The 144179-nt window shown below is 42.1% G+C and overlaps 1 protein-coding gene across 2 annotated transcripts; it reads left to right on the top strand.

The window, feature by feature from the left end:
- Positions 1-49502: 49502 nt before the first annotated feature.
- ZNRF2 (zinc and ring finger 2) lies at positions 49503-112852 on the top strand. 2 transcript variants are annotated; one of them, XM_080932258.1, is made up of 5 exons: positions 49503-50098; positions 88815-88910; positions 102648-102753; positions 108869-108951; positions 112722-112852. In XM_080932258.1, the coding sequence occupies exons 1-4, from the start codon at positions 49639-49641 to the stop codon at positions 108924-108926; spliced, it is 720 nt and encodes a 239-aa protein (XP_080788384.1). In that variant the 5' UTR covers positions 49503-49638; the 3' UTR covers positions 108927-108951; positions 112722-112852. The 2 variants fall into 2 exon arrangements, with proteins under 2 accessions (XP_080788384.1, XP_080788383.1); XM_080932257.1 differs by having other exon boundaries at positions 112703-112841.
- Positions 112853-144179: the final 31327 nt, after the last annotated feature.

Below are 144179 nucleotides of genomic sequence, written 5' to 3'. Positions count from 1 at the left end.
AGTGGGGTGGTTTGATGCTACCCTTTCTTTTAGTCTCTGAAATAATGGCTACTCTGAGGCCATGTAGAAAAAAGAAAGGAAGAAGAAGGAAGTTAGAAAAAAGAAAGAAAGAAGAAGGAAGTGATTTACAGGAAAAAAAATGCTATGATATGACATATATAAGATGAGGATTTAAATCCTGCTTCCTGCTTATACAACAAGCAATCCCTTGTGACCCCAGTGCTCTCATGACCAGAAACTCAGTTCTAAGAGTGGACCCGAGATGGAAGGGAAAGGACTGTAGACCTTGTTAGGTTCAGCTCTAGTGTGGATCGCAGCTCAGGTAGACCGCTTGCCCCCCAATGCATGAGGCCCTGGGTTTGCTCCCTAGAGGTATGTAAGGAAGGAAAGGAGGAAGGAAGAAAGGGGGGAAAGAAGTTTAGACATACAAAAAGCAAAATAGAAAACAGCACAGAGCTATGAATCTATCCTAACAATAACCTTTTCTGTTCTCCGTCTGCTCCACTTACTAATGATCTCACAACAAACCACACTGAAACGTAGTGGCACAAACTATAATAGTTAATTCCTTTGGATCTGTGGGCCTTAGTTCTTAGCATTAACTGGAGCAGCAAGATACCAGTCAATCCAAACAGCTAGCCTAGCCGTGGGTGCTGCCGCTTCCTGGAAGCTCATGTGGGGTTATTAGTTAGGGACCTGGCTCTTCACCCAGTCTTCCTTATCTGTCTTGACTGAGCTTCCTCATGGCATGGCAGTGAGGTTCTGAGAAGAAACGATCCAACACACAAGTGTAAGCTATTAATATGGGCTGTGTTGTCGCTCCATGATAAATAGAGTTCTGAGTTCCTTTCCCAGCACTGGGGGGATAAAAAGAAAAGCAAAAGAGAAAAGGGGGAAGGAAGAGAGAAAGAGATTGGTACTTAGGTTCCAAGGCTTAGGTCTGAAATGGCATGAAATGAAATTTATTATGTTCTGTTGCTTTAAGTGTATGAATACCTGGGCAAGACCCTGGGGACCAGATAACACATACCAAGCAAATGTGACTACAAGAGGCAGGTGAGATCTGAAGGAGGAGGAAGTATGTGTGGAGGATAGAAAGTTTTTATCGCAGGATATGGGCAGATTTTTATATAGTGATGGTGTCCCAGGTGTACACATATAAACACACATGCACATACACATGCACATTATGCATTACACTTGTCAAACTGAATGCTTTGAATTTGCACAAATAGTTGTGTACCAGTTACATCTCAATATAGCTATTTGGAAAGTGAAAGTGATCTATTGCAGAATAAAACCTTCCAATAAGATAACATCTGGGTGTGTGTTGGGGTTGTGGAGTAATCTGTGGTAATTAATTACTAGGGATATTTTAAATGGGTATAAAAATAATACCAAGAAATGTGTTTAGTGTCTGAGCAGAGGAAAACAGTAGATATGTAATTCTGAGTATGCTGAAATTTTTGTTCAAATATGGGAGTTAGACAAGGCTAGAAAAAATATCCCAAATGAGGGGCTGGAGAGATAGCTCAGTGATGAAGAGTACTGACTGCTCTTCCAGAGGTCCTGGGTTCAATTCCCAGCACTCATGTGATAGCTTACACCTGTCGGTAACTCACTTCCAAGGACCCAACACCTTCACAAAGACATACATTCGATAGGAACTTCTTCACAAGGTCCTCCATTTTGATGTTTTGCTTTGTGTGTTGGGACTGAATGTAGAAACTTAATCTTCACCAATGGAAGCTGCAAAAAGGGGCCTCCCACGTTTAACATAGTTCCTCACATGTGGGCAAGAAGCCACCAAAGGAAGAACAAAATATTTTTGTCTGTCTAAGATCCAGAAGGTGGTAGCAGATTGCCCGGGCCCCTATTTGCTTAACTCCATCATCGCTCTGGAAGTTTCTAGGAAACAAAATACAGCTGGATCCTCCCCTTGCTGGGCCAGTAGCAGGAGCCCAAAGGCTATGACTAACCAGCTTGAAGCACTCACTGTTTGAGGTTATATTACCTTCTCAAGGCAGCAGGAGTGGGAACAGTTTGACCAACTGCTAGAGGTACCAATGTGACCAGCAACATGTAAATATCTCTTCTCTAGATGTCTTCTCTAGCCTCATCCTGAGTCTTAGTTTTTGCAACATTAGCTTTAGAATTGCTTGCAAAAATAAAGTTTTGGCGTTCTTATCAGCTAAGCATGAAATGAACTCTTCCTTTCCCCTCTCCTCCTCTAAGGAGAAAAAGAAGAAAACAGTGGTGGAGAAATCCTAAAGAGGCCTGAAGGGCTGGGTGGGGTGGGGCGGGGGCAAAGGTCATTCTTTCTCCAAGAAGATCTCAATCGGAGGTATTTGGTTCACTTGGCTATACAAGGACCTGAAGGAAAGACAAGGAGAGGATGTCTGGATAACAGTGTCTAAACTCTACAGTGTTTACTTGGGTGGATCCCAGCTTCTTGTCTTCACCTCTTCCGTTACCACAGCCAGGTCCCCTGAGGCTGAACTGCAGGTGGGCTGCTCAGAGTGAAGGATACAGTTGGAGGAGCAGCTTCCTGAACAGAATCAGTCTTTTCCCTTCTCTCCTTCATCTGGCAAGCCACTGTAGCAGCAACAGCAGTAACCTAGCATCGGGGCTTTCTGAAATCCTTTTCTGTTACTTCCATTGACTGTGACAGTGGCTGGTCTGAGTGATATCATCATCCCCACACGTTGGTTGTCATTGTTCCTGGGAGAAGAACCTCCCATGCTGGAGCTGGGACCCCACAGGTTTCCTGATGAATTGTCCTTATCAACTGATGAACCAGGCTCCGAGTCCGGTGAAATCTCAGGGCTGACAGGGACTCTGCTACAGCGAAATTGCATTTCTGTGAGGTTTCCAGGAGGCCAGAGGAACTTGACTGCTAACTGGCCTTGGTAGAGTTTTCGTAGACAGTAGCAGTAAGTGATGGAGGCTGGGCACTCCCTTATCCCACAACATGATCTGTGCTTCACTGGTCCAGAGGCTGCACTCCAAATCAGAAAATGCAGGAATTTATTTTCAGGAAGGGCTCAGCCTCCCTGGAGGAAAATAGGCCAGAGGGCCTGATTACAGAGCCATCAGCCCAAGCCCTGACAACTCCTTTCCTCAGAAAATGTAGTGTGATACTTGAAAACAATACAAACGTTCTCTCTGTCTAGCCTATGGCTGTCACATCAAAGGATGGAAAAGCCATGCCTCTGTATTCAGAGGTTCTGGACAGAGTTAGGACGAGTATGGAACATGAATCTGGCTGTCAGGATTCATCTCCTGATAATTTATAAGATGGCAAATGACAACTTACTGCTAAGTTCCAAATCCAGGACCAGCAGCTGAGATACCTATTTAACATATCAAAGCAGCCCTGGCCTCCAGGTTCTCTCAGCATCCCTCAGTCCCCGCTCATTATAGGGTTTGGCTGGCATACAATGCCCTCTATCCTGAATTCTCCATCCCAGGCACTGGGCTGCCCTTCCCAAAGAGACCCTTCCCCGTATAATCCAGACATTTTGGTTACCTGTCCTTTGTACCTTTGGCCTCCTGGCTGCTGTACTTGGTTCCCTTCTTTCTCTTCCCCTCCCTGTCTCCCACATGGCCCAGGGTCAGGACCACTCTGGGCTCTCCCAGATGTGTCATCTGCTGGCTGTGCTCTCCCACATGTCCACAATAAACTTTCTCCTCCACCGAACCCAGGGGCATTTGTGTTCTTTCATCTCCTCTTTGTTTCTTTGTCTCATTCACCTGGGATTTTGAAAATTAACACTTACTACCCCTGGCTGGTTGTTCCCATTGTAGGGCATCTTAACTGTGTTGTAAAAATAAAACAAAACCAACAGGTATAACGCTGGGGATGAGATCGCTCAGGGACAGAAGATTTATCTAGCACACATAAGACCCTGAATTTAATTCCCAAAACTGCAAGAACATATATATATATATATATATATATATATATATATATATATATATATATATAATGTATATGCTCTATACACATTTCATGTGTGTATATGCACATACAGTTTTAAAAGACAAATAAGCAATCTCAGTGAATCTGGAAAATATTTTACTATTTCTTATGGTTTGTAAAACAAAAGATGTATTTACTTCTTTTAGGAGAAATGTCAAACAGGACCTTAAAAAGAGGGCATTATATTTTTCTGCTCTGTATTTTTGGTCATTCATCTGTATCTTACATGTACATATACCCATTTGCTTATGTGCATCTCTAAATAACTAAAAAAGTGTGTGCCTGTGTGAGAATATATCATGTAGATTATAAAGCATCCATGCAAGGCTTTGAGTGAACCACGCAGTGATTATTCTCAACTGAATTAATATCACTCTTTGTAACAGAAAGTGCTTAGGGCTTCCTGGTTATTGCACCAGAGAAAGGTGTGGTGTGTGTGGGGGGGGTAGGATGTATGTGTGTATGTGTGTGGCATGGTGTGTGTTTGTGTGTTGATGTGGGGGGTGTGGTGTATGTGTATGTGGTATGTGTGGGGGTGTACGGTATGGTGTGTGAGTGTTGTATGGTATGTGTGTATGTGTTTGTGTGTGTGTGTATGTGTGTGTGTGGTATGTGTGTGTAAGATTTTGGCAGTTAGAGAGTAGAGGTCTCTCGAATTTGACTTGTCTCTGACAGGGAAGGAAGGAACAGAAACAGGAGAGAAGCCACCAACTCAACTGCCCCTCTCTGCACTGGGTTGGAAGCCTCTCCCTTGAAATAAGAATCTACAACCCTTCTACCAGGCCACAGGTGCTACACAGTTTCTCTTCTGAGAAGTTTGGCAGTGAACTGATGTCTGAGCACCACAGCCCCTGTCCTATAGTCAGGGGAGCTCAGTAGTTGTCATGTGACTCTGTGAATGATGAGTCCTCTTTCTTTTCCTGGAACCATTTTTAGGGAGTTTTCCACTACTGCTAACAGAAAGCCCAAATGCTATTCTGTACAGGGAGTGTCACCATTGCCACGGAAGTAGGAAGCCACAGTAGGAAGCCACATACTTGGAGTGACGTTTGTTACCAACAGAACACAGGATTTGCTTTAGAAAACTGGGTGTTGGGGAGATGTTTATCTATGTAAAAGCCAAATGTGGTGATGCACTTTGTAACCCAGCACTGGAAGGGGTGGCAGGTCCTAGGGGCTTTGCTGACTAGCCTGGCAAGCTGAGCCAGCAAACTCTAGTTCAGTGAGAGATGTGCTCTTGAATAACATCTGATGTCCACCTGGGGGACACATACACATAAACACACACACACACACACACACACACACAGAGACGGGGGGGTGGGTAGGGTATGAATTACACCTATAACTCCCTAATGATAAAGGAATCTAGAGGCAGGCAGCCCGCCCAGGGTGGGAATAGAATCCCCCTTGGGCTTGGGCTTCTTCTACATTTCCACTCTGCCCTAAGTGGTTTCTGTTGCCAAAGCACTTATGACCCTCAATGGCTCCTAGAGCTCTGATCATATCTGATCTCACCATCAGGAAGGAGGAAGGGGTGAAGAAAGGCACGCTCTGTCTCCAGGAGTTGCACACACCACTTCTACTTACATCCCACTGGCAACTTGCCGTGAAAGCCAGGCAAATGTAGGTTTTGCTCTTGGGTACCTTGTTCCAACTAATGAATAGGGGTTCTGTTTCTGTGGGAGGAAGAGGGGAGAGAGGGAGGGACATCCAGCAGCTTCCACTGACATCAAACAGGTGTCCTATGTTATGGCTCTGCAAGGAACCATGGCCATCCTTGCAAGCCACTAGGAAGCCACTGAGGGTGACAGTCCTGCCCAACTGAAGAGACACTTTAGCTGATACCCGAGGGTTGTTCCGTTTCAAACAGTCCCCACTGCTGCCACTAGAATAGGCTTGTCTGCTACACTGTCGGGCAGAGCTGGGCCGCAAACCACAGATCAGCAGCTTGCTCGTTACACTGACTTTTCACGTCCTCCAGCCCCTGCTGACCACAGCGTGCAGATCATCAAAGCTGGGGGATGGGGGGAGTTCTCATGATCCATAGGCAGTCAGCAAAAGAAAGGAAACAATTTAGACTACACTCTAAGCCGCTCCTGTTCTGGGAGACCATTGGCTGCTACTGTTTTGGGGCGGGGGGGGGGGGGTTGCTTTTCTTTGTGTTTTTAAACATCACCATTGGATGGGCATGTCATGAGATCTGAGAGTGGCAACTTGAGAACAAGGCCTCAGGAAAAGTCCCCTCTTCATGAAGTGATAAGAAGCATGGAATCATGAGATCTATCAACAGCTGTCACTTAGCACAGTCGTAGGTGCCAGCCACTGTGTGACTCCCAGCAACTGAGACAGCTGGCAATGGGCCTGGATTCCAGGTGTCCCCCCAGAGCACGTCCCTGTGCTCAACCGGTGCTGGTCTGTTGACAACAGATCACGGTGAGCATGGGGTTGTGTGGTGCCTGCAGCTGTATCATGAGAGGTGTTGCAACTTCCGCCTAGGTCTTTCAGATTGCTCGCATGCCTACCACCATGCTCTGGGAATATTGCACCAAGTCCTTTGAGAGACCCATGTGGTAAAACAAAACAAGACAAGACAAAGCAAAACACTGAGAACTTCACTCCAAGACTACCAGCAACGTACTAGCCACATGGTTGTGCGACCTCAGAACCAGAGACCCCACAGCCCAAGCAAGACTTCAAATGACCATGTCCCCAGATGTCAGCTATGAGCTACGACATAAGCCAGACCCAACTAGGTCTCCCCTAAGTTCCTGATTCCAAGACTCTGTGAGATAGTTCGTGTTCATTGTTCTAAAGCCACTTTATTTGGGGATAACTGTTAAATGCTAATAGAAGTATCCCATTTTATTGACAAGAAAACTGAGGCTTAGAAAAGTTAGTTAATATTTCCAGTAACAGAGTAGCTGGTAGAAGCTAAACTGGGACACTGGTTTTGTTTGTTTGTTTGTTTTCTGGTGTTTTGAAATAGGGTTTCTCGGTGTGGCCCTGGCTATCCTGAAACTTGTTCTGTAGACCCTGCTGGCCTTAGTGATCCACCTGCCTCTGCATTCCAAGTGCTGGGATTCAAGGTATATGTCACCACCCCCCAATTTGGGATGCTGTCTTAGGGTTTCTATTGCTGCAATAAAATACCATGACCAGAAAGCAAGTTTGGTATGAAAAAGTTTATTTGGCTTAGACTTCCGCATCTCTGTTCATCATTGAATGAAGTCAGAACAGAAACTCAAACAGGGCAGGAACCAGGAAGCGGGAGCTGATATAGAGGTCATGGAAGAATGCTGCTTGGCCCACATGACTTGCTCAGTCTGCTTTCTTATAGAGCCCAGGACAGCAGCCTGCTTTGAAATGCATCAAAACAAAGTCATCTTCAATCCTGTAAGACATACTAAGCGTATATACTGGATGTACTTGCTGAGGAGGGTTGGGCCCAGCCAGCCCTGGGCTCAGATGGGAGTACTTGTCATTCGCAGAGAATTCTTAAACTTTTGTTTTTAAGACAGAAGTTGATCTGCTTTCTAAACTATGTCTGTGGCAAAATAGTCCATCTCCAAGATAGTTGCTTCCTAAAATTCTAGATGATGGCTGTTTCGTGTTACCAGTATACCTGGAAGCTTCCTGGTTGTGTATTGCATTAGTTACTTTTCTCAGTGTGACTAAAGTGCTATAGTCCAGGTGAGAAAGTTACAGGAAAAAATAAGTACAAAGCCAAATGTTAAAATGCCCACCGACCTCAGAAAACAGTTGCCCTAGTTTGCTTTCTATTGATGTGATGAGAACCATGACTTTGACATGACTGGGCTCTTCCACATCAATCATTAATCCAGAAAATGCTCCCCCCCAGACTTGCCCACAGGCCAATCTGTTGGAGGCAATTTCTCTCTTACTATGTCTAGGTTTGTGTCAGGTTGAGAAAAACTATCACACTCACTAGCTTGAGGTAAAAAGCCCATCGAACATTTTTAAAATGATGCTTATGGATTTGACTAAGTATAAAATGTTTCTCTCTTCTAATTGCTGCATCTGAAAATGGCAGTTCCAAGATTGAGAGGTGAATGACAGCCTGTGATAAAAAAACAAAAACAAAAAAACAAAAACAAAAAAACCCAAAAAAACAATGGTGGCTGAAGTCCTTACCTTATATCATGTTCTGTGGGCTTTTCAAGCCAGTTGCTTCTATTTAAAAGGGCAAATCTTAAGAATGATATACCATGTGGCATAGACCCCAAGGGCTCTACACCCTACTGAGAAACCTTGCTCATTCCTGCTCATTGTTGCTTTATTCATAATAGCCAGGAATTGGCAAGAGCCTAGATGTCCTTCAGCTGATTGATGAATGATGAAAGTGTGCTACTCTTACATGGTCGAACGTTATGCAGCTATTAAGAGAAGTGAATGAAATGTGTAGGTTAATGGATGGAGCTAGAAACAGTCACCCTGAGTGAGGGGACCCAGACCCCAGAAGACAAATGAGACGAACATGTGTTTTCTCTTCTATGTGGACATTAGCATGTATTCTTCCATATGAGTGTTATAATCTGTATAAGGCAGAGGTCAGATGCCTAGTAAGGGAGAATCTCCCAAGGAAAGGGAAATAGAATATGTTCTTATAGAGCAACGTGGAGGAGGGAGATTGGAATGGGAAGACTAAAGGGGAGGGTAAGAAAGAGAAGAAGGGAGGACCATGGGGAGGGACAACAAACACAATGGGCAATTGAGGGGCCATAGGAGCGGTGTCTGCTACTGTAAAAGCTTCCTAAATATATACATATACAAAAGTGATCTAAATAGAGTAACAATATAATGGAAGAGACCGTATCTCTTTCATTATACCACCAAGCGAAACATCCTGTATCAGGAATGGGTTACATCTTATTGAGTCATTGGCCCCAAACATCTCAGACTATTTCCAAGGCTAAAGGCTGCTCTCCTCAAAAATGATGGTAAGGCTCTCTGCTCAAGGTAATACTTAAATATATCTCATCAAGCACATAAAAATTGAACTGGTGTTTGCCTGTAGGCTTCATTCCTACTGGCTAACATTCATATTACTAGAAGATACTCAGCATACTAAAAAAAAGAAAGGTATTACTCAATCTGGCTACAAACCCTACAACCTACAGTGGTGGCCTGCCTGCAAAATATGCTGGTGTAAAAGTGGCACAAGCCTTATAGGAGTAACCAACTGCCCACTGATTGAGTTTAAGTTTTACTGCATTAGATAGAACCCATACCTGACAATCCTTAGGTTGCCAAGAACTTGAGTCTGAATAGGCTATGAGCCAGGGTCAGGGGTCGGGGTCGGGGGCGGTGGGGGGCAGGGAGGAAAACAACTACTATTGTTCAGTTAAAGGAACATAGCAATAAAATGACCCTCAGTGACATTCTGCTCTATCCATAGCCATAAATGGGAGCTAACCCAGAGACTCACCACTGGACTACATATGCATAGAGTGAGAGACTTCAAAACACTCACTCCTAAACGGGATGTCCTCATTAAACTCTCTCCTCAGGATTCAGGGATCTACGTGGAAGAGGAGGCCAAGTGATGGTAGGTGCCAGAGGAATTGGTTACTCCATGGAAACAGTATCTTCCAGACACAACAGGACCAAGGCACATATGAACTCAGTGATTGTGGCAGCATGCACAGGGCCTGTGAAGTTCAAGCCAGACAAAGTTCTAGCATCAAGAGCAGAAACAGGACATGAGCTTTCACTCCCAACCAAGAATTTATCTGTGATTAACACCAGCTGTCATAGTCAGGGTTTCTATTCCTGCACAAAACATCATGACCAAGAAGCAAGTTGGGGAGGAAAGGGTTTACTCAGCTTACACTTCCACATTGCTTTTCGTCATCAGAGGAAGTCAGGACTGGAAATCAAGCAGGCCAGGAACCAGGAGCTAATGCAGAAGTCATGGAGGGATGTTGCTTACTGGCTTGCTTCCCCTGGCTTGCTCAGTCTGTTTTCTTATAGAACCCAGGTCTACCAGCCCAGGGATGGCATCACCCACAATGGGCTGAGCCCTCCCGGCTTGATCACAAGTTGAGAACATGCCTTTCAGTTGGATCTCAGGGAGATGTTTCCTCAACTAAGGCTCCTTTCTCTGTGATAATTCCAGCTTGTGTCAGTTGACACAAAACCAGCCAGTACACCAGCCTACAAAAGAAAAATTAGTTTTCTTCAATGCAGTGTCGCTGGGTATATTAATCGTACTTCAGAGAAGACCTCAAGCCTAGGAGTACTTGATAAAACCAAATTAGTTCAAAAAAATTTCTGTATACTTTGTGTCTTAAATTGCTTAGTTTAAGCGTTTTTCATTTGTTTGTTTGTCTTACTTGTTTTTTGTTTGTGTATTTGTTTTGTGTATGTGCATTTCTTATTTTTCTCTTGAGAGAGACCTGGCCCCTTGCAGTCACAGTGAAGTGAGAAGGTCAGTTTTATCAAATTCTCCCAGGCATGACAGGAAGTGATGGAGCCAAGTGCCCAAACCCTAAGAACATGGACAGAGAGAAGGCCTCCCCGATTCGTCCGGCTGTGAGTGGAACACCCCAGGCATTTTGTCACAGTGTCCGAAAGCTGGCTGACACATTACATAGCACACTGGAGACTGTGTTGCTTTGTCAAATACCTTGTTTGGTTTTTCGAGACAGAGTCTCACCCTACAATCCAGGCTGGTCTTGAACTCACAACACTTCTCCTGTCTCCCACGTGCTAGGATTGCAGGCACTAGCCATCACTCTTGGCTGTCTCAGCTTCTAAACTTATTCTGCGAGGTCACACTCAGAGCACAGGTTAGACTCTTAGTGGGAGCCAGGTGGGTGCCTTCGGCAAGTGCCTAAAGGTTTTTCAGTTCACACTTCCTCACCCATGGAATGGGAAAACATGAAGGCAGCTCAGAGGGGAGGGAAGAGACAAGCCCACATCAGGAAAGCTGGCTTTCAGAGTAAGCCAGGTGAGCCTTCAGAGCACTGGCAATGTTCTCGTTCCCCACCCAGTTTGTTTGCAGTGTGTGGGGTCGATGCCAGTGCCTGGGTTATTGGCTGTGGCGGTACAGGCCATCATGAATCAGCAACCATAAAGCAGCTCAGGACTTGAATAAGAATGGCCTCCACTGGCTCATGTATTTGAATGCTTAGTCACCTGGGAGTGGCACTGTTAGGAGGTGTAGGCTTGTTGGAATAGTTGTGGCCTTGTTGGGGGAAGTGGGCTTTGGGGTTTCAAATGCTCAAGAAAGCCCCAGTCTTTCCCGCCCCTTCTTCTCTGTCCCTGCTGCCTGTGTGTGGATTCAGATGTAGAACTCTCAGCTACCTACCTCTCCAGCACCGTGCCTGCCTGTGTAACACAGCAATAGAATGTTGACAAAACCAGGACCCAAAAATTAGTGGGCCAGAAGCCAGAGCTGTGGGGCTCTAGAGCTGCCATTTTGTAAATCTGAGCGGGATGAATTTGCTTTAGAGACATTGGACAAGCAGTGATGGTGTGGTGCTCTGCTCCATTGTGCTGGGCATTGCTAGAAAAATATTCCCTGCTCTCCAGGTCCCTAGAGGGGGCAGATGAGGCATATCAGATACTAGGTGGCTAAGGATTCAGGGTCCCAGCAGAGAGACAGTAGCTAATGCCCATGAAGCCTGTGCATCACCCTACCTTGAGGGCTCAGAGTTAGGGCCCAGAAAGGAAGCAGACTCAGTCTTGTGACAGGGACACCTTGCTCCTAATTTCTCCTGAGGAGAGTTTCCCTTCATGACAATATGGACTCTGGTGGCCATTCCCCAACTCCTGGTACGCGTTGTCCCAGTAACCGAAGAAGAGAAGCTTTGCTGTCTCTCTCCAGCCAAGACCTCACCGTTATAGGCAGGAGGCAGACTTTTGATGCTCCCACCACCCTTGGCCTTGGGGGGAAGCTGGCCAAGGCCACACTACCCATCAGTGTGAGGGGTTCCTCTCAGCAGCTCCACTTCACCCTCCCCCACCAAGTGACACCTCCTCTGTCACCTTTATCACCAATAAATGACATTTTTGGCACCATCTGCCTAATCTTCCAACTCATTTCTCCTTAAGTTCTAAGCTTGTTTAGGACAGATGAAGTTTGCTCTTTGAGTTCCCCCAGGGAGCTGAAGCCTTAGACATCTATCATTCATTAGATGGACTACAGTTTCTTAGGTAAGAGCTGGGGACGCCAGCTCCCTTCTCCTGTAACGCACTCAGTAACTTCTTCAACACCGATTCAAGTGAATGAATTTGTAATTCTGCAGAGGGGTGAGGGTTGGGTGGGTCATAAGAAACCAGGAAACACTACATACGATTTTATTCAGGCTTGTAAAACAGAAAGAATCTGACTCTGTGCCCCATTCCCCCCACCTCCCATCCCACCCCCAACCCTGCCAAAAAAAAAAAAAAAGTTCGGAATACCTAAGAAACCATCCACAGAACTTATGAAGCTCAAAAAGAAGGACCAGAATGTGGATGCCTTAGTCCCTATTAGAAGGGAGAACAAAACAGGGGAGGAAATACAAGGTCAAATAGAGGAGCAAGGATTGAAGAAAAGATCTACAGAGACTGCCTCACCTGGAGAAACACCGCATATACAGTCACCAAACCCAAGCACTATTGCTGATACCAAAAAGTGTTTACTGGCAGGAACCAGACATGGTTGTCTCCTCAGAGGCTCTCCCAGAGTCATACAGATACAGTTGAGGATGCTTGCAGCTAAACATCAGACTGAGCACAGGGACCCAAATGAAAGAGCTAGAGAAAGGACTGAAAAAGCTGAAGGGTTAATGAAAGAAGTAAAAAATTATCTATCCCCCACCTGTGTAGAAACAATGGCCCAGAGACTCACCTTGCCTTGGTCTAAAGGACTTCCTTGAGTAAACAATTCTCAGGAGAATAATAAAATGTGCTGACTGAGAGCCATCTGATCCTTTAGAGAGTCCCAGTTAGGGTCCTGACGCATATACTCACTAACCAATAGGTTTAAAGGTCAGTATGCTTAGCCAATGAATTTAAATTATAACCTTGCTGATGTAAACTTTACCCATAAAAAGTATAAAAACTGTTTGTAACAGCCTTTTGGGGTTGCCTCTCCTCTGGATGTAGGACACCCCAGTGCACTGGACGAATAAACCTCTTGCTTTTGCACCAATTCCCCATCTCTTGTCTCATTCATGGGAGCCTCAAATAAATAAGACTCGGTTTGGGTCTTAACATTTGCACCCTCACGGGAAGAACACCATCAACAGCCAAGGCACTGAAGTGGAAAGAGTGATTGGGAGAGGGAGCACCTTCATGGAAGCAAGTTGGGGGGTGGGAGGAGGGAGGGCAGTGGGGGTGTATAACATTTGAAATGTAAATACAAAGAATATCCAATAAAATTGAAAAAAAAATAAAGAAGCTGACTCCGCTTTCTGACCTGTAAATTATGAAGTTACCATTGTCTCCCTCATAGGGTCCCTGGGAACACTATATCATACATGCAGATGCAGACACACCTTAACAATTATAAACTGCTCTACAAGTTATTACATGATACTGTTTCCAGCACAGACGTCTATTCATTAGTGGAAGCGAATGCATTTTTATGTTGGTGAATAATATAAAACTGAACTCCTCCATCATTAATGTCCACTGTCTCCGATTCAGCCACCATGTCACTTGTCTCTCCTTACCACGTGGACAACACAGAAACCCACTTGCATTTGTGATCATCTTAAAACGGACATTTTCAGAGAGAATAATGGAAAAATAGACCTCATGGCTTAGGTGATGTTTCTTGTTAGAATTTTTCAGGCTGCCAATATCTACATGCAAGCATCATATTTAGGAAGCAAATGAATTCTGGTGCCTTGTAAATGTCTTTCTTCTCCCCTTTTGTACGGAGGGGGAGCCAGCGGAAAGCTGTGACGGCAATCCTATTTCTCTTGTAACAAGACAGTGAAGCACTTTTGATTGGTATGTGTGTTTAAATAATCATGAAGGCAGCTGACTTCGTTCTCTCTTGGTCCAATTAAGTGCTGTTTTCACTGCAAAGAATACTTAAATCATACCCCAGCCTTCCCTGTGTCAAAAGCCTGTCTGGAAGATGGCTTCTCTTTATCCAAGAAGAAAGGGCACACTTGTGTGTGTGTGTATTTTTTAACCTATAGATGTCACTGCTTCAGAGAAAGACTTCTGACTTTGAGTAGCAATCTTATTTTATCCCTAGCATGTGGGTGAATGCCGTTTCTTCCAGGGACTGGGGAGAACCGTGCCAGGTGAGGCAAGGATCAGTACGGGCAGATGCTGTCAGCAAACAAAGAGAGTCTGTGGGAGAGAAAGCATGCATTAAGGCTACAAAGCTAATCAGCAGCCGGGGAAGATAGGAGCCCTGAAAATAAGTCACCAGCAGACAGTTTAATGATTTCAAAATGGCAATTGCCCTGTGTAAAAGTCACCCCATGCCCATGGCCATATGCTTGTGTTTTCTCTGTGTCAGGTGAAAAAGAGGAGGACTCTGGAGAAGAGCCAACATGCAGACTCCCAGGTGTCCTGTGGAAGGACATTCAGCAAGCATTAAGGAGAGCTGTTGCAGTAATTATTAAAAGGGTGGCTTATCCCTTTATTGGCTCTGAGGACTCACTCTGTGGAGGCCGCTCTAATGTGGAGCCAAAAACATGGACTCTGTCACCCAGTCTGCAAGCCACACTCTCCAGGCGGTAGCTGGTTTCTACTTTTTCCAGGCAGTTGGTCTGGTCTGAGAGTCTTCTTTGCAGCTGGGTTCTGCTCTTCTAAGAGAGACTCCTGGTTTTACTGCTTACTCTTGCAGGGAGGAACATAGAGAATATGGTCTGTTTCAGGGACTTCCTGAAGCTATTCTGAGTTGTTTACCTTCTTGCTTTAGGAGCTTCCCTACAGGATGGAGTGTTTCAGGTATTAGCACATCCAGGTGATGTCATGTAGCTATGGCAACATGCAGCACCAGGGCTTGAACCTAGGGCTTCCTGCATGCCAGCAAACTCTCTTACTAGGATGCATACCCAGACTCCAATATAAACCTTAAAGTTGGGTCATAGGAGAAGATGACGTCAAATACTGAAGAGGAAGGAAGGAAGGAAGGAAGGAAGGAAGGCAGGAAGGAAGGAAGTGATGGTGTCGATATACAAGGAACAGTGGAGGTAGAGGAAACCAATATGCCCAAAGCACTGCCAGGTAGCTAGGCATGGTGACACACATTAGTAATCCCAGCACTTTGGGGGTTGAAGCAGCACCTTGAGGTAGAACCTGTCTTGAAAAACAAAGGTAAAGAAAATTAACAAGGGAAGAAGGAAGGAAGGGAGGGAGGGAAGGAAGGAGGTGGGAAGGGAGGAAGGAGGTAGGGAGGGAGAAGGAAGGAAGACAAGTGTCATGGTCATGCTGGTGAGTGAAGCAGACAGGAGCCACAGATAGCAGCAGGTCCTGGTGGCTTCCTGAACCACGCTAAAGATTGGCTTTTGGCTGGCTGAGGCAGTGAACACTGGCAGGGGCTATGCACCAATGTTCTGATGTCTGGAGCTAAAGAATGCTTCTGGCTGCTGTTTTGCAAATGGACATGAACAGGCCAATATGATGGCTCAGTAGGCTAAGGTGCTTGTGGCACAGGCCCAGTGACCTGAGTTTGAAACCTATGATGTGTGTAAAGGGCAGAAGGAGAGAACAAAATGCACAGAGTTGTCCTCTGACCTACGCACTCACATACAATTATATATATATATATATATATATATATATATATATATATATATACACATACATACACACATATATACATATATGTGTACATATACATAAACATACACATACGTATATGCAGTGTGTATATGACATATATATGTATATACATATATAGATACACACATATATAATATTTTAAGTGATACTAAAGGTCAGGGGAAAGGTGAAGGACTAAGACATAACCGGGAAGAGATCTGAGTGGAGGTGGTGCTGTTTGATAGGTGTGGCAGTGTGAGAACAGGTCAGGTTCTGCCTGTAGTTTGGTTACTGAGTCACACTGCACATTGACATGGTTGTTAAGTCAACCAAAGCCTGGCAGAAATGACTGTTTTCTTCACACCGGAATGGATCCTAGGAATCCGAGAATGGCTATGTAAGATTCTGACCAGCGCTGAGAGTTTACACAGATTCACCTTTAGACTCAAGGCAACGCAGCAGACAACAACACATTTCTCAGCTTTTGGGTTTCGTTCTGTTTTATTTAACATTATATCACCATGCCATTATTTTCCAGAATCTCGTTAGAAGACTTAAATTAACACAATGAGAAGTGTTGAAAGGTAAGAAAGGCACTAAAGTGAAAATAGAAGGGAAGTCATACAAGCAGTTCGCAAGTAGAAATATGCACAAAACAGGTTATCACAGTATTCCAGTAGTGTTCCTAATGATAAGAAAATTACATCTGGAGGGAAATATGAGTAGGAATTCTAACAGGACAGTTGAGATTTTGAAATCTCTCACAAGTTATCAGTTAGTAATGCAATCAGTCATGGTCTCTAAGTTTTGAGTAGTACATGGATACTGGTTACTGGGATTCAATCATGGGGCAATGTTCCGCTGGAAGTAATCTCTCCTTGTGGGCCCCTTCCTGGTCTTCTGGCCTCTTCCCTCTTTCACTTCACTCAGACCCACACATAGAAAAACATGGAAGCCAGGATTTGCATTGAAGAGAGAAGTGTCCGTATTTTTTTTTTTTTTTTTTTTTTTTTTTTTTTTGTCTTGGCCTCGGTTGCCTAGCCTAATGTAGTATTTTCCGGTTCCATCCACTTTTCTATAAATTGTATGATTTCATTTCTCTTTACAGATGAATAGAACTATTGTGTGCATGTACCATGTTTTCATTATCCATTCTTCTAGGGATGGACAACTAGGCTGTTTCCTTCCCCTGGCTATTGTAAAGACAGCAGCAAAAACCATGAGCATGTACCTCTATAGTAGCATATACAATCCTTTGGGCATATGCCCAGGAGTGGAATTAGATGCCCAGGAGCTCTGTCATATGATACATCTATTTATAGCTTTCTGGGGAACCTAAGATCTGATATCCGTGGTGGCTGCATCTCTGTGAACTCCCACCAGCAGTGAAGGAGTGCTCCTCTTTCCCCACACCCTCTCCAATGGTTTTATTTTTGTTTAAATCCTTTATCTCACCAAATCCAATGCATTCGTTCTTATAAAGCAAGCTTCACCAGCAAAGGCACACCAGCGGCATGTCCCTAAGACTGCCTGGCAAGTGAGGCCCACAGACAGAAGGACAGTACTGTAGGGACCATCGCTGACCTCCATTTTAACCAAGGGGAAAAGGAAGCAAGACAATGCTTGAGCTGCTCCTGGTCTCTGAGGCTGAAGAACTGAGACCAGGGGACTCTAGGGACCCTGCTCTTTCCATAGCCCGAGCGGTGACCCTTCTTTCTTGTCAGCTTGTCTGCATCTGGAATGACTAGAAGACAAGTGCTAGGCACCCCTGAAAGGAATTTTCTTGGTTAGATTATCCGAAGTGGGAAGAGCCACCCTCATGTGGGCTGCATTTTTGGTGGCTGCTGGTGACAGAAGGAGGTTTAGCATCTTTTTCATCTCCCGGACTTCTCTCTCCCTGCCGGGTTCATCAACTGTATTGTGGTTTCTGCTGCATTCCTTTGCCCGATGTGACAGTCTAGTTTTGACCCTCTAACGTGGGCTCGAGACCAGAGGCATTCCAGGGACCTGTTAGACCTTCAGCTCCAGAGTGGGTCCTTCTGAGACATCAAGCACTGGGGACTGAACAACTGTGGGCTTATGGGCCTCTCTGTGGTGATACAGGGATTGTTGTACTACTTAGACCCTCTCATGTAAGCTGAGCTAATAAGTTCTCTATTGATCAATATTCGTTCCATCTATTCTGCTCCTCCAAGGAAGCCTGACTAGTACAGATTGCATCTCTACCTGCTAATTCAGGAAGCAAAGTGGCCAAGTGAATTGGATTCTCATTCTTCTGTCAGGCGAAAAAGAGGCGGTGTCCAGGACAAAGTCTTTGTCTTGGTGTCTCTGACCCTCTGTGTATAGCACAGTAGGTGTTTTGCTGCTCAAATTGATTGGCTCCTCATTTGCTATCTTATCACGGCATGTGGGCCCGAGATAAGCATCAACCATATTTACCAACTGCCTCCTGCGCGCCAGCCCTCTGGAGTTTACCTCACTCACCCTGTGTCTGTGCGGCCTTTTACTGAAGCCCAATGCTGCTCTTTACAAAGGTGACAGTTGTTAGTACTCAGGATTGAGATGACCCTGCTCTCTGCCCAGTGGCAGCCTAGGTCTCACAGCAAGGGCATGTTCCTCTTGGCCAGGCTGACTGTTCGAAGAGGACTCTGGTACTGGGTTGTGTTCTTTTATGATGGTTGGAGGGTTTGGGGGTTTGTTTTGTTTTGTTTTTGCTGTTGGTTAACATTGGTCTCATTATGTGGTCGGACATTAGTCTTTCCGTCAACTTGTCTTCTCCTTTGGAATGTTGGAATTGCAGAAGGTGGTGTGCCACCATGCCTGGATCTGACATTCACTTATGTCACAAGGAATATGAGCTTACTTAGATTTATACCCTCATGATTGCCCGGTTTTAAACTGTGCAGTCGACATTGGACTTCCTGTTCAGAGAGCAGATGACAAAAGCTTCCTGTGAGACGACGTCATAGACAATTGCCCAAGTATATCCCTTTCAAAATATGCATAGACAGAGGAGGCAGGCTAATTAAATAGCATCCCTATTTCTGGATGTTCTAGACATTAAAAGAAAAAAAAAAGAAGAAGAAGAAAAGAAATCCACAGAACCATAATTATTTGCAAGGATTAAAGTCAGGTGCAGAAATTCTGAGAGCCCAAGGTCACCCTGAAACACAGGGTGAGTCTCACAAGGGCCGATCCCCCAAAGAAATAATAATTAACATCATTATATTACTTTTACAGAATTATTAGAAACAAGAAAGTTTGATCAGGAGCCACTGCTACAAGTCATTTTCTGTCATCCTCAGCGGACGGAACCTTAGGAGTGAACTTGCTCACTGACAGCCGAAGAAAAGCCACTTGTTCCCATGCAAGTCTCCGTGCACACCCGCAGTGAGAACAGAAGAAGGGGAAGGGGTTGGGAACCCTGTGTCCAAGATTAACAATGAAGACCCAAACCCTATGCTTTTTTATCCCTCTGCCATCCAAGAAGAAGTCAAATGATACAAACCAAAGACCCGCTGCTGCAAGAACCTGGGTATCCAGTCAAATTTCTTACACTTAAAAAAAAAATTATACAGGTGCCTGTTTGCAAGTAGAGTAAAATATCATTAACAGCGTCAGGGGTGGGCTTTCTCTCATGGCATGGGTCTCAAGCTGGTCCAGTCATGGGTTGGCCGTTCCCGCAATCTCTGTTCCATCTTTACTCCTGCACATCTTGTAGGCAGGACACGTTGTGTGTTGAAGGTTATATGGCTGGGTTGGTGTCCCAATCCCTCCACTGGAAGTCTTTTCTGGTTACGGTAGATGGCCATTCCAGGTTCCGTATCCACCCCTGCCCCTAGGAGTCTTAGCTACGGTCACCCTCATAGATTCCTGGGAGTTTCCATGGTTCTAGGTTTCTAGCTCATCCCAGAGATACCCACCCTCCCTCCATTCCAGTTCTCTCTCCCAGTACACTCACCTCCCATCCTCCTCCCACTTGAACCTCTTGCTCTCCTCTCTGTCCCGTTCCCCCACTCATAGCCCTCTCTCCGTCTACCACGTCCTCCCCATGTCTGTCTTATTCCTCCTTCTCAGTGAAATCCAACCATCTCCCCCTGGGCCCTCGGTGCTTTTTGGCCTCTTCGGGTCTACGGATTGTAGGATAGTTATTTTATACTTTGTTGCTAATGTCTGCTTACAAGTGTGTCTGAGAGGTTTCACCCAACAGCAACGGAAATAGATACAGAAACTCACAGGCAAACATTAGGCAGAGCTTGGGGAAGAGGAGGAGGAAAGATCGAGGTCAAGGACACTACAAAAAAACCTACAGGAGCAAATAACCTGGGCCCATAGGGGCTCACAGAGACTGAGCCACCAGAGAGCGTGCATGGAATGGACCTAGACCGTCTACACATACATAACAGTGTGGAGCTCCGTCTTCATGTGGGACTCCTAACAGCAGGAGCAGGGGCTGCTTCTGATTTTTTAGCCTGCCTTTGGATCCCTTTCCCCTAACCACAATAGGAGAAGATGTGCCCAGTCCTGCTGCAACTTGATATGTCAAGGTGGGTTAATATCCGTGGGAGATTTCCCCTTTTCTGAAGAGAAACGAAGTACAGGAAAATGGGGGGTGGGAAGTTGAGGACTGAGAGGAGAGAGGGAGGGGAAGCTTCTATCAGGGTGTAAAGTAAATAACTTAATTAATAAAAGATGAAAAATTTATACAGGATCACGTAAAGCCACTTTCTAGCAACTGTGCAATATACTTTGATCATTCACCCATATCACACACTACTCTCTTTCACTGTGTGTGTGTGTGTGTGTGTGTGTGTGTGTGTGTGTGTGTGTGCAAACACATACTTTAATGTGTTTATAGGTCAGAGGTCAATATCAAGCATCTTCAATTGTTTCTTTACCTCATTTTTTGAGGCAGGTTTTCCTTGAGCTTGAAGCACATCAGTTTGCTTAGACTGGTTAGCCGGCCGTCCCCTGGGAACTTCCTGTCTTCGTTTCTTGCAGTACTAGGGTTACACACACACACACACAGTTCACATGACATGTTTACTCCAGTGCTGGGGCTTGAACTTGTCATCTTGCACAGCAATCACTTTACCCTCTGAGCCTCCTTTCCAGCCTCTGAGTTCTTTGTCTCCCTGCATTACTGCTACAACATCCTCACACAGATTAGTGATTCCGTCTTAATAAGGAAAGAGCCTAAGAGTTTGTTTAGGGGACCTGTGATAATAAAGGTCCCCAAAGCTTTGAATATCCCCTAGGACACAGTAGATGACTGAGGCTGTGAACACCTGAGTTTGAAACAATGATACTACTATTCGAGAAAAAAGAAAAACAAAAATGGCCTGAAGTGTCTAAGGTGGCTGGAAGGTCCAAGGTAAGAGTAAGGCATGAAGAGGCAGGGTGTTTGCTTGAACTCATCCCAAAGAAGATTACAATAATTTTTCCTTTGAGTTCAAAATATCTCCCTCATGGCTTTCTGTACAGGGATCTTTAGAAGTGGCTCTGAATGTAAGGAGATTGCTTCCCAGTTGAGCCCCCCCTCCCCATATTGCCATGGAAACAGCGCTGTGCTCATGTGTCAGGTGTGAGCATGCACACACAGCATGCTAATGTATTCCCAAGGAAGCTGTCTTTATGCGTTCCCCTTCTGCTGGCTCTTTACACTTCTAAAAATTATACATTCGCATCTCTAACATTGCTCATTCCTATCATACAACTGTTACCAAAAGTCTCTCTTTTATTTCGACTTTAGAAGTTTCTGACTGGGAATTTTTTTTCTTCAGCACAGTCATCCTAGATGTGAATTCGTCTGTTGTGGCTCCCTTCTGTGATTTCAACTTTTTCTTGTCTCCTTTAAGTGAACAGACTGGAGAGCTCATTACCTATAGTTCAATTTAAAAAGAAACAGAGGCTTAAGGTGTTAGCTCAGTGGTAGGGTATACGCCGGCATGCATGAGGCCTTAGGTTCTATACCCAGCACTGCCAAAGTAAACAAACGAATAGATTCTGTTTTAGATTCTATTTGATTTCTTTGATAGGCATGAGGATATCGTTTGGATACTTTGTGTCCTTAAATATTCTTAATCTCAAATATTGTTTTAAACTGGAAAAGATGACAACTTCTTGGGAGAGTGTTTGTCGATGAATCAATCCCAAGGTTACGAATCTATGTGAACTGAAGAAGAGACCAGAGGAAACTCGTGTAGGCAAATCACTTATTTCAACAAGTCATTCTTGGGCACCTGCTATTTGACTGTATAATACCCCTGAGAACTGATTCTGTACCCGGAGAAGGTTGTGATTGCTGATAAGCGCTTCAGAGCCTAAGAGTCAGGAAGCTGGCTTAGGAGTTCACCCCCATCAGTGGCGAGCCTTTCCTTCCCTTGAATTGGAGTGTAGATGCTAACCTATAGGACACGAGCAACTTGGACTGGATGAGCTCCTTGGGTCCCTTCAGTTCCAAGATGCTGCAGTCCTGGTTCATCACCAGGTTCAGTAGAAGTGGATGATGGAATTGGGTAGCCTTAGTTAAGTACCTCCATCCAGGAAGTGACTCGGCCGCATCACCGGTGTGGCCTGTCACACTGGCAGAATACTCACCCCTGTGCCATCAGTTCCTATCAAATGCCTTGACACCCCAGGTCCACACCACGCCCAGAGCTGCCTTCTTTACATTTGCCCTTTGTCGCTCTTAGGCTGAGCCCAGCCAACTTGACTTCCCAAGGGCTGTGTCTGCCAATGCTCAAGACAATATATTACTTAGCCCAGGCTGGCCTTGAACTTCTGTCTTTCTTGCCTCAGCTTCCCCACTGGGAGCTGTGTACCACCACACTCAGCTTTCAAGGTAACATTCTTGAATCGTGAAGTTACACGTTTGGAGTTACCAACCCGCCCACCAGTTTCCTAAGCTCCGCCTTTCCTATGCTTTGCTCCTGCCTCAAGGGCAATTCCTAAAACTCCTCAGCTCCGGGCAGGCTCCACCTTGGCTGATGGTTTGTGCTGCTGCTACTGCAGACCTTGTGGACAGATCTTGTCCTTATCCCAGTCCTTCCCCTGAGCTCTCTGCTACTTGCTGTCTTCCATATCTTACCAGGAAGCACAGCCTCTTGTGGTTGTCTGCAGTTCATCTCCACCTCCCCCAGGTGATCCATCACAAGTTCCATGAGGACATCATGCCCCAGGGCCCAGCGTGTAGGGGGATGTCAGGGAATTACTATTAAACTAATAGAGGAAGGCACTGTTCTGACCCAAACACAAGAGTGAGAACTGCACCCTATACCCTGACTCCCTAATGGCAGAAAGACTTTATTTTATTGTTTTAGTTTTTGAGACTGCTTCTCCTATGTAGTTCATGCTGGCCTTATCTTCAAGGCCATTCCCCTGCCTCGGCTTCTCAAGTGCTGGGATTACAGGTATGCATCACTTTGTCCAGCTAGGAAGCTGGACAAATAAGGTTTTGTTGATTTTCATACATACATATCAGTATACTTTGTTCTCACTCATTCCCCCTTCTTTCTCATTCCCCTCACCTCTGTTGCTAGTCCTCACCCTCCCCACATTGTTTTCCCTCCTGCTCTTATGTTACATGCGTTCCTTTACCTCTCCTCCATGGTCTTTCCTTTTCAACACACACAGACACATACACACAGACACACAAATACACACAGACACATACAGATAAACACATATAGAGAGACACAACATACACAGACTCCCACAGACACAGACATACACACAACACACAGAGAGACAAACACACACAGTGACACAACATACACAGACTCACATACACACATACAGAGATGCAACATACACAGACTCACACGGATACACACACACAGAGTCTGAAGAAAATGAGGTACTTGTCTTTCTGAATGGTTCTTATTTCACTCAGTGTTATGATCTTCAGATCCATCAACACAACATGGCTCCCTTTCCTTTATGGGCAAGGACTTCCGCTATGTATACATCCCACACATTCTTGACCCATTTTTCTGTAGATGGACATGTAGTTTGTCTCTGTCTCCTGGCTTTTGGGAACAGGGCTGCAATAAACATGGATGTGCAAAGTATGTCTGTGCCGTGCTGACTTAGAGTGCTTTGGGTGCATCCCAAGGAAGGGCATAGCTGAGCCACATAGCAGTTCTGCTGTGGTTTTATGTCATGTTTGATGGACAGATGTTAGCAGCAGAAAACACTGGCATTTTAAAATGACTAACTTGACCTACAATTGGTTGCTAGCAGTAGGGCTTTGACTCACTATAAATCTTTCTTTACAAGAACTTAAGTCATTTTACTTTGCACATCGGTGACAGTAGACCTTAGAATATGAAGCCCAACTGCAGGTTGAGATAGTGAAATTTATACTTACTCCCATCTTGTAATGGGAGAATTTTCTGTTTCATCTTTGGCAGAATCAAAACCAAATTTATTTTATTTTATTTTATTTTATTTTGCCAGTGTTACGCTCCGTTTCCCATGCCATAATACAAATACTACAGGATCAGTAGTTTATTATGAAAAAAAGAGTCTATTTATCTCGCTGCTCTGGACATTGGGAAGTCCAAGAACATGGTGCCAGCCTCTGGTCGGTGTGTGACAAGGGCCTTGTGCTGGCTGCATTATAACAAGGTAGATGTTAGCACATAATGAGTCAGATCTAGCCACCAACTTGCCCATAACAGAATCGCTCCTGAGATTACCCTTTAGGGATGTTTGAATGAATCCATCCACTGATGAAGGCAGAGACCTCCTGATCTCGCTGTTTCCTAAAGACCCTGCCTTCCAGCTATCACCAAGAGAGTTTAAAACCATATCCAAACCACAGCTGCTGGGCAAGGCACTCTGCCTCTCTGGGCCTCAGTTTCTCTCTCTGCAGATAGATTCATTACCTTTGTTTCCCCAAGTCTCTCACATAGACAAAAAGAGAATATAAAAGTATGTGTCAGACAATTCATTAATGGAACCATAATTTCTTGGATCTTGTGATATTCATTATTTTTAGCAACTAAGATTGCTTATATTTTGTAATTTCATATTTATAGCTTTAAAAAATCATCCCAATGTGAGCTTTTAAAAAAATAATTGACTTAGAGGTGACATATTTTTGGAAACATAATAGAGGTACTAAACACTCTTGCTGTCTGGATTGATGCTGGGAGGTTTTGAGTGCCCCCACCTGCTCTGTTTGTCTTTCCTGGTGGCTACACAGGAGCTGAGCAGGTTACCCTTAGGTGTTTGAACATTGGACCCAACCTTAAAATATATTTTCTATCCCAAATTTACCACTCTGCCAAAGTACTACCATGCCTTAGCTGTATCTATTGCAAAACGAAATTGAACCAGGCTCTGTGTGTCTTGAGGAATTTGGTAAAAGATGTCGAAACTCATGGCTGTCAGCATACCAGTTTACACACTACCTGACCTCTGCTCACCAGAGGTTTGGGAAACGACTCTTGTAGGGGGCCGCAGGAAGGTGTCTAGAACTCCTGTTCAGTGCCTAGTTACTTCTGAAGCAGTGGCTCCCAAAGGACCAAGTCTACACTGTGTTGCTAGACTTTCCAAGCCCAAAAAAACCCATATAAAAAACACACAGTCTAGTTATCATAATTATAAGCTATATGCCTAGATTGGATAGATCTAACACTATACTAACTTAAACTTGCTGCTTGTGGTTTCTCCTGGCCACATGGTTCTGGTCCATCATCCCCTATTTCCTCCATCCTTTCTCTTTCCCCTCTGGTCCTCCTCTGCCTCTCTACCAGACCCTCCCCCCCCAAACCTCTAGTCCTACCTTTCTTCTCCACTGCCTAATCACAGGCTCTAGCCTTTGTTGACCAGTTAAAATGGGGAGAAGGTTCACATGAGGTCACCTGAGTACACATGGGCTGTTTTTGTGGGTCATCCCCTCTTGAGGAAACAGAATTAACATCAGAATACAAATAACATCAGATCAACCCACAACAATTCTTCCCTATTCCAAGGCCAAGGAAGACACTCAAGATAAATCTGTGAAGTATGTTTCTGTGTAAATGTACATATTACTGTTGGCTGTCCTTTCTCATTTGATTTTTGGTGTTCAATTTTTAACACCTGTACAATGTGTTTGTGTGTAAAATTCTAAGTTCTGCTTGGTAACAGTGAGCTGAAGGACAGCTCTGAAGTTTCCAGGTCTTCTGTGACCTGCTTTTGTCAGTCAATGATTAACTGACTTTGGTTAGCAGAGATAACGCAAAGCTTTGGAAATTTACCCGGCTTTTGGCAGCAGGATTGATCAAGGGCATACATCCTGTGTACATTTGTAAATATGTGAGGCTTCCTTATCCACTGCTGCCTTAAGTCCTCTTAAGAGCTCTATGATATTGGAAAGTCTATGATTATTTAAAATAGCAGAAGTCAAACACTCAGAGAACAGATGTCGCTGAATCATGATCCCTAGTGTCCAAAGAACCAAGGCTGGGTTTGAACTAAGCACAAAGCGTATGGTCTTCTAACTGTATTAAACTGCTTCTCAAAACAAATTGCAAAGCATGAATTTCAATATAGGGTACACTTTCTGCTGTCAGCAGAAAGCCATTTGGGGGTAGCATTTTATTATTATTATTGTTTTTTTTTTTTTTAAGATAGGACATTGTTGTGTGGTCCAGGTTTGCTTTGAATTTGTGGTCCTCCCCTCTCAGCCTCCTGAGGGCTAGGATTTTAGGTAGGTGCAACATGCCCAACTGGAGCAGGTCTCTCCTCATACTAGCAAAGAGACTCAAGAAGACGTCCTAGCATGGGGTTTGCTTTAGGAGGGTCCCGGGCTGAGTGGGACTTGGCCCCAGGGCCATCTGCTGAGTTTGTAGAGTCGAAGCCATGCTATATACCAAGCTGCAAGTCACATCATGCCCCCACGATCCTTGGTGTCACCAATTATGGTTTATTTTGCCATCTATAGGAATCACTAATATTGAATCGATGGGAAAGACAGAAAAAAAATGAATAATTTGTCCTTCCGGTCTGTACCTAGCAGGTGACCTGTTGTGCAGTGATATGTAGGCCGGTGTTCCTTCCTAGATGTCATATCTGCTCTTTCTGGGACTAAATTCTACTGTGAAGGTGACTAAGAAAAGTCAATGTCAGAATGTTCAAGACATATTAAGACATCAATTCAAGGGGCTGGAGAGATGGTCCAGGGGGTAACACTTATTGCTCTTGCAGAGAACCTGGGTCCAGTTCCCAGAACCCACATGATGGCTCAGAGCCACTATAGCTACAGTTTCAAGGGATCTGATGGCTTCACTGGCACCAGCATGCAATAATATGTGGTCTACATTCATATCTGCAGGCAGAACATCCCCCCCCCCACACACACACACTAAAGAAATCTTAAAAAAGAAATCAGTTCAAGAGAAGACCATGACTTCATGCAATATAATGAAAAACTTTTAGGCTTCATGTTTGCAGTCAAACAACCAAACACTGCAGTAGTCTGGGTCAGATGTTCTAAAGTCAATGTGACACATGACCAAAGATACTTGTGCAGGCAAGAGACCCATGGCATGCACACTGGAAAAGAGTGCTCTGATACAAATCACACACAACACCTAGCCAGAGCCCCTTCCCTTTATTATATTTCTTTCCAGATGACAGAGGCAAGAGAGCCTTTGACCCTGTGTGCCGAGAGGGAACTGCACAGCCTCCAAATAGCCATCCCTTTTCACAGATGTTTTAATATAAAATGGTCCAGAGAGAAAAATCTTCAGGCATGGAGGGTTCTTGACAGATCTAAGGGAAGGACGATAATCAAAGAATCCTAAAGACCACCCCCCTTCCCTCTGGTCCGGACACTCTTTCAAATGCCCTCCAAGAGCAAGGAATACGCTCTACTTTGTCAGTGTGCAAGTCCTGCATCTGAAGGCAGCTGCTTCCAGAAGGTTCTGGTTTTATCAACTATACAAGTCAGGAGATCTTTCAAATGCTACCCGGAAATGGCTCCAGCCATGCTTTCCTACGGGAAAGCACGCTGTGCGCAGGCAGAGCTGCCTATGGCCGCCTACGGACAGGAGATTCTGGCTGACTAGCCATTGTTAAACACACTGAGCACCATTCCTGCCATAGACAGAGCTGCCTGGGCAAATTGGCCATTGAAAAAACATGGAGCTCAAAAGGTATAAGTGTGCTTTGGGGCTGGAGAGCAGACGCAGAGGTTAAGATAGAAGCGGGAAGAACAGGCTTACAGCTAAACGTATTTATTGTGATGTTTTCAGTGGGTTAGGGGAAATCCAACTAAGTCTCTGTAGAAGAATCATCTGAAGGATGGTTTGTGGCCCCTGAGCACTAAGACTGAACAGTTGCATGCTCTTGGCAATGACCATCCGCTGGTCGATTACTGATGTCTGCCAACTGCTTAGGAATGGGTGTGTGTGGCACATGTGTTTAAGTCCCACGCTTGTTGACATGAGGCTATATTTTAAATTCCGAGCATGTACTTCTTTTTTACTTTTAAAAATACAAGCAGTCTTCACCTTCTTCCTCGGGAACACTCACAGCTGTCTGCATGCTGCTCAGCCAAAAGACTTACAATACTTTGGGCAAAAATCTTTCTAGGGTATCTGGGATAATACGCAGTAAAATCCACTTAACATATGTCTCCAAAACCTATAAATGAAGATCCCCACAAATTAGCCTTATCTTTTCTTTTGCGACAGATGTTCAACACATCAGGTTCTCCCAGGCCTCAGAACCAACTGCTACCCTCAGATCCCCCAGAGTGGATCATGGCAGAGGCAGAATCCGTGACATCTGCCACTTGGCTTCTCACAGAAGGCACGGCCAATGGATATGAATTATGACCAAAAAGCTACCAGCGCTTTTTGTCACAACCACGTCTCTAGGAACACACCCTGTGGTGTTGATGCACTCACTGGAGGCACCTGCTTCTTTAACTGTTCCTCCTGTTTCTCTGTCACTCTTATCAGAGACGTATTTTCCTTAAATATTAAACAGTATGTGATTAGAGACCTTCCATCTTAGTGTGTTTGGGCTGCTCTGATGAAGTTCCCTAGATGGAGTGACTTCAGCAACAGGTACTTTCTTCTCATAGTTTTGGAAGCTCAAAGTACCTGCTGGCATGTTCCAGCAAAGACCAGCATCCTGGTCTGAAAGCAGTCACCGTGCTGTGTCCTCATGGTGGAGGAGCTACTGCTCCTTCCTACCCTTCACAAAGACACTAGTCTTATCAAGAGCCCTGTCCTGTGACCTCATCTAAGTTGACCTACTGCCCAGAGACACACCTCCAAATAGCCTCACACTGAGGTCATAGCATCAGGATATACATTCTGTAGATCCTATCTTTAAGATGTGCTTTTGAGACATCATCTGGCCACATATCTCAAACTGGCCTCTAACTTGAGGTTCTCCTCTCTTGACTACCCAAGATCTGGAATTAGAGGTCTGAGCCATCATGCTTGCAACCAAACTCCCCAACACTAAAGTTTGGTGTGCCTTTTCATCTATGCTTGCCCTTGGGGGAGGCTGCTTATGAACCATGAGAGCCTTAAGAACCTTGAGATTTTAAACAGGTTAGTGACCGTGCTGGCAGTCTCAGAGCAGAAGCAGGAGGACCAGTGTGAGGCCAGTCTGGGCTACATAATGACAGCATCTCAAAATAATTTTAAGATTTAGAAAGACAGTTCTCCTCTTTCTGTTTTGCACAAAGCCATGGGTGTCTGAGTTACTGTTATTACTCATAGCAGAGAGACGCCTCGATGATTTCTGTAGTGAACACAGGACCTAGCAGTGGGGTGGTGGTGGGGGGTTGCACCATTTGGGCTGTTTCCTGGTAAGTGGATTGACAATTCTGCTTGTTGGGTTGTTGACACAATGGGGAAGCTTGGGACACATATGGATTTCAATTCATAATTCTCCCCACTAGGAGCAGCATGACCTTGGGCTAGTTATTTGATCTCTCTAGGACTCAGATTTGCCACTTCTAAAGAATGAGTACTGATCATTCCTTCATTATGATACTCACTAAGAGAGTCCATGAGACTGCATGCAAAGTAATTCAGGAATCTGTCTCATTACTTATTAATAGCACATGACAAGGTACAGTGCTAAGAAACAGAGTCCTTCCCTCATTGGCTGACTTCGTTAACAATTACAGCAATGACTACCCAGTAGCCAACACTTGAGTATATTACACCGTGGAGCAGGTGCTAGCAGCAGCAGCAGCAGCATCAACCCTAAGTTTTAACTGGGAAACAGAACCACACAATGATTAAGTAACTTGCCCAGAATCAGGAAGCAGCTCACCAGCAGGGCCAGGAGTTGAACATCTGCAGTACAGTAAGTACCTACCTGCAGAGTCCCTATGTTGAACCATTGGATTAGATGGTTAAGACCTTGGATGGAAGGAATGGGTGGTCCCACTAACTGGCTAGGGTTTTCTCCATGTCTAAGTTCCTTGACTTAATGTCCTTGATTTTAAGTCTACAGTTGAGCTGCATATTAAAAGCACGCTGCTACTGGACAGGTGGTGTATACAGGAACTCTAGAAATCAGTGGAGGTACCTTTGAGGCCAGCCTGGACTATACAGAGAAACTGCCCCCCCCCCACCCCACAAAAGCCAGAGGCTAATAGTTACTTTAGACTTTTACTCAGTGCTCTCAAGCAGGACAAAAAAGGGGGGGGGGGAATTTAACACTATTTCAGGTCTCTTCTTCCTCCATCATCCAGCCATGTGGTTCAGTCCAAGCTCTGTACAAACAGAAGGCTACACTGAAGGCTGGGCTAGACTTGTCAACTGCATGACCAAGTGTTACGAAGGGCCTCTTTGTGAAGACTGAAAGACACCGACTCCTGCTGTATCTAATAGTTACCTAGCTACTAAGATAACTAGGCAGAGACTTGAGCGTCCAAACCTGAACAACCATAAATGTTTTACAGCGTATTTTTAAAGGGCAATAATTAACCAACAAATAGCAATAACAACAAACCAAGGGAAGGATGGTCATTTCATTTCCATAGTTACTACTTTGTTGTCAGCTTGCTATATCCATGGGTCTTCCACACATAGTCCCAACCAAATGTAAATAAAAAATGTTTAAAATGTTCAAAAATTATATTGAAATGTTAAAATTATGTTTTTGTTGAGGGAAGGATGGGAAAGAGAATGTATTCACATCACAGCAAACCAGAGAAGGTCAGAGGCTGGCTAGCTGGAGTTGGGTCTCTCCTTTAGCCATGTGGGTCCCAGGAATGACACTCAGCCTGTCAGATTTGGTGAGGACCTTCCTGGCCCACTCAACTACTTGGTCAGTGCCCAGATGGGTTTGGGTTTGTTTGTTTGTTTGTTTAAATTGTATCTGTGTTGAACGTGCACAGATTTATTTTCTTTTCACTGTTCCCTAAACAAGACAGTCTAACAATGATTTACACAGCATTTGCATTGCCCCAAGAATCTTAAATAATGTAGATGATTTGAAGCATCAGAGATTGGAGTTGTAGCTCAGTAGTGGAGCCCCTTCTTTGTATATGTGAGGTCCTGGGTTCAGTGTCTAGCGGTACAAAGAATACATACACAGAACGAAAAGAAATATAAACAGGCAGCGTGGGCTCTATCCAAAAAGCAATTTGTTACTTCAATTACATATTCTCAAAGTAACCACAAACTTGAGAGACCTACACTGGTTGAAGAAATCAGGTTTTAGTCAAAGATAGCCCTGAAGACTATAGAAGGACTGTTTGCGTGGGGTGTTCATGGCACAAAAGGATAGTATAAAAGATAGAATAGAAGAAAAGCTTAGAGATGGGCAGGCCTTCACGGTGAGCATTTCTTCTTCAGTGGGAACATCAGCACTGAAGTGGACTCTGACCCCCTGCAGCTGGTTAATTTAAACCTGATGTGTGACCTCGCCACACTAACACGAGTTAGGGGAGACTGATGAGCAAGGGCAGAGGAGGCAAACGGGCAATTCAAAAGTGCCCAACAATAATTGTATAAAAGGTTTTGGAATTTGAAGGCAATTGGAGTTCCAATTCCCCAAGGGACGACTTGATATAATTTTAGATGTTCATGTTTCAGCCAAAGATCATAAGGCGTTTAAAGAAAAAAGAAAATAGGCCTGGGAAAATGGCTTAGTCGGCAAAGTACTTGCCTTGCAAGCAAAAGGACCTTGGTTTGTTTGAATCCTCAGACCCAGAGGAAAAACAACAACAAAAACAAACCTCAGTACAACAGTGTGTACGTGAGGCTGGAGCTGGGAAGGTAGAGAATGACATCAGCAGTCAGCCTAGCCAATCAAGGAGCTGCAGATTCAGTGAGAGCCTTTGTCTCAGGACATAAGGTGAGGAGCAACTGAGCAATTAAGGAAGGCACCTAATGTAGACTTCTAACCTCCATAAATGTATACATACAGAAAGGGAGAGAATGGAGGGAGGTAATAAGGAAAGGAGGGAAGAAGGGAGAGAAAGAAGGAGAGGGAGAGAGAGAAGGAGAGAGGGAGAGAGCTATGACAGAGATGACAGTCAACAAGAAAGAACTGTTGAAGAAATCGAGAGGGTGTTCTTCATATAATAAATAATAATATGTGACTAAGTATATGGCTTGGTCAGGCTGATATTGATATACACCTTTAAGAAGTACTAGCTGGGACTGGCAGTGTGGAACAGCCGCTCAAGGAACTGAGGAAGGAGGGTCACAAGATCAAGACTGGCCTGAGCTGCTTCAGAGAAAGTCTGAGATAAACCTGGGCAGTTTAAGTGAAACTCTTAAAAGAGGGTGCTGCTGTAGTTTAGGGGTACTGCACTTATGTAGCCAGGCTTGCAGAGTTGCAAAAAGGCTGTAGGGTCTCAGGTCCTGGCTTTTGTGCAGTCTGCACAAAGGCGTTCTTTTAGTTTCTCAGGAATAAATAGTAGCCTTCCGAAGCAACTTTAAGACTCTGTAGCCCTTCCTGTCATTTCCTGACTGCTATGTTGTATTTCAAGGCACCCTTAAATTAAACACCACTTCCAAATATTTCCAACAATCCTTCCCCCAGAGAAAAGGAGTTCTTACCAGACAACCTCAAAACCAAGTGAAATAAAACTGGCTCTCAACTGGACTGTTTGAGGAGCTTCCAGAAAGGTTGACTGAAATAAGACTGAGAGTCTTCTCGTCACTGAGCTGTGTGCTGTGGCCTTCTACAGCTACCAGAGATTTGGGAAAGCTGGGTAATGGAACCAAGGCCAATAAGGTTACTGCTCTTAGTGGTGAGTGATACCATCAGTGTAGACAGACACATGCATGCCTTTCCACAGTGTCAGAACTCAGTGAATAGTACTAGACTCACAAGCCACATAGGCTTTACTTCATGGGGTACTTTTGTCTTTGATGACAGTCTTGACTTTGACAGTTCCAAGTTCTTTGTCTATTCCAGTCTTACAGAATAGACCTATAACACTCAAATCACACATACCTTCACTACACACACACACACACACACACACACACACACACACACACATATATATATATAGTACAGAAAGGATTTTGGCATTAAAGAGACAGTGCAGAGTCAATGCAAAATGGGCAATGTAGAGACTTAACACAACTTGGAGAGGAAAGTTTACTTGACTCACAGGATGCAACCTATCACTGAGGGGAAGCCAAGGCAGGAGCTTAGTACAGGTTTTTGAAGTATTTCCTTATGAGTCTTTGCCTTTCTTTGGTGTCTGTTATAATGTCTTCCCTTTTTATCTTTTATTTTATTCATTTGGATCTTTTCTCTGTGTTAATTTGAATATGAGTTTGTCTTGTTGATAGTCTCAAAGGACCAATTCTGTTTCATTGATTCTTTTGTTTGTTTGTTTGTTTGTTTGTTTCTATTTCATTGATTTCAGCCCTGATTTTGATTACTTCTTTTTGGGTGTCATTTCTTCTTGTTCTAGAGCTCTCAGACATACCTTTAAATTGCTATTAAGAAATCTCTCCTAAGTGCAATTATACATGGATTCTGAGTATATATATATATATGTGCTCGCATGCGCGCGCGCGCATGCACACACACACACACACACACACAGACAGACACACAGTACTTAGTACTGTGAACTTGCCTCATAGAACAGTCTTCATTGTGTCTCCCAGGATGTATATGTTATCTTTTCACTTAGTCTAAAAATTTTTTAAATTAAATTTCCTTCTTGGTTTCTGTCTTAACCCATTTTTCATTCAGTAATGAGTTGTTTCCAGAAGTTTATAAGCTTTCTTTTGTTTCTGCTTTTGTTGATATCTAGCTTTAATCTATGGTGGTCTGACAGGATGCAGGGTGCTACTTCAGTTTTCTTCTATCTGTTGAGACATGCTTTGTGTCTGAGTACGTGGTCAATTTTGGAGGAAGTTCCCTGAGCTGCCAAAGACAAAATATATTCTTTGGTGTTTAGATGAAACATTCAGATAACTCCCAAGTCCACTTGATTCATAGTGTCATTTAACTTTAGAATTTTTCTGTTTAGCTTTGTCTGTATGACCTGTCTATTGGTGAGAATAATTTATGGATTATAGTCTGACTATTCCAACAATAGCCTCGTGCTATGAAGAGTTCAAGAATCTAATAGGTCAGCCCACAAGACTAGACTTTCAGCTGGTCTTAAATATATGTCAGAATCTTGAAGTAGGCTCTAGTACTAGTGAACAAATGCAGTAAGAGTGAGGGCAAGAAGACAAAGAAAAAGCACTTCATTCCTTCATGACCTTTATATAGGCTAGTTCTCTCTGCATTCTGTTGGTGGATCAAGCTGTGTGCTCTTGGCTGCTGCTTAGCAGCCTGCCTGCCTGCCTGCCTGCCTGCCTGCCTGCCTGCCTGCCTGCCTGCCTGCCTGCCTGCCTGCCACCATGATGGTGGTGGACTCCTATCCCTCTGGAACTGAAAGCCCCAAATAAACTCTTCCTTCTGTAGTTGCTTTGATGGTGTTGTATCACAGCAACAGAAAAGTGACTAATACAATATTCAAGTGTCTTAACTGGACCACTATCAGGCTATATGGGAAAGCAAGTCAAGATATCCAGATCTGGGGCTTGAAAGATGGCTCAGCGGTAAAGAGCACTGACTGCTCATCCAGGGGTCCTGAGTTCAATTCCCAACAACCACATGGTGGCTCACAACCATCTGTAAGGGACACGATGCCCTCTTCTGGTGTGTCTGAAGAGAGGGACAGTGCACTCACATACATAAAACAAATAAATCTAAAAAAATGAGAGAAAGATTTTTTAAAAAAGATATCCAGGGCTTGAAAACACACTATAATCACTTCACACTGGCTCAGCCATTACAACTGTGAAAAGTGCTCCAAGTTCAGCTCTCAAAACTGTAAAAGTGAGACCCAGGTGACCTGGGACAGGTTCCGCTGCCTTTCCTTTCATTTTCTTACTGCATGTTCACACAAGAACAAAGTAAACAGTACGAGCAAAATGAAGTGGGGAACCCTGCATTCCTGGTAGGCTTTGGAAACTCCCTGCCCAGCACCAAGGCTCAGGAAAAGATGCTCCTAATTGCTTATTCCCATGCTGAAGGCTGTTTTGCCTCTCCAACTTGGGGAAAGAAGAATCTTTTCTTTCCAAGTGACAGATGGTCTCCCCCGCCTGGTTTTGCAGCTTGCCAGCATTCATTGTTCTGTAGCCTTTGGCTACTTTTGACAGTCTTGAATGAATGAAATCCTCCCTAAAATGTCCTTGTGCTATTGCCTTCTGGGATATACTCACTCTTATTTTTCTTCCTACAGCGCTGACTGTACCTAGACCTTCCCTGACTCCTCCCACAAACAACTTGCCACTTTTAGAAGTCCTCCTTGGCTTCTGGGTATTCTGTCTTTACCAGTGGTGATTTCTACACCACCTACCTAGCAGCTTGTTGGCCTCAGCTGTGTCTCTGATTCCCACTTGTCCACTTCATGCCCCAAGTTCTGACTTCCCAATTCCGAGTTTCGCATTTTGGGTGAGAACTGCCTACTCATAACAGCATGGGTATTTAGCATTATCTGTAGCCAAACATGCCCCACAAGAGTCATTTCTCCTCTTTCTTTCCAGGTCTTCCTATTACCTTCAGCCTGGAAATCCGGAGTCATTGTTAGTTATCTGTTGTGGTTTAAACAATAATGGCCCCACAAGCTCATAGAGTTGAATGCTTGCTCTCCATTTGGTGGAACTGTTTTGGAAGGATTAACAGATGTGGACGAGGTGCGTTCTCTGTCTCTGTCTCTGTCTCTCCCTCATACTTAAGGATCAGATGTGAGCTCTCAGCTACTGATTCAGAACTATGCTTGACTACATGCTGCCAGGTCATGGATTTACCCTCTGAAGTTGTAAGCCACCCCTCCATACTCATTTTTCTACAGGTCACATTTGTCATAGTGTTTCTTGATAGAAATAGAAGTAACTGTCTTAGTGTTATATGGCTGTGTACAGACACCATGACCAAGGTAACTCTTATAAGGGCAATATTTTAATTGGGGATGGCTTACAGGTTCAGAGGTTCAGTTCCATTATCATCAAAACAGGACCATGGTGCTTCTAGGCAGACATGGTGCAGGAAGAGCAGAGAGTTCTACATCTTTATCTGAAGGCTGCTAGCAGAATGCTGACTTCCAGGCAGCTAGAATGAGGATATTAAAGCCCATGCCCACAATGACACACCTACTCCAACAGGGACACACATTCCATTAGTGCCACTCCCTGAGCCAAGCATAGACAAACCATCATGGTAACTAAGAAACTGATTCTCTTCAGTCTGCCCCCATGTCCAATCTATCCCACATCTGGCAGAACCCTTTGTGCACCTTCTTTCTCTCCATTACTTGCCTTCTTAGCTACCTCTGGGACTGTGGGCATCCTCACCTCCTTTCTAGCAGAAATGTTGCCAGAATCCCCTCTATAATACATAGATCTGTTCAGGGTCTGCACTTAGAAGTTTCTGAGACCTAAGGTCCCTTCTGGCCTTAGAATATTTCCTTCTAAATGATCTATTCTGGCAGGCATACTGATTCATTCTCCAAAGTGACCTGTGTAAGGATGAATTATGTGGTAGCTCTGGTTGCTTTCGTTAACTCAACACGAACCTAGACATATCTGGGGAAGAGAAACTTCAAATAAGAAAAATCTCCCCATTAAAATGCATGTAGCCAAATCTATGATGATATTTTTTTAATTAGCAAATGATGTGACAGGGTCCAGCCCACTGTGGGCAGTGCTACCTCTGGGAAGGTGGTCCTACGTGATAAAAAGAAATCAGGCTGAGCAAGCCATGAAGCCATGAGGGGCAAGCCTATAAGCAGCATTCCTCTACCGGTTCTGCTTCAGTCCTGGTTTCCGGGTTCCTGCCCTAATGTCCCTCAGGGATGGGGTGTGACCTGAGAGTTGTAGGGCAAAAAAAAAATTTCCTTCCCCAAATTTGTTTTGGTCATCATCTTAATCACAACCATAGAAACCAGGGACAGTGGTCATCCGCTCATGGCTGTCAGGGTAAAGGCCAGATTTACCTGACGTACAGTATGGAATCTGCCACCTGCTATCCCGTCCTCCCTTAAGCCATCCTGAAGGCTTTCTGCCATTCCCCATGTCTCGAATCCATATTCTTCTGTGCTAAGCCAAACAGTCTCACTTCTGTGGAACTCCGTGTCCTATCTGCACCTCTCCTCATCTGCAAAGAGGAGCCCTCCCCCACACACGTAGCAATGTCTCTAGATCTCTCACATCTCCCAATGTGACTATGGCACAACACCCGGCATGCTGCATGTCCTAGAAAATGTTTTTAAAGGGGGGATTGGACAAAGCAGGAAGTCAAGAGTGTCTTCAGCTGGCTTGGATTACAATGAAAACCTTTTCTGCTCTAGAAAAAATCTAACATGTCAGAGCCAAATCTATTTCTTCTTCATCTGTGGACCAATAAAAAGAAAAATCGCTACTGCCCAAACCTGCCCTTGGGAACGGAGTAATAGAAACAAGCCCTGCTGTGGAAATGAAGGGCTGAAATAGGAATGATGTGCCCGTTCAACCCGCAGCCGGCCATCTTCCCAGCCAGGGCCCGTGTGGAGCGAAGGAAACAGAAGAGCCTGGGATCTGACAGATGGCTAAATGCAGCTGTTGCTTGCTCCATCCTTCCCTTGTTCCTCTCAGATGTGTCGGCAGCATGGCGCCTGGTGATCGCAAACAGCCACCATATCATAAGTACTGAGAGCAGCACTGTCCACCTTGGGAGTCCCAGAGGCAACCTGACACCCGGCTCTGCTTGAGGGGTCAAGGCAGATTGTTTGGAGGATACTGTCTGGGTGGCAGGTTAAAGGATGAAGAGGCACTCTTCAACCTGTCCAGGGTGATGCTCAGCTATTATGGTGAAGGAAGAATTCTGTGTTTATTAAATCCGTTTGATAGAGTCATCATGGCTGTGCAAACCTGTGGTCACAGCATGCAGGCGGTTGAGACAGGAGGATCATAAACTAGAGACTGGCTTGGGCTACGAAGTGAGAGCCATAATAAAACCTCATAGAGCTTTGGCTGTACGGCATTAAAGAGTTCCCCTCTTGAGTACGAAGGGCTGGGGTGGCTCAGTGGTGACTGTTTGCCGAACATGGTTAAATCCCTGTGCTCAGTCTCAGCAAACCCTCCCACACACAGTTGTCATGGATCTGATGTCTTCCGATGTTTGCAAGTTCTAACTCACACGAGGAGAAATATGCTAGGTCTCAGAAGATATATTGTTTAGGAAACAATATCCTTGACAAATGCAAAGCACTTTTAAACAGTCTGGTGTTTCAAAAACTATTCTTTTTATGAATATACACACATACATATAGGTAGCTATATGTATACATATAGGGAGAGACATATATAATGTATATACTGGTCATGCATGACTTCATGGTTTTCCTGACTCATTAATAGAACCTTTAGTTTGAAAGAATTTGACCTCTGTCCTTTGTTTTTCTTTTCCCCTTAAGGAAGCAGTGATGCAGAATAACGAAATGACTTTGCCTAGAAGAGCAAAGAGGCATTTACATTCTAGCTTGAGGGATGGGCGTTTGAGATATCTAGTCGTTATGCCAGGACTGGTGGTTTATGTGTAGAAGCTGAGGCAGAAGGATTGCCACAAGAATGAGGCCAGCTTAGGTTACACAGCAAGACTCTGTTTCAAAACACAGACTCCACTGATCATTGGCTACCTTAGGACTTGCCTTCTGCAGAAATTCCTTTGTTTGGGAAGATGTGGAATCAGTAAGTGAGGGATCCAGGTCTTTTCTAACTCCACCAAGATACACCAAACGTTTGGCTACTTCTGAGTAGGAATTCTCAGCCAAGCGTGCCTTGGTCATGGCTAGTGCCACCTGTGGGGAGGGGAGCGCCTGTTAGAACTGCCCAGTGACTTGGTCTGACACCTGGTGTCTCCCAGCTGTTCCCCCCCCCCAGCAGCTCTCCTTTTGTGACCCACAGTTGTGGCTGACAAGTTGCATGGGGCACTGGCTGATGGGGTGCAGCCTAATGCTTCGGTGCGATATGGCAACAAAGCCAAAGGCAGGGAGTGTCATCCTCTCTAGAAATGGCTCCGGACTGTCTGGATTTCATAAATCAGTATAAACTAAAAAAAAAAAACAAAAAACAAAAAAAAAAAAAACAAAAAAAAAAAAAACATGTAGAAATCAATATCAGATTGTCAATTTTTCCTTGCCCCATCTGTGTAAGGAAAGACATGAAAAGGGAGGAGGAGAAAGAGGTGATGGGGTGGTGGGGGTCACCAACACCTCTGCCCAGTCTGTCGCCAGTTGTGAAAATGGAAAAGATGATAATGTCAAACATGGACTACATCTAGCTCTTTATCTATCACAGCTCCCGTGTTGTCCTCGTCTCCCCATGTACACACTTCATTACAGATGTGGCTGGTGTGTAACCCAGTCCCTGGAATTACTGCTCAAATAGATACAAACTTCTTCCCAGAGGCTGGTCACCCTCAAACGAGGAAATCTGAATGTTTTCTGCTTCGCTCAACATGAAGGGTAATCGTTTTAAGTCATAAAAAAAACAAAAAAAACAAAAAAAACCATTAAGTGGTTTGGAAAATTATACACAAGCCATTAGCCAGATTATACTAAAGGCGAAAAGCAAGACAGCTCCTATTATCTGGTCTATCAAGCCAGTGCTCTTATCTACTAATCACTACTGTTGTAGAATTGGTCACTAAAGGCAGGGGACCCTTGCTTCCATTTTCTCTTCTGCAGGGGGGCACTGAAGGCATTGGCCTGGCTTCCCCAAACCCTTTATTCCTTAAAAGCACTTACGTGTTAAGCTACAGGCATTGTATACATGGTAGGTAGGGCCTTGAGTTTTTATAAAGTTTTGAGATAGGGAATGTGTGTGTGTGTGTGTGTGTGTGTGTGTGTGTGTGTGCTGTCAGTGCTGATCTGATTCTCCTGTAATCAAGCCCTCCTTTTGTCTTAGCCCTGTGACAGCTGGGATCCCTGGAGGGTTTGACCACACCCAGCTTATACTTTATTTTGCAAGGTCTCTATCCTAAGTTTCTCTGTGAGCTCCAAAAGACACTCTTGCCACTGAAATGCATGAGTTATTGTCATTTAATACGGTCTGAAGTGGGATCCTGATTGTAGGTGTCATTTTCATAACCACTATGGAGCATTTTCCCGGTCATTGTTATTTGTGGGTCAGGGGCTTGAAGAAACAAGAGGCTTCATCTGTTACAATATAATTGAGATGCCAGATTTGTGGAAAGACTACCGTTTACCAAAAAGCTTCCAGATGCTGTCTAAAGCCTCCTTGGAATCACAGTGTGTCGCCGTTAGAGTTTATTGCCAACCATAAGAAATCAAAATCATCATTTTGAAACCTTCCCAGCTGCTGTTCTCACCGGTTAAGTCTACGGTTGCTTCCTAAAAGGTATTCATTCAGGTTTGTCCCTTGGGCTAGCTTTACAGAAGCAAGAAAATTCTGGAAATGTCTGTATCTCTCTCCTCCTACATTCCTCGCAGTCAAAACTGATTCAGGCTGGCCAAGGAGCTGCCTTACCACCGGTTAAGCCTTTGCCTCAGCAAGTGTGAGGATCTGAATTCCATGTAAATGCTAGGAGGGCCCAGGGGCCTATCTTTAATCGTGTCTTGAAGGCTGAGACAGGGCCTCCTAAGAACACCATAGACATGTGCTAAGTGAGACTCACTACATTAGTGACTTCTGGGTTTGATTGAGAGACAGCCCATCTCACTTAACAAGATTCGAGAATGATCAAAAATGATCCTGATACTGTTTTGGGCCTCCACATATACACGCACTCACATGTACCTGCATAAGTGTTTCCATGCATATGCAAACACACACACATGCACACACGCATGCACATACATGCACACACGCATGCACACATGCACAAAAGTGCTTTACTGCTTCTTCCTTTTTGTTTCGGTTTACTCTGGTAAATCTGCATTTTTTTTAAGTGTCACATTTTGTTTTCCCTTCTGCTTGATTTGCTCAAGGGTTCTGATATATATGTGTTATAAAGTGTTCTAAATGTATGGAGAAAAACGACACTTCCTTGTAATATCTGATTCAATCATTTCATGATATGGAGGCCTCTCTGTTTCGAGGGGCAGCTGTTGGAGTGTTTAGCACGAGCCTTCTAAAGAAGTTCACTTGCACTTTATCGGTGTGTTTTGCTTCTGAGGATGCTGTGAGGATGTGAGTATCCCATCTATCCCAGGCAGTTTCCCAAATCTGCTATCGACATTGTACAGCCCTTAATACACAATATCCATCACTCTAGGCATTTTAAGCGTGCAGTTCAGAGGCATTAAGTATGTTTACATAGCTGTGCAATACAGCATTTAAAAATTCTCGGGTCACTATAACAGTCTTTAAAATGCAGCTTGGGAGCTTGGGGTACATTTCAGTGGCACAGTGCCTGCTTGGCATGGACAAAGTGCCTGGTTTGACCCCCAACATCCAAACCAAAATAGAACAGAACAAGAATCCCTTTTGACTCCTGACCTAGTCCCAATAAGGAGAGAAACAGAAGTCTTTGCTGCTTCTGACTGTTGCCCATGAGGAAAAGCCAAGGTACACTCTTGTCAGCTCTGGCCTTCAGACTAAAATCAAACCCAGCAAAGGTCTCGGGGCAAGGAAGCACAGGTACAGGCTGGACAGCATCTGTCTCTGCATTGTTAGTCCAGCTCAGAACAGCAAGGCCCAAACAACTGCCTTTAGAATGTATAGAAATCATAAACGTTCTTAAAAGTCTCATTGCCATTAGAGGCCTAGCCCCTCAAAGCACACAGTCACAAAAGTTTCTTTAGAAGTAAAATCTTTAGCTTTAAAATATGCAGGAGAAATGATTTCTACATAGGTTCCAGAGGATGGGCCTATCCCCATACAATACTGATAGCACTAAGTGTGCTCAGTGGGTTAAGCACACACGCGCGCGCGCGCGCGCACACACACACACACACACACACACACACACACACACACATGAGCAGTTGGGAGGGAAGTGTCAGGTATAGAAAGAGAGGAGAGAGTTGGAGATGGGTTTGAACAAAACACACGTTCGTGTATAAGATTCTCAAATTCTTAAGTTTTAAATTTAAAGTAATGAAGAGCTAAACCTCTCACATGGCTGCTCACTCGCCAAGACCTGAAAGCAGGAAGTGCCTCAGCGAAGCTGGAGGTTGGTTGGCCGGTCCATATCCACAGCATCCATGGTCCCAAGGGAGGCGCCAGGAAGGAGGAGTCGGAGGATGCCAACCGGTTCCCCTCAAGCCCTTGGCAGTGCTCCTCTGTAGCACTAGATGTCAGTGTGGACTTTTCTAGTCACCAAGCTTCCACTTTTGCATGTAGAAGACAGCAGCTTAGAGCCTTTCTTCAGCATGGGGCTGTCTTCAGAACCGGCATTTCACCAAGTATTTTGTCTATTTTAATATTTCCATCTTCCAGCATCTTCAAAAACTCAAACAGACGCTGTAAGTTAAAGGCTGCTCTTTTTAAATATCACAACTTTTCTAATCTTAGTGTTTGCATCAGGAAGGCAAGTCTGCAAGGACTCCCAAGGCAGGCAACGGAAACTTCCGCTCAGGGGCCCTAAAAGTAGTGCCATCGTCGGTCAGAAACCTGCAGGTCCAGCCTCAGGAAGCCACAGTGTCCTCCCCTGCCACCACTGTTCTCAAAGAGGGGGCAGGAAGCTGTGGTAAAGTGTTTATGATCACATGAGGTACCGTGGCCTTGTTTACTAGTTTGGGGGTTTTAACTGTCTTTTTTTTTTAAAAGATAGTAATCAGGAGGTTTCTGCAGCCTTGGGGAAAAGTCACAGTGTCATTATCACTGACACAGGCGTTATCTGGAACTGAGTAGCTTAGACCAGCACAAATTCACAGCTTCTGAAGGTCACTGAGCTTAAATCAAGGTTCAGGCAAAGAGCTGCTTCCTGCTAGAGGCTCCTGAAGACCCCCTCCAGACTTTTATGCCTTGCTCTCACCCCTACTCCCTGAGAAGAAAGTAGAACTTCTAAGGTCCATTCTCAATTACCCCCCACCCTCCACCCCAACTTTTAATTTTTTTTTTTTTTTTTTTAAATTTTGAAGCACTAGCTCACTGACTGGCCCAGACGGGCCCTGATCACGTGATCCCCTTGCTCCGGCCTCTGTAGCAGCTCCGATTACAGATCTGGGCTACCAAGCTTGGCTTTATCTAGCCTTTCTTGGCATCACTGGAGCCTGTCTCTCCTGTTTGCCTCTTTTGCTTATGAAGAACTGAGCCAACCCAGGTCATTCAGGGCAATCTTCCTAGCTCAAGACCTTCCACCGGCAAAGGCCATCTTGTCATAGAAGATAACAAGTTAACAGAGTTCAGGAATAAATAGACATCATGGGCTGGGGTGGGGGGCTGGGGTGGGATTCTATCTTTACCACACTGATTAATTTAAAAAACACATATGGCAGGGTGACGGTGGCACATGCCTTCAAGCAAAGCACTCAGGAGACAGAGGCAGGTGAATCTCTGTGAGTTCAAGGCCAGCCTGGTCTACAGAGCAAATTCCAGGAGAACCAGAGCCACACCAAAAACCAAAACAACAAACAAGCAAAGAAAAACATGCAATGCAATTCCAAGTGCCTCTGACAGGTGCTTTTTATATCGAGAACTGTGTCAGAAAGTTTTAAGAATTGGCTTAGCTCTTGGAGTCTCAACAATGGAAAAAACTAAATGTTACACCCCCTATTATTCAGTCATTCCCCAGCCTCACTGCACCAACCTTGCTGCCCCTGGTGAGCCCTACTTTCAGGATGACTGAGTGAGTACATGCGAGGACAGCACTGAGGAGAGTTAATCCCAGCGCTAGGGGAGACAGGGAGAAGAGCATCCGACTCAGTGCCAACCACAGGGCTAGACATGACTCAGTAGGAGAGTGCTGGTTTACAATGCTCTGGTTTCAGCCCCCAACACAACAAACAAAACCAAGCACCCAATTTGATCCTGCGCCTTGCTGCAGACAAAAGGCTGGTTTCCTTTTGCCTGCTTAGAGCTGGGTTTACTTCCTCTTCCCTAGCAGCCTGTCCCTCCACATTTATATCCGGTACCGAAAGCACTGTCCAGAAAGTTCATGTGCCATCTTTGCTACTTCCTTCTTCCAGAGAGCCTGTCACTAGCCTTCAGAGCCTCGTCCCCATGCCTACATCCCATCCTAAAGGCTGTGCTTTCCTCTCTCCCATCAACCCATTCTTCCAAAGATGCTGCTGGAGACAAGTTATCCTTGCAAGAAATCTAAACAGAACCATGCTAGGGCTAGGGCTGCCTAGGAGAGAGAGAGAGAGAGAGAGAGAGAGAGAGAGAGAGAGAGAGAGAGAGAGAGAGAGAGAGAGAGAGAGAGATGGATCTTTGCCCAGCAGGCCAAGCCAGCTGGACTATGTCCCAGCCCTCTCTTCCAGCTGGTTCTCAGACTTCCATGTGTCCTCTTCATCCCAGCTACTAGCGAAAGGCTTGTAGTTACTCAGATGCTCAAAGCTCTCCTTTGCCTTCAGGCTCCTACCGGTTATGATACCTACAGATACCTAAGGCAACTGTCTTTGTTCTTCACCCAACTTCCATCCGGTGGCTCCAGGGTGCTGTTAGGCTGTACTTGAGCCGTCTAGGCACGGTAGCTACAGGCCATACAGTTTTGTGGGTTCTTGATTAACTTTGTGTATTTGGTGCAAAGTAAGACATTACACATGGGAAGCTAATGTTTGCCTATGAATGGAGATATCTTCCATAGGGGTCCGGATGTCTCTTAATGTTTCTGTGTACCAGGGATGACCCTGCTCTGGGATATGTTCCAAAACCCACTGGTTCAGACTTGGGTCTCTAGAGTTCAGCCAAAGACCATCTAGCTTCTGGGAAACAGAGGGTGTGGTAAGTTGACCAGTAGCTCTTACCACCCAGTTTGCTTTCTCATTCTTGGCAAGAGGTAACCCTGAATTGATGACCTTACTCTTTCCTACCTGCCCTAATGTGGGGCAAAGACCATCCAGGTACCACTGCAAGGGAGTTGCCCACTTGAAGCATAGACTGCTCTGACAGAAAAACATAGAGGGCCACAGACTTGGAATGGTAATAACAGTTAGCTAAATCAGTGCTAATCCAAGGCATGCATTAATTACTACTCCCCATCAATATGATCCACAACAGGCCCTGAAAGCCTCCTGCCTAAAGACTGTCTCAGAGCTCTGGAGAAGCACACACCGTGTGCAGTTAAAGATATTGGAGGCTAAAGACCCTGTGCTTGGGAGTTTTATACAATCTAGGCCTAAAATACAGTTTGCCTCTGTTGGGGCGTTTGGCTACTCTTGAGCGAGGTGGTGGTACTGGGAAATGTCTTATACTACTTTTAATCATTCATGTATTACCATAGGGATTCGTGAAAGCAGGAGACTGAGAGGATGGCGCTTATGTGCTGGAGGAGAGAACACATGCATTATGTAGCAGGGAGCTATTTTTTCCTCCAAGCTTGCTTTCACTTCTATAGGCTGGGAAAACCCCTTGGTACTGAGCCCACGGTACTCTTTCCACTAGGTCTTGTATGTTTGCAACAATATGGCCCCAGTAAAGTCTTTTACACCACTACGCGATGTAAGAATGGGAGGAAAGCATCCTAAGATATGATTGTTTGGTGTTAAGGCTTGTGTGTGTGTCTGGGGAGGGACTGTATGTTTGTTCACGGATCTTTTCAGGTGTCTATGCATGCATGTGGAGACCAGAGATCAATCTTGGTTGTCATTCATTAGGAGCCCTCCACATTATTATTGCCACTATTACTGTTGTTGTTATTATAATTATTGGCTTGGTTTTATTTTCTGAGACAGGGTCTCTCTGTGTAGCCCTGTCTGTCCTGTAATCACTTTGAAGTCCCAGCTGCCTGGCTGGCCTTGAACACAGAGATCTGCCTGCCTCTGCCTCCCAAAGGCCCAGCTCCCCCTCCCCTTTTTTTGAGCCAGAGTTTCTCACTGAGTCCTGGAGCTTAGCTTGCTGGTTAGGGTAGGTTGGCTCAGTGAATCCCTGGAATCCTCCTCTGTCCATCTGTCTGGAGACAGGATTACAAGCCATACTCCCAAGCCTATCTTTTCTCTTGGTACTGGAGTCTGAATGCTGGTTGGCATCCTTATGTAGAAAACACTTTATAGAACAAGCTGTCTCCTCAGCCCAAGATGCTGAGTTTGTGTTTTTTTTTTTAATTAAAATATTGTTTGCAAGCCAAAGTGGACAGAGAGTGAAATATAATACACATATTTGATCTCTTACTAATAACTTTATACTAATCTGATGAGCAAGAGTCAAGTTGTTTTTATTAGCAGGTGCTGACATTTTGTCTTTGCTGTTTTTAGAAATGAAAATGATTCCAAAATCCATGTTAAACATAACATAGGGCTTTGCTAAACTAGCTGATTAACGTGAAGCATTTTTTGTGATACACTGAAACCTATTTAGGACACCAAAGACTGTTCGAAGTGTTTGCTACCTTCTGAAATAAAGAAAAGTTCACAAAACAAACAAACAAACAAAAATCCTTTAACTACAAAGGTTCCAAATAACCCCCGGCTTTCTTATATATGTTTATTCAGGCAAATCAGTATGGTAATGTGCATACTAGTAATGACTGCCAAGAAGTTACAAATAATTCCTGAACGCTTAACAATGTACTTCAATTGTACACAATAGTGAAATCCAATCCACTAAATTTTAGCATCCTTGAAGCTGTGCAGTATCACAATATGCTGCGGACAATGCGCATCTCATTATTCTATGATAGGTAGGACAACGAGTTTCCAAGGATTTTCCAATCCACAGTGGATCTTCTGAGACTCTCAGATACTCTGAGACTGGTCCTATGGTCATGTACACTTTATACATTCTACAAGAAACAGGTTTGGCTAAGGCAAGGGGCTCGGCTTGTCCCCGGTCCCAAAGCCACAGAATCAAGGTCTAAGACCAGTTTGACCATACTACTCTGGTGTGTACTTACAATCTTGTCCTGATTGGCTTCTCATTAAAGATCCAATGGAGGTACCAGAGAAAGAACACTTTATTAAGGAACACTTAAGAACAAGTTTTTTTCTATGTATGAGGAACCGGTGGGCTGTGACGAAGCTACAGTGAAGTCCCAGCTGCCTGGCATTAAAGTACAGTCTTCATGAGGGTTTCTATTTGGAGAGGGGAGGGTCCAGAGGGAAGCAGACCAAGGAAAGAGCAGAGAAGTGTCCCCTGAACACTGCTGCTGCCAGAGAGTAATAATGGAAATATATGAGTGACTTTCAAGAATCATTTTAGGGCCAGAGAGGGGGCTCAAGGCATGACCCCCCCCCAGAACCCACATGGTAGAAGAGCTCCTGAGAGCTGTCCTCTGACACCACATGGAGGCCATAGCATGATGTAGCTTAGCCACATACATACGTATACACTCATACATGTAAAAGCATATGTTTTATAGAAGAGTAATTTTGGTACGACTGGAAAACAGGAACACACTCATTCACTGAAAAGCTACCCTGCTGCCATAGACTGTTGAATGTCTAATGAATACCATGGTCAGAGCTAGGAAGCCATTGTTACACAGCACTGTCTTCAGTCCTGGGAATGGGGTGACTGGTAACATGTGCGGGGGGGGGGGGGGGGGGGAGACATTAGCTACATGATGAAATACGAGGTATTTTATATACAAGCTCTGAGTAGCTATATATCATGTGTTATACATATATATACACACATATATGTGAAACTACATTTCTTCTTCCTCTTCTTCCTGCTTCCTCTTTTTCTTCTCTTCTCCCTTACTCTTCTCCTTACTGAGACTGGTTTTGGCTGTTTCTTAGGCCGATTTTGAATTCTAAGGTTCAAGTGATCCTATGATCCAGTCTCTCCAGAAGCTGGGATCTACTACAGGCCAGCCTGTCCGGAAGGCCTCACTTCTTCTTTTTAAAAAACCTAATTTGCAGCTGAAGTGATGGCTCCCAAGTTAAGGACACTGGCCGCTCTTGCAGAGGAAGTGGGTTTGATTTCCAGCACATCCAGGTGACATTTAACCTTAACTACAGTTCCAAAGGATGCAATCTCTTCTTCTGACCTTCACTGTGGGCACCATGGACACGTGGGGAATTTACATGCAAAACATTTACACACAAGACAAATTAAAAAACAAAACAACAACAGAAACCCCCTTCATTTCCTTATCTTTTGAAACAATCTCTAAAAGCACTACATAAATGACTCACCGTAAATACAAAAGGGGAAAACCCTGACAATTCATTTTTGGAGTTTGTACAGCAAGAGACCTGCACATAGACAATGTGTCTAGCACCCTCCAAATGGGAGGGTCAGAGCCAGCTAGCCCAAGCACCAGACACAGGAAGGCATTTAGAATTCTGTTAAGTTCCATTTAAAGAAACCACAAGATTTTTAAGCTGCTATTGCTCTGGAGATTTAATTCAAACATTCTGGGCAAGGAAGCTAAAGTCCAAAAAGGTAAAGTAATTTATTTCTGCATAATTTGGCTTGGTGTTGGGCCCAAAGGCTGGGTCTCAGGGAGAAGATAGTCTCTACACCTGAGCTTTTGCTCTACCCTTGAAGGTCAAGCTGGATTGTCATTCGTTCCTCCAATTTTGTGCTCTTTCTTTCTCCCAGAATAATTCTTATCAAGTTGGCTCCAGCTTTCCCATTGTTTTGTTCGGTCCTTTGCTCCTGTACTGTTTTTTGTTTGCTTTAAATCGTCTTCATTGCTGGGATTGACTTTTTTAAAAATTTGTTTGCTTAATCGGTGTATACAATACCAACGAAGGTCAAATCTACCCACCCAAAAAGTCCAGACACAGGGCACTGCCACGAACTCCCTCCCCAGCCAGGAAAAGGTGCACTTGCTTTTCTCCGGCGTCCACAGGCCACGTGCGGGAGGAGGGGCCGCCTTCTGATTGGTGCCTGGAGTCTCCCTGGAGGGCGGAGCCACTTGTCTGTCCATCACCACATGCTGGGCGGGGCCTGGGCGGGCTGGCCTGGTTGTGGGGCAGAGCTAGGGCAGCGGGACCCAATCTCTGCGCTTTGCCTCCACTCGGCCGCCGCTCCTCCAGTGCGGGCCGCAAGGCGACGGTTGCCCGGGCGCGCGCCGCCCGTTCCTCTTTCCCGTTGCGAGCGGCTGGCGCGCAGGGAGGCGGCCCCCAATCCGGCCGGGCGCCTCCCACTCTCCGAGCCGCCGGGGAGCCGGAGGATGGCGGCGGTGGCAGCGGCCGCCCGGGAGGAGGCGGTGCGGAGGCCGCGGAGCGCGGTAGCAAGCGGCAGCGGCCCGTCGCGGCGGCCCGGCAGCGACCGCGTCCGCACGGCTACCTGAGCACCCGCCGCGAGCTGCGTCCTGCCTCGCTCGCTCGTTCGCTCGCGGCCCGGGGCGGCGCGGACATGGGCGCCAAGCAGAGCGGCCCCGCCGCCAACGGCCGCACCCGCGCCTACTCGGGCTCGGACCTGCCCTCCGGGACCAGCGGCGGCGGCGGGGCGGACGGCGCTCGGGCGGCCCGGTTCGCGGCTCCGGTCCCCGGCGCGCAGCAGCCCAGCGCCTCGGCCGGCGCGGCGGCTGCGGCTACTGCTGCGGCGGCCTCGGCCCCGGCAGCGCCCCGTAGCCGCTCGCTCGGCGGGGCGGTGGGCAGCGCAGCGGGCGGCCGCGCGGCGCAGTCGGCCTTCAGCATCCCCAGCAGTGGCGGCGGCGGCGGTGGCCCGTACGGCTCACAGGACTCGGTGCACAGCAGCCCAGACGACGGCGTCGGCGCTAGGGACCGGGACCGGCCAGCGGGCGGGGGCCCTGGCGGGCCGCGTCTGGTGATCGGCTCGCTCCCGGCCCACCTTTCCCCGCACTTGTTTGGAGGTACGGCCCCCTGCCCTGGCAGCGGCTCCCCAGCTGGGGAAGCGCACCCCCACCCTTGCAACGCGGTGAACGGGAACAAGTATTGTTTTAAAACAAACTGACGAAACAGCCTCGTGGTTGTAGCTTTTAGTACCAGGAAGTCTGGGGAGATCGGTGGCTGAGTACTGTAGTTCTGCCCCGAAGCTGAAGGGCGAGCAATTTGAAAGGCCCAAAGCCAGAAGGGACTCACGTGGACGTTTGAGTGTTTGAAATAGGGAAGTTATCGCTCCTTTGGATCGACTCCTAACAGAGCTGCGATCCTTTCGTCTCTGTAAATAGCCCTACCTACTTATTGGGTACTTGTTTTCTGGGTGTATGTGTTAATGCAAAGTGTTGCTTCACCCCTAAGAAACTGCTACTTTTACAGTGTGGCTAATGTCACTACTGCTTAGTTTGAAGCAGATTGTGGAAAAGTTCAAGAACAGTTATTTAAAGAGATACAATCTTTATAGTGATCGCAACTCTACCTACAATGGCAGTAATTGGACAAGGTCTTTCGAAGACCGGTGTTGACTAGAGTTAAGGGACAATTTAGAGGTCAGTGATGTGCTTTTATGTTTGAAACAGAAAGGATGCAGTTGATCGTGAAAATGTGTCAGCCGCACAATGCCACCTCCTTTCCTTATGTGTCTGGTATTATACATTCACACGTAAGCACAGAATGATGTAAACTTCATCCCTTCAGTTTTTAAGACCCTTTTATTTCACGTGTTTGAAACTAAGAAATTTGGTTAAGTCGAGTGGTTATTGATTTGTGTTCGAAAGCAATCCGAATCTAGCGTTAGTTCGTGAGAATGTCATGTTTAGTTTCTACCATCTTAGTGATGTTTTGCAGGATTGGTGTGAAAGCTTTTAGCAATCTTAATTTTTTTTAGTGGTTTTGTTTGTTCTCTTGTTTTGTTTATGAGGTTCTGGGACTCTAACCTAAGTAACCGAGCTTGTTAGGCAAGGTCTTCAGCACAGAGCTTAACCTAACCTGGCACTTCAATAGGGTGCTTTAGGTGAGTTTTGCAGTGTCAATAATTACAGCAGCGTTTTGAAAGTTGAAGCATTTTTAAAAAAAAATCTTGTTTTTGAGGAAGTGCATATGTCCTTACTGTCGTTTGAGGTTCTGTCGTTTCCTAAGAATTATAGAGTGATGGGCACATTAAAAAAAAAACACATCTTTTAAAAATGAGGTTTCATTGAGCAGTTATCATTGAACAAGAAAAAGGACTAGAAAAAGTCTATTTTGAAGTTAATATTTTGTGTACTGAATATTATTCAGTTTTTCTTAGGGCTGATGAGTCTCTTTGACAAGAGTTGTCAGTATGTATGCTTTTATTTTGTTAAAGTAACAGTTTGGAGCAGGGCAGCTAACTGGCCTTCCTGCTCTTCCTAAAAAAACCCACAAGACCTATTTGGCAAGCTTTGCGCCTTTTTTAAAAAGCTAATTCTTAGATTTGCGTACCTAGCATGTGGCTCTTTAGGAGTCTTGTGTTAGGAAGACAGTTACCCTGGGGCAGTCTTTGCTCATCCAGGTCTCTGGTGAGGTTGACTTTTGAAGTCATCAGTTGTGTGGAATGGTTTCAACTTTTTCCTCCAGTTATTAAGAACTATTATAGACTTTATCATTCTTGGGACATTTGAGAAATGACTGATTTATGTGAGAAACGTCAGTTGACAAGGCCTAAGGGATCAGAAATGACCTTACTTGAGAAGGGATCAAAACTGTGGCTACCTTAAAATACTTGGTGCAGACGGTGAAGGCCGTCCGTGGTTTTACTTCATGAGACTTGCGTGTGGGTGTCAGCTGGCGGGTCACAAGAGAGACTAATGGAAGCCCGCTTCTGATCATTCCGGGATGGAGGGAGCTAGATAATGCTGTCGTAAGTAGTTAGACTCGATTCTTTACTTTAACTTCATTTTATTATGCATTACACCAGTGCATTTAGTCAGTTACAGTTAAAGGTTGAGCATATGCAGTGTTTATTGAGTTATGAATTGTTAGGGCACATAATGGACTCCAGCTGAAAAATTGAGAAAACAAGTATTTCTAAATTAGCTGAAAGTACTTATTGTAACTATATAAAGCACTGATGTCTGTATTGTTTCTTAACCAGAAAGTATGCAACTAAAAATACTCAAGAGAATCAAGCATACTTTGTAGACTCTTAATGCTGTATATTGAAAGAGAAACCTAAACTGCCATACACTTCAAATTGTTTTACCTTTAGGAGTGTAGCCAGGAGATCTGTAAGCTTCTCTGTCACAGTGAGTTGCCAAATGAGTGAGGTTGTCTGTGGTGATTGTTGCCTTTACTCTCTTTGGGGTGTATTGGCCACACACATTCTTTTTCTCTCCCTAGAGAATTAAGTGACTGGAAGGGAGGTGAGTAGCACATTTCAGCTTGTAGGCATTGAGTTCTCATGGAGGTTAGGATATAGTTAGAATCTGTGTGGAGTTTTTAGAGCAGGGCTGGCTTGTTTTCATTTACTTCTAGGCTGGTGAGATGAAGGCTGTCTTTACAGTGAGCACAAGTCCTCTCTCTCAGTGCTGATACAGTTCTGCTCCCAGATTTATTTTAAAACTGGTCTCTAAGAGCATCGTTGACATTTGAAAGCCTTGATCTCTTAAAGAGGATTTGTTTGACTTTATTTTATGCCTATATTTTTCCACTACATTGCTGATGCTCATAAAATTTGTTATTAGAAGTAAAATAGTCTCTCCTGATGTAGCAGTCAAAGGAGTGAATTAGACTGTTAAAATACCCCAGTGAGTGAAGATTATTTCTAGAGAAATCATATGGACTTCGGTAATGTATCTGTGTCTGGTAGTGAGATTGTAAAGTGAATCACTTTAAGGCATTAAACCAGCAGCAGTTCCTTGATTGCTTTTGGCTGCTTAATTGTCTTGAGCTTATTTGGGTGTGGTGTGCTTGTGAGTAGTTAAGCAGCCTGTAATTCAGGTGTCTCCTGTTATTTATACTGGAAAGAAAAAAAAAAAAAACAAAGACTGAGCCATCATTTAAAATTTAAGATTTGTGTTCCTAGGAAATTTTATTTAAATTAATTTTCGGCATAGATGGGAAGTTTTATGGACTTGTTCTTGGTCATTACTTATAAGAGGTACCAAAATATTTGAATTTGAGAAATTGTAGTTAATCTGCTCTCCATTCTTGGATTTCCTTTATACAGTTGATCATTTTCTTGGGGAGGGGCAGAAGTTGCTTGCTGGTGTGAAGGGGAAACCATGCTGGTAACAAACCACTTCTGCTGTCCCTGCCAAGGGACCTGGATGGTTAATATTTCTCACTTGTAAACTCCATCTATCTTTGAAGACCACAGGTGATACCTTATGTTGCTTGCTGAAGTGTGGCTTCTGTCCTGGATGGCTCTGCTTTGGGGATTGTTTTGAAGTAACCTTAAGGTTGGAGGAGTGGGCTGAGTTGCACTGGTGGTCCTTTGAGAGCTGCAACACTTGGTGGTGGGGAACTGTCTGTCTCTGCTCACACAGGAAGGCCTGCCGGACTCCCTTCTCTTGGTTGCTTTGCCTGGTGACTAGTGAGTAGGATCTTAATTGCTGTCTGTCCATGTATTACTCATCTTGTGAATAATTTTGTGGAGAATTGTCCTAACAGTCTACTTATCAGCTTCACTGGCTATACACATGATCTGCCATGTGGGCAAATGGCCTGAGAGAAAAGTTCATGAACTGATTTATGTAGCAAAGAATTTTCTTTTTTGGACTTACTTTCTTATATAAATATTTTAAAGCATTTTAAAATGCAAGTTTGCTTAAACTTTGTGGGTTCTGAACCATTTCTAAATGTAGGTTCTAAACATTAACATGTTTAGAAATTGGAGAAATCATGGTACTTTGTTTGAACACAAGGTTCAGAAAAAAACCTATGTTGTAAGAGTACTTGGGGCTTTTTTTTGTTTGTTTGTTTGTTTGTTTTTATGTTGCTTGTTAGTAGAGTATTAGAAATAACATCTATTTGATGCAGTACATTTTTCTCAGTATCTGTAGGTCAGGAATCTGGGCACAGCTTAGTGGGCCAGGGTGTTGGTGTGGGCACTGGGACTGTTGCTCTCATCTGAGGAGGATCTGCCTGTAAATTCCCTCAGGTGGATTAGCATAATTTATTTCCTTGTGGTGTTTAGGTTCACAGCTTCTTACTCTTCTCCCCCTCCTAATTCTTAGTGGAGTCATTGTAGAATAATGGGTTTTGTCCTGACATCTCCCTCCCTCCCCCCTCCGTCCTTTTTTGTTTTGGTTGGTTGACATTTTGATACAGGGTTTTTCCGGTGTATCCCCAGCTGTCCTGGAATTCACTCTGTAGACCAGGTTACCCTTGAACTCAGAAGAGATCTGCCTGTCTGCTCCCTAGTGCTGGCATTAAAGGCATGCACCACCACTGCCTGGCTTGTGAGCTTGCCATCCATTTATATTGTTTACTTTGGTCCTATTCACTCCGCCATCAACCTCTTCTCCCTCCCCTTCGTCCTCCCAAATAGTTCTTCTTTTACTTTCATCCTCTTTTAAAATCTGGATTTCAAAAACATGAGCTATTTGTGTTGAGTCTGGCTTATGTCATTTAACAATAACTAGCCATTTCTGTCTGTCTTCCTGAAAATGACATGTCACTTTAAAAGATCTTATTTCATGTATATGAGTATTTTGATTGTTCATATGTCTTGCACATGTCTGTGCCTGCTGCACAGGAATTCATGAGAGGATGTCAAATCCCCTGAAACTCAAAATTGTGAGCCAGAAGTTTGGAGGTATGGTGTATATATTAGGAACTGAACCTCCTCTGCAAGAGGAATCCTGAATCATATCTCTATTCCTTTATGGCTGACAGAACCCCACTGTCAGTGCATATGCCATATTTTACTCATTTATGAAGGAGACCTAGACTGGTTCTATAACTTAGAACAGTGTCACTGAACGTGGATGTGCAGATATCCCTGTGGTACACTGATTAGATTTGTTTGGGTATGCTCCCAAGAGTAGTGGCGCTGGTTCATAGGATAGTTCTATTTTTAGTTTTCTGAGGAGCTTTTCTACTGATTTCCATCGTGGCTTGTTAGCTTCAGTCCTAGCAGAGATCATATCTGTTGTATCTCAGGCTCAGTCCATCACCTTTACCACTTTTCATTGCTTAGTGCATTAGGCCTGGCCTACACTCAAGGGGGAGGGAAGGGTTTAAACACTAGAAAGTGGGAATTAAAAGTGGTCATTCTAAAATCTGTTTATCACATTGAGTATAGACTTAGGTTGATCAGCTTAACATATAACTTAGTTTAAATAAACCTCACTTTTTAATGACTTTCCAAAAGTGTGGTCATTTGTGTGGCAAGTGTACTAAGTGACCTGGACTCAGTCCTTTGAGAGAGTCACACAGTGTCAAGAATACAGATATGAGGCTGCCCTTGCTTAGTTCCCTCTAGAAGTTGAGAAGACTGCTGACTACTGTGGTGCCATGTAACATCTTCTGTGATAGAACCTTAAGCAAAATGCTTAAGTAAGTATAGATTGTGTTGGGATTGTGGGGAGGAGAATTGTTGGAACTGTTTCGGAAGGATTTAGAATTTTTGGTAGGGAACACACTATAGACTATGAAGAGTCCACAGAAGCTTGATTTTGTGGAGTACACCTGGATTGTCCAGTTGGGGAAGGAGTCGTGCTCATGGTAAGGCAGAGTAGAAAACTGGACTGGTTGTTGGCGTATGGGAGGGAGCGATGGTGGAGCAGAGGCTTGTCTGTGGTTTCTCTTATTAGAGTTGACCTGATGACATTCCAGCAGAGATTGAGAGGGGCGAGCCCGAGACTGGGACAGAGAGAATTTAAGTCCAGGAACAGAAATTAGAAAGGCCCTGCAGCGAGGCTCTTCCAGGTATCTCGGTCTAGAGCAGGGTTGTGGGGTAGTTGAGCATAAGGGTGGAATGCCTTGGGACGTGGTCAGGGATTCTTGGCTTTGCCTAGGCCGGATTTGAGAGGAGAATTGATGTAACCTTAATGGGTTTAAAAAGATGATTGTGGGTGTGGGAATAGACAGAAATCCAAGTCAGTGATGACTGTAGATGAGGTTTAGCATCGGAGTAGCAAGATCCGTGTATGTGTTTAAAGATAGAGCCAAGAAAGACTCAAGGTTTTGGTTTTTGGTTGTTTTATTAACATCCTGCTAAACCAAATTTACATTTCTTCTGCTCTTGGAAATTTATTAGAGAGATGGAATTATCAGAACCCAATATCTACATTTGGTCAAGGTATGTGATTTTTGTTCCAAGGGTACAGCCTAAAGCACTGTATTGTTTTCTTTTTTAGGAATATGTGAATGTTTATTTTCCCTTCATGAAATCTCCTGGGAATGAGAATTTTCATATAAGTGCAAAGTAATAAACATACCTTGAGTATGTTTTTCAAAAACAATAGTTATGAAATATATCTGAAGCTAAGTAAAATAATTCAAGTTTCAAATATATTCAGTCAATATTTGTAACTTGAATAAGATTAGCCTGACTGGTTCATTAATTTATCTTATTTGCATATATGTAAACAGGATGGGGCCTAAATACAATATATATGTATATATAAGTATATATACATATTGAGTTATTGCATGTGATTTATTCCTAAATGTCAGATTTTGGGTTGAGCAATACATTCCATTTTTATTGATTTTTGTTTCACTAGCTTTAGTCTTTATTGCTTTTTTTTTAATTTTAGAGTTACATTTGTTTTGTACCTGCCTTATTTTTCATGTATTCTGTAATGTTAAAAACACAATTAGGCTTTAATTACCTCTCTGTACATTTAAGCCTTTTCCATAGCGTCTGGATGCTTCATGGTTTCATCATCACACATTCGTTGTCTTAAGAGAAATCTTTTGTTAGCTCCGTAGTTGGCACTTTGTGCCTGGAAACTCTTTTAAAGTGTGGCTTTAACATTTGTAGTTGGCAGCTCTGTTGTTGTTTTGCCACTTTTTGTTAATAGAAGCAACACTATAAGCTAGAAGCAGATTGCATTGTGGTCAGAAAATGTTAAGAATCTGTGAATGGGGGCTGGAGAGAGAGTACTGTTGAGCACTTGCTACTCTTGCAGAGGATCTAGGATTAGATCCCTGTACCCACATGACAGCTCTAAACTGCTTGTCACTCCAATATAAAATAAGTATGTAAATATTAAGAGGTAAATCTTGTTGGGCAGGGATGGTACACACCTTTAATTGAAGCATTCAGGAGGTAGAGGCAGGTGGATCTCTCTGACTTAGAGATTAGTCTGCTCTACAGGACAGCCAGAACTGTTACACAGAGAAGAAAAGGAAACCTAGCTCAAAATAGTATTAAGTAGGAAAAGGTGAATCTGTTTGTGATGGATCGATCTACCTTATCTGCTTGTGCTTCAGCAATTCTCTTTCATTCTGTGTGTGTGGGGGGGGCTTGTACATGCAGTGTGTGTATAGGGTGTGGGGCATGTACATGCAGTGTGTGTATAGGGTGTGGGGCATGTACATGCAGTGTGTGTATAGGGTGTGGGGCATGTACATGCAGTGTGTGTATAGGGTGTGGGGCATGTACATGCAGTGTGTGTATAGGGTGTGGGGCATGTACATGCAGTGTGTGTATAGGGTGTGGGGTATGTACATGCAGTGTGTGTATAGGGTGTGGGGTATGTACATGCAGTGTGTGTATAGGGTGTGGGGCATGTACATGCAGTGTGTGGGGGTCAGAGTTCAATGTTGGATGACTTTTCTATTGCTTTTCAACCATATTGTGTATGGGGTTATGCCTGCACGACAGGGTGAACTTAAGGGTTTTGATAAAGCAAGCACATGAAAAACGTGATGAGGATTCTTTGCTAACAACACGAATGTATTAGTTAGCCTTACATTATATAGTTGAGCTCTATTTATCGGACCTCCTAGAGAGAAATACACCAAAAACTTCTGGTGATGTGCCTTGGATTTTTGCTGCCTCTGCAGATGTGGGCTGATTGGCAGAGTGATGTCAGCTGAGACATACGCATGTGCAATACACATGCTGAGAGGGAAGACCCGTGGAGGACATGTGATGTTTGGAAGGCTATATAAAGGACTCGGTGGACAGTGATGGAGACTGAGTCAGGCTTGCTTTTAGAGCTAGCTGTGCAATGCTGTGGGTCTTCACAGATCTTCACTTCACTGAGAGGGGCACAGCTGAGAACTTCTGGTGTCCTTCCTGGTCCCTCCTGCTGACTCTCGCTGAGGCTGAGGCCTGGCTGTCTCTGTTAGGTAGTGCCACCTCTGCTGATTCCTGTTTGCTATCCTGACTCTACTGAACTGGACTGCTGGTGTGTCTGTGAAGTGTTTGTGAGCGATTGAACCGCCACTGCCAGCCTGTGAACTGAACAGACAACACAGAAGGGAGTTGCTCCAAAGAATTTTCTAGACAGGTCCACTTCCCCATATCCTTCCTTTCCCACTACCTCTAATGGGTGGTGGGCTAAAAGGGACGTTAAAGCATTTAAGAGCCATCATTAAAAATAGATTTGAAAAAGTTAAAGTTACAACAGGGAGGGAAGGTGGGTAACGTGCATGTATGTGAGGGAGAACCAGAGGTTGACACTGGGTGTCTGTCACTGTCTACCTTTAGTTGAACATGGAGCTAGTTTTTTCTGTTTCTGATAGACTGGCTAGCACTGCAGAATCTGCCTATCTCCTTCCTATCAGCACTGGGGTAACAAGTATATCTCATTGGTCTGTGTGCTAAAGATCTGACCTCAGCAGCTAGCTGATTCTAAGCAAGCACTACCCACTAAGCCATCTTCCCAGCTCTAGACCTTAGTTTTTTTTTTTTTTTTTTTAAGGTTTATATATTTATTTATTTAATTTATTTATTATATATAAGTACACTGTCACTGTCTTCAGACACACCAGAAGAGGGCATCAGATCTCATTACAGATGGTTGTGAACAACCATGTGGTTGCTGGGAATTGAACTCAGGTCCTCTGGAAGAGCAGTGAGTGCTCTTAACCACTGAGCCATCTCTCCAGCCCTACACCTTACTTTTTAAGATAGTTTCTTGCTGAACCTGGAGCTCACCTGGAGCTCAGCTAGATTGGCTGCCAGCAAGCTCCAAGGATGCTGGGTATCCAGACACAGGTTCTCATGCTGGTGCAGCAGCCAGTGTCTCTACGTCTTATGTTTTTAAATTTCTTCATAGTTCTTGTCAGACTATTGACTTAAACTTCATAGCATATTTACTATGCCAGGGTTGTAGTAAAAACACTGCAAATATTGATTGCTTCCTAAGATGTACTTGAAGGCTACATTATGATATTTTAAAACAGGATTACTGGTCACTAAAACTATTGTCATATTTAAATCACATAAAAATGTATTCTAGAAAAAAGCAGTGTGCTATTGGTGTAAAATATATGTTACCTTGACTTATTGAACAAAGAAAGGTGATATTATTTGAGGTCTTTGAATGAGACGGCCATAGAGTTGCCTTAGAAGGAAAGTAAAATACACTGCTTAGAGCTTGGCTTTTGTTTGTTTTTTGTTCTGTTTTTTAAAAACATTTTTATTGTGAGATAAGGCATCCCTTTTTTGAGACTCCTGATAATGTGCTTGCATTGTGTTTTATGTATGCATACATATATGATGCTGGTATGTTTGCCTTCTACCCTCCTGACTATTCAATTACTAGTTGCTTTTACTTTTTGTTTAGCTTTTTGAATCATTTGTGGGGCATTTTCTTCAAATATTTGGTGGTTTTGACTGTTCATGTAAACACTAAATTGATGCACTTGTAAGCTAATTGGAAGCTTTCTGCACATATAATCATTTGTTTGAGCACTTAGGAATGTCAAACTGTGTTCTCTTGGGCATGGTCATATTTTCCAGAAATGGCTTTTCTTACATGTAAGAAGGCATCCAATATGCCCCCTGCACAGACTACATGTAAGCCAGCTGCAGGCTTTTAACTAATACTCTTACTTGAGCCTCCTGAGTGCTGGAATTACAATTAAAAGAAAGATTTATTTTATATACATTTATCTGTGTCTGGGTGACTATATATGTAAATGGGAGGTGGGTTGTAGGTGTGTACAGCAGGGTGTTCAACTCCTGGGAGGTGCGATGCTGGCTTTTTACATGGATCTTGGGATCCAAACTGGGGCCTCATGATCTGAATAGGTGCTCTTGACCTCAGAGCTATCTCTTCAGCTCTGGGAGATATGTTTTGCTTTTTGAAGACTTACTTTTGATTGTATGTATAGAATGGTTGGCCTGCATGTATGAAAGTACACTGCATGAATGCCTGGAGCCTGCTGAAGCCAGAAGAGGGTGTCATCTCCCTTGAGGCTGTGGCTTGCCTTGTGGGTGCTAGGAACCAAACCCCAGGTTCTCTACAAGATCAGTAAGAGCTCTTGACCACTAAGCCATCTCTCCAGCCTGAAGATAAAGCGTTTTATTCCCGTGTTAAAGGATTATCGCAAGAAAGAGTTTTTTTTAAAAGTGTCTTTTGCTTAGATTTAGTATCAAATAACGTATCTCTGCCTTTGACCATTCTGTTGTCTCATGGTCCACAAAGGTACCTCCAAACACGAAATCGCTAATAGAACTGGGATTTCCTAGCTATTCAAAGTCAGGGGGCACAGCCAGGCAACTTATAGCTTCTTGCCTAGCCTGGTGTGGAATGTTGCCCTTTGGACAGACCTTTATGCCAAAAAGGCTGAGTCTGCTGTAAATCAGGTTGTGCCTTTGCTCTCCTGATTTTATGTGAAAATTACCACTCCTTTATATGCTTTCCAAAGACTGAGTACTATTTTTCATTGTATTATTAGACTAATTTTGTATATTAATTTTATATATTTTATTTTGGGAGCTGGTGAGATCAAACCTGACAACCTGAGTTTGGTCTCCAGAACACACAGAGTGGAAAGAGATCCATTAGAGCTTCCTTCTTGTCCCCTCTGCCCCCCAAACTGTAAGCCAGCCCCAGTCAAATGCTTTCTTGTATAAGAGTTGCTGTGCTCATGGTGTCTCTTCACAGCAGTACAGTCTTTAATTGGCAAGAATGTCATCATACAGTTTTGAAACCCACTTTTCTGATTAATGTGTTTAGGGTATTTTTCCTGTGAGAGAACATATAAACCCAGTCCTGTTTTTAGCTATTGTGTATTTACATTTCTATGATACATACGCACTGTAGCTCCTTAAATCCTTCTTTATGTTGGGCATTTGGGAAGGTTCTAGTTTTTGTGGCTGCTACAGATTAGGCAGGACCCTGCATATGCTAGTCAAGCGTGCTCCTGCTGAGCTCCCAGCTCTTTCCAGCGTTATAAGTATCATTGAGTATGCCGTTGTACATGCACAAACTCTTGTAATATGGATATAATTTGCTAGCAGTAGGTCTAATACAGTGTGGTACTAATCACGTGAGATCATTGCTAGACTCAGGTGTAGGACACCATCTCAAGAAAGCTGCAGCTTTTGCATGTATGTACAAGCCATGCTCCAGGGCTTTCCAGGCCACCAGTACTCAGGTTTCTTGGTAATTTCTCAGGACTGGCTTTGAGTCCAAGGATTCCTGTATGCCAAGCAAGTGCTCTAACACTGGGCTGTAACGCCAGCTCTTTTTACTGTTTGAGTCAAGATCTCATTAAGTGGCTTGCCTCAAATGTGATGATCCAGTTGTAGCTTCCAGAAGAGCTGAGATGACAGGCCTGTGCTACCACACCAAACTTCTCAGGTTTGGTGATTGAGCACTGAGGACACAGTTCAGCTCGGGGAAAATCTGCCATTATTATTGCAGCGTTATTATGAAAAGTGTAGAAGGGCCAGCACAATGGAGCCCTCCCTTCCTAAGAGCTAGAAAGGAAAGTTGGCATCCCTTTCACTGGGGCTGTGGCTCCCACAGACACATGCTCTAAGTGCCTGCACCAGAGAGCTCCTCTGAGTCTTTCTTGCTAGCCACTTCACTTATTTGGATTTCATTATGTCGACATGATTAATTGGAAATTTGCCAGTCCACTTACTGACTCTAACCTTCATCCGGCCTCCCTGGAGCTTGAGGCTGACTCAGAGCTCCATTCTCCAATCACAAGGAGTCCTTTCTAGCTTCCATTATGGATGTCCCTGAAGCATAAAGTCAGGTGTGTTCCAATCGCTTTGGAAACTTAAAAAAAAAAAAAAAAAAAAAAAAATTAGAAGTTCTGCCAGAATCTTGGGGGGAAAAAAAACCTGACAAGTTCTTTATTATACAAGAGTTACCAAGAAATAAAATTTTCTAGTTAAACAGAATGAACAATTTAATTTTCATTAACCAACCCTCCCTAAAGGTGTACAATTTCTGCTGACTTTACTGTTAGATATTTTAGTTTAGAAAACTTTTATTTTTCCTGTTTTGCTAATAAAACCTTTTCACTTGCATTTCTTGAGAACTAGTGAAAATAATCATTTACATGTGCTTATTGTTAGCCATGTTTGTTACGTTTTTAAATTTTGCCTATTCATCAACTTTGCTCATTTATTAGCAGATACATTTACTTTATAGTAATTGTGGTTTGTCTAATGGAAATACATAGTTGGTTTTTTGTGTATATACATATTTCAAATATATCTTATACCACTGAGTTATAAAATAAGGTTTTATTAATGAGGCTTATTGTATTGATATTTAATAGATACAGTGTTATAAATTTAAATTAAAATGGTATTTATAAATTTGTTCCTATAATTGAAGAAAGAAAAGATCTTTACTTTTTTTCCCTCTTCTTTTCCTTGTTTCTTAGACTAGGGTCTCACTAAGTAGCAAGTGTCCTTGGCTAGCATGGAACTTGTATGTAGAGCAGGCTGTCCAAGTTAGTTTCCTATTGATGCTGTAACAAATCTCCTCAAAAGTGGTAGCCTTAAACCACACACATTTGTGATCTGATAATGCTGTGGGCAGAAGTTTGCATTAAGTCTCAAATCAAGGTATTGGCAGAGTGCTTCTAGAGACCTCTAGGGCAATCTTGCTTTCTCTAGCTTCTAGAGGCTGCTTGCATTTCTTTCCTTATGGCCCTGTTCCCATTCTTAACAGCTACCCACATTAGGCCAATTGCTTTTCACACCACCATTTCTCTATTTTAGACTCTTCTACATTTAAAGGACCATTGTAATTACCTTAGATATGCCCAGGTAATGTTTTTAAGATCAGTTAATTAAGCAAGCTAACTTCACACGCAGCCTTAATTTTTCTCTGTTGTGTAACCTAACATATTCCAGGACTTGGAGTATATAGACATTGTTAGGAATCTAATCTGTCCACCTTGATAACTCTTGAAGGTAACTCTTGAATGTCTTTACTATGTCCTATGCTGTTTTTGATGTAGCATAGAGAAAGAAAAATGATTTAAGAGTAAAGTTTATGTTTTTAAAATGTAATTTGAATAAATTTAATATTTACCAGCTATTATAGCAAAAGCCCTTTATAGAAAATTTAAGATAGCTAAATACGTTGTCTGTTTGTTTTTAGGTTTTTCTCTGAAACATAGCATAGGGATGGATGGCGTTTAGAACACTAGGAGAAAATGTATCTTCTAATTTCAGCCTGAGCAATCCAAAGCAGAGTTGTCTTCTTTTTGTTCATATTAAATAAATTGCTTAATTTGTATCTATCTGTTCATTACAGAGTTTTCTTAGGATACTTAGTGACCACATAGAACTTAATGGTTAAATAGTAAGTAGTCCATGAAAATGTGATATACAATGTTTTGTGTTTTGACTTTTTATAGAATAGGTATATTTCATCAGATTTAAAAAGGGAACCTATAACCCTAACTTGATTCACAATTGATTGAAGATTCTTTTTGTCTCTATAATTTTTTTAAAAAACTTTGTGTATTAAGCATGAAAGAGTGAAGGGGTACCTGTGCCACTCTTTGGAGGTCAGAGGACAGACAGCCTGGCTTGTTGGTCCTGCCTCCACTTTGCCTCATGGTCTCTTGTTTGCTACTGTGTACCTCAGGCTGCTCATACCTGCCTCTCAGTGTGTTGTGGGAGCACTGGGGCATGGGAGCCAGAGACAGGGACTCAGTCCTCCCTCACCTCATGCAGGCATTTTCCCTAGGGAGCAATCTCTCCAGTCCTTGGCAGTACTCTTTTGGGGTGGGGGCTGGGATCTGATGGTTTTGTGTGATTCTGTTTGGAATCTTTTTTGAAGATTTATTTTCAAAGTGCTAGCTGGCAGTAGCAGAAAGAAATCTGTATTTGTAGAATTTGATGGTTGTCAGGTTTTTTTTTTGTAAACTATATCTTAAAACTATTACAATGTTTTCTGCCTGAATGAGCTCTGTATACACAGATTCTAAGGATAAGATTGGACGATTTTAACCAGTACATACACTATGTCATGAAAATGTCATTAACACAGGTGGGGTGGGGGGAAAGTACTTTTCCTTTCCTCCTGAGAGTCTGCTTAATGCTTTCTGTTGCTGTTTCTGTAACTAGTTTGTTTTTGGACATCATATAAATGAAGCCATACCACATGTGCTCACTGGCTAAATGTGAGGAAAGAAGTTAGAATGGAGAGTCACTGTAAAGGACCATGAAACCCTCTCCTCTATACTGAAATATTGTGAGAATACCCAACGTGTTTAACTGATGACAGACATTTAGACTTTAGTGTGTGCATATCTCTAGTAATAGAATAACCAGAAATTTATATTTAATTTGTTTCCACTTAATCCATTCTTTAGTTTTCAGATATTGGTTAAATTTTAGGATTTCATTAAACTTTAGATAATTCACTGCAACAGTGGGGTATAGTGGTTGGTTCACTTTCAGATTGTAAATCATCACATCTACAAAGTTCAGGGAATTTTATTTGTAGGACCATGTTTCAAAGTGTAGGAGACACTCTACTTGTTCAAGAAATATAGAGGCAACATGAGAACAAAGATTCGAATGTTGAGTGTTTATGGTTGTAGTTTAATCTGAATATTTTAAAAGTCAAGTAGGTAATGGCAGATTTGTTTTGCAGTCGTGTGTGTGTGTATGTGTGTGTGTGTGTGTGTGTGTGTGTGTGTGTGTGTGTGTGTGTTTAGAATTAACCATCACGATGGTCAGGGAGTCGGGCCCTCTGGAGCTGAGAGCCCCCAAATTGAATGTTTCTTTAAGATTTGCCTTGGTAAAGATGTTTTGTCACAGCAATAAAAAAGTAACTAAACTAGTTCCTTGAAATTTGGAAAGGTAGGTGTGCATTCCAAGACTATGCCTCAATAAACACAAAATTGGGAAATAAACATTTCTTTTTTTAAATGTAGAGGTACTAGGGCAAGTGGTCTGAATTAACACCAATAGATTGCATTATTTTTCTTTTGGCTAAGTCTTTGCTAGCCCTGTAACCTTCAGTTTAGTTCTGCTTATGTGATGAAACCTATTTGGAAAAGGTTCTAGTTAAGGATTTATTTACCACAGTATAGGGCACCTCACATTCTTTACAGCTTTAATAATCAGATGGTAAGTCAAGGGACCAGATTGCATTCTTTAACTAGAAATGTGGAATCTCAGGCTACACTCAGACTGACTGCTGTAAGTCTGAATTTTGAGAATGTCCAATAGATTTATGTGCACTTTGTTTTGTGAAGAGCATCAGTGTAACTTACATGCTGGGAAAAAGCAACTCATATCTAATACAGTATGTGAGTTACTTTGATCCACTTTACAAACTGGTTGGTTTCCATGTCTATATTGATGTTATCAACTAGAACATATACTATTTATTTTAGAGCCTGTAGTACTTTGACTTTGTCTTTCTTGGTGCTCCTGACTGTAAAACGGTAATGCTATTGTTAAATCTTGAAGTAACACATAAAAGGACAAGTGCCTGAAAATGTATTCTCTGAGAAAAATAGCACCAAAACTGTGACTGCTCTAGTGTATACACACACACACACACACACACACACACACACACACACACACACACTCTCTTACTTTTTTTGTGATTTCTTCTTTATCCTTCATATCCTCACCAGATGCTTGCTTGATTATTGTACAGTATGCACATGGATTTAATAATACACAAATATGTAGAGACTTTGTAGTCATCATTTCACAGAACTGGTATTATGTCTTAGACCCTCGTCAGCATCTTATTTGTCTCACTTTACTATTTCCAGGTTTGTTTAAAACTTTTTGCTTTTTTATGTGTACGTATGCATTTTGTGTGTATGTGTACCGCATGCAGTACCCTCAGCCGAGAAAGGGCATGGGGGTCTCTTAGAATTAGACTCACAGATGGTAGTGAGCCACCCAATGTGGGTGCTGGGAACTGAACATTGGCCCTCTACAAGAGCACACACGCTCCTAACTGCTAAGCAGCAGTTTTAGTGATATCACGTGGTAAAGAAATTAGACACATTTCACATTGTTTCCCTAGTGATCAGTTGTTCTTGTACTCTAATATACTGATAGCTATCATCTCTAAAGGACTTCTGGATAGGATAATTGTAAAATTACTTGTATTGAAAAATTGATTTTTTTTAATATATGAAAGAATACAGCATATCTCTACCTATCTATCTAGAAATGAATTTTTATTTACCATTAACTGCTAAGAAATTGACCATTTGTGATTTTGCCAACAGTCCTTTGGTTAGCATAGTGCTCCTGTGGTAAGCATAGTTTTCCTAAAGTTTATAGTTTTCTGTTTTTTTTTCTCCTTATGGGCACATCCCAGCACAGATGTTCGATAGGAGGCTTTGGTTTTAGATGTCATGTCCCTGTTATTTTTAAGTAGCTTTTCATATTGATGTGTTACATGGAATGACTATGCCATAGTTGCTGGTTGGTTTTGCACTATAAACCGTACTGTGGGAACATTTGGAGACGTGGTTTCGTTTGTACATGTGCCCTCTGGCAGTAGTTTTCACACTTTTTCAAGTACTCAAAATAATTTTTAATGCTGTCTTTTTGAGCTAGGCTTGTAGGTGAGTGATTCAGCACTTCCTTAGCCTGCCCAGGGCCCTGAATTCAGTCCTCAGCCCTGAATCAAAACAACCCAACTTGATTTCTTTATGTTGTTTATATTTCATGTTTTGTCATAATTGAGCATTTCAATAGATAAAATTTCAGGTCTATTATAAATACTAATCTTCTAAAAACACCCTTTTAAGGGGGCTGAGAGATGGCTTAGTGGTTAAGAGACTGGATGCTCTTTCTGAAGATCCATGTTCAATTCTTAGCACCCACATGGCATTCACAATTATCTGTGACTCCAGTTCCAGGGGATCTGACATTCTCATACAGACATACATGCAGGCAAAACACCAATGCACATAAAAAATGAAAATAAATAAATCATTAAAAATGTATTTAAAGATACTTTTAAAACTATGTCCAAATATAAATACTTTACATATGATTTCATATATTAAATTTTATTAACATTTTTTATTGCTATCAAGCTCTACATCGTAAACACTAATTGCTATTTTAATAATAATACACAGGTAATTAAAAGTAAAATTGAATTGTTCAAAATTTAATATATACTTAGCATAAGTAGGATTTTATTGTGAATGCGATTTTGTTTCCTCGATTCTGGGGATAGAGTCCAAGGCCTCACGCATATGTTTCTTAGTGCTACAGGCTAAGGGATGTAGTGATGGGTGATTTGACTACAGAAAATGTGAGAACATCCAGTGCTTCTTTGGTGTCTGGTGTTTTATTCTGTTTGTCCTTTCTGTCTTGTGTATTAAACAATTGTAATGAATTATGAAGTGGGAGGAGAGCAAATGAAATGGGAATGGGATGGAACCTGGATCACTTCCATACTCAAATCCATGTGAGGAGGAGACCTTTTTGCTAGATTGTTAGTATTTTACTTAGTGATTCACAGGATTTCTAAATGTATTCTGTTGGTTTTTGCTATGTAAATTCCAAATATCTCTTTTGAGTTTAATGCTTTTTTCCTCTTATAAGGAAAATATACATAAAGGTTGAGAAAATCAGTGTCATAAAAACCTTTTATCACACACATTCAATGTTCATGAATCTGTTATCTGACTCACCCCTATCCCCACCCCCAAGCAAGTCCCAGACATGTCATTTCCAATGTGGACATAGTCATTTATTTAATGTTAGTCGTCTTTCCCTGGTCTTTAGATGTCTCCTTTCTCTTCAGTCTAAGGGGCTCGTAGTAACTAAAATGTAAAAGCATGGCAGTTTGCCTTTCATGCTCAGACTTCACTGCTCCTTGGACTCATTTTCATACAAGATGCAAGGTTGGGGTCAGTCTTTAAAAATTTGTCTGCATTTTTATACCCAGATGTCCTAGCACCATTTATCAATCATCTGTAGTGCAACTGTTTCATAAAATAAATGTCTTCTTTTCCTGAAGCTTGGGACCCTTGATGTCAGTGTTTCTGGCAGAGTGTGTCCCACAGACCAGCAGTGTCATCATCATCTGGCCATATGCAGATTATTGGCACCCCTCCCCCCACACACTGAAAACATGGTAGGGCAGGACAGCTGCAGTCTGTTGTAATAGAATCTCATGTAGTTCTGATGTATGCTTAAATATAGGAATGTAAGTGTAATGGCTGATGCTAGGCCACCAAAGAATTATAAATCCCTCTTCAAAAAACTGCAGCTGCCTGTTTGTAATTCTACATTTCCATGGTTTTTCTACACCTTGTCTACCTAATATCATGAATTTTCTGGGTTATGCTGGAGGTTATGGAAAGGAATCTTACCTAGGTTATGGTAACAATGAAGGCAAAGCCCTTTAAAGGCATCATTCTAACAGCAAAAAGGCGGCTGCTGCTGTTTGTTCTCTATCTATCTGTATGGGTGTCCATCTTGTGTTCAGTCCCAGGAATGTGTAACACACTCGCCAGCTCATTTGATGTTCTCGTTTTTTAAATTTTGGGTATTAAATTAATTTCTATCAGAAGGATAGGTCCAAGTACCTATTGCACTATATTTCTGGGATAGCTTTTTCTGTTGACTTGAGAAGATTTTTCTAGGTTTCTGTTTAGGAAAATGTAAACTGAAGTGTTAGTGTGACAACATTGTCAGCCTGTATGTTATGCTATTGGGAACAATTATATACACTTAGGTGAAATCTTTTTAAGAGATTTAGAGCAATTATGATTCCCCAACCTGTCCAGACAGGGTTTCTCTGACTATCCTGGAACTCACTCTGTAGACCAGGCTGGCCTCTTGAATTCAGAGATTCTCCAGCCTCCAGAGTGCTGGAGTTAAAGATATGTGCCACCATTACCCAACTATGACTTTCTTGCATACTCAAAAAGTAACAGGAAAAAGGGAAATATGCAAAAGGCAGGTAATATCTCCGTAGATCTGCATTACAGAGGAGCCACCTCACTTGTGGAGCTTTGTGTGAGGGTGCTGGCCGTCAGACTCCTGGCTTCATGCTGTGTGTCCTTGTGCAGCAAGGTCCTTCTCCACTGAGAAGCCAGCCTAACCCTCAGTTTTTGATCCTTGTGCTTCCACTTGCCCAGTGCTAGGATTACTGGTGTGCACACTGTTGTCCCATCTGTGTTTGAAACAAATAGTAAGTGCATAACTTGAGTTTTATTTTTTAGTTATATACAGATAAATTTATTGTAATTTTGTACAGCCTTTTTAACTTGACACATCTGACTTCTCATGAAGTCCAGTGTGAACTGTTTTTAAGCTGTGTCATGCCAGTACTTTAAAGGGTTGGGATTGCTTCAGTTTTGCTTTTTGAGGCAGGGTCTTATAATCCAATTATGAGATAACAGGCTGGCCTTGAACTCCTGATTCTCCTGCTGCTGCTTTCTGAGTGCTAGGATTTTGGGCATATACCACTGCACCTGACACACTTTGGATTTTGGAGTTAGGGTGCTCAATCTGTATCTGTTTTGGATTATTGTCACTGTTGTATCTCTTTGGTGGGAATGCTATGTAAGGAGGTGCTGCTGTGCTACTCCCTGTCTCTTTGAGACTGTATAGAGTGATAGTTTGGCAACTTGTAATCACATGCATTAGAGCAGCTGGTAAGTATCTACCAGAATTCTACTTGGAGAGCATCTTGCCTTTAGATGCCATTTATCTACTCTCTTAGCAAATGTGCTTAGGCAATTCCATAATGATATGAAACTATTTTATTTTTTCCAAATGTTTCAAAAGATACTTCAAAATTAGAGAGGCTGCACCTTGTTTCACCTTTTGCTAATTTGTTCTTATAGTTTTTTGTACTCTTGATTGGAAATTAGGGCTTTGAGCACAACTGGCAAATGCTTAACCACTGAGCTGTCTTTATCCTGGTCTTTTGAGACAGTGTCTCACTCTTAAATTGAAATGTTCCTGCCTGCCACGACCACTGGAATTAGGAGTGTATATATACTACTACAGTATGAAACTTTATACAGTTGGTGGGAGGGGGTCCTGAAGATTGAAATCATTGCTAATAGGCTAACATGCTAGCTAAGCTTCTACCCTGGTTACAACTCCTTAGTCATTAAAAATATGTTATTTAAAGGGATCTTTGAAAATCTTTTTTTTTTAGTTCTTTGTTGCCTTCCATATCTATTCCCTGGGGTGGCTTAGTAAGCTGTATTTCCAAGCTAGTAAAGTAGGACTGAGAAGCAAAGGGCGGGGTCCTGCAGACAACTGTCCCCTACTTTGTTTATTTGCTGTATTGTTCTGGCTGCCTAAATTTGAAGCGCCTGAGCTGCCACTTCTTTTCCTTAGTATTGATTGGGTTTTCCCTTTTTTCCCCCTTCTACTCTGCTATCCCTAGTCCTTCTGGAACCAGTAGTATAATGGTAAGTATTTAAATAAGACTTACAAAGTTTTTGACCTAGTGAGGATCTTTTTTTTTACCCTCACTCATTTTGGTAAAAACTTTGTAGATTCCAGCTGGTCTCTGTGGTTTTGCAGGTTTCATTGTTGCCGTGTTTGTGTGTAGGCTGGTAAAACTTCTGTTTTTTGTTTTTGTCTTGTTTTGTTTTGAGGTACCTCTGCCTTGCATGTTGTGTCAAAAGGCATCTTTGCTTGAATTTCATAGTATGTTTTTCTTGGAGCTTGTATTACCTCTCCCTTTTCTATTTTGTGTTTTGTTTGGGGGCTCAGTCAGGGAGGGGAGGGAAAGGCTGCTCTGGCCTGTGGTTTTGCTGTCCTGCTGGGAATCCAAGTCTCTGTTGATCGATGCACAAAGCATAGTAGCTAGTGTTTTTGAACTTTAAAGTCGGTCTGAGTCTGTTAACGGTATTTGTTTTTCAAGACAGGGTTTCTCTGTGTAACCCTGGCAGCCCTGGATTTCCTCTGTAGACCAGGCTGGCCTTGAACTCAGAGATCTGCCTGCCTCTGCCTCCAAAGTGCTGGGACAAAAGGTGTGCACCACCTTTCCTGGAGACTAATGATACTTTTAAAAGTCATTGACAGGCATCTCTGATAAATTTTCTGCCAGATTCCATGTTGCATTACAATTCATTCAAGTGTGAAAAAAAGTCATATGCTGGGAAGTATTTTTTAAAGATACACGTTTTAGGGTTTATCATACCATAGTATGCAGTTTGTTACACAGCTCCCTCAGGACTCTGCTGTAACAAAGTTCATATTCACAACCAAGTCAATTTTTTTAGTTTTTTTAAATTTAGATTATGACGTATAATTGGAAAAATGATTTAAGAGCACCAAGCTGGACTAGAATACTAAACTTTTAAGTAGTGAACTTTGGGAAAGAAATTCAGTAGCATTCTGTCATCAAATCAGATGTATAATTTTTATACATTTGTGAAATATACTTAAACAAAATTAGCAAAAGAATATACTTATTATACACCAAATACCCAACTGTCACTGTACAGAAGGCGCGTATAAGTACCTGGACATGGTCCCTGTGCCATTTACCTACAAAGCTCCCTTTTAACTTAGAGTAATTGTAAGCCTCACTTCATGATAATTATTTCCTTGCTTCTGTGTTTCATTATTGGTGTATTTTAAATAACATTTTGCCACCTTGATGTAAATGCAGTTAGTCATACTCCTGTTTTGGATTTTGCTTCTTTCCCTCCGGTATTACATTTGTAAGGCTTGTTTATAAGGTTCATTTATATTGAGTTTAGCTGATTCAGAGTCTGTAATATTCCCTTTTATGAATACACCAGGATTTATTTTCTAGGGAAAAAAAAAAGAAAAACAGTAATGAGTACTAAGGAAACAAACATGGCCCAGTAAAATACAAGACAAGATTGCCTATCATGAGATGCTTTTTTATATTTACAATTTCTTTTCCATGTTGTCTTTCATTGTTGCTTCTCTTTAAACAACCACTTCTGGTCACAGAAGTTAATCTGACAGTGTTCTGGAATGATGAAAATATCAGAGTTCATCTAATCATTTCATAATTGGGCATCTGTTTCCATTGTGCTACTAAAAAAGCTATTGCTGGGTCACTAATTTGTTAGCATGTATTGTGGTGCATTCACACCCACACTTCTTTAGGACAATATTTCTCAAAATATTTTGAACATTTTAGAAATGAAGAAACATTGACTGCCCCCCACCCAACCTGCCTCCCCCCACCCTTTTCAGTCAGAATCTCTGGAGATTGATCCAGGAAACTGAAGTTAGGCTCTCAAGATGAATTCTCCACACATTGAAACTTGGGAAACTGCCATCCTGGATACGTTCCTAGGATTTGCTCTCTGAGCCACACATATGTGCACTTGCAGCTGTGTGCACTTGCAGCTGTGTGCACTTATAGCTGTGTGCATTTGTAGCTGTGTGCACTTGCAGATTTGAAGATTGTTTCTATGGAGGTTGTGGTTATCAAATTTTATTTAGCAATGGGAGTAGTTGTGCCTGTACAGCCTGTAATGGAAACTTATTTTAAACTTGTAAATTTTGTAAGTAGAATCTGAATAGTTTCTGAGTTCATTTTTAACACCAGTTGAGTTGGTTTTTCATATTTATTGAAAGAACTGACAAATTTACTAAGAATTTTTTAGAAATTTTATTAGAAAAGTTTTAAAACATAATCTGAAGTATAAAACATATACTGTACAAATAAGCTTCATGTCATATACAGTCTACACCCATTTTATTTCCCTACATTTGCTTCATTGCTTTTCTATAAATTATTTTAAGCCAATTTTCTGATATGTCATCATTTTACCCCCGTACTCAAACATGAATATTTACAATATGAGCCACAGATATGAACACGGTGTCTTACATACTAAAGGACATTTTTTAGCTTGAGTCAGCATAAGAATATGTTAACATGTATAGAAATTTGAAAATGATGACACTGGAGGTTTTGAGTTAAATTATTCTTTAAAAATGTTTAACTCTAATAAATTGTTAGTAATATAATCATACTTAATATTTTCTCTTTTCTCAACAAAGTGAATAATCTATGCTTCTTGAAATAATTTCCTAAAAGATGTTAACATGATATAAAAGAATTACAATTTTCATTTTCGGCCGCGCTCCCCCCAGCCCCCGTGATTCTTTTAGGAATAAGAAAGTGTTTCAGATTTTCTGTAGCTCATCATTTATTTACCAACTCAATACGTGATTGCTTTGTTAGCAAGTACAGCAGAGAATTAAATGGCACTCAGTTCTGAGAAACAATTCCTGGAAAGTTCAAACAGATTCCCCTCAAACCTGCTGCTGGCCTGCTTTTGAACTGTTCATTGTCAAGTGTTCAGAGAACCCAAGCAATGGTTAGTTAGGGATTTGTTTTTGTCCACCATGCTGGTTATTGGATTTAACGAGAGAGAGAGAGAGAGAGAGAGAGAGAGAGAGAGAGAGAGAGAGAGAGAGAGAGAGAGAGAGAGAGAGAGAGAGACAGACAGACAGACAGACAGACAGACAGACAGACTTTTAAAACAGGAAGTCAAGAATTTAGTAATATGCTATGTTATTAAGCAGTTCAGACTGGTACTTAGTAATCTTGAAATTAAATACTAAGTTGTGTTGATTAGGAAGTTGAGTATGTAAATATGTTTAAATATGTTACACTGGAGAGATGGCTCAGCAGTTAAGAGCGCTGGCTGCTCTTCCAGAGGATCCAGGTTCAATTCTCAGCACTCACATGGCAGCTCACGACTATTTGTCCCTCCAGTCCCAGGGGATCTGATACCCTCACAAAGACATACAGGCATGCAAAAATACCTATGTACATAACTTAAAAAAATAAAATCATTTAAAAATGTAAATGTAGATTAGAGTTAAGGAGTAAATGTATAAAGGAAGTCTTTATACAATGAACAAAGAGTGTGTATGTGCCACACGGGAGAAATGAGAACAAATTTGTGGGTGAGGGGAGCAGTCTTGGTAGCAAAGATCTCCAGTGGTATTTCAGCAGATAGCAGACACCTATAGTAGTAGCCCAGGAGGTAGCAGATAACTGTACTAGTACTCTGGTGGGTAGCAGGTGCCTGTAGTGATACTCCAGTGGATAATTATGGTTAAATTTAGGGTGGCCATGGCTGTCAAGAAAAAATGGTTAAATATGACTACTCAGGAGGGCAAAGGCAGTACCGTGTGAAGCACTCACTGTACCCCAGGCCTGACTGCACCCTTGTCCTCAGCCTTGCTGACACTGGGGACCTTTTAGTCACAGTCACTGTAACTCACAGTCGTGCCATAAGCAAACCTTTTTTGAAGAAATTTTCCTAGTTCCCCTTTTGGAAACAGGAATTCTGTGCAGCTAATAATTTGTACAAGGATACAGATCTCCAGGAGAATGCTTCATAACAACTGTTTTAGGCTGTCTCCTTTTTCTCTCTGATAAGTGAGCCATAGAAAATAAATAAATGAAAGAGTAAAACTACCAGTGTGTACTGAAATTCACATTATTCTTTATCCAGCCATTTGCAAGTAAAGGTTGTCCTTGACACAGTTGCTGTGCAAAAACAAATTGTTACCCCAAGTTCGTTTCCCTTACAAGAAACTTGGAGGGAGATAGAGTGAGGAGACTGAGATGCTAAGGGTCACATGTCCTTATGGTTATTACAGTGATGGTATATTTTATTCTTCTGTTTGAGTTTGGGGACCCAAGAGGCAAAACACATAAACAAGAAACCACCAGCCAGTACAGTATAGTGGTGTAAATTCCCAGAAGAGCAGTCTCTCTAGGAAGGTAATTAACACATACCAGTAGGTTCCAGAGGTTAGTCCCTGTGGGAGAGATAGCTAACAGCTTTTGTCAGATGTAAGTACATGTGTGTTAGGAAGTATAGTTGGTCGTCACTGGTAATGGTGTTAAACTCTCTAAGAGTACACTGTAAAGTTTCCTATGTTCCCATTTTGATAGAAACAGCTATATTTTTATAAGCTGGGGAAGGTTCATACTACAGATATTTACCAGGAGATTGCTTGCCTTGGTACGTTGCTTTCTCAAGACCTCACATTCCTGTAGGTGAGTGGAATGTGAAATCATTTAATACATGGTTTATCTTTAAACTTCAGTATAAGCCACCAGTTATTGACCATCAAATAGTTAACATTTACATTAAGAAAGTACAAGGCTTGGAATTTTTTTTTCTGTGTGGTCCTGCAGTGTCTGTCATCCCCCCACTTCCTCCAGTAGGAAAGTATCTAGAAACATAAATTGTACATCTTTTGTTGCTTTTGATTCAGGATGTATCTTGATAGTGGACAGCATGGTAAAACTCCATCTGCGAGAAAATTCGTGATGAACACTGAACACCATGTAAAATGTCAGTTATCTTTTCAGAGCTGCTTTTGTTAATGGGAGATACATTCAAAAGAGTGCATTGCTTCCAGTCTGAGCAAGGTGGAAGGGTACTCTGGAGAGGGCGTTTGTTCACTCAGCAATACTGAACACCTTGCTTTGGCATAGCTCTATGAAGGAAATGGTATTTTGCTGTGAAACAAGATATGCTTCAAGATCACTGTCTTCTTAGTTAGAATTACTTAATATTTTTGAAGTCTTAAAGTCATTTGGTCGGTTTAAATAAAGCTGTAATTGCCCCTGTGGTTCTTGAAAAAATTTAAATCTACTGAATTTATTACCTGGTCACATTATGTTAAAAGCAATAGTTTATTTTTTAAGAGACTCAAGATTTGAGATAATTTCAGCAGAATCTTCAGCAGATATTTATTTGATAGGGATCTGATACTTATGGGAGTTAGACAGAAACAAAAGTAACAAAACAGTTAGAGCCCAGCGGCCTGTGCTCAGCTTGGTACTCTGATTCTGGACTTGCTGTTGGTCTTTGGTCACATATTTTCTGAAACTGAAAATAATTGGTAATATTTATATTAAGAAAGCAGATTATTCTGGGACATCGGGCTTAAAAGAGGAGAGCTTTAGCCATGGCTGGTACAGATTTAGAGTGTTGTTTTAAGCCAAAAAGTATAAATAATGGTGACAGTGGATAGTATTCTGGATTGTAATTACATTAATCCCTTATATGTTCTGATTTGCTATCTTTTGCACATGCTCCTGTTGCCTGAGTCCTGTAACAAAAATTGGATACATTCTAAAGAGGAGGAATATGTTGTTTAGTCCAGTTTGAACGGCTGCAAATCCAAGACTCTGAAGCCCCATCTGTTTGCCTCTCTGGTAAAGGTCTCAAGGTGATTGTACCACAGTGGGAGGAGCCTGTATGCCCTGAAGGAGGAAGAAGCTCTGGGGTTTGATTGTTGTTTAAAAACAGAAACTTACATAAAACTGGAAGATTTATTTTTTTAAAAAAAGCTATTGTAAGACATTTAGTGAATCCTTTCAGTATCCTTCAGTCTAAACCAGCAATTCTTTGGATGACCTTTCACTCAGATATTTGAGGCTTACTGTGTGTGAAAAAGTAGTACTAATGACTTTTGGACTATTCAAAATAGGTCACCTAAACTTTGCTTCATTCATTTCCTGTTTCCATTATCTTCAAAAGTAATAATTTTGTAAAGACTACCTGAAAAAAAGAATGAAGAAAGACTTACCAGACACAGGCAGACAATAGAAAACATTGACTTTCCTTAACGGGCTTAAAACTTGGACCCACATAAAATACATTTTCCAAGAATCTCTGTTATGCAGCATTCTCTGTTGACATGAGTTATGTATATTCCTTCACGACTGCTTCAGATGATTCATTAGCGAATCTTGTCTTTAGATTTAAAGTACTTGCTGAACAAGGTTACAATGTAGCAAGCAACCTTGTTTTGGAATGTATTTTGCTACTTGTGCAGTCGGCTCTTCCCTGCTCTGGTGTTTTCATTTCACATATTTTGTTCTTGACAGAAGTGGCTGTTAGGGTTCATTTACTGTTTTCTTCATTGACCTCTTGAGCTGAAGTTATTCCTGCTAGAAAATCAGGGTAGTTTAGAAAGAACAGGTGATCTGTGCCTTGTTCCAGCTTAGGAGGTTATTTATCTTGCATTTCTGGGAGAATTTTTTCTTAATAGCTAATCCTACACATGCCTGCCATTTAATAGGTCTCCCGAGCAGCTGAAATGGCTGTTTTCTCAGGTAGACTTTTCAGAACTTTAGCTGTGCATTATAAAACTTGTTTGCTTACAGGAATTGATTAGGTTTTCTTCTTATTGGTATATTTGGAACAGTTTTTCCTTTTAAATAAGTTTGGAAAATTGTGAGCTGTTTAGGACTTGACTGCTTGTGATTATGATTAGCCATAATTAGAGTTCTTTGTTCTGCCTCTTAATTTTGCTGCTATTACCTCTGTAGAATTGAAGCAAAGGTGATTCAGGTGTCACACTTGAGAGAAGATCTGTATAGAAGCAGTGATGTCACGTAGGGTGAATATGCAGGCTGCTTGGGTCACGGGTGTGAAAATGGTGGGAAAAGGACCCAGCAAAGTCAGAAATAAACCAAAGGCAACTTTATTCACTGGTGGGGTGGGGAATGCTTCTGATTGGTTAAGGTCATGGTCAGGCCCAGAGCTGACACAAGAACCTTGAAAGGATGCAAGCAGTCTTCTTTTTGAAACATGAGCCCACAGGCAGACGTTTAGGGGATAATACAGAAGGACTTCATAAATGGAGTGTTTTTCTTGAGCCCAGGGTATGTTGGATAGCAGGATGGAACAGGCTCAAGGCTATTCAGAAGCAGCCTTCTGGGGCTCCTGCAGGTCTAGTGGTTTTACCACAACAGTAAAGAATACAGGGTTGGTGGACATGCATGCAGTAAGATGGGGTGACAGACCATGCAGTAAGATGGGGTGACAGACCAATGCCTGGAATTATTCTGGGCTCTTTGTGTCCCCCTACCCCCAACCCCCGAGTTGTAACTGAATCAAATTCTTGATTTGTCAGTTTTCTCAAGGTCCGAGTCATTGGCCAAGGGGATAGTATAAGTTTTACTGCCAAAATGTGGGCCTGGACAAACCAGAGGAGGGAGTTTTGGGCAGGACCCACAAGTCAGGGCAAGGAGTAGAGAGACTAATGGTTCTGTCATTGCTGATACTAGGGTAGGGATCCAGGGGACCATGAGAAAGGGGACTGAAATTAACTAGCAAATGGGGGTAGAAATAGTCGGACTAAGAATGAGAGTACTAAGGAAACATTGGGCTTTGAGTGTTAGCATTAATGGGTCTTCAGGGTGCCAAGAGGCTTTCCATCTGATGTTGGGTCATCTGGTCTTCCATCAGGAATAACTTGATATGAGAGTGGTGAATCCAAGTATTGATCTTTCAGCTTGGCCCCGGAGGTTGTTGTGTGTGTGGGGGGGGAGGGGGCTCCTTTTTGACTTAACATTTAAGCCTATTAGGTAGGACAGTGAACATCATATCCTCTTCTGGAACAACTACTACTGACATTAGGACAGTTGTCATTGTGGACCAGAAGGCTGAAATGATAGACCAAGGCTGGGCAATGGGTATTTATCAGAAGCATCTGATTGGCTGATCCAGCTGGAAGACAGGAAGCAATCACATCCGCTTTCATTTCATTAAGTCCAGAGCTCAGCAGCTTTCAGTCCTCCCATGTTCCCTTAATGGAGTCTCAGCCAAGTGAAAATCTGCTCAAACACAGACTAGGGGCACAAGTTAAAAGTGTCTAGTAATTGGATAAGGTAAGGAATCCTAAGACCAAGGAAAAAAATCCCATTTTCAAGAGCAGGCGGGTGTACTCACCTGGAGTCTGTTTGATTTGTGGCAGGTGGCTCCAAGTCTTAATGACTTTTTGATTCCCTGAAGTTTTTGTGAATTATAGTTTACAAAAGAATGTACATTAGTAGAAAATGTAGTTAACAGCTATCTGTTTAGACAACAGAAGTAGACTTGTCCTGTTGGGGCTAAGTAAAAGCTATTAGGTTTGGATTGAAAGGCATGGAACATTCTTTTCTCAGTCAGAGGGCTGGATACACAGTTTGAACAGAGATGTTTTTAGCGTAATAAGAAGCACCTTTGAATCTGTATTTAGGAGACAACCAAAGGGAATTTAAAGTCTTGAGTTTGTGACTGAATTGTAAGCAGCCAGTGTTCCACTAGCTTATCAGAATTCCATGGTTAATGTCGGTGTTAAAATTCTGAACTTTGAAATCTTAGTACAGTATCATGGGGGAAGGGGTAATGAACTCCTCTTTATATACCTTAAATCATTTTATGTCTCTACAAGTTGCAGTTATATACCTTATAATACCTTCTTAGACCCTCCAATTTTTATAACTTGCATTTCCAACCTTAAAACACCTTTTTAGACTCTCCAACATTAACCTGAATTTACAAATCTTAAAACATTTTCCATCTGAAATCATTTTTCTATCATCTAAGTTTTTTTTCACATCCTCTAACTAGACTTCACCACTTGCATGTCCAACCTCAATGACTTTCGCAGACTTTCAAACACTGTTGGAGAAGCTTTCATATCCTCAGACCTTACATAAAGTTTTTCTGTCCAGTATTTTACCATGAGACACAGGTGGCTGATTATTGAGAGCAGTCATTTAACACAAAGCTTGTAAGGCAAAACTGTTTGCCTTTTTAAATAAGAGACCTAGCAGTCAGTCAGTCTGTCTGTCTCTGTCTCTGTCTCTGTCTCTCTCTCTCTCTCTCTCACTCACTCACTAGTGAATTGACTAGTAAACTAACACAGTGGTGGATTACCTTCAGGGAAGGAGCTGTTGCCTGTGGTTTAGCTGCTAAGCTACAGGCAACTTGGCTGGCTATGTAGTCAGAGACTTGAGAAGGATAAACTATACTGTAAATGGCCTATGAGTCATTTAAGATGACAGACTTACCCATTACCCAGATAGTCACCCCACTAGGTTCCTGTGTTGTCAATGGCTTTGTTGGGGACACAGGTCCCAGGGCAGAGTCAGTCTTCAGCTACCAGGCCCCACAAATCTAACAGGCCTTCCTGTGGAGGAAGAACTTGGGAGAGAGCACCTCACCTTGTCTTAAGCAACATGTGGCAACCAATTCTCTAGTGTCCTCTGTTCAGTTTAAATCAGGCCCTGGCAGCAGGCAAGCATTGGCACAGTTATGCCCAGTAGTTAACGTACCACAATCCAGGTTGTGCCCTTTGTCATTGTGTCCTTCTCTTTTTGGGGACCTTGGGGCAATCACAGTAAGTTTAAACATATTAAATGCCACATTCAGCAGATTTCTGGCAGGTTTCAGAGCTACTACATACCTAGCATATATGAATAAAGCAATTTTTATCTGTTCTTAGTTATGTTTAAATTATACTTTACAAACATAAAATAGGAGACTAAGTAAAATTTAATATTGTAATTAACTGCATCAGTTCCTGGAACGATGCACAAATGCGGAAAGGGCCACCACGGTCGGAAATAAATCAAAACAGCCTTATGTACCATGGAAAAATGCTGCTAACCAGTTAGTGTCATGGTCAGGTTCAGGAGCTGACACAGTGACCTAGAAAGGGCACAGGCACTCTCCTTTTGAAGCAGATGTTGAGGGGATAATAGGGAAGAAGTTCCTATGAGGGTTAGTTCTCTACATAGGGTGTGGTGGTTAGCAGGCTGTTGGTACAGGCTTAAGGCTATTCTAAGGCAGTCAGTGGTCTTATCTCAGTCTTTACAGCACTCATGCAAGCTTGGTGGTTTTACTGCAACTGAAATGACTTGTTTAAAGGCATTCATTCATGCATGCAGATAGGGGTGGCAGACCAGTGCCTGGAATAACTCTGGTCTCACAGGCCAATGGAGGTGTTTGGGGTTTTAGATCTTGAGAGATTGTGATAAAACTTGATCTAAACTTGAAGAGATGGAAATGGTTTCTAACAAATATCAGAAAACAAAGTATATTTATTTATATTTTTATTATATATAAATATATATATATAAATATATATTTATATATAAAGGTGACTTGATATATAAATATATTTATATTTTTATTATATATAAATATATATATAAATATATATATATATATTTATATATCGAGGTGACTTGATGAAATAGCTTCACTAAATTTGTATTAAGATAATAATGGGAAATAATATGAAAAGCCGAGTTCAGAGACAGATGGCATGTGTGTGCGGTAATGATTGCGCACAACAGGAGCCAAGATGCAGCAAGCCAGAAGCAGGGCTGAGTTCTGCTACTTTGGATTTCTTTTCAGTTGGACCTATATTCATTCTCTTTATTTTCCATTACTGAAGATGGGAGAAGACAGCTGCCATATTTGGAGTCTATATTTCCTGGTATAGCTAATGGAGATTACTTTGTAAAAAGTCTTGCAAACACATTATCACTAATTTGTTCTGTTTTTATATTCAATTCATATATATTAGAGCAAGCCTATTTATTATTTCCTTCTAAAAATTATTAGCCAATTAAAACATTGTTAAAATATGAGAACCTGCAAGCCTGGGTCAGTGCCATCCACACACACAGCCAGCCCAATGTTGAACCTGGGCTGCCTTTTTTCCCCTGCTGCCTGGACTCTGGTTTGAAGAAAATATTGCCTGGGTGAGCTAGGACCTGCTATGGTTAATCACATTGCATCTGCATAACTCACTGCCTTTGTGGTATAGTGCATTGATATGTAACTCACACCAAGGACTGGACACCAGGACTTTGCATCACTGGTAAAGGGCTTGCTTTATTTTGCTGGACCCTTGACAGCACAAATGGTAAGAACAGGGCCTGAGAACTTACCTTCCCTGCCATTCTGCAATAGGTTCTGACGGATGCCTTTGTTTTGGGGGAGGGGACATCTCTGTTACCTTTTCTGTTGAAATATTCACAAGGCTAAGACTGAGCATCCTTTACTTGTCATTGGTTGGTTTCTAGGAGAAAAGAGAAACCACTGTTAGTTGAATACTGTGCTTTAGGCACTTGTTTATATTCTTTTTAGTCCTCATCTGGATGCCACTGTGCTATCAACATTTTCATCATCACAGCTTGTAGCACACTAGTGTTTGTACCCACATTATGTCTCAGACTGGAACAAACACCTGAGGTACCTACTTAACACATCAAAAAGGACCTGGCCTACAATGGCCACTGCCCCCAGCTCTTTACCCTGAACCGTGCAGCTTCCCAGAGACCTTTCCTTATGTAATCCAGACTTTCTGGTCGCCCTCCCTGTTTGTACCTTTGGCCTCCTGGATGCTGTACCTGGTTTCCATACTCACTCTTTTGCTCTCTCTCCTCACATGGCTCAGGACAGGACTCTGGATTCTCTCCCTGCCGGCCTCTGGCTGTGCTCTCCTTTAAGGACAATAGACTTTTTCTCTTATACGGAGGAGCAGTCAGATCCTTCCCTTTGGGATCGAACCAAAGACCTTTAGCATAAATACTTTTGGGCTTCACAATTAAGTTTTACCAGACTAGTAAACTAAGAGGATGATATGTAGTAAACACTCTGGCTCTGCTGTGATATTTGAAGTATTATTGAAGTCCAGGAAAAAACACAAAAGTGGGTATGATTAAATTTACTGTGGAGAAGTAATATTTTAAGAAAGATTACTGTAGAAAGACAAGACCTTATGAAGCTTTTGGTGACGGTCTTAATTCACAGTTGTTTATGGCAGAATATTGGGGGGTAACATTTAGAAAGGAGTTATACAGAGACATTGGGAAGTATGGTTACATACATACTTTTAACCATTACTTGCTTTTTCGTTCGTGGATTTTTGTGTCTTTATCTTTTGGGTCCTGAATCTTTGAATATTTGAAGATACATATATTTTTTTTAATTTTTAGTTTTTCCTTCTAAAAAGTTCTGTAAGTACTTCCACGCTGTATCTCAGTTAATAACTGCATTAGGCTATGAATAATTTTGAGACCTCCCTCTGATAGGTTATTTCTGTGCTGGTGAAATGAGCCAATTCAAGTCAGATTAGAATACATTAAAGGCAAGTTTATTGGGAAGCTGCTTTCATGGCATGTTCACAGGACCACAGCCAGGGAAGTTGCTGCGGGGGTTGGGGAGAAAGACTGGGTGACTGGGTGAATGAATGTTCATGCTGAGAGAGAAGGAGAGGAGGAGCTAAAACCAAAATGTCTGGATTATATTAGGGAAGAGCCTCTGGGAGAAGGGTGAAAGCTCAGGGTTGGGGGTAGGATTTGCCAGGTAGGAACTGAGGGATGTTGGGAGAACCTGGAGGCAAGGTCTGCTTTGATGTGTAAAAAATGTACCCAAGTCCCTTGTATGGGGGTTCAAAACTAAACACCTTCCTTTCACTTTCCATTTCTAGCTTCATTGCTTCTTGTAAGCAACATGGTTTTTCATCAAAGATTCTCATTCTTAAAGGAGTATTCTTTGCTCCTTTGATTTAGAGGACTTAATGCTCTGGAAGCGTCTTGAAAATAGACCAAAAAGGTCCTGTCTGAAGCAAAAGCTGTGTGTTTCAATCAAGTGGAAGAACGTAATACTTTTCATACATCTTAGGTGAAATGCCATCTTAGAATTTTGAAGTTACAGTTTGACTTGTCTTCTAGCTTCCAGCTTTGTTGAAAAGACTAATGCCATTGAGATTCTGAAAAGTGGTTAAACTTATCTCTACCTAAAATCAAAAGGCCTGATGTTGTGATTTATATAAAGTACAGGACATGTTTTGTAAATCGAGGTATGGTGAGGTGGGAAGAGTACCTCTGTAGGCCCATGCTGAGGCACCTCCCCCTGAGGTGCCAGCGACATGAAGAATATAGTATAGAAGAGTTTATTTGGGGGTGTGGGAAGAGAAGTTGAGAAGGGAGTAGAGGCAGAGAAAGAGGGGACAAAGAAGGATGGGGGCAGGTAAGCAAGGAACATGTGGAGAGAGCAGGGGAGAGGAGGGAGAGAGAGAAAGAGGGAAGGGGGAGGAGGGAGAGAGAGAAAGAGGGAAGGGGGAGGAGGGGGAGAGAGAGAGAGGGAAGGGGGAGGAGGGGGAGAGAGAAAAAGGGAAGGGGGAGGAGGGGGAGAGATTAAGGAGAGAAGAGAGTCAGAGAGAAGGAGCCAAGAGAGCTAGGAGGGGCCAACCAGTCCCTGTTATAAGCAAGTCAGGCCTACCTGGCTATTACTGTTGGGCAGAGCCTAGAAGGAATGCTAACACCTGGGTTAGATGGTTTACTTTGTGTGTCTTTTAAACTTGAACATTCTAGTTTTAGGGTTTTTTTTTCTTCATTTCCTTTTTTAAAATCTCTATTGCTTTTTTTTCTTCACAGTAATATACTTTGGCATGGCTGTTTTATTTTTTACAGTCTTTCATTCTGTATACTGATTAACTACAGTTCAGAAAACATGCTGGATTTCCTCTTCAGTTCTGTGGTTCTATTTGAATCGGATAGTAGAGCACCTAAACTGATCTTATTTTGTTATCTATCTTCTTTGACTTTGGTCCTACTTCCTGAGAGACTGAAGACACTGTGTCAGGTTGTGGTGAAGGCCTCTTGGGGCCAATTCCTAACTATAACCATGTTTTTAGCCTGTCTGCTTTTATCTTTAAGGTGTCAAAACTGAATTCAGAGCATGCAGGGGGTAAACTGTTATATTCAAAGTATCTAGATTATCTCATACATAATTCTCATACATAGTAAATGTTAATTATTATTGAGAGTACTGCCTTAAATTAAGAGCCATCTTTTTTATGTGAATTTTAAATTTCTAGAGAGAGTGATGCCCTGGTATGTGTAGAGATCAGAGGCAGCTCTGGGGTCTGTTCTCTCCTTAGACTTTTGCGTGAGTTCAGAGGATTCAACACAGATCCTCTGACTGCTCCGACTGCTGTCTTGTCAAGGGCAGCTGCTGAGTCATTTTGCCAGTGCAAATACCTTCCGTACATTTCTCCATCACTGTTTTGTAGCCTGTCTTATTTCATGAATGCAGTTTTATCCTAAATTATAACTGGGCAATTGAGAACATTTGGACAAAGGCCTTTAACATATAAGATGGAAACCAAAGAAACTAGTAACTAGTCACAACTTCCACAAATCAATGTCGTGAAGTCTTTAGGGTAGGGGTCAAAATTTCAGCTGTTGGACTTTCCTTCTGTTTTCCGGGTTGACATTTGTATTCTTTTGAGGTCTCTTGCATTTTAAAGGCTTTTTCTCAACTCCTCATAATTCAAGTTATATTTCAAAGGAGTATACATAGGTATATCTTGTCCTCATATGTCACACCAAAGAGGTGTGTTTGAGATTTTTGTTGTTGTTTAGAGATTTTTCCCATTTTAAAACATCAGTACTGGTGCTTATTTGTATTGAATTTTAAAGAGTTCTTTGTATAGTAAAGATACTGCACATTTGTTTTTGATAGATACTACAAACATTCTTTGTCAACCACCTTTTGAGTTTGCTTCTAGTGTGTTTCTCTGTTTGTTTGTTTGTTTGTTTTGCATTATGCCTAATAGAAAGGTCCCTCTAAAACCCTGGTTGATGGTTTTATGGGAAGACAGGGCTCAATAATAGACTAGACCCCTTGGTGCTTGGTTTTTCTTTTCTTTTTAAAGATGGTCTCAGTGTGCAGCTCTGGCTGTCTGGAACTCACTGTATAGGCCAGACTGGCCTCCAGCTCAGGTCTGCCTCTGTCTTCTGAGTGCTGGGATTAAAGCTGTGCATTACTGTGCTGCCACTGCTTTGTTGTTGTGTCACCACTGTGAGATTTTTCTCATGCCTAGTCTCTTAATTTTCTACGTCCCAGTTTAGTCTTCTCTTGCTGTGACAAACACTGTGACCAAAAGCTCCTTGAAAAGAACGTTTATTTAACTCACAGGTTACAGTCCATGGTTGAAGGAAGCCAAAGCAGGAGCTTGACATGGAAACCTCAGAAATGCTGCTGCTGGGCTTGCTCAGTCATCCTTCTCAAACCTGCCCAGTGATGGAGGCACCCACAATGGGCTGGATCTTCCTGCATCAATTAGCAGTTAAGAAAATACATGACAGCCATGGCACAAGCCAGCCTGACCTGAGCATTTCTTCATTTGAATGAAGAAGTCTCCTTCTTCCCAGGTGACTCTAGGTTGACAGGTGAAGCTGTGACACTCACTGCCTGGTAGAAATTCTGACTTTCTTTGGTTGTTATCTATAGTAAATCTCTTGTTTTCCTGCTCTAGTATCAGTTTCTAAGCACTTTAAAAATGTGGAACAGACCATATTCTGGGCTTATTCACTGCTCACCCTACCTGGATAGTGAAGCCTTGTTTCTTCAAGGAGCTCTTTCTTGTGTAGGTGTGACTCACAGAAACCACTGGTTTTCAAATGTTTGGTGTTGTACACAATGAACTGGATCTTGAATGTCTGTGTTTAGTTCCTGTGGCCATACATCTTAGCCTATGCATCATTGTTAGGGAAGTCATGGGCATCCTTATCCCTCTTGAGAATTATGGAGTGAGACTTGGCTAACTTAACAGCACTCAAGACTCTGTTTTAGCAAATCCTGTCAACTCCTTCCTGTACTTTTTCACCCTTGTTGCTGACTTATCTCAAGCTCTTCATTTCTCATTTTTGAAGTTTTATTTGCTCTTTAGTTTAATGAGTTGAGAAGTAGAGAGAAGCAAGTACGGCCAGTGCTTTTACCTGCCAAGTCATCTTTCCAGCCCCAATAACAATAAATAAGGCCCTTTAAAGTTCAGAATGATGTATTTCAGCTAGGGAAACAGAATTCCTGAATGAAAAGTGTAAGAACTCTTCTACTTGGCTTTATTACATCCAGGAGAAACTGATCATGCTGGTCCTTCTTTTTTTTGGGGGGGGGGGTTCCTAACCAAACTAAATTGCATACCTGAGATCAAAGGTTTCCCGTTTCTCTGTCTCAACCTTAAAACTATGAGGGTGGAAAGAATAGTGAGACAGCAAGATGTATGATCACTGCCTAAGTAGGAATAGGTAGAATTCTTCCATTTAGTGCTAGCTTGATTTTTAACAGAGCACTTCAAATCAATAGTAGTCCATACTGGCTAGTAGGAAAGAACCTAGCATGTAAGTATCAAAATTGACTGAAAGTGCCTTCCTTGATGTGTTGCTTTAGGACTTAGTGGTGTGGCAGAAAGGCCACTTACTAGTCGTTTCTACATTACTGTAATGAAGTATCTAAGCCTGGCTGATTTTGTAAGGCTGCTTTAGCTCACATTTCTGGAGGCTCATGAATTTGGACTGACAAAGGCCTCATGGTGATTGACACTACAGTGGCAGGTATGCATTATTTTGCCAGGAAGCCAGGAAGCCATTAAAGGCTCAGGCTGAGACTTGCACAACAATTTGCTCTTGGGAAAATTGCTCTAGAGTCCCAAGGAAACTCCTTTAAATTTTTGGAGCACATGTCCTAAGTGACCCAATATCCACATACTAGAACCCCATCTTAAAAGGCTGCATGTCAAACAAGTTGGCGATGAGTTGAACATAGGAAGGAGCTCTTGAAGTGCAAACACAAACCATCTCCAAGTGTAGCAACTAATAATGTACTCAAGACTTTTAGGTGACGGACCTGTTGTGCTCTTCTCAATGCTTTTATTCTGTATCAGATGTATGTTTGAAATATTGGCCGGGTAGAATATTTGCCAAGGTATTTCTTAGTTTTTTGTTAATATGAAGAGCCCATTGCCCATGACGGGAAGCATGACAGTGGCAGGCAGCCATGGTACTGAAGCAGTAGCCGAGAGCTTACACGCGGAGGCAACAACATCAAGGCAGAGAGCTAGTGAGCTGGGAATGACCTGGGCTTTTGAAACCTCAAATCCTACCCCCAGTGACACACCTTCTCCAATAAGACTATGCCTCCTAATCTTTCTCAAACAGTTCCATCAACTGGCACCAAGCATTCAAACAGGTGTGAAGAACCTTTTCATTCAAATAACACCAGCACTGTGTAACTGTGTATCTATAAAGAATGTAACTGCTGGTATATATCAAATTGGGAAAGAATTTTCACAAAGAAACCTATTCTAACATTAAATCTATCTATCTATCTCTCTCTCTATCTCTCTCTCTCTCTCTCTCTCTCTGTGTGTGTGTGTGTGTGTGTGTGTGTGTGTAGAGAGAGAGAGAGAAAGGGGGGAGGGGAGAAAGATTTTAAAATGAGAAATGAGAATAATCTAAGTAATAGAAATAGATAAGGAAATTTATGGTGGAGCTCACTTTTCTCATTTAATTTGCTTAATACATTGATTTAAGTCATATTGATTCTAGTCACATTTCTTTTTCCTAAATTGAGTCGTATGTAAGTATTACAATGCATTGTTATTAGTCTAATAATGAAGTTGTAAACACTTTTGTTCTAACAAGCCTTTTAAAAACTCATCTTCGGAATAGTTAAATAACCTGGGTTTCCTTTATGTTTTAGGATTTAAGTGCCCGGTATGCTCAAAATTTGTACCCTCGGATGAAATGGATTTGCATCTTGTGATGTGTTTAACAAAGCCAAGAATAACGTATAATGGTAAGTTCACTGCCTTAAGATAACATTTTTACCATAAATAATGAGAATTTTATGTTTGAAGCAAAATTTAAATGGTAGGAAGGACTCAAATTCTCTTCTTGATACCTTTATATGTGTAAAATATAATCTATTTACTAGGTTATGTCTACTGATAAGTGAAAATAAACTCATTTTCTAAAACATCTAATGGCAAAAGTGGCATTGTCTTTTTTTTTTTTAACCCTTAATATTTAATTAATTTTAACCCTTAATTAATTTAAGACTTAATGACAAAGAACTATCAAAACTCTTCTACATAACAGGACACATCAGATGTCCCAGAAAATTCCACTGGGCCATAGGAGAGAGTGAGAATGAAAAAGGCAAATGTTGTTACCATAACATATTTAGCCAGGTAGGTGATGGTGGGGCACAGCTTTAATCCCAGCCCTGGGGAAGCAGAGGCAGGCAGATCTCTGAGCTTAAGGCCATCCTGGGTCTACAGAGCTAGTTCTGGGGTGGCCAAGACATCCTTACTTCCTGACTCTAGATTGTTGAGTGCACTTTGAGAGCTGTTATGCTGACTAAACTCTTTAGGTTAGGCCTAAAAAGAAGTAATGTTGTGATCACTGTGTTCAGAAAAAGATGTGTTTAAGAACATAGTAAATGACTGAAGGAAAAAGTATTTTAGTGGTTAAGGACATTGTTGCTCTTCTAGAGGAGTTCAATTTCCAGCACTCAGATGATGGCTCACAATTCTCTGTAACTCCAGTTCCAGAGGACCTGACACCCTCTTTTGGCTTCTGGGCCCTGCATATGTGTAGCGCACATTAATACATACATACATACATATATACATACACACACACATACATACATACATACATACATACATACATACATACAAGTAAAGCACCTATATGCATAAAAGTAAATAACAAACAAATCTATAGTAAACGATACATTGTTAGCAAAGACAAAGTTTTTTCACAAATACAGTAGATATACAGCTAATGGGAGAAGATAAATTGAGAAACAGAGACTGAAGCTTACTGTCACCATGTCTCTGTCCCTGTCAGCTCACAGATGAATTTGCTCTGCAGTAACAGGTAGCTGCTTTGGGTCTCACATGTTGCACCGTGGTACTCAAACTTGACCCTGTCATGCAATCTTCAGTGTCCTCACAGAACAAGTGAAATAAATTTGGCAACTAAAAATTAAATAGTTCCCTCTTGGCTAATAAGAAAAACAGTTGGATTTTTGTGGTATTTACTACAACTTTAGCATAGCTAAGACTGAAGCCAGCCTGGGCTATTTATGTATTAAGATCCTAGGTTTTTGTTGTTTTGTTTTTTATTTATTTTTTATTTTATTTTAAAATGTATTTATTTATTAAAGTTCTTTTGAGACAAGGTTTCTATGTAGAGGTGGCTATCCTGGAACTTGCTCTGTAGACCAGGCAGGCCTTGAATTCACTGAGGTTCGCCTGTCTCTGCCTCTCAAATTCTGAGATTAAAGGTGTGAGCCACCACTGGCCCGGCTTAAGAGCCTGTCTTTGATGTAAAGAAATAAGTAGATGAAGAACTTAGCTACACTAATACCACTATGAAAAAGAAGAAAAGAAATTCAAGGCTTTAACAAAATTCCAAATGTAAAAGTTAGTTTGAAATAAAGTGGGTGGTAAGAGTCCTAGTAACTAGCTAAGTTTAGCAGCTAAGTGAACTTAGAACTAACATCACAGAGCAAGTGGAGTAAGTTGGGCAACTAAAATCAAATAAGATTTGGCTAATAAGAAAAACAGTTGATGTGTGACCTTTTATCTAAGACACTATGCCCAGTGCCAAGATGCAGTGAACTTACGGCTTACCGTGAGATGAATACATTCCTCAGATAACTGCCTGGTTCTTTGGGAAGACTCCTCAACATAGTGTCACCAGCTTTAGTATCTCAGTGGTGACAAAGCCTTTCTCTCCATTCATTTACCAGTGTATAAGTAGAAATACTTCTAGAAATTACTTTAAATACCAAATGTGTGTTGGTTAGATCCCGATCTTTTTGCTTTATAAAATTGTCTTCTTTACATAATCTAGTTGAAATTCAGTCACTTAAGATTTTTATTCAAGCTAGAATTTGAGGCTAAAAGTAGGTAGGTCTATTTCCACTCTTACTCTGTTGTTCTGTCATTATATTTACTATGTATATCCTTAAAATAACATCAATGTTAACTCCTGGTTTTTAAAAAATTATAGCTCCATTTTATTACTTTGAAAAGCATAATATATTTGTATATTATCTCAGTATTCTGTACATTTAATTTTTGCATATCCAGAACATAATATATGTTGTGATTCGACTGCTTTTTATTTTCTGACTTAACTGTTTAAGTTCTTAAACTTGTCTACTAGATTGTCTCAAAGTATAGCTGAATGCAGTGAGCTCTTGTCTTGCTGAGTGCTAAGCCAGTGAGTACAGTGGGAGATAAAGGAGAGAGGCATCTAACTTGCAGCAAGTAAGGCGAGTGCTAGGTTATTCTCAAAGCAGTGCTCTTGTAAGGTGGGGTCTTCTGCGCATACTGTTTAGTATGATAAGGAGCAGAGTTTACTGTAGGTTTCGTAAAAGACTGAGTCAAAGAGACTCTGATCTTAATGAGGCCTCCAATTTTTCTGTAGAGTTCTAACTGAAACAAAAAAAGAAATCCAAAACAAAGCAATTTGAAAGACATGTTAGAAGTGAATTAAAAAACAAACAAACAAAAAACCCAGCAGCCTTGAGTTTGTTCCTATTCTACTTGGCAGTTATGACAAAACATACCAGGCAGGCATGTGTCATACACGCGCGCACACACACACACACTTGGAAACAAAGTTAATAAAGCCATCCTGAAAACTAGGCCTGGGTCTGTCTATAAACATTTATTTACAGCAAGAAGCAAAGTTTTCACAAACTTTTTTGTCGTTTTAACTTTAAAACTAGCCTATGGGCTGTGATAATGAAGAAAGGATCTTTGAGTGTATTGACCTAGGGGTTATGGGAATGCGTGACACATTCATAATGCTCCTTCCTATCATGGGCATTGGGAATTTTCTCTGCTTTTAAAGGCAAAGGCCCAGAATACCACTGACCACACTGGTGGCGAGTCTGTTTGGAGGTGGCCTTTCTAATGCCTAAGCAAAGAAAGCATTTGTTATGTTATCATAAAGTTTAGAGCAGGTGAGTCAGAAACTCTGAGGCTGAATCTTTTGGTCACATGACTTTTCATTGTTTCGTGTTTGAATTCCTAAATGTTGACACCAGCTCAGCTGGCTTGGTGTGAATCATGTTAATGCCTAAACAAGAATTGTCTTTCAATATACTTTGTAATTGTGTCTTGTGTAGATGTCCAGAAGTAGCTTGGTCTAAAAATTTGAAATTTATCTGTGAAGTATATATTATCTACAAAAATGTATAAAATAGTCAGGCTTATTTTCAGACAGCTGTATTTCTAGAGGAACTCTGGGAGAGGATGAGTTCCGGCATGTGCATGGGAGCTGATGACGGCGTGAGAAACATCCCACAGAATGATCTGCCTGCTACATCGAGGAACCTGCTTTGTCAGCATTTGTTTAGATTAAAAAGAAAAAAACTGGCTTGGTGTCTAGGTTTATATTACTGCTCTTGAGGTTAAGAGTGACAGTTCTCTATTCTAAGTGTTGCTGGCTTTGTTAGCTTCTCAGCAGCTGTAACAAAAACCCACAAAGCCAGCTTGACAGGTTAGTTTTGACCCATGGTTTCAGGTCATGATACTTTGGTCCCATTGCTTTGGCCCTTGGAAGGTAAGGTAGGACTGTGTGACAGAAGAGACACAGATTCCTGAAGCAGAGAGAAAGAGAGGGTGTGGCAGTGGTCTGCCTCACTCTTCAAGGCTGTGCCCAACAGTCACCCCTTTTCACACACTGCAGCAGCACACGTAGCTGCTATGCTGATGGTACACAGCTGCAGGACAGAATGACATCGAATACTGACTTCAGCAAGTCTGGGTTTTGTGGCCATGTGTCATCCACAAGAGAATTGTTACCGAGTGCTTCTGTGGGTTTTATTTCTTGGCTCACTGAATCACTCACCAGCTTACTGTAGGATACCATGACGCTATGGGGCATGTTGCTTTTTCCTAGTTATCACTAACCTGCTGAATGGATGCTGCCTTGGAACTTGAGTAATGTGTGTGTCATTTTCTCCTTTATAACAAAAGGCAGCTTAATTTATTTGTTTATTTTTGAAACAGAATTTGTACCCCAGCCTGGCCTCAAACTTAACAAATCTCTTGCCTTGGCCTCCCCAAGTGCTAGGATTTTGGTTTGTTTTCTTTTTTCTTTTCCTTCCTTCCTTCCTTCCTTCCTTCCTTCCTTCCTTCCTTCCTTCCTTCCCTCCCTCCCTCCTTCACTCCCTCCCTCCCTCCCTCCCTCCCTCCTTCCCTCCTTCCTTCCTTTCACTATGAATTGGAAACTCCCTTTGCTCTGAAATTGTCTGGTTTAGAGAAAGCTCTGGTCTCTCCATCAGCTGCGGCAGTACTCTGAAACCATCCACTTGTTTAAAGATAGATCACTGGGTTTTATCAGTGAAGTCCTTATCAATTTTTCAATGCATTCTGGGAATTTAGTTTGAAAATAATCTTTTTCTATGACTGAGTGTGGTGTAATGACCCCATGCCCCCCACTGGGAGAAGCAGAAGTAGGATTTCCAGCCAACCTGGGCTTCATGAGATTCTCTTTCAACCACCCAAAATAATAAGTAATAATATTTTTTTTAATTTTGTATTTCATTATTATAACATTTTACATGATTTTTTTCCTCTTTCGATTATATTTTTTATTGTAATGTGTTTTTGTACTTGTGCTTTAGACAAACTAAAGTATTGATCTTTTCAAAGGAGACAGTAGTTTTAAATTAATCTACAGTTTATTGATGCTAAGTACCAAATAGTTTATTTCTTTTCTCTTTCTATATTTTAATAAAAACACTTTTGAGGATAACATTTAAATGACCTTTACCAAAGTAATATGCTTTATTCCTTTTACTAATTTCAAAGATAGATTTGGTAGATATAGTGAAAAGTTGTTTGGATTTTAATCTTACAGAGTGTTGTTCACAGCACTCTGTTTTTGAAATTTATTGATGTATTTGTAGTTAAGTACATCACTGTTTTCTGTAAAAAATGCTTATAAGCTATCACAGCTTTAGCTATCGACATGACACAAACCTCGAGTCACCTGGGAAGAGGGAATCTCAAAGACATGCCTTGTTCAAATTGATCTGGGGCCTGGCCTTGTCTCTGGGGGCATTTTCTCAATTGCTAATTGGTAGAGGGAGCCTGGCCTGAATTAAAACGATATCTGAGCCATTAAAGTACCTAACTATTTTTGCAGAGAACCCAGCTTTGGTTCCCAGCACCCATACAATAGCTCACAATCCTCTGTAACTTCCTTCCAGGGGATCCAGTGCCTTCTTCTGTCCTCAGGCACCAGGCACGCACATGGTCCACAGACACACATGCAGGCCAAACGCTCATATACATAAAACAATTTTTTCAAAATATAGCTGAAGATGTGCTTATAAACAAGCCGGTACACACCATCATTCCTCCATGGTCTGTACTTTGATTCTTGTTTGAGTTTTGAGCTCCTTCCTGCAAGTATGCCTACATCTATAATTCAAATAAACACTTTTATCTCCACATTCTCTTAGTCAACGTGTTTATAATAGCAACAGAAGCAAACTAGAAAGAACATAAACAAAGTATGTTTTCTATAAAGTAAAAAAAAAAATCTTCAGTTTTGTTTTAGTGTTGTTTGTCTGAAATAGGTGCTCACTGTATAAGTTCCTCCATTTCCCTGACTGACCACGTGGAGCTAAGACTGCTCTGCCTGCCTCAGTCTCACAAGAAATAAAGGCACATACCACTACACCTGGCTACTTAAGCAGTTCACTAACTGTACATTGAGTTGGTTGAACTATGGAATATTCAGTGTCCTTGCTAGGAGTTGTTTGGTCTACGTAAGTCTGACAGAATTTTTCATAAAATTTTCTACTATAACTGGTTTTACCAATTCTTCTTTGATTTAAAGTCTCTTAAGTTGTGTTGGTGGTATTAGTCTTATAGAATTTTTTCTGGTTGTATACATTTTATATGTGTATACGTGCTTGCATATGTGCAGGTCTTTGTACATGCATATGCTTGTATATAGAGATTAAAGATTGATGTTATTTTCTATTACTTGCTCTCCATCTTGTTTTTTGAGACAGGTTCAGTAAGAACCTGTAACTCATCAATTCCACTAGACTAGCTGACCAGAGAGCTCCAATCTGCTTGTCTCTGCCTCACCAGCTCTTGAGTTACAGAAGCATGCCACCAGGCCCTTCTGGTAATTCAGACTCAGGTCCTTATGTCTGCACACCAAGTATTTTACCCACTGAGCCACCTCATAGCCTTTGGCTTTATATATTGCATAGCTATGCTGTTTGCAGAAATATTTGCTTAATTTATTTGAGCATTAGTTTTTGGACTAGAGCTTTTTTAAGGACAGGTCTCCTGTAGCCAAAGCTGTACTTGAATTCACTGTGCAGCCAGACCTGGACTTGATCTGCTCCCCCTGCATCCACTTCCTGAACTGCCAAGATTGTTTACTTTCCATAATCATTTAACATGCCAAAGTTGTGTAAACTCTGGTCTAATATATAACCTTTTGGTTAGGGGTAAGAACCAAAGGATTGTCACTCATGAAATCACAGCAGCCAGAATAAAAAGCCCTTTGCTGGTCCTAAAGTCTTGATTCCCACATCAGTGACCAGGTACAGTGAAGAGGAGCTCAAGGAAGCTGTGCATGCTACCTCTGAAACTTACTCTCTGCTCTACAGGTGTCCTTAAAAAGATTCCCCAAGGGCACAGAATCCCAGGAAGAATAGCTCTCCCAAGTGTTTCTTGGTTTTTTTTTTTTTTTTTTTTGTTTTGTTTTTGTTTTTGTTTTTGCCTGCCTTCTTTGTTCTTACTTATTTTTAGAAATTAACTTTCCTTCATGTTTGCATGGTTACAATGCATTTGTATTCCTGGTAGTGGACATACATTGTAACCTTAGAGGATTAGAGTTAATTTATGGGTTTGGTTTCTCTTCCCTTGTTGCTTTTGTTAGTAATTGATCATTACCTGTCCCATGCCAGGTATAGTACTAGTCAGGTACTAGTTACGTCTCATCACTGCTTTATGAGGTAGCTACTACCACCTAAATAAACTGGGAATTTAGAATCAGATTTGAAGCTGTCTAAGTTATACACATTCTGTAGGGCTTTTATGGGGTGATTGGGTTTTTGTTTGTTTGTATATTCAAATTGTTTGACTTTTTTATTGCCATTATGAGCCTACTTTTAACATTGTAACCATGCATTATTCTGGTTTTTAAAGTACATCGTAATAGATAAAGTTTGAATATCATGTGGAAATGATAGTATTTTTGTTTTTTTAGTAACTGATTCTCTCCCCCTTTGTAGTGATTCAAAATGAACGTGCATTAAAAGCTATACTTTTTGCAGAAATATTTGTTTAATTTATTTGAGCATTAGTTTTTGGACAAGTTTTAAGGACAAGGTTTGGATTAGTTTTAAGGACAAGTCTTCTGTAGCCAATGCTGCACTTGAATTTAGCAGATAAAAATTGTTTATTACAATTTTTAAAATTTATACAACAGTTTTAAGTTTGTTGTGGGGTAGAGTGCCATGTAGACAGTATGTGATTAGGTATAGCAGATTGTGATGTTTGTTTTCTTTTTGTGAATACGAGAGAAATGGGGAATAGATTGAAATAGATTTGGGAGATTAGGAAGTAATTATATATATACATATACATATATATGTATATATGTATATATACTAATTCCTTAGGTGGCTTGTATGGCTATTTGCAGCCTATAAGGAACTTGCCTGTTTTAGTACTTAGATTTTTTGAGTTTGCTTTTAGATCACCTTGGGAATGGGAACATGCTTTGAAAGCCATCTTTTTGTCCCTTCTGTTCCAGTTTTCCCATTCCAGATTCAAGTCCATTTCACTTCGGTCACATTTTTCTTGAAGGTGATGCCAAGTGTGCTTTTCCAAAATATTTCCAGGCATATGACTTTTAAATTATTAAAAACTCTGTTTTTCAGTAATCTTTTTGCTTGCTCTTGAGACCTGTGAACTACATTACTGTGCGGCCCAAGCTGGCTTCCCACTTGCAATCCTCCTGCATGCTTAAGATTTTTAGATGTGAGCCATCCTTCAAAGCCAGAATTGATCTTAGTTTTATAGTGTTTGGAACACCACAGTTGAACAGTAACTGCATGATTAATATAATCAACTCTTTCTTGTATTTACACACACAAAATATGCATTGAGGTAGAGAAGCCTGTAATTCCAAGGTGAGCCAGAATGTGACTCTGAGAGAGATGAAAACCAACACTCACCAGGGGTTTGCAGTTTGAGGCAGACTAATAAAGTTTGATACCATATTTATATTGATATATATAACTTCAAAATCAGCTTTACTTTATTAAATATCATAAGCTGTGTTACAATATATGAGCAAAACAACCCCTTGTGTATCTGAAATGTCAAAAATTAACTCCTTTTAAACTAATTTCGATATAGGAAAATATTAGTGAGAGAGGCCCCCACTTTTTATTATTTGGGTAATTGCTTTTTACTAATACTGTGATTTTTTTTTAATTCTTGATTTTTCTAGGGATTATTTCACATTTCAGCTGCTTTTGTTTTCTTCTGCTATCATTGAGGGTTCAAGAAAAAGTAAATCCTCAGGTAAAATGCCTGATCTGTGATAGTGCTCGCTCGGCGTCATATTGGCTGGAAAGATGAACCTACTGTTTGGATGCTTGTCTGAAAGTGACTGTGGAGATTAGACTTGTGCATGGAGCCCTGGCTGCCTCTGACACTTGGCCTTTGTTGTTTGGCTTTTGGAGACTTGGCTGTCTGCTTTTCTTCATGTTGTCTTAATCCACAATAACTATATGGATATGTGCTTGGACCTGCTGAATTTTTTAATTTTGCATAGTTGGCTGCTTGAATTGTAAGTAATCTCTTTGGACAATGCAAACTTAAAGAGCTTGAGAAGCTATAAGTGAAATATCAATTTACAGAAATTTATAATTAGCTTATAAATATATGTTCATCAGCTATTACATATTTTGAAGTTTGATATTTTACCACAACTAAAGCTGAAAATTGAAGAGCTGATTGCAATTGGCTTGTGGCCACTATAGCTAGCACAGATGATGCTGTTGCTTTGCTGATGGAACATGTTATTGGCCAGGATTGCTTAAAGCTGTTCAAGCAGTAGGGTATGAGATGCTCTCTGCATACATTACTAACTCTCAGCAGGGGAGTGTGGCCAGTCCCAATCCCCCCCCCCACCCCAACCCCCCTGGAGCTGGAGGGAGATGGCTCAGTGGTTAAGAGTGTATAGCTCTGGGCTGGAGAGATGGCTCAGTGGTTGGGAGCACTGGCTGCTCTTCTAGAGGTTCTGAGTTCAAACCCAGCAACCACATGGTGGCTTAAACCATCTGTAATGGGATCTAATGCCCTCTACCGGTGTGTCTAAAGATGGCAACAGTGTCTTCACATACATGAAATAAATAAAAATCGTTTTTAAAGAAGTGTATGGCTCTTGCAGAAGACGCCAGTTCAATATTTAGCACCCATATCAGCAGCTCATAATTGCCTATGACTGCAGGCAGGTCAGAGGACCCCAACACCTCTGACCTGAGAGTACTAGCATACACAACATTTTAAAAAGTATGTTCTCTAAGTATGTGGTCCACTCCAGCTTGAGAATCTCACACACTGAAGGTTTTCTGAATCATTCATTTGCATCAATATTGATGCTACTTTAATGAGTACATTTTTAAAAAATGGAATGAAGTTATTTTTTAACAACAACATTTACGAAGTAGGCAAAATACTACTTAATTAGCCAACCTAAATCCAAGTTGTGGTCCTAAAACACAACTAATTTAGTGTTTCTGATAAGTTCCTTAACTTCCTCAAGCCTTTTTGCTCATGTGAAGTGTAGGTAACAGTCGTTATTGTGTAAGATTAACATCAAATACAAGTATGTCCAAAAGAATGCAATGAAGTGCTTACTTGTATTGCCTTAGTGAGTGAAGCCAGTGTATGCAGTGTTGGGCAAATCATGTGCATGTTACTGTCCTAGTCTGCCCATAGCAATGGTGTATATGGTCAGAAGTGTCTCACATTCCTCGGCAACATGGAGTTCTTTGAACAACTGCAATAGCAGGATGAGGAGGAAAAGAAATAGGATAATTGGCTTTGTTTTTTGAAGAAGTTTGTAAAGTATTTTCTATTAGTAAAATTTTAGGTAACTTACAAAATATTTGACATAATTCTTTAAAATCTTAACTGTAATATTTTTGGTCCATTCCCTTTGTTAATATTGTAGACAAGTATTAAGATGTTTCAAAAGTTGTCTTAAATTACTAGCAAAATGGAAATCTGTATTAAGTTTTTAGTTTTCAACTTTTTAAGTTCTTGTTTGTTTGGTTTTTGAGACAAGATCTCATATGTAGTCTAGGTTGTCCTAACTATATAGACCAGGTTGGCCTCAAACGTCTGGAGAGGAGAAATTCCTGCCTCTGCCGCCCAAGTGCTGGGAGTAGAGGTGTATGCCACCGTGCCAGCCCATAAATGAATCCTCAAGTTTTGGTGGGTGGTCTCTTCCCCAGCTCTATTCCTCACTGTGTACCTTAGCTTGGTTGAATACTTTCCTCCTGTCTTGACCTCCTGTGTATAGTTAGGACATGTGAGATCATGCCTGGCTCAGCGTCTCCTGCACTTCCTCCTCTTACCTGTTCTTTCTGTACCCACTCCCCACCCCATCAGGCAGATACTGAGAAACTCTGGACGGTATCTGTTACTATGTTGAGATGGACTATATCCCCAAAGTGGTTCCGGCAACCCACCTTTTGTTAAACATGATCACTTTTAACTTCTCCGCACATATGTATGTTAACATTGATGCATTGATAGTAGTGCACCAGAGAAGTAGAATGGTGCTCATACCAACTACTCCAGGTGTGTTAGGTTGGTGATGAACACTTTGAAAAAACGCAGTTCAGTTTTCACATTGCACAGTGATTTTTTTTAACTGTAAAAATGTTTTATGTAGATTTTATGAGAAGACTTTAAATTTTGAAAAACTAACCATTTTTTGAAACAGTGATTATGAGGTTTTATTTAAAGAAAGAGTTGCATTCTAAGTTAGTTGCTTACCAGATATCATTTGAGCACTGAACAGCTGAATTATTAAAACTGGCTTTAATTGTCTGATTGGATAAGAATTGTATAGGAGAATCCAGTAGAGTTTGATCTTTGCTTTAAGTTTCTGTTCGGGGTGTTTGTGTGTGGGTGTACTTGTCTTGATACTAAAAATATAGTTGTCATTGTCCTGTAGCTAAAAGCAATTAAAAATCAGAATAATTGTCGTTAATACAGCATTCTGAATTAAGGTAGGACATTCTTTTTTAACTAAACTTCAAAGTTTCTGAGGTTCATACTTGCCCCAGAAAGTTTAAAACATTTTGTAGAATTTGTAAAATACAATTCTTAGTCTTATATTCTTAAAATATAATTTTATAGATTGAATTTGCTTTTTTTGTACAAATTTTATGGGTAGGATAAAATTTAGAAATATAGTTAATGAAAAATTCCATTAAATATTTTAGCTTTAATAAATATTAAAATTGTCATAGCAAATTATTTTTAAGGCATTGTAATAAAGACATGACACCTGGTTATAGGTCAGTATAGAAGTGTTAGAGAAGTCAGGCATTTTTCTCTCTACACTATATTTGATTCTTCGTATTCTGTTCATGTTGAACTGCTATGTGGACTTATGGGGAGTGGTTAATAACGTGTGTTTCTCAGGTGCTCATGTCATTCACCTTTGTCTTCATGGGGAATGAGGTTGAGAGCTAATGTCTCCTGAGCCTGACTGCATTCTCAGTCAGCTAGAGGAGCCTGGTGTGCTTTGAGATAAGCGTGTGCAGCAATTTTGTTTGCTTTTGTTCCTTTTGAGACAGGCTCAGTCTGTATAACTCAGGATAATGTTGAACTTGCAGTCCTCCTGCCTGAAGCTTCCTGTGTGCTGGGATTATGTGTCATAGCTTAGGGAGGTGTTTTTTTTTTTTTTTTTTTTTTAACTTGGGAGATATAAAACCAGTGCTGCATCTCACAATCATGTATGGGCTGCATAGAAAGTAGTGCTTTGGTTTTGAAGTTTATTAGAAAACTCATTCACACCTTTATTAGGCTTAAATTTACTTTTGCAGGTAAAATCTACATGGTAGGAATATACTATATATATATTTATTTAAAAATAGAAATTTTTATTAAGTGGTTTTCTCTATTTTGCAGTGCTGGGGATGAAGCTCACCATCTTTTGTTCTTCCTGCTGTCTGTCTGTTTAGTGCTTTAACTGTAAACTGGGTCCTTAGCTGATAGGCCAAACCCTAGACTTCAGTGGAGATGAAGAAAGGGGGAGGTGGAGACAGAAGAGAACTGGGTGTAGGGAGAAAACAGGAAGAGAACAGGTGATGATAGTGGCCTCTCTGGTCAACAGAAGAGTGCAGTGCAGGAACTTGAATGATGTAACAGTTGTTCTTATCTCTGTGTTAGCTTATGTGTGCGGATACCTTTTTGTTCATGGAAGTCATTCATCACCAGGCTTCCATTCTCCATCAGTCTACTGCCTCGGAATGAATCCCTGAGGGGAGCCACATACTCTCTAACATTTTTATTCATACTCAGCAGTGATGGCACGCTTTATGTTTTCAGCGTTTTCACACACAAAGGATATGGAACTAACATGCAAGTTCAGCCAGGGTTCCTTAAAGCATTTGTTTGTGTTCCTTATACTCAGGAGGCAGTGGCAGGGAAGGATTTCTGTACATTTGAGGCCAGCCTGGTATACATAGCGAATCTGGGCCAGCCATGGCTACAAAGTAAGACCCTGTCTTAAACAAACAAACCAACCCCACGGTTTAAATTATAATTTCTAAATTTTTTAAAGGAACATCTGATTTGTAGTAAGGGGTTTTCCCGTGTGTTTTTAAACATCATGGAGTTTTTACGGTACCTTCAGCACTGTCTGGAATCTACTTAGATCACTGTCTGGAGTTGGTATGCTATTGTTGATGGGAAAGATGAAGAAAGATTTTTTTTTAGTGCCTAATCTCCAAAATGCTGAAAATTTTAAACAACATTTATATCCTTCTGCATTTTTTTCCTTTCTTTTTGAGGTAAGCAGCTTTTTTAGCAGTTTCCTGTAGGGGATGGCTTCTTTTTGTCTTAACTTAAAAAAAACTTAGTGGTGTTTTATATTCATGCTTTCTTAGCCATACTATGCTAAGATTTTTTGAAGCGTCTTACACACTAAACTAATATTGGTACATGGGGGAAAGAATAGGAATTTGAAATTGGAAATAACTGAGTTGTTGACTGAGGATGAGACTCTTGTGCAAGTTGAGAACTATGGCACTGTGTCCATGCTCACTCTAATGCCTCTGTAACAGGGCGCCTCAGTGCTGTCGGTAGTACTTCAAGTGTGGGCTGAGTTTCATGTAGTTCAGGTGTAGCATGTCATTTATTGATGGGTTTTGGTTTTTGTCTTTTGTTTTTCAGTTTGATGGCTAGTTTGCTGTACTAAATTCTTTTTCTCTTCACAGAGGACGTGCTGAGTAAAGATGCGGGGGAATGTGCAATATGCCTTGAAGATTTGCAGCAGGGCGACACCATAGCTCGACTGCCTTGCCTGTGTATATATCATAAAGGGTAAGTTTAGCAGTTCTTTAACTAATGTGCTATCAAGGCAAAAGGATTATTCTCTTAGTCCAAGTAATGTAGTTAGAGCTAAAAATTTTCTTCTTCATGCAATCTCTTCTGTTCAGCTTAGTAACCCTCCACCTGCCTTCTCTTCCTTGCTCAGATCAACTTTGAACATGCATCTGTTGTACCTAAATGGCTGCCATTTTTAAACCACTTAGTGTTCAGGTATTTTTCAGCTTGGTCAACAGGTGTCTGTGCAGCAGCCACTTCAGTTACAACTGGGAAATAAGACAGTAGGACTGTCTCCAGGTTTGTATTTCAACCAACTGCAAGTGAGGATTCCAGCACATTGGGAATTCTAGCACATTGACCCCAAAGCCCACTTGCTTTTTATACATGTCTTCTTGTTTTAGAATAACATAGGACCAATTTTAGTTCAAAAGACAAAGCCAGGTGTACAGGGCTCTTGTTTAATCCCAGCACTCAAGAGGATGAGGCATTTGGGTGTCTGTGAGTTCTAGGCCAGCCTGGTCTACGTGCTGAGTTCCAGGCCTAGTAGGGAACCCCTGTTGCAAAACAACCACTATTTAAAGTACCCACAAAAAGAATAGCAAAGTGGGGCCTGGAGAGTTGGCTTAGGGATTGAGAGCACATCTAGTTTAATTGTCCAGGAGCTCACAACCACCTGCAACTCCAGCCTTGGGAGAGGCTATAAGGCGTAAGGACCCAAGAACTCTGGCCTCAGAGGGCACTGGTGCCCTGTGCACATACATACACATGGTTAAAGGAAATGATAAAATATAGTTATATTTTAAAAGAGGAATAAGAAGTTGAAGCATTGGAACCAAGGAGAAGAATAAAGTGGAATTTTACTTAAACATGGAGGCAATTGCAGATGGAGAAAGCAGAGTGAACAATACAAAATAGGGGCACAAAAGTAAATCCAAACCAAGCATTCATTCTGTCTGTCAGAGTAAACTTCGAGTGGTGACATGTTAGATGTGACCTTGATAAGCAGCAGCTTTAATGGTACAGATGAATACAGAATTAGGAGGGTAGAGAACTGTATCAGGTAATTAATAACTAAACTAGCAGTGTGTACTAACATCACAAAGTAAACCATCATAGGAAGCATGGCTTAGAATAGAATTACTATGTAATGGTAAATACAGAGAACTCTGCTTGATTATCTGTCTATCTTGATATAAACTATCTTGATTATTTTTTTTAATCTTGACTAAAAAATGAATCAAGATACAGAAAAGTTGAGTGGTTGCAGCTTGCCAAGTTTTGACTTTATTTTTGCAGATAGAATCTAACTGTATAGCATAGAATAGCTTCAAAATGTCCTTGTAGCCTAGGCTTCCCTCACAGCTGTGTTCTCCTTCAGCCTCCTGAGAGCAAGTGATTTGGGGTGTGTGTTACTGTGCCTGACTTCCAACTTTCCAAGTCTGTTTTCACTTGTTGGTACTGGAGATAAAACTCAGGGTCTTACACGTGCCGAGCTCTTTACCACTAAGCTGCATCCCTAGCTCCGTGATTCAGCCTGATGAATGTTTGTATATTTACCCAACAGTTATTGAAACATAAGGTATCTAAGATTAATGTACATGTAAATTATATTGTGTATAGAAAAACTCAGTATTATAAAAATAATATTTATACCCAAATTAATCTATATAGTTAATGCTGCCCTAATCAAATCTTAGTTTCTTGCAACTGGACACAGTGTTTCTAAAAATGTATATGGATTAAAAGTGAAGGACCAAAGAGAGCAGTGAGCATATTCCTGAAGGATAATCCTGTTGGCACATGTCTAAGAGATGCAGAAATAAACGGAGTCCATTCGCACAGGAGCCTGTGTGGGAAAGCACAGCATGAGACTGAGGCACATGTGAGCTGCAATCAGGACTGAGTCCTTCCACTGATTAACTCACTGTGTGATCTTAGGCAGGTTTTGATTTCCTTGTCTCTGAATGTTTAGGGTAAAGATAATAGTGTAAACTTATCTAGTTATGAGGATTTAAGTGCATTAAAATTTGGGAAATGTTAGCACGAATACAAGTTAAGTAAATGAAAAAAAAACATTTGACTAGAGGTACTGTTGCCGTGTTGTAGACAGAGTAAGCTTTGGGTAAATGGTGCTGGGACCAATTACAGGTAGAGAAAAGCAGTTGAAACCCTTTTTAAAGTTTGAAATAAAAATTCTAGGTTGTCCCAGGCAGCATACAGCAGCTGATACGAGGCCTCCAGAGAGATATACAGTGGTTATATACAGTGGATATATACTGCCTGGTCTGGCCTCAGTGAGAGAAGATGTACTTAACCCTCAAGAGACTTGAGGCCCCAGGGAGTGGGAAAGCCAGGGGAGTGAGGGAATGGCATGAGGAATTGTCGGAAGGCACACCTCAGACCAGGAGGAGGAGTTTAAAAAAAAAAAAAAAAGGATGTATCCCTCTATTTCCATAATTAAAGTTTAGTGAAGAGGAAATGGGGAAAAAATTAGGTTGTCTCCAATACATGTAAAATTCAAAAATCTAAGGAAGTAGGGGGAAAATGAGGAATATTTTTTACCTTTTTATAAGAACGTTCTTTTTGCTTAAAATATATCTTCTCCATCCCCCCAAAATAAGCTTAAGGAATGCTCAGAGATGGCTCAGCAGCTGAGAACCTGGCTTCTGTTTCCAGCACTGACATGGTGGCTCACAGCCTCCTGTAATTCTAGTTGTAGATGCTCTAACACCCTCCCTCTTCTGATATCCAGGAGCTCAAATGGCGCACCTTCTCAGTCATTTAAAAGATAAACTTAGAAAACTGATAAAATTGTTACAAATTGTAGCATGTTCACATTTGAGGCAGAAATAGTGGAAATGTCTCTGACCAGGACAACAAAGTTTTGTGTTTGAAATAGAATAGTCCTTAAGTCAGTTGCTGCAGCAGATAATGTGTGTAGCTGGCATATAGAAACACAGTGGTATAGTACCATGGAAATACTCTGTCCATGTGATACTTTTTCTAGCATAAGTGCTACTATAACAGCTACTGTGTAACAGCTGCAGCGAGAACAAGCCATTCAGTAGGGCAGTGTGGAAGGAAGGGCACTCATCCCATGACCCTCTCAGAATCCCATCAGGCTGTGTCTCAGCCCAGTCACAGTTCTAAGTTTTATGTGCATTGGCTTTTGTCTTCATGGCCTGTCAGTCTAAATTCTTCCTTAATTATATATGCTATTAAACTCATTGACATTCCAAAACTACAGTATTTATTAGAAATCAACATGTTTTTGTTCTAGTAACAAAATATGTTGTATGGCTTTCCTTTAATCTCATATTAACCATCAAACCTTGTTAATTTTAGTTTGTGATTTTATGGAAAGGTTTAAAAAGCATGTATAGTCAGGCATGGTGGTATCCACCTATAATCCCAGTATTTAGGAGGCTGGAGTAGAAAGATCTCCAATTTGTGATCAGTAGGAAATAAAACAATACCTACTTTATTTCAGGACCCCCATACTAGATAACATACATACATGCCACACAAATTCATTCTCTTTCCCTCCCTCCTTCCCTCCCTCCCTCCCTCTCTCCCTATCTTTCTCCCTCTCCTTCTCTCTCCCTCTCTCTCTCTCCCTCCCTCTCCCCTCCCCTCTCTCAGATACCTGAATAATAGTAGCTTCTTGAAAATTTGTAAGAAAAAAACCCTGGGGTGGGGGTGGGGGGTGATGAGGTATTTCAGTGGGCAAACGTACTTACCCCAAGCCTGACACCCCAAGTTGATCCTCAGAATCTTCGAGTAGATGAAGAGAACTTGCTCCTGTAGGCTCTAGTCACCACGTGGTCACCAAAGCACACACAAGCACCCCCTGCAATAGATAAATTAATTATAAATATGTTTTGAAGGTGGAAAGTTGTTGGTAGTTAATTCACTAAAGAAGATGATGTCGTTGGTAGGCATCTATAATGTTACCAGTTGGTCCCTGTCCTCTCAGGTCTGTTCTGCAGGAAAGTCTAGAGAAAGCGGGTACTGACCACAATTGGAGGGAAAGGAATAAGGCATCTAAACCCGGATGTAAACCAGCACTGAGAAAGCCTCCTGTGACTTTTTAAAAAGCCAATTCAAATTATAATTAGTGACAGAAATAATTTATATTTTTGTATGACCTTTCAGAGACTGCCTATAGATAATTTGAGAATTTCTATAGTAAAAGAATAGATATATAAATTGTGATATACTCTTTGTCATTATTTATTTTGAAACAGGATCTCACACGTTTTCTAGGCTGGCCTTAAAGCTATCATTCTCCTGCCTCAGCAACCAAACAGCTAGGATTATGTGGCATCAAGTCCGTGTGATGTTCTTATATAATGAGATACACATTTACAAGCATTTATGAAGAAGGCAAATGAGGCATAATATTTATGGTAGCATTAAGTTTTTAAATAAGGGGTAACACTGTGTTTTTGGAATACATGCCTTTAGAATTATTTAATAAGAAAATGCCTATGAATAAAATACTAAATTCAGAATACTTACTTCCTGGTGGAGCAGCTTGGAGAAAGGATGCCACAGTCTAAACCAGTGAGGTAGTTTACAATAGAATCTGTGTGGATTGATACCAGTTTACGTGAAATTGCTGAAGTTACTTGCTGCCTTCTCATCATGACCCCAGATTACATGGCTATACAGTAAGAACCCACTGAAGACTGCATAAGTACTGTTCAGTTGCATGAGTTGTAACCACAGCTGCAGCATTTTGTTTTAAGATGTAGGTGGGAGCTTTTTTAGTGGTACACACCAAACTGAAAGCACATTGTAACCGAATTGAGGAATGATATTTAGAGTAAATACTTACAGTGGTATCAGGAGTTGCTGAAGGATTTGGAAGTATTGGCATACCTTAGCTTTACCTTTTATTTCAATTATTGCCACCTGTAGAACCACCCTGTTGGGGTGTGAGAACTGTACCTCATTTTCTACCCCTGCAGCATTGGCTAGCCTGGCTTTGAGCATGCAGAAGTTAGCATGTGGCCCCAGTGAGAACACTGAGCAGTGTGAATTCCGCATTAGTACTTACAAGCTGCTGGCCAAGTTTCTTGTTCTTTGAAGACATTGATTGTATATTTGCCACAGTGAGAAGAGTATGTTACGTCTGTGCTGACAGTAGAGCCACCATTGCCATGTCACTGCTGTGAGCACTTGAAATGGGACCGAGAAACAGCATTCTGTTGTCAGTTGTCTAATGAACTTACATGAAAGCTACTTTGGGCAGTGCAGATCTACATTAGGAATAATGATGGGCTGTGGAGACAGCTCAGTAAAGTGCTTGTCTTACAAGAACGGGGTCTTGGGTTCAGTTCTTGGAACCCGTAAAAAAGAGCTAGTGTGGTGGCAGCACTTTCGATCTCAGTGCTCTGCTGGCCTCACCACCTCCCTTAGTGAGTGCCAGGCCAGTGAGAGGCCCTGTTGAGTAATAAAAGGTGGGCAGCACTGGAGGAGTGCCCTCCAAGGTTGTGGCTGGCTTCCACATGTGTGCACACATTTATGTACATGCATGCACACACATACACAAACCCAAAGAAAAAGGGTACTTCTGCATACCCTGTACATGATTTCCTGTAAGATCAGAGTGCTGTAGACAGTCTCTTCTCTGTGTGTCTATGGACTTCAGAGCGGGTGGAACTAAAGGTTCAATAACTATACAGAAATGTGGTCTTTTTAAATGTCACGCAATATTGTAAGGAACTAAAGTTTAAATCTATTTTTATTATACTGATAGACAACCTAAACAGGCCTGTAGTAACTATTTTGAAAAGGAAAAATTTTCTAACTCTGACTTGATTTTTAAATATTGATTAAATGATAGTTCTCTAAGGGAATAGTTTTCCTTTTTAAAATTGAAAGTACTTCATTGCATAATTGTGAGGATTTCCCCCTTAATAATGTAGAATAACTGAAGAGTAATTAACATCTTTCTTTCAAGTGTAATCAGTAAAAAAAAAAAAAAAAAAAAAAACAATGTTTTTTCTCCCCTCCAAAGACAGTAAAGTAGTATTTTTTATTATAACTCTTAGGATAAAAGTATACATAGGGTTTTCACTTTTCTAATTTTGTTCTTTTCTAGCTGCATAGATGAATGGTTTGAAGTAAATAGATCTTGTCCAGAGCACCCTTCAGATTAAGCACACCAGATTCCTGTATTAATGGGTAATTGTCTCTTTTTTTATTGATTTATAAAATGTTATTTTGAATTACTATTTTCATCCTCAGTTTTTTCAACTTTTTATTGTGTATGTATGTGTGTCTGTGTGTTTTCTAGATATTTTGTAAGACAACTATATAAAAACTCATATTTAAAGATATATTATGGAGACTTAAGAGTCTTGCTCAGTGTTAGAATGCATACTTAGCTATCACAGCCCTGGGCTTAATTCCTAGTGCCAAAAATGACTCCCAAAACAACAGCAAAACAGAAAAAAACAGCAACTATTCAGGATTCTTGAAAGTAACTAGAATACTCTTGGTACTTTAAAACACATTTGTTTATTTGATTCAAGTTTAATGCTGGGAGGAAACAGATACACAAACAATGTATCATGCATGACCACATTGTCTAGGAAGAATTCTTGAAGGTCAGAGTAGTTAAGTCTCATGATTTTAAAAAGTAAGTTGTACCACACTCATCCAATTACATGGCATATGCACAACTTTTTGTGTGTCATTTATATCTGAGTCGTGTGCTTTAAGGAAAGAGGGCTAAGGGTATGTCATGGAAGGCCTGAGTTCAGATTTCTCCCTGAACCCATGTAAAAAGCACTGGGCCAGTGGTACACACTGAATTTCTAATGCAGAAATAGGTGGATTTCTTGAGCTTACTGACTAGCTAATCTACCTTAGTTGGCAACCTCCAGATTTAGTAGGAGACTGTATCAAAAATAATGTAGAGAGTGAGTGAGGAAAACCCAAGTTGTTAACTTCTAGCTCCATATTAAACCTCCAGACTTAATAAAAGACTTACCCAAGTTGTCAACTTCTAGCTCCCACACGTGCAAACATACACACATGCACACATACACACATGCACACACACACACATACACATAAAAATAAAAAGAAGCAAGATGCTTTTCAAGCCCCAGCTTGCAAAGAGAATTTACTGTACATTCATGAGCACTGTTGTGGGTGTTTTCCTAGGAAATAGATTTCTGGTCATTCAGAAGTATTATGTGCTGGTATTGTAAGCATAATTTTCTGTCTGTTATTTGCTTGGTGTTAAAGTAACCCTGCAAATACTATTATTCCTGTTGCACAAACAAGGATGTGCTTGGGATTGACTTGTTGAGGACACAGTCTATTGGTGCTAATTTGAACACAGGTGTTCTGATGCTGATGACTAGGTTAGCGATCTTGAGATGATTAGGTAGCAGTTGCTTCCAAAAGCTGTATCATGTGACTAGCCACATCCTTAATGTGCTGCAAAATGTTTGTATCACTAATAAGCCAAAACATCACTTTTGTAATAGTTTTGTTCTGCTGACATAGTTTATTAATGCTTAATGAGTTAAAGGTAAACCCATGACTATCTTCTTTTTCATATCTCATGAGGTAATTTAAAGAAGGTATCATGTATGTTGGAGGGGAAAAAATAAGGTTAGCCTAACAGCCATTTTAAGTATGAAGCATTTGATTAGTGGTAATGCTTCAGCGACTGTGAAGTCAGTAGAGAGCCCTGCAGCCGGCAATAGAGTCACAGCCGGCACTGTGACTGCGGCCAGAGTTGTTCTGAGGTCCTCTCGCTGCCATCCTCACACTTGCTCATTTTGATCACTTCTTGCTCTTTGGGCTAGCAAGGCGCTGGTTGGTTTTGTGTCAATTTGACACAAGCTGAGGTCAATAGAAGGAAGGGAACTTCAATTGAGAAAATGCCTTCAGAAGAGCAGACTGTATACAAAGTCTGCAGGGCATTTCTTAATTAGTGACTGATCTGAGAGGGTCCAGCTACCTGTGGGTGAGTCCATCCCTATGCTGGTCATCCTGGGTTTCATAAGAAAACAGGCTGAGCAAACCAGTAAGCTGCACCCGTCGAAGGCCTCTACATCAGGTCTTTCCCTGTTTGAGTTTCTGTCCTGACTTCTTTTGATGATGAATAGTCATATGGAAGTGTAAGTCAAATAAATAAAACTATTTCTTCCCCAAGTTGTTTTTGGTCGCGGTGTTTCATCAGAGCAGTGATAACCCTAAGACAGTGGATTTAGGTGACTGTCACCAAGCCTGAAACCTGGGCCTGAATAGTAGGAGAGAACCAATTTCCATATCTTGTTCTCTGACCTCCACACATGTGCCCTGCCTCTGCAGACAATAAGTAAACTATGTATCTAGTAGCTCTTGCTATTTAGCTTAGAAGTCTAGGTGATGTGGACAAGAAACTAGAAGTGATGTGTTCAGGAAACTTGGTTGCAGCATTGGTGAGGATAATTTTAAGGTTAACAGATTCAGAAGTGAGGACTGCAGCTGGGTCCATGTGACAGCAGAGGCACTGGGAGCTTGGGGCACAAAAAGACCATTACCCAGGAACCTAGCAAGACCCTAAGTAAAAATGGGATAGTAAGATTTCTTCTGGTGCAGAGCAGTGGATGTGATGAAGTTGTATTGGGGCGCGTGCACATCTGTGGTTGGATTTCCCTATTAGAATGGTAGAGCTTTTGTTTTGTTTGACAGTATTGGAAGTCATACCCGTGACCTTTTACATGCCAGCAGTTAGACTGAGGTACATCTGCAGCCATGATAAAAATTTCTGTGGTTGTTTTGGAGCTTGAACCTAAAGTTTTATATGTGCTGGCCAGATAGCTCCAAGCCACTGAGCTGAATCCCCAGCCTGGAAAAAAAGAAATGTTTTCTGGATGAGGAGGATGCTTTGAAATGCTGTCAAGCATTGCCTGTCTGGGTCAATACCGTTATGGAAAATTAGAGAAGCATTTTAAGAGATATACTGAAAACTAGTGCTAATAAAATGGGAGTTTTGCTGGACAAGGTGGCAGAAGTTCCAGGTCAGCCTGAGCTATATTAAAAGGCAGGTATTTTTAACTTTCTGTTTAATGTACCAAAATATATCCCTAAGTCTTTAGCCTGCAGGCTGGTGAACAAAATCACAGAAGACAGTGTCTTTGATGACTGGGTATCCTTGGGCAGCAGAAGAGTGGCCAGAAAGGCCCTGTGTTGGAGATTGGTAGACACTGAGACCACAGAACACTTAGGGTCTGTTTATGCTCTCAACAGTAAACTGTTTTTGTTGGTGTCACAGAAGGGTTATGAGATTTTCAGAACACATCCCATCTCATCGTCACCATCATCTTTCTGTTAAACTCAGACAACATCTCTGTGTTCTTAATATCCTAGTTCATTCATGTTAGGAGTCCTAACATGTACATGACACCTGAGCTTTGAAATGAATTTACATGGGATAGGTTGATCTTTCTTCTCAACTACATGCAGAAATCTAAACCAGTGGAGTCTGTTTCCAAAAGCTGTAGTGAGACCCCACATTATATTTACAGCATAGTAATTTAATTACCAACTCAAAATAGAGACACGAAGATGCAGTCTTGATTAATTATGAAGGTGGCTACTGTTGTTATTGGGGCAGTGATTTTAAGTTTGAGAGGGTGTGAGTATATGTGTACATGTGTGTACTTAGTTCTCAACATTTGTTGTGGAAAAGGATTAAGTTTTTGCTGATTTTTTTTTTTTTTTTTTTTTTTTTTGACTGTGTTAAGCTCTAACTGATCATTCTGTTTCTTGCTTTGTTCTACAGAATAGTTTTAGAAATTTCTGATGTAGTAAAATGGGAGGTATGAAAGGCTACCGTGATAAAAAGCACTGCTCATAGGGAAGTAGATATTGTATTTCTCTTTGCATTACTCTTATTGACCATGACTTAGGATAACTTATTTCTATACAGGTTTTCTTGTCTTTTCAAGATGCTTGAGAAATCTAGAAGATTTGAAGATCTGTCTCTGGAAGAAAATGAGAACTGCAGGCTCATTCATCCAGGATCTGAGTTCTGGGACACTTGGGCCATCCAGAGAAGGACAGGAACTACAGAACTCAGCTACCAAACTTGCATATAAGGGGCACACAGGGATTCTGAAATGCTGCACATCCTGCACCAGTCACTGCATAGATGACACTGATAAACATTTTGTATTCAGACGCCAAAGTTAACTCATTTCAAAGTTGATTTACTTTTTATTAAGTTCTGTAGAGCTGCTGTTTTAGTGTATTTGGTTTTTGGTTTGTTTATTGTTGTTGTGTTTTTTTTTTTTTTTTTTTTTTTTTTTAGTTTGGGGACTTTTTTATTTTCCCGAACATAATGTTTCTGCATTCACCTATTCTTAACTTGAAAACCACACAATTTCTTTCTTACAAACTCTTCAATGTGAAACCGAGAGCTGTAATGAAAGCAGTGTGATGTTCTGTGGATGGAGAGTATAACTGAGGTCCCTCCCCTCCCCCACCTCACCCCCATGGATGCAAAAGTAGGTTTCTGGGTTGGAGAACTAAAATACCTTAGTAGTTTGAATTAAAGGTTTAATATTATAAAAAATGCCATCCAAAGAGTAAATCAAGTTACATAATTACATTTAGTTAATTAAATGTAGAACTGTCTGCTGAACTGCAGTTTCTGAAATACATTGTTTCTTCTGAAAGGAAGCTGCCCTAGCTTGTCAGCACTGACCATCCTGCAGCTATGCAACTTTGAAAAGTCCAGATTGGATGGGCCCGCTCTGGGGCCACAGTGACTCTGTCCTAACAGGTGTCTTTTGTTCCTTTCCTGTAATTACTTCATTGTGCTTTGCATTTCCAGACGGTTTCCCTATGTTTGGGTAAAATGTTTAGCAAGTTGTAAACATAATACCTTATGAAAAGGGTGAAATAAACACGTCTGCAGTGGGACTTGGAGTAATTTGAGGGACATTTTATATACTTTTAAAAATCAGAATTTAATTGGGATGCCAGATTTGTAGCCACTTCATCTTTAGTTTTCCAGGTAATCTGGAAGTTAGCATTTGATAAATGATTTTTAAGCAAATATAAAGATTTTGTTAATTTATAATTTATTAATATGTTGTTACTGTAATTGAACATGTTGTGGATACCTTTAAATTCAGTCTTTGTAGAAAGAACTGTATTAAGTAAAATTATGTGAATAAATATTCCCCCAAAATACATCTGATGGTTAAGAATACTGAAAGAGAGTTATCAGGGCTGCAATAGTGAATGTCTTCTAACATAATCATCAGAATATCAAGCAGTAGATTGGAGTTTAGTCTGTAGAGAGAGCATTGCTTCCCTGGTCTAGTCCAGGCTGTGCAGGCCTGCTTTCCTGCTGAGCTGCCCTGGCTGTGGGAGGGTAAGTCTCCAGTGCTGTCTGCCCTTACACTGGTTTGTTCCCCAGCCCTGCTGCTTCTGCTTCTTCCTATGCACAAGGGCACATGCAGGAGCACCTGCTATGGTGGGGGTGGGGTGGGGGTTGTCCTGATAATGGAAAGGTGTTGCCTGCTTTCCTGTGGCTGTAGGCCAGATAGTACCTTGCAGTTTCACTGTTAGAGTCAGTGGTCTGATCCTGTGTGACAGCAGCCAGCACAGCTCCATAGCCTTCTTAGGAAGGTTGCTCTTCCTTCAAGGGAAATAGTCTTTTCTTAGGGGTTTTCTGTTAATATGAAACCTGAATCTATTTTACTTCATCTTTCAGATTGTAGTTTTTTCCTCTCTGATTTCCCCCAGGGAGGAGCTCTTAAAATGTGAATAACCACTTTGCTCTCTACTACTGGTATATTGTCCTGAGAAGAATCACTTCTGCTGTCTTCTCTTCTGAGTGCAGCTGTGCTAATCAATGTTTAGACTCCCTGGAAGATGGCCTGCTTTGTGCTAAGCTCTACTTCTTGGAGTCTCAGCCTGAGTTCACCCTTCCTTCACCCTGTCCTCAGCGGGCTTCATGGCTTCTGTGCTGTGGCTGCCTCCAAGCTCCTGTGGTATGAGAGAGAGCTCGATGCTGCCATGGCAAGGATGTGGGCACTGACTGTGCTGAGGTTTCTCTGGGCAGGGCTTACCGAAATCCATTCAGACAGCCTAGTTTGGTTTTGGTTTTGTTTGGTCAGATTTTATAAAGTTGACATTATTACTCCAAATTTTATCTGCAATGATTTCCTAAAAAGAATAATTTAGAAATAGAAGAAAACAGAGAAGCTCAGATGATCTAGTTTCTGTTCACAGTTAAACTATTCTGGGAATGTTCTATAAGTGATATTTTATATAATATTGTTTATAATATTTATCAGTCTGTGTGCAGACACTGCATAGCATCCATCATAAAGTTATAGAATATTCAGATGAAACTACTGAATATGGAGACATATTTGAAATTTGAAAGCCTCAGTTATCAGTTATCCAGCCGGTCCTAGCCTTCTAGAATCTTTGTAAATACTCTTTAGTAAGGTCACAGGTGTGTAGAGAATGAGGCATATGCTTGGATTTCTGGTACATTCTGTTCATAGTGAATTAATTGCCAATGTTGATCCTATTTTGATCTTTGATTTATTTCCGATTTGCCAGGATATTTACGACAAGCACTGTTCTTTTTGTAAAATCATTCTCTTTCTTTGACTCCTCTCTAGAGAAATATATGTAATGTCTTTTAAACCTAGTTACAAATCAAGACTGTTAGATTGTTTTAAGAAGAATATTTATGGTTAAGATATAAGCAGTGGTCTCTACTTGGCTTGTATACATGAGCAGAAACCTCACTGGAAAAGTCCTGGGGCCTGTTGGAGTATATAGGTTTAGACTTTCCAGTGCAAGTCTTCTGCATTCTTAACTTGTACATGGTTATTCTGGTTTTCACTTAGATACTAGACTGCAGCCCAGAATAACCAAGGATCATCTTTAGGATATTTGCAGTATTCACAGAAAAGACATTTCCACCTGACTGAGTTGCCAGAAATGGCAGAATCTTTTCCAGAGTGTATTTCATACTGTGTTTCTAAGTATGGGTATGGGAAGGTCTCAAAGCACTCATTTCCTACTGGACATGGTGACTCATGCCAACACTCAGGAAACTGAGGCAGGAGGATTGCCACAAGGTCCAGGCTGGCCTGGGCTAAATAGTGAGTTCTAGGCTAGCCTGTCTCAAAAAAAAAATCATTTTAATATGTTACAGCAAGACATACTTCTTTTAGTAAGGATGATTGTGGATTCGATGTAAATAGTACCTGCCTTTTCTGTGTTGACTTAAGAGAATAAGGGGAGCTCCCCAAGTGTGAAACTCTTCAAATTCACGAATGGTTGAGTTTGCCATCTGACTGATAGCCGAACTGTATTGACCATATGATCCAGGTAGCTTAGTTGTCACAGAGGAAGTTTCATCTAAACCAAGCCAAATCATCGGAACGTACAAAGTGACTCTGAGGCAAAGGGTGCTGTTGTCGCAAGCGCCATGTGCTGGTTGCGGGTCTCTGGTGCACTCAGCCATTTTTCTTTGGGTTTGGTCTACCCTGGAGTAAACTCCACACTCACTAACAGTGAGAGATGAGACATGGAGTGTCCCTTGTCCTTCAGTACAGAGATTTAAACTTGACTTTAAAACTGTAGCATGTCAGTCCTTTGTAGTCCATTCTCCTATCTTCCCTAGAGTATATAACTTCTGATATTTTCTATGCTGTGTGATATGACTAGTTATCTGACCTGTTTTACCCTACTCTTTCTCCATCCCACAACTCCTGCAGAGTATGAATGGCTATTGCTTGGGGTACTCCTGAAGTCATTGATAAAATTGTTGGTGATAATGTACCCAACTAGTACTTTATACCATATTCTGTAAATGCACTTAACCTAGGAAATAGAATTTTTTTAAAAAAAAATCAAAGCATTCTGTTTTAAATGGGAATACCTGATTTCCTAAGTCTGTTGACTTTCTGTGAGAAATAAGACCTTGAACACCAGAAATGTTAATATTTAGTTTCAGTTTAATATACACCATCACTGTCCTCACAGGGTTGTTATCAGATGTTCAAACTATTCTTAATTTTTGACCAGTGGGGTGTGTGTGTGTGTGTGTGTGTGTGTGTGTGTGGAGAGAGAGAGAGAGAAGCAAAGAGCAGTGTAGCATGAACTAACATCTCCACAAAAAAATGACAAATGTGATACTGTAGCATTTACTAATGTGTGTTTCTTAGCTCTGTCCCTGGGCCCTGAGAATCTCAAGATTGGACATCAGAAGTAACAGTTCTCTTACCACTGTCTGCCCATGCCTGCCATTTCTGATTTAGTGTGTTGGAGTTGGCATATACCTATCGTGTAGTTGGGAAACTTTAATGACTGCTTGCATTTTGTCAGCAGCAACTGTTTGTTTATTAACAGAGCTTGTGCTTGTGCACTTCGGTGAGGCAGAGGCAGAGGAGCGTGGGTGTAACACCAGCTTGAGATGCACAGTGAGTGAGACAAGCCTGAACTACAATGTGAGAGCTCGTCTCAGTTGGGTTGTAGTCATGTTAGAGTGTGGCTTGGGGACTGGTCTGGGCAGAAGCAGCAGTGAACAGTGGACTCTGGCACTCGGTAACAAGTCATCGCATTGCTCCCCAGTGACTTGTTATATGGATTTCTTTGCTTGAATAATCGCAATATTTACCTCTTGATTTATTCATGGTTCCCACAACTCTTTTATGATACCTCTTAATTTCCTCTATTAGAAAGTATTTTGTTCTTGTTAAACAAGGCCCTACAAGCATTGATCATGAGAAATAGAGAAAATGTATTAGGAACAGCTTGTATTAGTGTGTTCTAAACAGAAACGGAACGATTCGTCATTGATATTTTAATAAATAAAATTTCCAAATGATCTCATTAAGCTCTCACGTTCTTTAGATGTAGACAGTACGAATGCTCTTAAGGGAAGCTGTCCTTCCTTTTAGCTTAAATCTTTTAGTCAACAGTGTTACAATTAACCATATTTGAATGCTGAAAAGCTGCCATGCTTTAACTGAGGTTATCATAATGCCTCTTCACTTTCTTCTATTCCCAGAATGACAAAGCTGGTTACAGAATTGTGAACATTTCTTACTAGCTTATGCTAATGGAAAGGGTTTCATATTTCCTTGACTGTAAGTAAAGATATACTTTGAAGTACCTCATGTGAACCTGTTAAAATGTTATCATTGGCACTCAGTGCTGGACCCTACAGGTGTGCAGTCATCCTTCGTAGACTCTGTTTCATAACTTGCCTTTATTTTTGGAAGCAATTTTCAAGATTCAAACTTTTCAAGATTGGGTTCTGTAGAGAAGTAATCAAGAAGCTAAGCTTTAGGGCTGAATCTCCTCATCTCTGGCATCTGTGGCCATGGCTTTTATTCTTTGTGCCTTGTCTTGGTCTTATATGAGGTAAGAAGATACACGCAAAGCTAGTATGTGCTACACATAAATGTTGATATATTAGACAAAACCATTTGTGCCATTTTTTATGGTTTTTATCCATATGCTTACCATAAAAGTATGATAACATCTGGGAACTGATGTGCTGAAAGAAGCCATGGACAACAGCACCTGGGCTCCAATTCCCATCTTCTCCACTGAGTGAAAGCGCTGTCCAAGCAACTCTGCATTGAGCTGCATCTGATCTCATGCTGTCTTGGAACCAAGAGCACAGTGATGAAAGACAGCAGGCTTCTGGGATAAAACTACTACGTAACCATTGCACACTAGAGAGTACTAAGCTGTAGCAGGCATTTGCTACATGGCGTAGACTCAGGAGAGATGAGGATAGACAATTCATGGCTGTAGAGAAAGTGTGGGTGCACAGTAGGCAGAGTGAGAAAGTTGGCCTTCACTGTCTAGAGAGGCGAGCAGGCCGCAGATCATGCCGTGTGTGAGATAGAGGATTTTAAAGGACAACCATGTTTACATTTCTGATTGGGGAGAGTGAGACAAGGTAGAAAGGCCTGTGAAGAAAACCAGAAGGGACTGGTAAGAGCTCCCTTTGAGGAGCTGTGTGAGTGAAGCTGAGGCCCACAGTCTTCTACCAGGGCATCATGGCAACCCCACAGCAGGTTTTCTTCAGAGGTCAGGAAGCATCACATCACAGGCCTGTGAAAACAGTAGAATCTTAACCCTGAAGATACCCCTAGACAACAAAAGGCCTGTTTTTTTTCCCACATAAAATGCTTCAAAACTTTTTTTCTCAGTATTTAATACTAATATAAAATTTTATCAATAGTGCTTCACCCCTCCGGTAATGTTTTCTGTGAGCTCTTGAATTCACTATTTCATGGGATTCAAATAGAATTTAGACAAAAGTACCTTCCCAAAAAAGTAGATTTGTTTGTGGTATTTCTGATTTACTTGGTCCTTTAGGAGCTGAGTGACCAGGACATTAACTGAACAGTGGCTGCAAAGGGTTGACCATAGTGTAAAACTACTTCAGGAAAATGCCAAAGAACTAAAGAGCTGTGTGTCATGAGCCTTTGGTAGCTCATTAATTCCTGGTATGTATAGTGTTAGGCTACGTGTAGTGGGACACACCTCAGTCTCAACACTCTGGGAAGCAGATTTCTTGAGTTTGAGATGAACCTAGTTTATATAGCCAATTCCAGACCCCTTCCCACTCCACCCCCACCCCCTGAAAAAAAAGTCTTAATGCTAAGACTATTACCACCCAGATCCTTTATAGCAAGGATGGCAAATAGCATATAATTCACCTGTTCTTAGAATGAAAAAGCCAAGACCACCCTGAACTGTTCAGATAAACAGACCCATCTTATCATGTAATTAATTTTACGGTCCCGCACTGATACATTACTAACTTGTTTTCATGTTTGGAATTTGGAACTGGGCCTGTTTTTAGTGCTCAGCAGTTAAGTAGCCATTGATGGTTATTCTAGAAAGCACTGGTTTAGGTAGCTCTACCTCAGGAACCTTTAATATATGATCTTTTTGTGCCTGGGTATTTCTGAAGTCTCTGACCACATTTGGACTTGATTTAGTTTACTGTCTGCCTGTGAGCAGCTCTTGCCCTGTATTGGAACTAAATGGAAATAGCGTCAACTTTTTCAGCAAAAGGAACTGGAGAAACCATAGGAGAATTCAGGTCCTCAGATGCGTTCAGACCACTCTGTGGCTGCAGCCTGTGGAGGTGATGGGCAGGCTTTGGTTAGCTGATCTGCACACAGGAGCTGCAGGGCTTATGAACTCTGAGCAACCAGAGTTGTTTGAGGGCCTGTTTTACATACCTCCCCTGTCTCCGCTTTTTCCAGGTATTTCCCTGACCATGTAATTGTAGCTGACTTTCTACCATGTTCCTGCTTAGTGCTATTAAGACTTGTCCACAAAAGGCTTGTTTGCATAGTGATATAGACTCACGGTCTAGCATGAGGGCAGTCTAGAGGTGGTGAGGTCTAAGCATTCCTGAAGCCACTGCCCAGTTTGCCTAGGGGTCTTGTGCTCCAGCGTTCTGAAGAATGGAGTTGTGCCGACTTGAACTGTGCCCTGGGAAGAGTCATATTAAGCTGTTGTGCCTTTTGATTCCCATGAGTCAAACATTTCTCAAAACTTGGCAAAGTATTAGATCAACTCAAGAGGCACAGAGGCCTCAGCTACTCCCATGGACTCCTGACTAATGATGCGTATCTGTACTCAGGAATGGGCTCATACTTCTGCTGAATAATGAGAAAACTGCTTTTGATGATATTGCAAATTCTTACCCTCTTTGGTTAACTGACTGGCCAAGGCTCTGACTTTGATTTTGTACATCCTAGCTTAGTAGACTCCTCAGAGCCTGTTTTGCCTCCAGAGCATGGCACTCAGATAAACCAAGTCCTTTTCTTTTCAGGCTTCTGTCTTCTTCGCATTTAATAAACTCAGCTTTGACCCTCAGGACTGAAACTGACATATGCCCCTTCCTCCTGAAGCAATGACTCCAGTGTGTCAGCTGCCAAAAGCAACCAGAACACAAGCTGTTACCAGAAATGAAGACCAGAGTGCTCAAAACTAGTGTCCATAACTGACCCTGTAGCACACACCCATAATCCCAGCACTTAAGAGTAGAGGCAGGAGGAACAGTAGTTTTAAGGTGATCCCTCTACATAGACAAGGGCCAACTTGGGTTACACCAGACCCCGTCCCCCCCCCCCCCAAATTACTGCAAGATGGAAAAGCTGCCCCAGTATGCCTGATTCATAGATGACCCTTCAGCTCTCTTCCCGCAGAGAAGTGGGTAAGGCTGTGTTGATAGGGGATAGATAAGGAGCTGGTACTGTAACAAAAAGATTGGGAATAACATAATGAGCATAAGAAAAAATAGGTCATGGTCACACATAATTATATATGCCGCCTGTATTCTAACACTCGGAAATCTAAGAATGGTTGCTGTGAGTTTGAGACTGACCTCCGCTCCGTAGTAAATGCCAAGGCCAGCTAAATATATGATGAGACTGTCTCAGCAACAAAGCTTTGCAACACTGTCCTCCGGTTTTGGAGGGGGTGAGGGGCAGTTGCTGCATAGGACAGTGGTCTCATGTTGAACCAAACTGATGTACTAGTGAGAACCTTGTGCTGCAGGAGAGCAAGGCAGGCTGATTGGCCCTGTTTCCTCATCAAGCACAGTGGTGTGTCCTAATTGAGCTGTTTCTTTTTCACATATAACAGAAATACCCATGGGAAACCATACCTAAGGAATTGGACAGAAATGGCACCTGCGTGGCTTATCTCCACAACCAAAATAGTATTTCCAGCATCCAAGTCACCTCAGGTCCCTTGAGTAGGGACCATCTATCAATCATCAGCCCTAAGCCACGCTTTCTGTCTGCTTCATCTCGCTGTATACTAGATGAAATGAGTTAAAATGGCTTTTATTTGGGTGTGATTTCACCCAGCTTGCTTCTGTGAAAAGCATCCATGTTGTTACTTGAGTCAGTTTTCTTCAGAGAAGTAGTCTTCTGTTACATGAACATATCCTATTGGTGTGGGTGTCAGCTGTTTTTAGTGTGGGATATTATGAATAAGATGCTTATGAACGTTTATATACAATGTTGTGTGAACATATAACTTCATTTCTCCTCAATAAATACTGGTGGTTAAAAATTGCTGAGTTGTGTGGTACTTACTGTCATAAGATGCTGCCAAATTGTGGTGTGTTTCCCACCCACCAGCACCATACCCCATTAGTACGTGCCTGGGATCCAGCATTCAGAAGGTGAAGGCTGGTAGATCAAGAGTTCAGGGCGAGCTTGTAACATACCAGGTTTGAGGCCTGTAGTAATGAGCCCCCCCCCCCAAAAATAACTGTCTCAGTCTTTCTCCATCTACTCTTTCCCAGTCTGAGGACCCTCTGACCATCATGTTTTCTGTAGCTGTGCCAATCAGTCTAGCCCATGTCAGCAGACTCCAATGTGTATCTTAAATGCCACGCATCTTTAGTGCAAATTAGCCATTCTTACTTTAGTGAATAGTTCATTGTGTGTGGTTATGCCACGTTTTATCTGTCCACTAGCTGGAAGAAATGTTTATCATTTCCGGTTTTGTGGATGGCTCTTTTGAAGAATACCACTTTGAACCTATTTGAGAGAATACCTACTCTCAAGTCTTTATATGAATTGGTGCCCAGTAGGTACTGGAGTGGAATTGCTGCGTCACATACATGCTGTTCCCTTCCTCAGTTGGTCTCATTGCCCAGACCTTTAGATTCCTGGCTGCACTGTTTCCTGTTCCAGCCAGTCAGTCTCTTGGCTGGTGAGCACATTGGTTTCCCGATTTTGTGCCCTTTACCTCAGCAGTCTCCAGCACTGACCCACACAGGTGTTTCCCTCAGTTTACTCCCAGTCTACTTGGTCCTCCCCACTGGTTCCTCCCTGGTAGAACTACTTTGCCTCAGAACCTGCTCGCTCTGTTGTGTGCTTTTTATCAGTTTCCAAGGCTTGTCAATGCTTAGGGTGGGGTGAGGGTCGGTAAACCAGTGTGGTCATTGGACATCCAGTTTTAATGGGCTCATCTGTCTTACTGAGGTGTATGGGGTGCACAAATCTTTTATTCAGCGATTTATAAAATGCTAGTCTATGGTTTGTAGTGGGTTGAGTATAATGTTACTTGTATTTATTATGTTAATTTTGGTCCCCAAAGTTGTATGAGAACCTGAAACTGCATGTCCTCAAGTTAGACACCGGGGGACCCTGCCGTCAGTTGGCTTTGATTAATAAATACATTTGATGGCAGCTAACAGCTGGGTATCACAGACAGAGGCGGGACTTTGAGGATTCCTGGGCAAAGGACTAAGGGATGAAGAAGAAAGAGGGAGATCCGCCATTCTGGGAGAAGGTGGAGGAGAGGAGACACCATACCTGAGAAGGTGTGGGACAGAGAGCATGGCCACCATGTAGGAGCTAGGGGAGAGGAGGCCCAGGGCAGCAAAGATAGAATATAGATTTTAGTAAGTAATAACTTAGGAATAATGGAGGGAGGTGCATTAGCCACATGGAGGTTAGGGAGTGGCCCAGCCATTGAGCTGTTGAAGGCATATCAAAATATAAATGATGAGTGTGTGTGTGTTTCATTCAGGGACCCAGAATTGGGGCGGGTAGTGAGGAATGAGCTGCCAACAGCACCAGGATCTATTTGAGTAATATTGACTGCTACAATGGCTACTGTTGAGGGGCACTCACCAGAGAAGACTGCTGGGGCCTGGGTTTAAGCCAATAGAAAGTCTGTTTTAGCCAGCTATATTGGGTATTCAGGATTCTAATGCAGCACTGAGCCTTCTTGGGGTAAGCTTTTACGCACAAAAACTGAACTGGTTGACATCAGTTAACAAGAACAGTTGTATAGAAGGCAAAAGGCAAGGTTGGTACATTTTGAGACTTCCTCACAACCATACGAACTTTGATGGATTAGGCCTTTGTTTTAGTTTTGACAGGTGGTGCTGTCTACATGCTGCGGTTCACAGCCTGACTGGCACTTCCGTCATGGGGTCAGTTGTGCTCCACATAGGTCCCAGACTCAGTGTGTTCTTTTCCTAACTTCCTGCTGCTTGTCCTAAGAGATTCTTGCCTGGTACAAAGCCACGGGGTTTTGTTCTGTTTTATTGTTTGTTTTGGTTTTTTTGGGGGGGTGCTTTTTTCTTCTGTAGCTCTTATATTTAGGTGTATGATACAGTCGGAATCCATTGTGTATGTGTGGCAGTACGGGTGTAGACTTGTTTCTCCATCTGACACCCCAGCTTGTTCCAGATAGTCTGTTATGATGAATGTATTTTCTGTGGAACTAACTTGACATCTTCACTGAGGATCAGGTTTGTCTTTTTGTCCCCTGTGGTCTGTTGTGCCCGAGCTAATGTGTTATTGCCTTGATTGCCATTGAGTTATGGTGACTCTAAAGCTGTCTCCTTCAGCTTTGAAGTTTTTGCTAAGTATAGAATTATGAATTGTGTTTTCTGCTTGCTCTGTTTTCTTTCAGTATTTCAAAGTTTCTAACAACTCCATTCTCTTTTGTCTTAATAGCACCATATAGGAGGCCACGTGCATATAAAAGTCTGCAAGTGTGCAGGGTGTGTTTTGGTATTTCCACAAAGTCCTGACTGTTTCTATCCTCTAACTCTATCACTCCAGGGAGGACCTCCAGGCTCTTCTCTACATATCTGGATATGTTGGTTGGTTGGGGTTTTGTTTTGTTTTGTTTTGTTTTGTTTTCTTTGTTTTGTTTTCTTTTCCTTTTTTGAGACAGGGTTTCTCTGTATAGCCTTGGCTGTCTTGGAATACTCTGTAGACAAGGCTGACCATGAACTAGAGATCTTCCTGCCTCTGCTTCCCCAGTGCCGAGATTAAAGGCGTGTGCCACCATTGCCCTGGTAAAAGTCTTCATTCTTTAACATCACTCTTATCTCCTGCTGCCCTTGTGCCCCTGGAGCTCCCCGTGATCTGCCTGCTGTGACATTTCATCAATGGAATTGGGCAGTGTGTAGCCTTTTGTGCCATTCCTTTCACCTAGCCATCAGGTTTTCAGGTCACTCGTGTGTTACCATGAGTTACTTCTGAGCAGATTAGCAGCATTCTATCCTGTGGGTGGTCCGCGTCTTCTTGATGCCCCCTGGTGTTTCCACTCTGGAGATTATGAACGCTGTTGCCATTCACAGTAGTGTTCCTTGGAATAGGCATGGGTTTAATTCCTTCTGATCTACATCTCAGAATTGTTGGGTCATGTGATAATTCTGTAGACATGTTTGGAAATTGTCAGGCTTTTGGTTTGTGCCATTTCACAGTTCCAGAGCTCATGGCCACCCAGCAGCTCTGAGGCTGGGGATTGCTTGCCTTTGATTTGTCTTTCTGTGGTTGTTTCATTGCTCTTCGTCTTTCCATGAGCTATTTGGCCACTTTTACTTCTGGAGGCGGATTGTTCAAATCCTTCACTCATTTTAAAATAAATTTTCTGTTACTGAGTTCTGCATACCAGCCAATAGTCAGATATGTGATTTGTAAGTGGTTTCTACCATCCTAAGGGTTGTCTTTTCATTGCTTTTGTCCTTCCCAGTCTTAATTTATCTTGCTTACTTGCATATCAAGTGTATCTAAGAAACCACTGCCTGGAACTGGGGAGATGGTCTAGTTGGTAACATACTTGCCACCCAAGATGAAAGCCTGAGTTCAAATCCCCAGCATGCGCATAAAATGCCAGCCATGGCAACCTGTGCCCATGGCTTCCAGAACTGTGGAAATGGAGACAAGCAGACCCAGGGAGCTAGTGGTCATCCAATCTGGAAGACTTGATGAGCTCCTAGATCGGTGAGTAACTCCCTCTGTACAAGTAAGGTAGTGATTGAGTCAATTTCCGGCCTCCATCCATCTGTGCATAAGTACCTGTACGTACATGAACATCACACCACCCAGAGACACTTCAGAAGAAAGTCAGTATCAAACTTTGCAGTCATCTGATATCTGATGCATAGCTTGACCACAGAGGAGTGGAAATAAGACTGTTATTGGAGCTATAGTCCGCCTTTTGATGTTCTTGTGTCGAGATTTGATGGTAATGAGATGATCTGTAACTGTGGTGGCTCTCACTGTGTGTGGTCTGTCATGCTAAGCAGAGTTATTTAAAGCTCTCAGGAGCACAGTCTGAAGATTGGAATGAGGAAACTGTGAAGTCCTCTGATCTGCCCAAGCACAGGCCTCTGGAAGGCTGGAAGGCACAACTGGAGTCAGGCTTACGATGCTGGGACTCCTGGCTTCAGAACACAGTTTACACCGCAGAGACAAAGAAGGTAAAGGTTCAGAGGATCTGTGTCTAGAAATGCCTAACACCTAAAGTATCACCTCCTTTCGGTCTTGATGGCTGTTGTATGAGTTACTTGATAAAACACATAGCCAATTTACAAAGAAATGATTTATTTCGGCTTTATCACATAGGAGAAGGGTGGTAACAAGTAGTTACGGTAGCGGGACCTGGGAGCTTACATCCGAAACCACAGGCAGAAAGTAGAGTGAACAGGAATGGTGTGTGGCCATCTCCTAAACTAACCCAAAGTTCACCACCAACAGAGAACCAAGTATTGGAATGCCTGAGACTATGCGGACATTTTATTCAAACCCCCACAGCAGTGAACAGTGACACGTATAATAGGATGCACACAGAACACGAGAAGCCAAATGGCCATGCTGGGGAAGAGCAGATGTGTCCAGGACCTTGGGAACCTTCAACTTCCAAAGGTCAAGTGGAAACCTTTAGGCTTAGGGAAGAGGTGGGGGTGACTTTCCTCACTGCTGTGGCAAAATATCCAACAGAAGCAACTTGGAAAGGTTTCCTTTGGCTCATGGGCTTTGGAAGGTGGCAGTAGAGTCATGACATGGTTTACTGGAGCAGGCAGGAGGTGACTGGGCACAGGCTGTTGGCCTGTTTTCACAGCCAGGCTCCAGATCCCAAGGGTTTCACCATCTTCCAAAGCGGCACCACCAACTGGAACACTGTCCACACACCTGAGTGTGTGTATTTGGTGGGGGGGGGGGAAGCGGGGAATCGCATCCGAACAGCCCTTACTCTGTAGGTCATTTGAGAGAGGAAACAGGGCCAGGTTTTAAGATGGGGTCAAGGGTAAGAAGAACGGAGCAAGACAGAAGTAGGACTTAGCATTCTCAGGTAACACTGTATGTCTCCCAGCTCCCCCACTCTTAGCTTCCAGCTTTTGTTTTTGAATATGAAAAAAAAAAAAAAAAAAAAAAAGATTGAGCAGACAGAAAACCAAGAGCTGGGAAGATGGAGGCGAAAACTAAGAACTGTCCACAGAGAAAGCCAGCCCAGGCGGGTTCCAGAGTTGTGGCTGCTACCTGCCTCCACTTTCTGTTTCAGTACTGGGGCCCCAGGATTGGGGTAGGGGGCATAGCTTAGTGGTTAAGAGCATTTTCTGCTCTTGTAGATGACCCAAGTTCACTTTCCAGTACACTCATCGGGCAGCTCACAACTTCTTTTGTGTTGGGTCTTTTTTCTTTATTACTGTAATAAAACACCATGACCAAAAGACAGTTATAGAAGAAAGGGCTTATTTTGGCTTATCCTCCCAGAGGGAGAAGAGCCCATTACAGAGGACCTAATGGCAGCAAGCATCAGGTATGGCCTCGGGAAGAGGAAGCTGAAGGATCACATCTCCATTCACGCGCAGAAGTGGAGTGAAGCTATAAATTCTCAAAGCTGGTTCCGAAGACACATGTCCTCCAGCCAGCCTGAACCACCTTTCCAAAGAGCACACCAACACCTGGGGACTAAGTGTTCAAAGATCTGAGCTCGTAGGGGGCGTTGTCACTCAGACAGCTTCCGCCTGTCACTCTAGTTCCAAGAGATGCAGCACACCCTTCTGGCCTTACATGTAGGCACATGCACATGTGAAAAGCAGGTTAATGAAGGCTAAAGTATGATTGGAAATTACATTTATTCCTATGGGAGGTGCATGTGTGGAGAGGTCAGATGGCAGCTTGCCAGAGTCATTTTTCTTCATTTGCCATGTGGGTCTGAGGGATTGAAGTCAGGGCATTAAACTTTGAGGGAAGTGCCTTTATCACTGAGCCGTTGCACTGCCTCCTCGTTCCTTTATGTGGAAGGAAAAAAAAAATTGCAGTGGTTTTCATCACTACTCTGTCCTCAGTGAAAGCATATTTCACTAGAGCAAGCGAGTTAAAGGATGTGTGCTGAAGGAGTCTTCGATAAGGACTCATGTATTGGTTTGCCTTACGTTTCGTAGGTGAGCTCCATTTGTTGGGACGTCATAGACACACACACACACACACACACACACACACACAAACTAAAACCTTGTGGTGATGTGCTGCAGTTTCTTGCCGCTTCTGCAGACTCAGACAGATTGGCAGCGTGATGTCAGCTGAGACAGACACTCTGGAGTTTTGCTGAGACAGACTCACATGCTAAGGCAAGACCCGTGATGTTTGGAGGGAGTATAAGTAGGGCTCAAGGGACAGTGATGGGGGCTTGGTTTGCTTGCATAGCTAACTTTGCAATGTCTTCTATGATCTTCATTCACTTCATTGAGAGAGGCTTGGCAAAGAACGTCTAGTGTCCCTGGTGGTCCTGGTCCTGGTCCCAGGTCCTGCTGACTCATGCTGATTTGGCTGAGGCCTCGCTGCCTCTGCTATGTTGTGCCACCGCTGCTGATTCGTGTTTGCTACCCTGACTCTACTGAACTGGACTTTTTATATTCCTGAAGTGTTTTCAAGTGAATCGAGCTGCCACTGCTGACCTGTGAACCAAACCTCTGATTTCCAGGACAACACAGATGGGAGTTGCTCTAAAGAACAATTTCTGAACAGGTCCACGTCCCCTTGTACCACTATCTCTGGTAGGTGGTGGGCTGGAAGGGAGGTTAAAGCATTTAGGAACCATTACCTAAAAGTAGGGTGAGAAAAATCAAAGCTTACACATGGCTAGTCACCTCTCTTTCAGTTTCATGCAACCATCTTCCTCCGTATTAGGACAAATCCTTCCTGTGCCTGACTATCCCAGAAACCCTCTCTCTGTACCAGAACTTCCACCTCCCTATTTCCTGCCAGTATTCTATTGGTAGGTGATGCTTTTATATATTGCACAAGAGATTCTTTCTACAGAAACAACTTTGGATAGTGAGGAGCAGAAATATCTGCCTTTTCCAAGGAGCCACTCCTGTCCTTGAGTCCAAAGGATGTAGTAAGGTCCTGCAGCACTGGCCTGAGCTGGTCAGCATCAAATAGACTTTGTGTCTGGGAGAGGTCACAGTGCTGTGTGACGGAGGGCCAGAGAGTGAACTGTTGGCTGTCAGTTGTGTCCACAGACCCCTTTGCACTTCCTCCATTCAGAACTTCCATTTTGCTCCGTTTGATCGTAGCCTGGTCCTGGCACCTTACTCCTAACTCATTAGAGTCAGCCTAAGTGTACTACATACACTCCAGCACTTGTTTAGAAAAGCCTTCTGCCTGTCTCTGGAGACTCTCCATGGTTCCCAGCATTGAGTGTGAGGAAAACTGATCACTAGGCAAGTGGCCTGAAGGAAGCATCTAGATGACTCTCTCCAGCTGCCAGCCAGATGACAGTGCCTGAGTAAAGGAGCCTCGCTGGGTCCAGCCACCTCAGAACTGACTGCTGTCCTTGTATCCCACAAGGGATGGGGTGGCTGGACACAGTAAAGAAAAACTAGAGCAGACCTGTTCTAGGAATGAGAGTACCTGCCAGATGGCCCTCGGCCACCTCCAGGTTTGGCTACTTGCAACTATACATGTAGTCACCAAATAGGTTTTTCTCCTATCACCTATTTTTATCCACACAAAGTGTTGATTCTCATCTTGGGATGTTTGGAAATCCTACAGTGAAGAGAAATTTATGAACTTAGAGTGAGCCAGGTTATACCAGAGCTAGGGAGGCAGAGACAAGTGGATCCCTGGAGCTCACTTGGCCAGTCTGCTGAGCCCAGTAGGAAAGCCAGGCCAATGAAAGACCCTAACTCTAAAAATAAAGGTGGGTTACTTTAAAGGAATGTCTCTTAAGGTTAACACCCATGTGTACCCATATAGATGCCCACCACATACATGTGACATACAGACAGACAGACAGACAGAATAAAGGATTTGGTTCATTCTCTACTTCCACATCCCAGCCTGTCATTGAGGACATTCAAGGGAAGAACCGGTGCAGAGGTCATGGGGGGATGCTGCTTACTGGATTGCTCCTCATAGCTTGCTCATCCTGCTTTCTTATACAGTTCAGAACCATCTGCTCTGAGATAGTATTAACCACAGTGAGCTGGTTCCCTCCACATTCATCATTAAGCAAGAGAATGCCCCCATAGACTTGCCTACAGGACAGTCTGATGGGGCATTTTCTCAATTGAGGTACCTCTTCTCAGATGACTCTAGCTTGTGTCAGGTTGATGAAAAACAACCAGGACAATAACTTTAATAATGTAACCATTGTTCACAGATAAACTTTTTTCTACCTTCAAAATGATGGATATTTGTTATAGGAAGTTTTGAAAATGCAGGGAAGGCACAAACAAAAAATATCGATCATGTTCCCCCTTTTCATCTGGCCAGAGATTTGTTTCCTGTTAATTTCTTAGTAAATATTTTTCCAGACTCTTTTCTGTACATATATATTCTTGGAATCATATATAATATTTTATAATCATTTTATCCCATTTATAATTTTTGCATAGCATTCCATTTCATAATTGTGTTATAATATTAGATATTATTTTTTAATTCTATTTAATAATAAATATTTAACAGTGCCATGGTTGAGCAACTTCTCCAAGTATTGTAAATGTCTTATAAAAAACTAAAATGAACATTGTTATCTAAAGTTGATGGATCAAGCTAACAATTACAATGTCAGGCCATGATATTCCTCCTCTGAGCCCAATCTTGTGTCTCTGCACCAAAGCTTAGGTCCTTAGCATGACCTAAAGACTCCATAACACACAGGCATGGACACACCCCTCCAACTTCCTTCTCTGGCCCTTCTGTCCCTTACTTGCCTTCCTATACTGGGCTCTTCTACCTATGACACTTCCTCCCCAGAATTCTTGTTTGCTTTGGCATAATTGTCACCTAATGGAGACTCTCTTTAACCATCCAATGTAAACAGTAAACACTGCTGGGCACATAGTTGTCACTGATAAGCTAAACAGTAGCAATACCAACATTGGCATTGTGAAAGGAAAGACTGTGGTATAAGAGGAAACCACTGTTTGAATGCTCAAACAACCTTTTATATAGTTTTATTCAACTATTATTTGGTCCAAGATTTTTTACATCACCCATATAGGATGTCATCTGATCTCTGGTTTTCCATTGTTGCATTATTTTTTGTTTTTGTTTCTAGAAAATGGGGCGGGCAAGGACTCATTAAGAGCTTTGGGAACTGTTCCTTGGTTTATTTTTAAAGTTTATACAGAATGCTAGAAATGCCTTTCTGTGTACTAGTTAGCCTACATGTCACAGATTGTGTCTTGGTTGAAAAGAGGCCATGCCAAGTAGTGAAGCAGACTATTCTGGGAGTGGGGTAGGATCTATTTCAGCAGGTCTGGGTCAATTTCCTCTCCTGAGGCAGAGTTCCTGGGGGAAGGTAGCTATTGTCTGCAAATTGGAGTAGAGAGTCTCAGAAGCAGATGATTCTCATAGTAAGGACAGCACAACTATGTTCCCACACTAACAAGTTGTGCAGAGTGGTTTCAAAAGAAGGATTTTGTGAATATGAGGTTAGGTTGCATTCTTGTTTCCTTTCTGTAGCTGTGATAAGAAGCCCAACAAAAGAGTCTTAGGAAAGAGGGGGTTTATTTCCACTTACAATTTCAGCTACAGCCAGTCACTGTGGGCAAGTCAAGGCAAGAACAGCTAGTTGCATCACATCTAAGGTCAAGAGCAGCTTCTGAGTGCCAGGATTTCAGAAATGTGCAGCTATGTCCCCACTTCTGTGCACACACAGGTGCTGGGATCCCATTACCCTTCTGATTGATCTATATAGTTGATTATATTTTATGAATCTTTTAAAAATATGTAGGATTTTAAATGTTTATCTGTATGTCTGTCATAACTCTTTAATTATTCACTTCATTATGTTTTATAATCTATCATCTTATTCCACGTAAATATCATTCATCACTTTTGACTTTTGTTTTAAGATTTATTTATTTTGTATATGTGAGTACACTGTTGCTCTCTTCAGACACACCAGAAGAGGGTATAACATCCTATTACAGATGGTTGTGAGCCACCATGTGGTTGCTGGGAATTGAACTCAGAACCTAGAACAGTCAGTGCTCTTAACCACTGAGACATCTATACAAGAAAGGTGTACTAAATAATAAAAACATTTTTATTAATAAAGCATGCAAGGTGAGGTAGAGCAGGGTCCTTCGTTGAACATGTGAGGTAGGGTAGCCTCTCTTTATACCTGTAAGGTAGGTAGACCAGTTGTCCCTCTTTGAAAAAGTTAAATATACCTAAAAATTGAAAATGAGTTAAATACAACAGCAAATTAAGTATCAAGATTGATTGGCAAGAATATGAAAAGGCCTACCTGAAATGGTTAATTCTAAACACACACACACACACACACAGAGAGAGAGAGAGAGAGAGAGAGAGAGAGAGAGAGAGTCATAATGCTAAGTACTATGCTATGTCATAGCCAAGAAATTCTTACTTGCATGTCCCTGGTCTTTCCTTTCTAATATTCTCTCTGTCTTTCCCCTGGCCTTACTTCCTTTGATGCTGCCAATTCTTAGAGCAGGTTATAAACTATGCACACCTGGAGTGTCATCAAGAGAAACTGAAGCTTTGCCTCATTCTGGGCAGTGGTACAGATGCTTTATAAGTTCTAGCCATCTGGTCAGGTATGTTCCATCTGCAGTGACCATCCTAAAGACCTTTATCTTCATCCCAAACAGGTGGATCCATCCATAGTTTATGTAGCTCTTTCCGTGACCAGTTCTCCTTGAGTTCTGCCAAATCTGTGACACTTAAAGAAAATACTGTCATATAGCCCTGCCTTCTTTGGATGGTAGCCACAGGAGAGATGTGTGTTCCAGCAATCAGTGCCCTGGGGACAGATGTAGTGGGTTCCTCAGCCCTGATGAGGTCCTGATTTCTACAGAATATGCCACCAGCATGAAGCCTCCTTGGGCTGCATTTTCCCCCCAAGGGTTATTCATCCTTAATGTGTTTGGATTATTTCAGTTACCCTTTACTAGAGTAGCAGAGTACTCTGAAATTGTAGTGCCTTCAAATCGCAACCAGACTTAATTAACTCCTGCTTATGTAGGTCAGAAATCTGGGCTCTCACATATGCTTGTTCATGCAGTTACAACCAGCAGGTGGATCCCATGGCGTCTAGCTGGTTGGTAGTTCCTTGGCAGGTGCTGGCTGCAGCTGGACCACGCGCTTCCAGTTCACTTGCCTAAGCTCCTTCATGTGATAGTGGAAGTGTTCCCAGGAACAAGAGAGGACAAGCCCTGCTCTGCAAATATTTTTCGGAGTTGCTCTGGCTTAGTGCACACCACTGCTCCACAGCCCTGACACATCACACAGGCCAGAGGGACACAGGATTTATGGGGCCATTTCCTGCTACAATCTATTGTACGTGACAAATATACAAACCAGGCACTTGGTTCACATTTGCATAACAGCATAATTACAGAGTCGGTCATAAAGTCCAGCTGTGAGGCTGTTTTCATAGCCTCCTGAACCAATTGAAAATGTTTCTGAGGAAGGGCGAGAGTAGGTAAGTACTGTGTCGTACCCACATCTTATGCTTACATGTGTATATGGCAGGAGTCTCACTGTAGAGCCCCGGTCTGGTCTTGAAGTTTTGATCTTGCTTCAGTCTCTGAGTAGAAGGGGTTGTATATATATATACCTCAATGTCCCGCTTCCGAATCAACCAAATCAGTATTGGGCATATTTAAAATCTAATTATTTTTTAATTACATTTCAGGACTGGATGTGAGACTAAGATGTTTACCAGTTATCATGGGTGGGATGTGGCTTTTCTCCCAGGGGCTCATGTGTAGAAGGTAGAGTTGTCAGGCTGTATGGGCCCTTTAAGAGGTGAGGTCCATTAGGAGATCCTTGGGTCACTGGGACACACCCTTGGAAAGAATTGGGATAGGTCTCATTGGATTTCTGAGTTATTTTTCAAAGGAAGGTTATAAAATTGGATGTAACAGTACATGCCTGAGATTCAAAAGTGGAATCAGGAAAGTCGAGAGTTCAAGGTTATTCTCAACCTCAGAAGAAGCTTGGGGCTAGCCAGGGATACTTGAAAGCCTATTTCAAACAAACAAGCAAAACCTTATGATGAAAGAACCTGGCTGTTGGGAAGTGATGGGAAATTAGCAGGAAGAATGTAGTTGAAAATGATGGGTCTTGGCTACACCATGTACCCAATGCCTTTCATCATAAAGTAGGCAGCTGCTCCTCTATTCATTTTCTGAAGCCCAGAAACATCAGGGCTTCAGGACCATGAATTTCAACCATAAGTCAAAATAAACCTTCCTTCCTATATTTGGTCCTTTGTCACAGTTGTGGAAAGCTAGCACAAGAGGACATGAAAATTGATTTGACCTGATGTCTCTGCCTCTATATACCTAATAAGAGCTTTCTCAGACAGCCAGTTCCTCATGTCAGAATCCTGTTCTGACATGAATTATCTGACACGGGTACTGTCTTAGTCAGGGTTTCTATTGCTGTGGTCAAAACACCATGACCAAAATTCATGTTGGAGAGGAAAGAATTTATCTGGCTTATACTTCCATATTGATATTCATCATCAAAGGAAGTTAGGACAGGAACTCTGTCAGGGCAGGAATCTGAAGGCTCTGACACTCTTTCTGCCTCTTCTTCCACAGAGTTTATTTAACCCTGAGGGGATGAGTTTGATGGAGACATCCCGTTTAGGGCTGAGTGCTCTGAGGTCCCTCATTCTCTGCATGTTGTTAAGCTGTGGGTCTCTGTATTTGCTTTTGTCTGCTGAAGGAGGAAGCTTCTCTGATGATGGCTGGCCAAAGCACTAATCTACAATATTACAGTTTGTCATTAGGAATCCTTTTATTACTGTGTTTCTTTAGCAGAACAGTAGCATTTGGTTTTCCCCTGAGTCCATGACCTATCTAGGCTCAGATTCTTGGCCACCCAAGCAGTTTTGGGTATGGGTTCCACCTCATGGGGTAGGCCTTGACCATATCACATATTGGTTACTTCCAGCTTATTGTCACTATTGTACCTGTACCAGCACATCTTGCAGGCAAGAGTTTATAGCCACATTGGTGTTTATCTTTCTCCTTTAGTAGCATGCAGGTCACCCCTCCCCCTTCGAAGCATTATGAATACTAGTCTGCAGGGCTGAAGGCTCTGGACAGGCACCAGCTCCACTTCTCTGCTGTGTCAATGAGTCCTGTAAGTGTTGTCTTTAGCAACAGTCTTACTATCAGTTTGTGGCGCCACCAATAGCCTTGGCAACATCATGAGTTGTTTGGGAAACCCTTTTGGCCAACAACTCTATTAGATGTAACTGAATTCCAGAAGCTCTATTTGGTGATGAGATGCCCAGGTGGGGCTCTGTCTCCCTATTTTTTTTTTTTTTTTTTTTTTTTTTTTTTTTTTGATGATTTCACTTAGATCCCCTTCATATATGTCTATATTAGAGGAAGCTTCTACTGTATTAGGCTTCCATACAGCCCCTCAAGTAACCCTTAGTTTTAGCTGGTTCTTCCTGTATTCCCTCCCCTCCCCCTCTTAACTCTCCCTCCCTGTTTGACCTTCCCATTTCAATGCCCCCTTCATTAATAAACATTTTACTTCTCTGTCCTAGCGAGATCCATCTCTCTTTCCAGTCTCTTGCTACCTCACCTCTGTGATTATACAGCTTGTAGCTTGCTTGTTAATGACTTAACAGTGAACATCCACACATAAGCGAATTCAGGCCACATTTGTCTTTCTGGGTCTGAAACAATGGCTTCTTCTATTTTCATTCATGTACCCGCAGACTTCATGATATCATTCTTTTTAACGGGTGAGTCAAATTCCATTGTATACATGTCCCACATTCGCTTTATCCATTCATCTGTTGACAGGCCTCTAGATTGTTTCCAGTTTCTGGCTATTATGAATAGAGCAGCAGGAAACATGGTTGAGCAGGTCTCTCTGCAGGAGGATGAATCAGTCTTTGGGTATATGCCCAAGGGGTATAGCTGGATCTTGAAGTAGATGGATCCCCATCTTTCTGAGGAACTGACACACTATAGTGGCTGTACATGTTTGCAGTCCCACCAGCAATAGATTAGTGTCCCCCTTACTCCGCATCCTCACCACATACAGAAACATTTGTTTTATTGATCTTGGCCCTTCTGACAAGTGTAAGATGAAACCTCTAAGAAGTTTTAATTTGCATTTCTCTGATGACTGGGGATGCTAACCAGTTCTTTAAGTGTTTCTGAGCCACTTGAATTTTCTTTTTGGAGAATTCTCTATTTAAATCTATTTGGGATCTTTAAAGTTTGACTGTTTGTTTCCTTGTTCAGTTTTTTAGTTCTTTATGTATTTTGGATATTAGCCTTCTTTTGGATGTGTGTGTAGTTGGTAAAAAAAAAAATCTTTTTCCAATTTTATAGCCTGCTGCTTTGACCAAATGATGCCGTATAGAAGTTTCTTAAATTTATGGGGTCCCATTTATTAATTGTTGTTCTTATTGCCTATGCTATTGGTGTTCTGTTCAGGAAGTCTTTTCCTGTGCCTATGCATTGAGGACTTTCCTACTTTCTCTTCCATAATATTCAATACATCTGGCCCTATGTTGAGGTTTAGATCAATTTGGAATAGAGTTTTGGGCAGGGTGATAAGTATGGATCAATTTCCAGTCTTCTGCATGGTCAAACTGTATGGTCAAACTTGAAGTAAACAAATCAGGTGTCAATAGACGTGTGGACTCACTTTTCAGCCTTCTGTTCTATTCACTTGATCAGTGTGTCTGTTTTGGTGTCAGTACCATGCTACTTTTATTACTATAGCTCCAAAGTAAAATTCGAGGTGGGGGATGGGGACGCCTCCAGCAGTTCTTTTATCACTCAGGAGTGTGTTCGCTGCCCTGGTTTCCTGTTTTCCATATGAAGCTGGAAATGTTCTTTCAAGTCCTTTGAAGAATTGTGCTGACATTTTGATGGGGATTACACTGAATCTGTAGATTGCTTTTGGTAGGATGGCCATTTTCACTATGTTAATCCTACTGATCCATGAGCATAGGGGAATCTTTCCATCCTCAGATACCCTCTTTGATTTCTTTTTTTCAAGACTTGAAGTTTCTAATCATACAAGTCTTTCTCTTGCTTATCTAGAATTACCCCACGATCATGTATACATATATATATATATATATATATATATGGTGTGGGGGTGGTAAAGGAGGCTGTAGGAGAAGGGCTGTGTGGTCTTCTAGAGATGGCAGGGGCAGAGTGTGCAACACTTGCATTTTGCTCTGAGCCTCCAGATCCTTAGCCAGCTTAGTGGTCAGGTGACATGATGGGTGTAGGGATGTTATGTAGTAAGAAGGCCAACATGGGTGCCCACAGAAAAGGCTCTTACGGAGGACATGATGGTAGAAATCCAAGAAATGAGAAGAAGTTCACAAGCAGCACATGTGGGCAAACCTGGCTTCTCAGCTCTACCCATGGCTGATTTCAGGAATCGGGGGCCATGGTGGAAGTCCTGCAGGGCTGCTGCCTCATGTGCTTTAGAAGGAAGCTGCTCCTATGGTGACATCTTCCTCCTTTATATGAGTATCAAAAACAAAACAAAACAAAACAAACAAAAAACAAAACAAAGGAAAAGTCATTGCGCAGGTTATGATAGTCTCTGGGACGGTGAGTGAAAAAAATCCACTGTTAGACCCGTGAGTGTGACTTGTTGAATTCAAAACTGTACCATGTACAGAGGAATCAGTAGTGAAACAGACAGAGGGATTCAAAAACCAGGGAGTGAAAATTGGGTAAGGTGAGAGACTAGGGGTGGTAGGAAGTTCAGAACCTGGCTGTGATCCTTTGGAATTTACACAGAAATGCAGCATATCACATGGCTTACATGTACCAAGGGGAAGAGATTAGGGAAGATGTACCAGAAGTCAGTTAAGGGTTCCTACTGAAGGTGTGGGACTTGCTGGACCACTTGGGGCAGGCACAAGAGTTTGTTGGCCACTAATAAGTCCTACTGGGAAGTTCATCACGAACAGGGATTCCCTTGGCTGATCATGTTGGCCTTTCACTATATTCCCAGAACCTGGAAGGCTAAGGCAGGGGATCATAAAGTTGAACCCAACTTGGACTAGATAGTGAGACCTTAGATACCCTTCCAAACAGCATCTCAGTAGCAGGAATCAGAGTCCTACAAGTCACCTAGTGAAACACCCGATTGGACATCTAAATGCCACAGCAGACATCTGGTTCATCCTGCAGGCTCAGTAGCTTATGAACTTGCTTTTCCTGCACCCAGGCTATTGGGTGGTGGCCTCACATATGAGGCCAGCCGGACACCTGTGAAGTGGAAGGAAGTCAAGTTTCCAGGAGTTCGCCCAGCCACTTCCTCCTGTTTCTTCCTGTCTCATCTTCCTCCTCCACATTCTCATCATCTTTGTGTTCTAGGCAGGAGCAGGAGCTGCAGTGTTATCGAGTGGGAGAAAGGACTGCTAAAAAGAAAACCACTCTCTGATAGACAGAAGTGAACTTCAGCCATGGATTCTGAGATGAAAAGCCTCTTGTCTGTCCAACCCATACCCTATTCACCTAGATACAAGGCCTCTCTACACAGTCAAGAAGACAGTTACAAATATGGGTGCTGATTGGTTCTCATCCCTTAGCATTTAGCATTGCATGTGACCTCTTGTGTCTGGGCGTAAAACTTCTTCATCTTGGTTGGCAATGTGCAAGGGAGGTGTTGTCTTGGCAACATGAATATGGTTGGGGAGAGTAGCCCAGAACATCTCTGTTTGGCCTACTCTAACTCCTTGGTTCCACTGAAGCAATGCTAAAGAAAAACTGACCAATGAGGTAGCAGGAGTTGCTGTTTCTGAGGCCCTAACTGATCATGGAAGCTGGGTAAGAGCTTTATATTAATTTATTTAACCTGCTTGCTCAAATAATCCTGCAGGAGGAGCACCTTTCTCACCAGCCCTGCTTCCAATTTGGAAACTAAACAACAGCAAAGCTAAGTCACTTGTACAAGGTCACACATCTGCAAGAAACGCTGGGATTTGAACCACAGATCCTCAGCCCTAATGACTGACCAAGTACTGTTAATCAGCCTGCAGCCAGTTCTGCATTGTGTGCTCTGACAGTGTATTGCTGTCTTTGACCTGATGGATAAATAGAATTAAGATAGTTTCTTTTCTTTAGCACAGTATGCTTTGGACTGAGTTTCATGGATCAGCAGGTCAGAGCACTTGCTGGCAAGTTATGTCCGGAGATTGAGGCCTGGAACCCACATACAAAACCAGATGTCTTTGTCATCCTAGTACCCTGACATGAGAGGAAGGAGAATCACCTAGAAGCCTGTCAGCTCTCTGGCCTGAAGAGGGCAGCACAGTAACAAAAACAAAAGAAACCCTGTCTCAGTGACCAGAGCCTGGACTCCAGGTGTGGGCCATGGCACGGGCGCGCATACCCACTGGGAAGTGCAATGTGAGCGTGGGCGGGCACACAGCAAGTAAATAAATAATTTAACACTTTATCTAAAAAACGAGAGAGTGAACAGGTGTGCAAATCCCTAGGGACCCTGTATAGCTCTTTTGGGTACCCCTGTAATGAAAGTCACCCCCGCCCCCATATGGCTGCAGCTCCAGAGTACTGCTGACTTCCGTCTGTCTAGTCTCCTGGCTGGAGGATGCAGCTGTTGCTTCTCACACTCTTCCTGCCCGTGGTGCTACTCCACGATGCGCCCTTAGCACACCCCCTCAGTGGTGCCCATCAGCCTGGCTCCGGAGTCCTGGAATGCAGGCGCCTTAATTGAAGGAGTAAATGTAAGGCTTCCTGAAGAAATACCGGATGCCAAGCAGACTCACTGTGCCCTTGGGGAAGTCCCTTTCTGCTTGGCCTACCCGTGTTTAATAGGCAGGGTGGATAGTTAGTTGCAAATTAAACTGAAGACTCCCAACAAATACACCAGCCCCACCAGGGATCAGCTGTGTGGCTTTCCCTCGTCGCTCTTGCCACCTGATACCGGTTTACTCTCTGGTGGACTGAGGGTTTGGATCCTGTGAGCCTGAAGTCCCAAACAGGACAAGTGTGGTCTTCCATATCTGCCCAGGTCCCATCCTGACGGTTTGCTTTGCTTCATCGTAGGTCTGTCCTGCCTAACAAGACAATGTGCGCACTTGCATTCCTAACGCTCCCTGCCCCTGTTCAAGAAGCAGTTCCACTTCACAAGGCTGTGCAGGGAAGAGTTCCCACAGGCCTGAGCTTAGACTGGGTTTGTTCAAGTCCAGTGAACCCACCCAGAGATATGACATGTTTCAGTCAAGAGAGTCCAACTCCTGCATACTTCCCAGTGTCTCACACAGGCCTCCTTACAACAGGAACCACTTGGGGGCTATCAACTCCTCTCGTGGTCATCAGTGCTACCACCGATGAATGATCTTCAGACTTGCACATCCGGAGCATGGACGGTGTTTTAAACAGTGTGTAGGCTGAGGGACGGAGGCACAGAGTTTTGCTCTTCCATGGAAACACCGTTGGCATTACACTATACTGTTTTCTGTCCTTCTAAACCATTCCTCACACCCCCTAACATGGCTGACAACAGAGTAAACTCTCATAGCAAGAGTTCTGCCTTGACTGTCCTACTCCAAAGAAATAACTGTTAAAGGTGTCCAATCCCACTGAAACATTGTTATAATCAGCGGCATGGAGCCCGTCTAAAATATGAAGGTCTAGCCCCTAGAATGTAATCAAGTGGATTCTCAATGTTTGGAGCTTAAATGGTAGTTGTTAAGAGCATGACAATGTGAGAGAAATGTTTTATATTAAAAATGAACTGCACACATAGGCTGTGGTCACACACACCTTTTAATCCCAGCACTTGGGAAGCAGAGGCAGGTGGATCTCTGTGAGGTCAGGGCCAGCCCATTCTATGTCATGAGCTGCAGGCCAGCCAGAGTTGCATAAAAATGTCTGCAGACACACACTGTGGCTGCAGCAGTGAAAAGGCTGTTTGGGGGTCAGTGAGGTTCAGGGGGTGAAGGCACCTGCCAACAAGGCTGGTGATTGCTGGTGCCCATGTGGTGGAAGGCAAGAACTCCTGAAGTTGTTTTCTGTCCTCCAGACACATATTGTGGCAATGCATGTACCCCCTCCCCACACACAAATAGTTTTTAAAGACAAATTAAAGATATTCATGCAAAGTATAAAAAAATTGTTGCAAAAAAATTAAAGTATCTGTATTATTATTGGTTTGGTTTGAAGTATACCCACAAAGGCTTATGCGTTGAAGACTCCGCCCCCAGGCGGTGGAGTTACTCACTGAGAGGTGTTCAGATGATGAGGCTGTAGTGGACCTGTAGCTGAATGGTCAGTTGGGGATGGTGGACACTGGGGGACATGAGCCTATTGGAGGAAGTGGATCTCTGAAACCAGCCTACAAAGGGAATGCTAATGCCTCATTCCCTAACTTCTGGGTCTTTCTGCTCCATGGCTGTGAGGTAAACAGCCTTCTCTGTCATGCATGCCTGCCACCAGGAGCCTAAAGGTACGGATCCAGTCAGCCTTGGTCTGAAGCCACAGAACCATGAGCCCACATCTCTCCTTTAAGCTGTACTTCTCAGGTGTTTGGTCAGAGCAACAGAAAGGGAACAGGATCATATGCGGTATTTTTCAATGTTCAGCATCATAAGGTCAGTTTTACAACAAACAAGTGTGCTTTGAGGAAGAGAGCAAACAATTAAGAAATTGCAAGGCATTAGACTCCAACTCAAAGTAGCCAAGTAATTAAGGCAGGGGGTGGGGGTGGGGGGAAAAACCACAGGCTCATTTAGCATACTCATTTCCTCATTTACAGCCCCTTTCTGTGCTGTCTAAATCATCACAGGGAGCCCTTTCAGCTCTTGATGCCTCTGGAAACCTTAAGCTGGTTGTGGGTGAGGTCCCTTCCATCTCAGTTGATGAGGTCAGTGTTGGGATGTTCCTCAACACCCACACAGCTTTGTGGCAGGACCTGTTTCTACCTGTCTGTGTGAGCGTGTCTCAGCCTCCTCTGGAGAGGCAGAGCTGGATAAAGGCTGACGTTTTACCTCAGCACCACAGGGAAGTCGTGTTTGCTTCTGTAAACTAAGTAGTTAGTTACCAGAAACAGGCATGTGCCATAACTGGAATTGGACTAATAATAGTGATGAGGCCATGTTTGGTAGTGTTAGCCTGTTTGGTAGTGTTAGCCTGTTTGGTAGTGTTAGCCTGTTTGGTAGTGTTAGCCTGTTTGGTAGTGTTAGCCTGTTTGGTAGTGTTAGCCTGTTTGGTAGTGTTAGCCTGTTTGGTAGTGTTAGCCTGTTTGGTAGTGTTAGCCTGTTTGGTAGTGTTAGCCTGTTTGGTAGTGTTAGCCTGTTTGGTAGTGTTAGCCTGTTTGGTAGTGTTAGCCTGTTTGGTAGTGTTAGCCTGTTTGGTAGTGTTAGCCTGTTTGGTAGTGTTAGCCTGTTTGGTAGTGTTAGCCTGTTTGGTAGTGTTAGCCTGTTTGGTAGTGTTAGCCTGTTTGGTAGTGTTAGCCTGTTTGTTAGTGTTAGCCTGTTTGGTAGTGTTAGCCTGTTTGGTAGTGTTAGCCTGTTTGGTAGTGTTAGCCTGTTTGGTAGTGTTAGCCTGTTTGGTAGTGTTAGCCTGTTTGGTAGTGTTAGCCTGTTTGGTAGTGTTAGCCTGTTTGGTAGTGTTAGCCTGTTTGGTAGTGTTAGCTTGTTTGGTAGTGTTAGCTTGTTTGGTAGTGTTAGTCTGTTTGGTAGTGTTAGCTTGTTTGGTAGTGTTAGCTTGTTTGGTAGTGTTAGTCTGTTTGGTAGTGTTAGCCTGTTTGGTAGTGTTAGTCTGTTTGGTAGTGTTAGCCTGTTTGTTAGTGTTAGCCTGTTTGGTAGTGTTAGCTTGTTTGGTAGTGTTAGTCTGTTTGGTAGTGTCAGCTTGTTTGGTAGTGTTAGCCTGTTTTATAGTGTTAGCTTGTTTGGTAGTGTTAGTCTGTTTTATAGTGTTAGCTTGTTTGGTAGTGTCAGTCTGTTTGGTAGTGTTAGCCTTCTATCACTGTGACAAAATACCAGAGAGCAGGTGTTTAACTTGGTTAACTTGTTTCTACTGTGGACCCTTCACTCTGTCTGTGGGTCTGGATGAGGCAGAACCTCTTGGCAGAGGATGGGGAAGACTGCTGCTCTCTTCAGAGTGGCCAGGAAGTATCGAGAACAAGGAAGCCAGTGAGTGACAAGTTGGGGCTAGGGAACAAGGGCATGCCTCTACTGACCTAAATAATTGACCTCAACTAAGCTTCACACCCTCTTCTAATAACTCAATAGACAAACCCTTTGATGAGGCCAGAGCATCCAATATGGAATCACTTCCCCAAAGCACCAGCTTCGGTATGCGAAAGAATGTGTGTGTGTGTGTGTGTGTGTGTGTGTATGTGTGTGTGTGTGTGTATTAGTCTATTAAGATTTCTAGATGTGTATTTCAAGATGAAGCCATAGCAGAACATCCTATGGAAATGAATTCATTAAAACTTCATATCAAAAATTTCCATTGTCATTTATGTTTAGAAGGGAGATGCTAGGGTTGGAACCTGGGGCCCATGTACCTCTTAGACAAGTCCTCTTTCATGTAACACAAGCTAGCCTTGAACTTGTGGCCTCTTTAGTGCTTGGATTAAAGATGTGGGCCACTGGAAGGCTCATCTTCTCTTCCTTGATTATGTGGAACTTCTATCCCCATACCAGCCCGAAGCCTCTGCTATAAAGCAGGAAGTCTACCTTTTACCTCCAGGAGGACGACAGAATTGAAATACAAGCCTATACTCATGCCCAGCCTCCCAAGGTCACAGTTCTGATAGCCAGAAAGGCAATAATGAGTGTGTTTTCCCCTCAAGAGTTTCACTTTGGCTGTTAATAAATCTTTTCTTTGCCCCAGAGAAGTTCTTGTATGATATGGAGAGGACGCAGCCTGTCACAAGCACCTCTGGCTTTCCACATGCCACTGTTCCTTGTGCTTCTGGCAGATTCCTCCCAATCCAGCTAGAGAGAATATTGCCATCCCCGAGGGTGACTATTAGATGAATACTGGGGTCTCTAGTGTGGAAGGAGGGGACCTCTACAGTAGTGCTTTTAAGGGAACTGCCTTTGTGGGGTTGACAGCTCCTGTGGGTTTCCTCCTAATGTCCTCAGTTGCT

The sequence above is a fragment of the Micromys minutus genome (genome assembly GCF_963924665.1).
Source record: "Micromys minutus genome assembly, chromosome: 18".
NCBI lineage: Eukaryota > Metazoa > Chordata > Mammalia > Rodentia > Muridae > Micromys > Micromys minutus.
Note: the sequence above shows the minus strand (reverse complement) of the source record. Positions and strands in the feature narration are given on the sequence as shown.

Excerpts from the sequence above, each read along its gene's own strand:
- ZNRF2 (XM_080932258.1), top strand. The coding sequence starts at position 49,639 with ATGGGCGCCAAGCAGAGCGGCCCCGCCGCCAACGGCCGCACCCGCGCC. Across the intron at positions 88,911-102,647 it reads GCCAAGAATAACGTATAATG|AGGACGTGCTGAGTAAAGAT; the intron begins GTAAGTTCACTG and ends TTCTCTTCACAG. Across the intron at positions 102,754-108,868 it reads CTGTGTATATATCATAAAGG|CTGCATAGATGAATGGTTTG; the intron begins GTAAGTTTAGCA and ends GTTCTTTTCTAG.